Source organism: Prionailurus viverrinus, chromosome B3 (genome assembly GCF_022837055.1).
Source record: "Prionailurus viverrinus isolate Anna chromosome B3, UM_Priviv_1.0, whole genome shotgun sequence".
NCBI lineage: Eukaryota > Metazoa > Chordata > Mammalia > Carnivora > Felidae > Prionailurus > Prionailurus viverrinus.
Genome location: NC_062566.1, coordinates 25,874,638 through 26,015,542, shown reverse-complemented (window position 1 = coordinate 26,015,542; position 140,905 = coordinate 25,874,638). Strand labels below are relative to the sequence as shown.

General features: G+C 54.8%; 1 protein-coding gene across 2 annotated transcripts; it reads left to right on the top strand.

Moving 5' to 3' along the window:
- The first annotated feature begins 61,012 nt into the window (after window positions 1-61,012).
- LINGO1 (leucine rich repeat and Ig domain containing 1) lies at window positions 61,013-136,888 on the top strand. 2 transcript variants are annotated; one of them, XM_047864457.1, is made up of 3 exons: window positions 61,013-61,064; window positions 73,102-73,187; window positions 133,998-136,888. In XM_047864457.1, exon 3 carries the CDS (start codon window positions 134,010-134,012, stop codon window positions 135,852-135,854), a length of 1,845 nt encoding a protein of 614 aa, XP_047720413.1. In that variant the 5' UTR covers window positions 61,013-61,064; window positions 73,102-73,187; window positions 133,998-134,009; the 3' UTR covers window positions 135,855-136,888. The 2 variants fall into 2 exon arrangements, with proteins under 2 accessions (XP_047720413.1, XP_047720412.1); XM_047864456.1 differs by lacking the exons at window positions 61,013-61,064; window positions 73,102-73,187 and adding an exon at window positions 119,005-119,582.
- Window positions 136,889-140,905: the final 4,017 nt, after the last annotated feature.

Here is a 140,905-nt window from a genome sequence, read left to right as displayed (position 1 = left end):
TGCTATCAACCCGGGTTGGCCTTCCCTTGATGGTGTGTGTATGTGTTCACAGGTGTGTGGTTGTTATTGTGTGTCAGTGTGTGTTTCATGTGAATATGTGTGTAAGAATGTGTGCATGACTGTTGTCGGGGGTTAGTGCCGTGTATGTGACCGTTTGTGAGTGAGGGTGTCTGAGCTCCTTGGGGCCTGTGTTCCTTAGGGATCCCCGTCAGACTGTGTGCTCCATAACCGTAAAGTGCTATCCACCTGCACACAAGGGGGTCATCTGCTATCACCACATGAGATCTCCATGCAGAGATCAGGACCCTTCAGGAAAGAAGGTGGACTCGGCTGGGCAGGGTGTAGCCTGGGGCCTGCTCTGGCCCTGGGGGAGTCCTTGGTCCCACCCAAGACACGGGAGGAGGAACTTGGGAGCAGTTAAATGTAAAACCACACTGGGACAATCCGAGAGGGCTCCCTGGAGAGGACAGGGCTGGAGTAGGCCATGGCAGATTGAAAAGGGATTTTGCTGTACAGAGGGGAGGCAGGAGGGCCATCTAGATGGAAGAAACAGCAAGAGTAAATGCTTGGCTTCGGGAAGGAGGCCAGAGTGTGGAGGAGATAGGGAGGAAGCCAGCCAGCTGGGGACGGGGTACTTACAAAAGAGAAGAGTGAGAGAGGTGGGCAGCAGAATGCCTGGCACATAGTAGAACCTCAGTAAATATTTGTGCCATGAAACTGAGGGTCTAATTATGGAGTTTTCAATGTGACCTTAGGGAAGGTGTTAAGTAGAAAATGTAACTATAGCATAATTAATGATAGCAGCTCTGTTCGTTGAGCACCTACAGTGTAGGCAGCACTGTTAGCCAGGGGTAGCACTATTTCATTTTCCAGATCAGGAAATGGAGGCTCAGGGAGGCAATGATTTGCTCAAGGTGACAGCACAAATAAATGGTGGTACTAGGATTGATTCGGACCCTGAGTTCCCTTCCGCCCGTGCCTCAGTTTGCCCATCTGCACCGTCAGGGCTGGGAGGAGATGACCTTGGATTTGGCTGCTCTGTGGGAGCGCCTTGCTTTGGGGCTAGAGCCTGCAGGCCCCAGTGTTCCCTCTTGGCCCTGATTCTGAGCCTGGCCTGCAGGGATACCTCCTTTGTCCTGGTCAGATTCCTAGGACATCTGGCACTGAGGCCAGTGTGGGCCCTGGCCTCGGGTGGGCATTAGGGGCAGACTGAGAGTTGTTTGGAAGGAGGGGCATCTCTACGCTCCTGAAGGGGACTGAGGAGGGTCCTGGCCCCGAAGGGAGAGTTTGTACATTTGTCTGTGGTCTTCTGGGCTTCTTTCCCACAGGCCTGGCTGGCAGGGGGGAAGGTACACCCTTCTCGTGCACAGCCTTGCTCGGGTCTAAATCCTTCCTACCCGCACTACCTGCCTCCAGCTTCACACTCATCTTGGGAGCTGGGCCCCACCACCTTTTTAGAGGTGAAGATACTATTTCTTGGAAGCTTGTGAGTTTCCCCAGGTCTCCGTTGACTGAGGGCAAAGCTGAGGGTAGGCTGTCTGTGTGCACATGACTGCCTGCAACCTGGCCCTTTAACAGGCCGGGATAGGGAGGCTTCACCTTGGGGCACAGAGGGGGCGGCTCTGACCTCTGAGGGGGCAGCCAGAGGCAGAGTCCAGTGCCGGGGCGGGGGGGGGGGCGCTCTTGCTCCTCAGAGCTCCTCACCCCAGGACACCCAACATGCAGCCATGCTGGGACTGCCACCCACTGAGTACTCTGGAGCCAGCTGTGCTCTGGGTGGAGTGTCATGTCGCCCTGTCCCAGGGAGGCGGGTGTGCCTAATGAATTAATTAATGTTGGCAAAGCACTTGGAGATCTCGGGCTGAAAGGTGCTCAATACATGCAAATCAGAGTGATTGTTATTACCCATAATTATGGAGTTTCTGCTGGAGAAATTATTCAGAAGCGGACGGTGGCTGGGCCAGCACAGGGCCCTGCCAAGATCTGCTCCTCAATAGCAGTGGAACCTGTCTTCCTCTCTCCCCTCCCTCCCTCCTTCCCTCTCCTGTCCCTTCCACTCCCCTACCTCCCCCACTCCCTCCTTCCCTCTCCGCTCCCTCCCTCCCCCTTCCCTCCCCCTCCCTTCCCTTCCTCCCATCCTTGTTTCCTCCCTTTCTTGCCTCTTTCCCTTCCTCCTTCCCTTCCCCCATCCCTCCCCACTCCCATTTTTTCTCCTAGCTCTGGGCGTGTTGCCTGCTCTTCCACAGCAAATGCCTTCTTTGTCTCATCTCTCATGAAGACAAGCACCTGGCACAGTTTGGGGAAGAAGGGGATTGGGCGATAGCTTCTCACACTCTGGAAGTGAGAAGGATCCAGGAACCAAGTCTCACTTTCCTCCTCTTTTAAAGGGGTTCCCTGTTCCTCCTTGGTTGTGGGGCAAATCTAGTGTGGCAATGCCTGGGAAGGCACTCTGCGTTGGGAAGCTCGATGCCTGTGACGCTTGGTCACTCATTGTTTGCATAAATATTGCTATGTGTGTACTTGTGTGTGCACAAGTGGTATGTGTGTGCTTCCAGCCTCCCCTACCATCAGACTGTGTTCTCAGTGTGTCTGAATGACTAGACTACTGGTTCCCCAGCGGCTAAGGCTGAACCTCTTCCACCAGCTTGAGCATGAGGCCCCATGCGGACAGCCCCTGGCAGTGCCCAGAACCAGCAATCCAAATAAATTGTGTCTCTCAGCTGTACGTTCCTTCCCTCCCCCTATCCTCCAGTGCTCTGTCTCCATGGCTTTGTTCACCTTTTGTGCCCACCAGCCCCAGAGAGAGCCACTCCCAAATTCAGGACCACGAATAGCATCTGGCTCAGACTGGGCCCCAGCTGTCTTCTCCCAGTTGAACAGAGAGCCTCAGAGGTCATTGTGACTCAAACCCTGCTTTGACAGATGGGGACACTAAGGTTGAGAGAATGTGAGTGACTTATCCAAGAGCACACAGAATCTTAGCCTTAGAGCTGACTACAACCCTGGTCGCCGCACTCCCCAGAGTGTTCTTCACCGCAGCACATGGAGGCTTTAGAAGAATTTCCTAGTAGTCAGCAAACACTTACCAAGCACCTACTGTGTGCCTGTCTCTGTATCATCCTCAATGATAGGGAGGGATAGAGGCCAGATCTCTTTTCCCTGCACAACACGACCTACAAATCAACAACCACAACCACAACAATGAGAGCTGGGCATGGCAGGAACCACAGAACTATGTGTTTGATTTTGTCAGGCCTGTGAGAAGTACTCCAGAGACATGAGGCAGAACAGGACGTAACATTCAGGAAGGCCCCTTGAAAGAGGTGGTACCAAGTCTTGAGAGCAGAAAGGAGGGGGAAACAACATGGTCACTGAAGAGGAGGCTGGCATGAGGCCACCTGTGTGGGGGGGGGGGGTGGCGAGAAGCCCGTCCAATAGGCTTAGTGTAGCTGGCAGTGATGAGTGTGGGAAGGTAGGCAGTGCTCCTGCTGAGGGGCTGGTCCCTGTCCTGTGGGCACAAGGGAAGGCTGTCCATCACCATGGACATGCTAGGATTTCTATTTGGCTCTCCAGCGTTGCAGCCTGGCCTGCTACCAGAAGGCCAGCCCCCACCTCTCCTGCCCTCCCTCCTTTACCTGGAGATGGCCGATTTCATCTAGAAGTGACAATAGGTGTGAGTTGTCCGTGGGGCCTTTGTGCCTTATTGCTCAGCCCGTAATCTTTCCCATCCAACACAGTCTTCTTTCTCTTCCCCGGCATTTGTCAGAAAGATGGGAACAGAGCCCCAGGCCCTGTGGGGAGGCCGGGCCAGAGCAGCCCTCTTGCTGCCCATTGATTTGCGCTGCTTTTGCAAAAGCTGCCGAAGTGTGTTTGCCGGACACCGTGGGGCTGTGTTTGCCTTTGGATAATGAAATAATGTCTTTGCCGAGGAAAGGATGGAGTCTCTGCTAATTAGCTCAGCTGCCTACTTTGAGGACAGAAAGTCGTCACTGCTGTGTTCGCAGGGCTGGTTGAGTGTGGGGCTCTGTGGGGAGCCACTGGGGTGAGCATCCACCTTGAGGGCAGCAGCGAGAAAACAAGAGGGGCTGGGGAAGCAGGGTGCATAGGTAGAGCTTTCCAGGAATGCTGCCTTCTTGGCCCTGTGTCCCATCGCAGGTCCTTCCTGGTTTAGGGGCAGCAAGGGGTAAGGAGAAGCCTTGAATTAGACAGATCTTGGTTCTGTCCCAGCTCTGCCACTTGCAGGTCTTGTGACCTTGGGCAAGTCACAGTTGACCTCTCTGGTTTCACTTCCTCTGAGGATGGGGCCATGATAGTACCCACCGTGTGAAAGGGGGTGGCTTGCCTTGAGTAAGGTAATGGAGCAGAGTGCCTGATGCACAGCAGAGACTTAGAAAATGTTGGTGGCCTTATGGTTCACCTCTTGGGGTCATGCGCTTATCTTGGTGTTGTTTCAGACCTTGTTCATTTTGGGCACGTGTCCTGCCTCTCAGTCACCTGACCCGTTAGAAGGATGGAGTTTTCTTCTCATGCCTGTCCGCGGGCTCAGAAGGCAGTGGAAGCCAGTTGAATGCCTGGATTCAAAGGCTAGGGGCGCCTGGGTGGCGCAGTCGGTTAAGTGTCCGACTTCAGCCAGGTCACAATCTCGCGGTCCGTGAGTTCGAGCCCCGCGTCAGGCTCTGGGCTGATGGCTCAGAGCCTGGAGCCTGTTTCAGATTCTGTGTCTCCCTCTCTCTCTGCCCCTCCCCTGTTCATGCTCTGTCTCTCTCTGTCCCAAAAATAAATAAACGTTGAAAAAAAAAAACAAAAAAACCCAAAGGCTAAAGCTCGTGAAGTGTCGCCCACTCTAGTCTAGGCTCTGGGGCTGGGGTCTTCCCATGGCCTGGGAAGGGGCTGAAGTGCAGGCCAGAGAGCAGAGAGCAGAGAAGAGGGGGCTGGGGTGGAGAGGCCTGAGCTTCTCCAGGAAGCTTTCTGGGGACCAGCTGGTGGTATTCCTTCCCTGTGTCGTAGACTTGCACTGTGTCCCTGTGTCCCTGTGTCGTAGACTTGCACTGTGTTCCTCCTAGGGCATCTCCTCCCCCATCTCTTACGGATCTTATGATCCTTCCCATTTCTATGAGGGCTTTTCTAAGTTCTCTCCTACCCAGGATTCATTGACTCAATAGGTGAGGTAGATAATAGTAATACTCATAGTCGTAGTCATAATGGTAATCATAAAAGCAGCTCACTCTTATTGAACTTACTGCGTGCCAGGCACAGTTCAGACCTCTCTCCGTGTAATCACTGGTTTACTTTAGGGAGATAGGGTTAGGTTTACTCTCATTTTACAGAAAAGGAACATGAGGCCTGAGGGGGTGAAGGGGCCTCTTGGGGGCATAGCGTGAAAAGTGGCAGAGATGGGGCTCACATCTGGCTCAGCTCAGATTAGGCTGATAGTCACGGATGACGTGTCTACTCTGTGTCTCTACTGCTCCCCCTGGACACAGAGAGAGGATAGGACACTCTTAGGCCCCCAAGGAGCTCACAGTGGGATGAATCCCCACCCCCCTTCCCCCAGGCTTTCCCTGGCCCTCCTGACCTCCTCCTCCTCCAACTCAGGTGGCATCTTTGTCTTTCCCATCACCTGGCCCTGGTCTCTGGCTCTGGGCTTTCTTTGGGGTGGGTTCCACAAGGGCAGAGGCTCAGATCTTGTTGGCTGAAGTATTGCTAGCGTTTACCAGGCCCTGGCATGTAGTGGTTTAATGAAGGAATGAGTGCCTGTGTGTGGATTAAATCAGACTGTGCATGTTAAGTACTTGGCGCTCAACAAGTATTTATTGAATGAAAAAATATCTTCGGGTGGAGTGAAGGAGGTGATGGTGTGAAGTGTCTGGCCTGTGGTAGGCTCAGCACATGGGAACAGCAGTCACAGTGGTTTCCAGTCGTCTGGAAAGGGCTGGGTGGATGGACCGGAAGCAGGGCCGGGGTGGAGGGAAAGAGAAGCCAGGGAAAGGAAGGTACCGGAACTCTGAAGAAGAGACGACAGCAGGGAGGAGGCTGGTTAGCAGCTGGGGCCCTGACACCCACTCTGTGTGGAGCTGAGGATGGGAGCGTGCGTGTGTGTGCACACGTGTAGGCGGGTGTGTGTGTGTAAAACAAATAACTGGAAAATGAATTTAATTATAAGGCACTTTTAATAGCTATTTATATTTAATCCTGCTAATTCTGTGTCTTGTGTAGCCAAACTGTAATTCTATTCTTCTTACTCATTTGCTAGTGAGAATGAAGAGAGAGGCAGAGGGAAACAGCCCCAGAGGAAGGCAGGAGGCATCTTCCCACCCTGGGGTCGGCCAGGCCAGCTGTTGACCCTGGGGGCAGCGGGGGAAGGGGTCATTGGCAAGGTCGTCCCAAGGGGAATCTGGGAAATGGCCCCAAGCTCTGTCTCCAGGGCAATTCCTTCATATACTTGTGTTTACTCAGCACCGGGGTTGGGGTGGGAGAAGCCATAGAGAGAGCCCAGCCTCAGAGTCAGGCAGACTCAGGTTCACATCCAAGCTAAGCCATGTGCTTTAACCTCACTTTTCCCCATCTGTAAAGTGGGCATAGTATAACTCTCCCCAGGGCTGTTGGGAGGATTAAGTTAGAGAGAGTGGGCCTGCCCATTGGTGGTGCTTACTAAGTGCTTGTTCCTGTACCTCCTTATTCCTATCACCAACCCCCAAGCTGGCTACTTCTCTGGGTTTCCACCTCTCTTGACGTTCCCAGACAGCCCTCCGCTCACTGGCAGAGAGAAAGTGATTGGCTAACTTAATGGCGGGAGTCCTGCCCCCTTTTTCAGATGTCCCCTTGGTGAAGGGGGGTGGATAGAGGGTCTGGAGGCAAGAGGTGAGTTGAGGGTGGTCTTTCGGCAGGACCCCATATGCGCTGGAGCAGCCTCACTGGGTGGCAGGGAGGAAGCCTGCACAGTGGCTGTGGGAGGGAAGAAGAGACACTCCTAAGGAGGGACCCCAGACCTGGCTGGCCTAGGTGCAGCAGTGGTTGTAAAGGATAGCTTTGGAGAAACGAGGTCAGGAGTTAGAGGTTCCAGCTCCAGGCCTTGCTCTGCTGCAGCGACTCAGGCCAGCAACCCCGCTGAGCCTCTGTCTCCTCTTCTGGGCTGTGGGGTACAGTGTGGGAGGCCGGAGGGAGAGGACCAAGGAAGAGCTTCAGGGAGACTTTGGCCCAGAGACGGGGTTGGGGAGCTGTGCTCACTGGGGATGGTGCTTGTGTGCTGGTAGTGCTTCCTGTGGTCGAGGTCAAGGCAGAGGTCTCAGAGGAGCCCTGGAGTGGGCCAGGCAGGTGATTCTCCAGGACCTCCCTCTAAGACCCTCAGAGAAAATTGGGCTGGGGCTGGAGCCGGGGCCATGACCTTGTCCTGGGAGGACAGGGTAGGGACCTAGGCTTTCTTCACCCATTGCTTCTACCTGTGTTCTCCTTGTTCTGCTCACTGTGCCTGAGTCCTCTTCTAGTGGCCGCCACCTTAGGGTTCCAGGACCTCCCAGAGGGCTGGGCTCTTGCAGGAAGTCAAGGTGAGTTGCACCCAGAGGCAGAGTGGGCTCCCTTGAGGGCTGACCTTGAGGCAGACTGTGTGCTGGGCTCCTTCCAGATCTAATGGAATCTCTGCACTGAAGTTACAAGGTGGCCATTGCTCTCTCCATTTCACAGAATGGGAAACTGAGGCCCACAGAAGTTAAGGGACATGATTAGAATTTGGGTCACCCGATTCCAAAGACAGTTCCTTTTCCTGAGTGGTAAACTCTGGTGGCCCCGGGGTGGGGGTGAGGGGTGGCATGTCCAGAGGGGGGCGGGTAATGGGAAAAATGCTGCCTCATTAGGAGAGCTCAGCGTGCATGTCTGAGGAGGGTTTCAGGTTTGCACACACCTGGGGCCCAGTGAATCTCTGCCCTGAGGCCCTGCAGGGCTGACGGTCATGGCCAGCAGCTCATCCTGCAAGAGCGAGGCTCGGGGAGGCAGCCACAACCCCTGTCCGGATTGTGTGGAAGCAGAGAACTTGGCTCTGGGCCTGTCCCCGCCTGGGTTCAAATCCTGGCTCTGCTACTCTCAGGCTGAATGGCATCTATCCAGGCACTTGACCCCTAAGCCTCAGTGCTGCCACCAGTGCCTGGCACATAGCAGGTGCTGGGTGCTCTCCCCCGCCCCCACTTTGTCTGTGACTCGTGGAGATGGGTAATGACTGAGGGTACAATTTCTCTCCAGGATATTTTCACTTTAATAGGAGACGTTAATGCCTCTGAACCCCAATGGAACGATGTTTCCCTTTAATGGTGACATTTCAGGCGTGATGGCGGCTGTAGGGAGACGCTGGGGTGGGGGCTTGCCTGGCTCCTGTGTCATGTGCAGCTTCGTTCTCTGGCCCTTCTCCCACCCCCTCCACATGGCTCCCATTGCTCTGTTCACAGGCAGGTCAGCGTCTCGTTAATTTGATTGAGGGATTTGTTCTGAGCTGCTTGCTCATCAGCTCTGAGGAAACCTGGCCTAGGAATTGGTGGGCATTCTGATGCAGACAGGCCAGGCTGACCTCTGCTCTTCTAGGAAGTGAGCGGTCACCGGGCAGAGGATAATTAACCGATGCACAGGGGGAGTGATTAACCCAGGGGAGGGAACCTGGGCGTGTGGTCCTTGGGAAGAGTCTCCAGGGATGGGTCTTATCTGGTCATTAACACAGACCCCCGAGGGCCTGCTTGTGCACCTGCCCTGACTCGTGTCTCCTCATCCACTCAGTCCTACCAGAAGTGTCCCGCACCCAGGGTGCCCACTGTGATATGGTCGCGTTGTAGGAGTAGTGGAGGGGCACAGAAGGACAGAGTGATCTAGCATTGGTGCTCTGGAGGAGCAGTCCTGGGCCTGGGGGTGGGAGTGGTTGGGAACTCTTCTTTGAGGACTCAGCAGAGCTTGAAGGCAGGGTTTGGAGGTGCCCCTGGAGAGTGTGCAGCCTTGATGGAGGGGCCACAGGGTCTGAGATCGGAGGCCTGAGTTCTAGTCCAAGTTTTGAAGTTGGCTCTCTCTGTGAGCTTGGATAAGTCTCTGCTCACTCTGGGCCTCAATTTTCCCCATCTCTGAAATGGGAGTTTTGGTCTGGGTGTCTTTTTACCCCATCCCTGATTCTAAAAGAGCTTGGGGCAGGGGCTGCACCTGGGGGTGGAGGTGGGCCCGGAGCATAAGGAGCTGGAGAAGGGTGAGAGGCAGATGTATGTGCTGCCGTCTGCTGTGGCCCTCACATCCCTTAGGCATCTCTAACATGGATACACCCCCTCCTCCGACCGAGTTCACCTGGTGCATGAGCCTTAGGATTTGTTTCTTCCTGAATGGTGTCATTCGTCATGTTAGCTTTGCTGTCAGAGGGTGCGGCTGGCTCTTGCTTGAGCTTCCTGCGGGGTGGGGTGCCTTGTTATCCTCCAGGCAGGGCTCCCCTCACGCCCACCATGCTCCTGCACCTGGATGCCCTTTACCAGGTGGCATGGGAACAATTCTGCCCTCCAGTCTGCTCCAGCCCCTGGCTGACTGCAGGTTCAGGGTGCGCTAAGGGCTGCTGGGACAGTCAGGGCTGGCTTCTTGGAGGAGGTTGTAATACTGGCTCTAGACCTTTAAAACTAGCTGGGCAGGAGTTGGACAGGTGGAGAGAAGAGTAGGTGCTTTCAACATGGGGCTGGGAGAGGCCTGGGGGATCATGGAACAAAGTGGAGGAGGTCCCTCACTCATCCCTGTTCCTATGGAGGCCACCCAGGCAGGGCTTGTTGACCAAATGACTGATCCTGTCCCCAGTTCGTATAATCTTCCGTACTTTCAGGCTCGGGTGCTCTCCGTCCTTCTCAGGAAACATTAGGGGACTCCTACATTGGCCTCTGTCCACACAGTACTCCCACGTCCGTCACTGCTAGAGGCATGTGGCCTATGGCAAGTTCTGCCCCTAACCAGCTATGTGACCTTAGACAAGCCACTTCATCTTTTTGAACCTTAATCCTCCTCAATCCTGAGAGGAATCATCAGGTTTCATTGCAGAGAGAGCATTTGAGGTGGGCTCCCAGAGAGAGAATAGAGGTTCTGTGGGCAAAGACAGGTTGGACTGGCAATGACTCTAGATTGTATTTTTTTTTTTTTGAGAGACAGAGCGTTGGTGGAAGAGGGGCAGAGAGAGAGGGGTACAGAGGATCTGAAGTGGGCTCTGTGCTCACAGCAGAGCCCCATGTGGGGCTTGAATGCACAAACCGTGAGATCATGAGCCAAGGTTGGGCGCCCAACCGGCTGAGCCACCCAGGCTTAGAGTACCTGTTCTTAACCAGGGTGTAGTGATTAAGGGTGCAGGCCCTGCAGCCAGGCTGTTGATCCGTGGATACTGCCTGGCTGCACCACTCACTAGCTGTGTGACCTTGGGCAAGGCACCAGCCCTCTCAGTGTCTTGGTTTCCTCCAAGAAAAGGGGGCTACTAATAGTCCATATCTAATGGCGTCGTATTCAATAAATGAGTATACATGTAAAATTCTAGAATAATGCTGGTACATAGTAACCATTTAATAAAAGTTTGCTATTGTTATTCTTACGGAGACTCGGAGAGACTAAGGGACTTGCCCATGGACACATAGCTCGTGATAAAGGTTCACAGCGGGCTAGAGCCCATTTAATTCCAAGCCTCTTCTCTTTCCTCTACTCCTGGCACTCCTGGTGTCTGTCAGAAGTGCCCAGTGCGCAACCAGTGTGCAGGCCTCCCCTGAGGATATGCCCGTAGTGTGTCCTCCAAGACCCTTTGAGGACAGGACCTCGTCTGCCTCACTCACTGAGGAACCCCAGCGCGTGGCCTATGTAGTAGGTACTCAACAATTACTTGCTAACGGGCTGGCCGTTTAAGTCAAGGCAGGGCGGACCACCCTGTACTCACTTCACCAGCTCCTCAGACCTCCGTGTTTGGCCCCTGGTGGGAAGAGCCCCCCTCTGGCCCCAGCAGCACCCCCTTGGCCCTTGCTATACCCTCTGGCTGCCTGCCTTGCTGCTCTTCTCCCTCGGAGCCTGAAGGCTTTGGGTTCCACTCTGCTCCTGTGCCCCCACTTCCCCCCGGCCCTGCACATCTTCAGCTTCTCTCTTGCCTTATTCGATCCTCCCCACTTGCTCGTTAAGATGAGAATAACTCCTGAACTTGATGTCTTTGCCTCTGCTTTTATACTGAACTATAATATGTGTAAAGGTACTTAGAGGAGGGAGAAAAGAAGATCACCCTCCACTCTGTGCCCAGAGGGGATTCTATCTGCAGAGGGGATGGGGCAAACCCCGCCAACGCTCTTCAGACCGGGGCTCCTTAGCCAGGACACAGGGCGCAGACCTGAGGCCAGGGAGCCTCCACTCTGCCCCTGCCTGCAGGAATCTATACCTGCTCAACCTCTCAACTCCACCTTGGGGGATCAGGTCATGCTCCTCCTTATATAGAGGAGGGGGAGGGCTCTCATGCTCCTGTCCCCTCCCTCTGCCCCAGGACTCCTCACAGCCCCCTGGCACTGTGGGTGGGGGTGTGTTAGGGATGGACAGGACTGATGGAAGGGAGGAGGGAAGGAGCCCAGGGAGGAGAAGGAGGTTGCCCAAATCCTTTTTGAGACCCTTCCTGACAGGGAGTTTGGGGGGCTGGGGGAAGGGAGTGGGGCTAGTCAAGAGAGCCAAGGCAGCAGCGAGGCCAGGAGACCTCTGTTCCCCCATCCTCCCTGCCTTTCCAGTCGAGCCCCGCAATCCCAACTTCCCCACCAGAGAGGTCAGCGGTGGGCTGGGTGTCCTGCCTGTGTACCACTGAAGGCTCTTTCTCCATTTTCTCACTGTGTCCCACGCTTTCTCGAGAGCATCTGGAGAGCCCACACTCCACTCCTAAGGCTTCTTACACCTGCATCACTCTCTCTTCCAGCACCCTCTCCTGCAGTCTCTGTCAAAGGCGAGACCATGTGTGGTTGTCACCCTGTGCAGTGTGGTTCCCGGTTGGCTTGTGACCTCAACTCTGATGGGCTGAATGAAAGTTAGGATTTTGCACATTCTCTTTGTTATGCTGGAAGCGATGTTCTCTGTGGCTTCTCTTCAGCCTCAGTTTCCCCTTCTGCAAGGGGACATGCTGATGCCCCCCTCAGAGAACTGGGAGGGTAGGTGAGCTGCCATGCCAGCTACCTGGAGGTGGCTCTGCGAGGCTCTCTCTGCCATGACTGCTGTGCAGAGGCTTCAGGGAGAGGGTGCAGGGACAGGCTGGGGTGGCCCTGGCTTGCCTGGTGGGGAAGCTGGGTGGGGTTGCTGCCTTCTTCCTGCTCAGAGGCTTAGGAAAGAATGTTCAGCTCAACACATGCACAGGGCAGCTTCTCTGGCTGGGCCTGAGCTGGAGCAGCTCCTCTGTCCAGCCTCCTATTTTGCCAGTAACTTCCTGAAAGTTCTACATCTTTGTTCAGATCAGCCTGTGGAGCTCTGGACACAGAGGGTGGTGCCCAGCATTTCCATCTGCCTGACATTCGGGTCAGGCCCAAGTCCCTCTCTGCCCCTCTCCCCTACCAGACTCTCTCCCCCTCCATCTGAACCCCAATTTCCTCTAAGACCCCCTCTTCTCTGGGTACAGCTGAGGTCTTGTGAAGCCTCATATTGGGATGTTCTGGGCAAGGCTTCCCTGGTCTGCATGCGGACCCTTGGTGCAGGGCGGGATTGGTTACACTGAGCTTCCTGTATCTCCACCCGTCCCTGGTGCCCGCAGAGCCTGAAGCCCCAGTGGGCTGCCTTGGGGAAGGCCAAGGTGGGAAGCCACTTGCTTATAAAACCACAAGATCAGGCTGCATCTTTCCATTTCTCGCCGGCAGTGGTAGGCCCTGGGGAGAGTGGCTGGCCATAGTGTGGTCTGTTTCCGGGGCCTGTTTCCCGGGCTTCCCTGGGGGCTGCTGGGGGCTGCTGGGGCCTAAGGGAAGGGTTAGTCAGGAGCCTTCCTAGGCAAGGGACCTTAGCCTCTGCTGTGTCCTCCACCCAAGGGGGATGGGAGGGGGTGGCTCCTCAGGGCTGAAAAGTGGATGATGGAAAACCTGAGACTGGCCAGGGCAGGTTCCGGGAGTTTCCCAGAACAGCCTCTCGGGACAACATAGTGGATGGAGAGGACATTGTTTCCTTCAGGACTCAGGATTGGGTGGGTAGACCCATGTTCCCAGGAGACCAGCCAGGAGAGAATCCCTGAGGGGCAAGGAAGCAAATCTTCAGGAGGCTTTCTAGGGCTTTGCCCAGGACGCCCACGTGCAGTGCGAGTCTAGCAAACATCTTCTACTTGGAGAGCCATTTCGGGTGTCTCTTGCTTTCCTAGCCCTGTTTGGGCTCCTCCTCCAGGCTCTTGTCCCCCTTGCATTAGCCACATAGTGTCATACCTGCCCAACTTCTGGTCCATGAGCTCTTCTGGGGAGTTTCGGGGAGGGGCTGGTGGGCAAGACTGTGGTCACCTGTGGACAGAATCCACCTGTCGCTGTCTCCAGGCTGCATAGCTTGGTGCAGGCAGCTGCTCCCTCTGAGCCTGTTTCTGCCCTCTCCTTTGTGACTCCTTGGGGGCTGCAGGCTGGAGATCAGCCTAAGCAGGCCTCAGCCTTTGGAGACCCATGCCCCTCAGGCCTTACCTGAGCCTCTGTCTCTGCTGCTCTGACTCCATTGTCCAAATTGTTATTTTTTCGAGCCCTGACCTGCCTCTTCAGGAAGCGCTCCATGATGCCTCCAGTCCTCACTGATCTGAGTCTGAATGTCCTGATGGTGTCCCCAACTGCTTCCTTCTCCTTGGCGTGCACGCCTGGCTCTGTGTGGGGCTCTGAAAACACAGAGACTGCTCAGCATGGCCTGTGTGGGTAAGGAGGCCTATAATATCCAGCAGTAGGCCGGTATGGTTGTTCTAGTGTGGGACCCCAGAGTGAGTAACAACTCCTGCACTGGGGCCCATGAGGCAATATTTGAGCTGCACCTTGAAGACAGAGCCTAGGACTGAGGGGTTCTTGGGAACAGAGGTCAGGCTAGGAAGGGCCTTGAATGCCAGGTAAGGAATCTGGGATTTGACCTCCCTCTTCAGGCAGAGAGCACTGGAGAGAGGCTGTAGACTGGGTGGCATGTTCCTTAGAGTAGACCCTTCCCATGATGCCTGGAGCCCTCTACCCACGCCCCCTGCCTGGTGGTCTCTTACTTATCCTGCAGATATTTGCTACAAGGATCCTTCCTCAGTGAAGTTCTCCCTGACCATTATCCATGCTCAGAGTCCACTGGCCTTTCCTTTAAAACCTTCATTCCAGTGTGCACCCCCCAATCCAGTGTGTTCGTTGATTGCCCACCAGGCTTTATTTAAGACTACTGAAAGCAGGAATCAGAAGGATTTGGTTGTCCCTTGGGTTCCCAGCTCCCAGCTCAATGCCTGGCACAGAGTACGTGCTCAATAAATGCTGACTGGAGATGTGAATGCCTGCAGGGGCACAGAGCCCATGAGCTCCAGACTAGAGGGGCTGCCGGGCTGGGGGACAGTGGGGCTGAAGGGGTGTAGGCATAGGCCTCCAGGGAGGTGGGGGCAATGCCTGGGTCCCAGCAGGAACCATGCTCCATTTGTGTGTCATTAGGTGGCTCTTTAAAGAGCTGTTTGCTGGAACAAAAGCCATCGCTGGCAGCACCTTGGTAGGCGGGCCAGGCCTTGCTTGCTCCCTTTGGAAATGCTTTGAGAACAGGTGGACTGAGCCAACTTGTCACCCCCAGGCTGGCTGGTGACTCTGGGGAGTGGGGGCAGCCGTTGGGGCGGGGACTATGGGAGGCAGGGCGATTGGTGGATCCAGGCCTGACCTCAACAAAATTATTTTTACAACCTGCAAGAGAAAGGGGATATTTTTCACCTTTGTTCCATCAAGACATCCCAAGGGAAAAAGAAGGGGGACGGGGGCAGGTGGAGGGTTTGAAGAGGGGCAGGAGCAGGGGCAGGGGCTTCCATGGGAGAGAGAGCCCTGAGGACAAGCTTTTTTGTCCCCAGCCCTTTTAAATTTTTTAAAAGCTCCAAACAGCAAGAGGGACGGTGGAGTTCATTATATCGAGTTATCTCCTCCGTTTCAGGCGAAGATCAATCTTCCCAGTCTTGCAGCTTCAAGGGAGGGGGGAAGGGAAGAGAAAGAAAACGGGAGGCAGAGGAAAAAAACTCCCTGGACCAATTTCCGCTGGCTAACACGATTACTTGGCTGCCCAGCAGCAGTGCCAGCTGTTGGCAGGCATCCTGGCCCCCCGCCAGTCGCACTCAGTTGCCGGCTGGCCCCCCAAGGCTCTCTCCTGAGTGGGACAGGTTGGCAGGTGTGAGGGCCCCAGGCCCCTGTGGGGCTGGGGCTGCTGAGTCTGGCATCCCAGGGAGACCTGCGGGCCCCCCTGCTGTCCGCTGTGCAGCCGCTGGGCCAGCTGGCCTTGGCTCAGCCTGGTGCCCACCATGCTGCCTTGATTCACAGGGTCCTGCCCAGATGGGTGTGCCCCCCGGCTCCTCCCCATTACTTCATATGAGAGGCAGTTTGTGTAGGGAAATAAGGGCCTTTAAAGCCTATTGAGCCAGATAGAGCTGGCTCTGCCTAGCCATTCATTCATCCAACAAATATTTTTCTGAGCATCTACTATGTGCCAAGCACTGCACATAGTACAGAGGTGGCTGTAGAGCCAGACAAGATGGACACGGTTTCTCTCCTGCCTTATAGAGTTTAGGTCATGATGAGGAGGCACCTAAGAAGAGAGAAGACAAATAAGCAAGATAATGTCAGGTGGGCATAGATACAGTGAAAAATGGGGAAGATTGGGGTGCATGGGAACATTTGTCCTGGGGTAACCTAGGAAGATAAAAGAGGTCCCATTCAAACCAGAATGAAAGGAAAGACTGGGGAAGAGCATTCCAGACAGAAGGAGCAGCGAGGACAGACCCTGAGCCTGGCCAGCATGGGGGGGGGGGGCGTGGGAATGTTAGAAGGGGAGTTTTGAGCGTTGGACAGGCCACGGAGTCTCAATTCTCTCTGCCATGGAAGCCCCTTGCTTATGGCAGGATCCAGTTTATACCATTATCTGGCTGCTGTGATAGTTTGGTGCCAGGGCGGGAGCAGGGAGCCCATCGAGGCAGGACTGCCGCAGCAATAATCCAAGCGAGGGCTGGAGAGGGCAGGAGAAGATGAGCTGGGGCAGCGGGCAGGTCCTGGATGTGTTGGGGGGTCGCACTGACAGGGTTTGCTGCTGTCTTGGGTGTGGGGTGAGAGAGAAAGAGCAGTCAAGGCTGAGGGAGATGTAATTTGGGGGGTAAGAATGAAGAATTCTGTTTGGACAGGTCTGTCAGATGAGCGAGTGGAGAGGACATGCAGGCCTCTGGACATGGCAGCTGGCGTTTGGAGAGAGCCGGGGCTGGAGGGAGATCTTGGCCATGGCTGGGATGGAAAACCACACGGCCTGGGGAGACCAGCCAAGGGATGTATAGACAGAGAGAGAATGGAGCCCTGGTGAGCCCCGGGGCCTCAGATGTTTGGAGGGGAAGAAGGCGTGGGAGGACAACCAGGAAAGGCTGAGTCCTGGGAGCCCAGAGATAAAGTGTTTCCCAAAGGAGAAAGCAGCCGTGTCGGAGAATGACCATTGGGTCTGGCAAAACTGAGGTTTCTGGGAACCTTGATAAGAGCAGTTTTGTGGAGTGGTGGGGATGGAAGCCCAGCTGGCAAGGTAGTGAGGGAAACGGGAGGGGAGGTGCGGAGGCTGGGACGCTCAGCACAGACAGCTCTTGCGTTTTGCTACAAAGCGGAGCGGAAAAAAATGACGGGTACGTGGGATCAAGGAATCTCCCTCTCTCCTTCCCTCGTTCCTCCCTTCCTTCTCCCGCGCCTCCTTCTCTCCTTCACGATATTGAGGCGCATTGATGTGCTCTTTACTAGCTTTGTGACCTTGGCCAAGTGGCCTCAACTCTCTGAGCCTCGGTTCTACATCCACGAAAACTGATGCATAGTAGGTGCTCGGTAAATGCGGCTTGTTCTTAAGTTTAGTGTTTGCCAGGCATTGGTGTAGACATTTTCGGAGGACTGTTTGGCAGTGAGTACAAAAATTTTAAATGCGTTTAGCCCTTGACCTACCCTTAAGAAATACTTGCACGTGTGCACCAAGAGGCAGGATGACTTTTTCTAGCAGTGTTTGAAATAAAAGTTGGAACCCCCTAAGCACTCATCCTCCGGGGTCTGGTTAAACAGGTGAAGCTATGCTCCCACGTGGAGTTCCTTAATGTAGCACCGCAGAGAATTCAGCAGGTGCTCTGTTGGGAGTGCAGACGCTGGTGGTTCCCTGGCTCGGCCACTCCCCAGCTGAGTGTTCTTGGACAAGTTACCAACCCCTGCTCTGCACTTTGCGCTTTGATCTGCTCGTCTACAACACTAAGCTAATGGTAGCACCCATCTTAAGGGGTTGTTACGAAAGTTAGGCAGATTAATACCTAAAGTGTTCAATGCAGTATCTGGCACATAGTAGGTACTCAGTGAATACAAACAGTGACTCTTCTTTCTTTTTTTTTTCTTTTTTTCTTTTTAATGTTTATTTATTTTTGAGACAGAGAGAGACAGAGCATGAACAGGGGAGGGTCAGAGAGAGAGGGAGACACAGAATCCAAAGCAGGCTCCAGGCTCTGAGCTGTCAGCACAGAGCCTGACGCGGGGCTCGAACTCACGGACTGTGAGATCATGACCTGAGCTGAAGTCAGACGCTTAACCGACTGAGCCACCTAGGTGCCCACCCCCCCTTTTTTTTAACAAAGAAGAATAGGAAGTGTCAATTCTTTATTTTATTTTATTTTTTAATGTTTATTTTTGAGAGAGAGAGAGAGAGAGAGCGCATGAGTAGGGGAGGGGCAGAGAGAGAGGGAGACACAGAATCTGAAGCAGGCTCCAGGCTCTGAGCCATCAGCACAGAGCCCGACGTGGGGCTCGAACTCACAAGCCATGAAATCATGACCTGAACTGAAGTTTGTTGCTCAACCCACTGAGCCACCCAGGTGTCCCCAAACAGTGACTATTCTTATCTTTATTCACGGACAGGGAAAATCTCCAGAATCCATTGTTAAATGAGGAACATAGTTATACACCAGCACATAGGCTCTGCTCCCTGGTGTCCCCCACCCCCGTGGTATCCCTCTCTACCAGTATGTCCGTGGTATACCTCTCGGCATGTGTGAGCAAGTGTGTAGTGAAAGATGTACACCAAAGGGGATTGGCAGTCAGGACCTCTGGAGAGGCTACGGGGAGTGAGTGTGTTTACTGATGTCTGTAGTTGAAGCCCTTACCAAGAGAAAGCTTCATGTGTTGCTTGTATAATAATAAGACTGCAGTATGTAAAAGTGGTCAATTAGGTCTTTACCTCCTGCAGGAAATCTTCCATGACTACACCAGCTTGTAGCTCACTCCTTATCAGATCTCTTTAGTGGGTAGAGGCCACATTTCCTGCTGTGGCTGCTTTGAGTCAGTGTGTGTGCATGCGTGTGCCTGTGCGTGTGGTCTCCTCAGTGAGCCTACAAACTCTTGAGGGTGTGTGCTATGCACTTTGCAGTCTGGACATATCTAGACCAGTAGTTCTCAAAGTGTGACCCCGAATGGCAGCATCAGCATCGCCTGGGAGCTTGTTGGAAATGTGGATTCCCAGGCCCCACCCCAGACCCGCTGAAGCAGAAATTCGGGGGGTTGGGAGCCCAGCACCCAGCACTTGTGCTTTCATACACCCTCCAGGTGATGCTGATGTACCTGCTGGTGCTGTTGGGGGAAATCAGAGCACAGTGAGAGGAAAGGGCTGGCCCAGGGTGAAGGGTCACGACCACCGAGGTCAGAGTCTCAGTCAGGAGTGAAGGTGAGGGCCTGGAGGCACCCTTCTGGCCAGGAGGGAGGAGTTGAGGCTCAGCGTTGAGGCTCAGCGCTGTGTGTCCAGGGGCCGGAGCACCGTCGCCCCTGCCGTGGGCATGTGTGGGTAGCTGAGGGCAGGTGCTCTGTGTGGTGTGCGGGTCTCCTCCAGCTCCGTCTGCTCCAGGGCTTTGGGCAGAGGCTGGGGTGGCGTTGATGGCAGGATGGGTCCTGTGGGCAGGGACTCTGCAGCCCCCCTGTCCAAATGTCTCGCTCCTTCCCCACTGCCCCTCTGCAGACGTCCCGCTCGTCCCTGATTCTGCTCGTGCCTTGTGAGGTAAGCAGCCCCTGTCTGGGTTGGTGGATGAGGTGGCGGTCGAGGGTGTGCGTGCAGGACAGGTTCCAGGGCTGCCTTCTCGTCCCTCTTTCTGTCAAGCCCTCTCCTCTTCCATCTTCTGGAGCTGCCTTTTCCCTCTTCCAGCCATGTTCCTGGGGCCGTTGAGTTGCAGGGTGAAGAAGTGGGTGAGGAGGTTTGGGGATGAGCTCTCAGGAGGAAAGGAAGAGGGTTGCTCCTCCATCTGGTGGGCTTAGGGTTACCGGTGCTGGGGAGCCCCTGGGGGCAGCTGTTAGGATCCTGGGGGTGCTTGGCCCAGGCATCAGCCAGGAATGAGGCTTGGGGACCCTGGAGGCCCCTCATTAAGCAGGGTACAGAGCTGTGGGCCCCTCAAGTGAGGTGGGCCAGCCTGTGCTGGGGGGTGGGGTGGACAGGCCAGGGCATCAGTTGAGGCTGTGGGTGTTCTGGGTGGTCGGGCTCTGGCCGTGGAGGCCTGGTTGGGCTCTGTGATGAGTAAGCATTCTGGGGGATATGCCTCCCGTGCCTGGAGAGAATGTGGTTTGATGAGGGGCTGTAAGGGCAGGCCCCAGCAGTCTCGGGGAGCAGACAGGGCATCCTCTGCCCCCCACCTCCCACCGACTTCCTGTGTCTCCTTGGACTTCAGTTCCAAGGAGGCTTTGCTGAGTGGATGATTTCTGGGAGGGCTCCTAGCTTTAATTTGATGTCAGGGGGCCTAAGTGCGTCTGCTGAGTCAGCCTCGCCTCCACAGAGGGAGCAGAGGGGTGTAAAGTGGGGGTGCTGGCTCCGTTCTCCTCAAGCCTCCAGCGGCAGCCGCCGCCAGTGGGAAGCAGTGGAGGCTTAGCAGTGGGGCTGCCTGGTCCTTCACCTCGTCTGGCCTGGCCCCACCGCACGGCACAGGGCAGAGGTTGACTGAGATAAAATGGGTTGAAGTTCTGGCTTTGCCCCTGTCTCGGTGACCCAATCCCCTGCATTGTTTCATCTATTAAAAGAGGCCCCTCCAGGTGCATCCTTCTGGGTTGTTGTGTATAGCGAAGGCCAAGTAGAGAGTCTGGCACTATTGTGCTCAATAAATGTTAAAACACCCATCAGTTATTTTGCGGCACAGACTGAGTTCTGCGTGTGCAGAGCTTTGCGCTGGGCATCGGGTGGGTCTGGTTATGGGGACGAGTCTGCAGGACTCTGGGGGATGGGGAAGTCCGGCCCTTGGCCACTCAGAGGCTGCAAGAAGGCCAGCACAGACTTGTTGGCATTTCACGAGGAGAAACTGGAGTGGGGGTGGGAGCTAGAGGCTGCATCTGGTCAGTGGGGACACCTGTCAGGACCAGGAAGCCACAGTCAGCAGGGCTGTGAGATGAAGCCTCTGGCCCGGTCTCTCAGGCTCCCTCTCTGGGGCACATCCATCCTTCCTAGATGTGGCCCATCCCCCCTCCTCCATGCCTGCACACTGATTGCCCCTCTGCTCAGAGTTTGTCCGCTTCTAGAAGCTCTCCCACCCCTTTAGCAGAAAGCCTTCTGGGACACCGGGGCCGTGGGGTGGCTCTCCACCACTTCCTACCGGATTGGCATCTGGGGGCAGCTTTTGCACTGGAGCCTGGTGCCTTGGCCTGGCCTGTTCTCCCTCACATGGCTCCTGTGATTCTGTCCAGCCCCGCAACCAGCCATCCTGTCGGGAAGGAGGGGTGCTCAGGCATAATACAAATAATTAGTAGCTAAGACATTATATGCCAGGCATGGGTAAGTGATAATTCTTCTGTTATCCTCATTCTTTTCCTGAAGAAATTGAGGCCAGAGGGGTGTAGTGACTTGCCCAAGGTCCCACAGGTAGGCAGTTATGGGGCACAATTCTGACCCATGTGGTGGGGAGGGCCTGGGGGGGGCCAGCTCTGGTTTTGCTAAGTGGGCAATCCCAAGAGAGCCCCCCAATGCCCCAAAGGGCCAGGATGTGGGCCAGGCAGGTTCTTATGGTCACCGTGTTACAGATATGGAAGCCGAGGCTCAGAAGGAGCTCAGGCCACTCTGCTATCAAAATGTGGCCTTTGTCCTTCTGTCCTGCTTCCCTAGAGTGTCTGGCGGTCCCCTTTGCCTGTTTGTCCCCTCACTGCTACCTGTGGAGTAAATGCATCCTATCCCTTCCCCTAAGCCTGATGCCTACTTATGTAATTGGAGGGAAAGGGGGAGCCTGGGCCAGTCTAGGCATAAAAGGACAGAGGGGCAGGGTAGGCCGCTGCTGCACAGGTAGGTGTGGGGCGGGAACTGGGCTCTTATTTCAGGCTGGGATGTCATGTTGAGCACCACCCCCTTTAGTCAGAAGTCCTTCCAATGGCCTGAGGCAGTATGAGTCCTTGTTAGGAACCTACACGGCGGCGGCCTCAGACAGCCTGGTGTGAATCCCAGCTGTGTGACCTTCAGCATGTTACTTAAGCTCTCTGTGCCTCAGTTTTCTCATTTGGAAAAGGGAGAATGATAGTAGAACCCACCTCCCAGGGGGTGGGTTAGAGGATTAGCTGGAGTGCTCCCTGCATTAGCCGGAATGCCTCCTACATCACATGCACTCGATAAATTCCAGTCATAGTTGTCACTGTTGTTATTAACAGGGCCTGCACAATGTTCTAGGATGAGAGCAGGGCCCTCTCACTCAGGTCCTGTGTGCAACTAGAGGCCAGAGCCAGGAGGGACAGGCTGAAGCCTGCCTCAACTGCCCCCTAGCCCCATTTCCCCTCTCCAGTCCTCTGGCGATCAGTTCCCTATTACCTGGGGAGCAGCTCTGTGTGTGTGTGTGGGGGGGGGGGAGGTACCATTTTACATAGTAAACCATGTATATATTTATACCTGCCTTATTCCATCAAGTATTTATGAGGGCTTTTAAGCGCACGTGTGATACTAAGATAGATGTAATCCAGGGCTGGGAATATAGGACAGAACATTAGGACGTGGATGCACAGGGCCTGGCATTGGGCTGCATATTTAACCCTGTGCTTCCTGGTGATCAGAGTGAAAAGGGAAATGCCAGCTGTGAGAGTCACGCCGTCCAGTCCTTTCCGAAGCAAAGCAGCATGGGGTCCCTGAGAGGGAGTGGGTTTCCAGGGGGAGAGGTTTGAGAGAATGGGAACTGTCAGGCTTCTCCACACTTGTCAGGCTGGGTCAGAGTAGCCACCGCCCTCCTGACCACAGGAGTCCTGAGACTTGAAGTTCACGTGGAAGCTTGAAGGTGGGACAGAGACCCCGGGGGTGCTCAGTGGGAGCCAGGGGGGAACCCTCCAGGTGGGTGCAGTGTCATCGCGTCATTTGCACTTGGCACCTGGGCCGAGGGAGGCGGAATTTGGTGAGTAGTGAAGCAGGCCTGATCTTGTTACGATCCCCCACCCCCAACGGCAGTGCTGAGCCAGACCCAGAGATGTAGTCTGGTGCGAAAGGGCTCTCACAGATCATCTCTTTCAATGTTCATTTTACAGATGTGGAAACTGAGGCCCGGATGGGAGTTTTGAGTACTTTGCTGTGTGCCAGGTGTTCTAACTCCGGCACTTTGTTCTTAACTGTGTCCTGTGGGTGTGCCTGGAGAAGCCCAGGGCTCACTGCGACTGAACAGCTTGCCCAGGGCCACGTAGCTGGGAGGAGCCAGCTTTGAACCCAGGCCTGTCTGGCCACACGAGACAGGAGATGTATAGTGCTCTTTCCTCAAGGTCTTGGCTGGCAAGGTGGGGACTGCCTCTCTGCAGGCATCCCTGCGTCCCACAGAAGCCCAGGATTTAGGGAATGGGCATTAGATGCTGGATCTGGGGCATAGGGCAAGGACCACGTGGGGTCAGCACTGGGCCATAGCCCCTGATGCTTGTGCCCCAGCCAGGTCCTCAGCCCCCATTCCCCTCAGAGTCTCCTGTCCAGCTGCACCTGTACACCAGCAGGGCAGGGCCTGAGGCCAGGTCTGCTGCTCTGTTCCTCTCCTCAAGAACCCTCAGTGTCTCTCCATTGCCTGGGCCACAGCTCCCTGTGCCTGGCCTCCCAACTCTCAGCCCTGAGCCCAGCTCAGCCCTTGGGGCTTTTCTGCACAGCCTCCTGTGGTCCAGTTCTGCAGGTGTTCATTGGTCTGGGTGCTTGCTGGAGGTGCCAACCTCCCCTCTTCCCCCCACTGTCCCCTGAGCTACTCAAAGACAGGATGGAGTCTCTCCTGCTCCCTCCAGTGCTGCCTGGATTCCCAGAGGAGTGGGTGCTCCATAAAGCCTTGCAGGGAAGGAGGGTTAAAAAGAATGTACTTTCAGGAACCACAGGGGTGGGTTCTTCAGCGTGCAGAATCTGTGCGTATATTTGGCCAAGTCCAGACCTCAGAACAGCCCCATGAAATAGGACACCAACGACATACCAAGAGCAAGCCCAGTTGATGCTTTCATCGTGCCGGCTGCATGCCAGGCGCTGTTCCAGGCATTTTACAAATCTTTATTTATTGAATCCTCACCACAACCCCTGAGTCTATTTCTACAGAAGAAACCGAAACAGAGTGGCTAAGTAACTTGCCCAAGGTAACACAGCCCTTAAGTGGCGTAGCGGAGATTTGAACCCAGACAGCCAGATTCAAAAGGAAGGGAAGGGGCCCACCTTTTATTATGCTTCCATTACATTCCAAGCATTTGACACGTTATCTCCTCGGCTTCTTCCCAGGACTGGCGAGGGAGAAACGTGACACCCATATTACAGATGAAGGACTAGGGGCTCAGGGAGGATGAGGCCTGCCCGAGGTCGCACAGCTGGGAGGGAGAGGATGAGGTGGGGTCCCATCTGATCTTGAAGCTGGAGCTTCCCGTCGAGGCCCCTCCCTGGAGGCTGAAGGAACAGACAGGAATGATGTGGTTAGGGCTGCAAAAAGCCTTCTTCCAGGGGGGCCATCACTTGGGCCCCAGCCCTCAGCGAGGCTTTGGTCTCAGTCTGGCTGGGAACTGGGCAGGCTGTGGGGGCCGAGACTTGGACCTTGGTGCCGCCCCCCTGCTCTGGGCTGGTGGGCATGTGGTGCGTCCGTGAGGAATGGGCTCCTGGAAGGCTGACTGTTAATCACATTGCAGGGCAGCGGGAGAGGAGACACCAGAAATATCTGCACTGGGCAGAATCTGCCACCACCAGGCCTGGCTGGATGGGAGGGTAAGGGACTAGCCAGCCACCATCTCTGCTAGCAGTTGGTCAGGGAGGGGGCCCAGGGAGAAGACATAGCCCTGACCTAGGGGTCCTTTCTGAAGTGATGTAGTTTGAGGGGCCTCCTCCTTTCCCCCCATTTGTATGTCTTCTTTGGAGAAATGTGTACTCAAGTCCTTTGCCCATTTTTGATCAGATTATTCAGTTTTTGGTGTTGAGTCCCGGGAATTCTTTGTATATTCTGGATATTAACCCTTATTCAATATGGGGTTTGCAAATACTTTCTCTCCTTCCGCAGGTAGTCTTTTCACTCTGTTGACTGTTTCCTTTGATGTGTGGGATTTTTTTTTTAAATTAACAAGTTTTTAAAGTTTATTTATTTATTTTGAGAGAGAGAGTGAGCGTGAGAGAGAAAGTGAGCGAGTGGGGGAGAGGCAGAGAGAGGGAGAAAGAGAATCCAAAGCAGGCTGCCTGCTGTCAGTGTGGAACCCACTGCGGGGCTCGAACCCATGAACTGTGAGTTCATGACCTGAACTGAAACCAAGACCCGGACACTCAGCTGACTTGAGCCACCCAGCGCCCCAACGTGTGGAAGTTTTTAAGTATGACAGTAGTTCCATTTGCCTAATTTTGATTTTGATGCATGTGCTTTTGGTGTTCTATCCAAGAAAGCATTGCCAAATCCAACGTCATGAAGCTTTCCCCCTGTGTTTCTTCTATGAGTTGTATAGTTTTAGATCTTATGTTTAGATCTTTAATCCATTTTGAGTCAATGTTTGTGTATGCTGTAAGAGAAGGGTCCAGCTTCATTTTTTGCGTTAGTTATTCAGAAACCGAACATAGGTCAGAGCAACTGCAAGTTCGCTTTGTCTCGGGCATATCCGTGTATCTGAGTCTACCGAGATCAGGGTCCACGTACTTTCCTCCTGGGGGACGGCTGTTGCCCTGAACCTGAGCTCTTCCTCCTCCCTTCTTTGGGCACTGCTGCACCCGGACCAGGTCTGGGCAGGGGCCTGCAGCCCCACTGGAATGGTGTCAGCCACCACGGGGATGCCGGCCTCTGTGCCATCCAACTCCATGGCTGCCAGGGCCTCAGGGTGGGATCAGGAGTCCTGTGATGGGGCAGACGTGGATCCCCGATGGCTGTCCACTCAGAAGGACTCCATGCCCAAAGAGTCAACAGCAACACTGGGAGGTGGGAAGAGGGTCACACTCAGGGTACCTTAGGGCCCTGGCCCATCATGTCCCAATCTTCTCATGGCTTAGATGAGGGCACAGAGTCCCACTTTGGGCAGCAAGAGGCGGTTCTCGCCTTGGGTGCTCAGCTGATGGAAGCTCTGGGCTACCACCCACTACACCAAATGCAAGTTTAGAGCTAGAAATAGGAAGTTCTGCACTTGGACACAAAAACTCAATGGCCAAGGAACGGGCACAGGAGTGGGGACTGGGTGGCCGCTCCCACACACACTCAGCGACAGAGCTGTCCTGTGGCCGGCTCGCACACCTCTCTCACCGGCCCACTGTCACTTGTTCAGGGATGTTATCGGCCGCTTGTTCGACACAGGCCTCCCAGATGTTCTGGCTTTCCCAGGCCTGGCAGGTGCAGGCTGCACCTCTGACGGGGGCTGCATGTAGAGCCCGAGGGCTGACAGGCTCTGCCGTTAGCTTTCTGTGCGACCTGGACAGGCCTTTATCCCTTCCTGGGCCTCAGTTTCTTCATCTGTAAAATGACTGTTGTTTCCTTCTCATAGGGAAATTTTGAAGGTTAAAAAAGATGATGGATGTACATCCTTCTGTGGGGAGTCAGTCACTCTCAGAGTCCTGGATTGGGTGCCTGAAAGGTCCCAGAGAACGTTGCATCCTATAGGGTGAAACTGAATGGCTGATCCGGGACTCAGACTCCAGGCGCTGCAATTTCCCATCCAGCACTCTTGGTCCTACTTATGTCCTGGGGTAGAAAACCAGCAAATCTCATTTAAACTTTTTTTTTTAATGTTTATTTATTTTTGAGAGAGAGAGACAGAGTGTGAGCGGGGGAGGAGCAGCGAGAGAGGGAGACACAGAATCCGAAGCAGGCTCCAGGCTCCGAGCTGTTGGCAAAGAGCCTGCTGCAGGGCTGGAACCCACGAGCCACAAGGTCGTGACCTGAGCCAAAGTTGGACGCTTAACCAACTGAGCCACCCAGGTGCCCCCAGCAAATCTCATTTAGACCTGCCTCCAGACTGGGCATATCCAAACCAGCTTCAAATGCCCAGGAGGAAGCCCCACCATGTCTGGAGAGGGTGGAGTATGGGGTTAAATACTCCTGCCACACCTTGTGTGACGAGTGGAGGGTAGGACGGAGGCCAGGCCTTATTTATTCTCAGGCTCTCCAGGGTACGTGGTAACAGGGTCCACGTGCCACCTGGGGAGCAGCCCCTTGCCATGGACTGGGTGTGAGCTTCGTGGAGACCTGCCAGGGTGGGATGTTGGGGGAAATGGACGAGCCCCTGGCCATGAGAGCTCTGGCCAAGGGAGATGGTAGGAGACTCTGGGGGTACTTCCTGTCCTGGGAGCTCGTGGATCTCTTCCTTATTATGGAATGGGGACTTCATGTGCTTCATGTTACCTCATCCTCACAATCACCCATGAAGTAGGTGCAGACCTTCTCCCTACTTTACAGATGAGGAAACTGAGCTCAGAGAGTTGGGACTTTGTCTGAGCAGGACTTGTCGGTTGCTCTGGGCCTTCTCCATCACCCCCTGAGACTTGGGTCCACGTAGGCCACCATCGGTGATGCGTGTCTGGCTGTACATGTGTGCACACACGCATGTGCAGGGGTGAGGGGGGTGCCTGGAGGAGGCCGGTGGAGCTGAGCTGACCCTGTGGCAATTGGGCGAGAGGAAGGCCCCCATCCCACTCCCCCCATTCCCTCTCAGCTCCTGCTCCAGGGGGCAGGGAGTGGGAGAAGCCCTGGGTAACAGGGTTTGTGCCCACTATATATAGCTGCTCAGACACGCACACCCAGCTATTTCTGTGTTCTTCCTCCTACTGAGGCAGGGGGAGGGGAGAGAAAGTAGTCCATCTATAAATATAACCCGGGGAAAATATCACAGCGCCTGAGCCCGAGCCTGAGAGATCTGTCTCGTTCTCTCGCCTCCCGCCCCCGCGCCCCAACTTACCTCACAGCCGCCTCGGCTCCATTTGGAACCTTCGGGATGTTGCCTCCTCCGCTACCCGTGCCACCTTTCTCTGGTGCACCCCGGGTGGGGCTAGGGGCTTGCTGCCCCCATTTTACAGGTGAAGAAACTGAGGCCTGGAGAGGGCTTGCTTCAGCAGGATTCTCAGGCACAGCCCAGCATCTCCACACCCTGCTGGGCCTTGGGCAGGAGGCGGGGGTTGCTGAGTTCAGGACTTGGCTCTGCATTCACTTGCTGCAGCATCTTCTCCCTGAGCCTCAGTTTCCTCAACTACGCAGGGGACAGCAATGCCACTTACCCAGTAGGCGGTGGTGAGGACTGAAGAGAGGTACAGGTAAAGCCTGTGACACATTCCAGGCATGGCAAAAGCAACTCAGTAAGTCAGCCCCCGTAGCCTCGTCATTGTCATTATTATTAGCCTCACCTTCATTTAGGCCATGAGTCCCTCTTTTCCCAAGGCCCCAAGTTTTCTCAGCCCCATTTCCTGTGGCTTTACTGGGTACAGGGTAGTCTAATACAGGCCTTTTCCCTGGGACGTTCCCGAGGACAGGGATGGGTCTTATCAGGTCTGCATCCCAGTGTCCAGCACAGAGATCTGCCTGCCCATCACAGTGCTAGTGGATGACTGAGGTTATATTTAAATTTGCCGAGGAAGGGGGGTGAGTCTAAGGGTGATTAAGCACCTGCCTCAGGCCAGGCTCCCACTGTATGAGCCATGTGGGGGGGGGGCAGAGGAGGGGGGTGTTGCCATTCCCATTTTGACAGGAACGTGGAGCTCAGAGAAGGAAAGCTGTGGTCCAAGGGTCACACAGCTGAAGCCGTGGTTCTGAAACAGAGGCTGCCTGACTCCTCTGGGCTCCCAAGTGTCCAGGTTATAAGGGGTCCCCACCTGCCTGGCCCCCTTCTGTGGACTGTGTGAGCCTTTGGGGGGCTTCTCTGAAGGCTCAGCCCCCTAATATTTCTTACTAGTGCTTTTCAGTGTCTTGCTGAGGCCTGTCTCCGAATCTTACCACCAGAGGCTTCTGTGGCTAGGAGAGTGCACCTCTGGGTTTAATGAATACCCACTGGGGTCCGTGTGGTGGGTCAGTGTGAAAATGTCAACCTACATGAAAGTGGAGACAGGTCTATTGAACCCCCTATTGCCATCAATAAGCATAAACTCATGACCAGACCTGTTTCCTCTATGCCTACCCACTCCCCACCACCCCTGGGTTATTTTGACATTGTAAAATTTTATCCATCAGTGTTTTAGTGTTGTACAGCTCTAAAAGGAAAGGACCCTTTAAAAAACGTAACCATAATGCCATTACCGCACCTTAAAAATCAAGTGTTACCTAGTACTTGGTACTTGTTACCTGATTCACTCTTCAAAATAGCCCTGAGGTAGGTAGCATTGCCATTTTATAGATAAGGAAACTTGAGGCACAGGGAGGTTTAGTCACTGGCCCGAGGTCACACAGCTGATGGTTAAGAAGGGATTGAACTTGGGACACCTGACTACCAAGAAAAGCCAACGCTCATTCTTTTTTCCCTTGCCGTCCCAAAGCATGGCCAAGCCTTGCCCCATGTGGGGCTCTGGGCATATTTTTTGTTAGGGAATGTCTAGTCCCCAGGCCTTCTGGCAATGGAGTCCAGCCAGAGGCTCAGCCTGAGTTTGTGCTCTGAGTGCAGGCTGCAAGGGTGTCCAGGCTGCACGGGGCCAGGAGTGAGCTGTCTCCTCTGGCCAGCACTGAGCTTTACGGGGGCATTAACAAGCCATTTAAAAAGCGCTGACAACACACTTTGTGGCTCCTATTTAAGATGTACTAAAAAATAAGCACCTTTTCAGGGAGGAAACTGCAGCATGTCGGGTTAAAATATGTCCATGGTGTCACCTACGCACATGTCACCCTGCAGGTGCTGGTGGGGGGAGCAGCCAGCACTCAGCTTCACCTCCCTGGGTGGGCTTGGAGGGTGGCAGTTACTTGATGAGCAGGTTCATTTGTCAGCATCTCTGGCTCTGCAGGGGGAGGAGGAGGGAGGTGTGCAGTTTGGGGGGTGTTAGATGTCAGGGCGGGGTACAGTAGGGGGTGTGGGAGGAGGGCAGAGAAAGTTACCTGTTCCAGGCAGCCCACTTTGCAGATGGAAAAGCTGAGGTCTGAGGTGGGGGATGCAAGGTCCAAGGTCACATATCCTGAGAGCTGCCCCCAGCAGCTCTTGGCACCCCCAAACCCAAGGGGGACACTGAACCCACAAAGGGTTCTCCTCCGTTCTCATCCCGCTGCAAAACAGACATTCTCAAGACCTGGGGCAGGCCCAGACTCTGCATAAGTTCACTGTAACCTTAGGCACATCCTGCCTCTCTCAGGGGCCATATCTGTAAAATGGGTAGCCAAATGATGCCCTGGTGGGATGAGGGGAGTGGAGAGGTTCCCACTTTGGTGGAACATCCTCACTTCCTCCAGCCCTTAGCAGACGCGGGGCCAGATCACTCACTCCTATGAGAGTGTCCTGGGCTCCCTCCTCACGCTCTTCCTTCTTTCTTTCCATGACTGTTTCTTAAGTGCTTACCAAGAGCCAAGCACTGTGATGGGCACTGGGGATACAGCAGTGAACAAAAAGTGCAATCAAACGATCAAACACACAAACAAAAATAAGATCTCCGGCTGCTTCGTGGAGCTAGTAATTGAGCGCAGGAGGCTAAAGCTAAATAAAGAACCACGGCAATGTCATAAGGCTGCTGTGTCTACACTACCGAGAGCTGGGTATGTGGCGCCGGAAGAGGATTTAAGAGGAGATCAACCATGTCAGGGAGGTCGAGGAGGGTTTCTCTGAGGAGGTAACCCCTGAGCTGAGTGCTGTGGGGTGAATGGACGAGCCAAGAGAGCAGGAGGCATCAGGCAGAGGGAACAGCATGTACAAAGGTCCTGCGGTAGAAGCTCAAGGGGATGAGGAAAGGCAATGTGGCTGGTGTGGAGCAAGCTCTGGGAGGTGTGGCTGAATGGGGCTGGGCCAGGCCTCTGTGAGGCCTATGAAGGGTTTTAAGCTGGGATGGAGATGGGAATGGTGATACATTTAGATTTATGGTATGCACAGATATCTGCCTGCAGGTGAGTCAAGAGTGGACTGGGGAGGTAGATGGGGGTAAAAACATGTGCATCCTGGTAGGAGGGACTGGTGGTTTGGACCAGTTCTGTTCTGGCTGCCTGTTCTCCCCCATTATTCCCCCTAGGCCTGCTGACCCAGGAAAGTCCCCGCAAGTGTTCCGGAGAAGGGGGAGGGGTGGGGCATGAGGTGGGTCCTGTTCTGAGAGGGGTTCCCTTCTTTCTCTAGGAGGTTGGGGAGGCCCTGCTGAGGCCGGGCGTGGGAGGGGGTGGTAGCGTGGGGCCCTCTGGCCTGGGCAGAGCTCCCTCTTAGAAATGCAGCTCTAGAGCATTTCTCTAGAAGCAGCTGGGGTGTGAGAGCATGCGCTGGTTCAGGGTATAACATCTGCCTTGTCTCCGTTCTGAGATCTAACCCAGGGAAGAGCGGGCGCCCGAGAGGGGAAGGGAGCAAGAGAAAAAAAAAAAAGAGCTCGCTTTCCTTAATTATGACTGATTGTGACAGCTTGCATCTTTAGTCTGAAAAGTATCTATGGGGTAAGGACTGCTTTTCTCAATCGGGATAATTATGTTAATTAAAATGCTTTCTTTATAGCAGTTCTGATTAATAAAAACAGTTCCACTGCTCTCTTTAAACACTCTAACCTTCTGTTGCACCGGGAAGGAGGTCCTTTCTCAGCAATTTATGGCTCTTCACGCAGATTCCAAGAGGCGACCTGCTGCCGGGGTGGCCTGGTGGCAGGCACTTGGCTCACACACATGTGGAGATGGATGCAGGGAGAGGGGGCAGGCGGCTGGACTGGCCGTAGCGGGCGGGGATGGGATGGGGCATCGTGCTGCTGAGTCTGCTGGAGAATAAAAATACCACTTATTTCTCTAATTGCTGTTTATTTGCTCTGGAAAACATGGGGATAATTAATGAGCTCCCAATTAAGAAAAATTACATGGGGTAAAGAGGGTGCCCGGGCCGGAAGTGGTTCTAGAGCTGGGGGGACGTTCCCCCCCACCTACTGCCCTGGGCTTGGTGGGTGGAAGGTCGGGACAGGGGGAAGGAGGAGGGGCCGCTGGGGTAAGCAGGAGGGGAGTCCTTAATAAAGTGGGGGTGGCTGTGGATGTGCAGGGCAGGGACACGCAGCAAAGGAGGGGCCGAGGGAGGGAGGGCAGTTAGGAACAGGGAGGATGGGGTGACACCTGTCTCCTATTCTGGAGGGAGCTGAGCTATGGGATGAGAGCCCGGGCCTTGATGGCAGAAATTTGAGTTCTGGGCCTGGCTTGTCCACTGACTCTGAGCCTCCCTGCCTCTCAGCCTTGATTCCTCGTCTCTGCCTACCTAGGTCAGAGGTCCCAAATGGTGGCTCAGAGGCAGAACCTGCCCCACAGGCGTATGTGAGTATGTGTATGTGTGGGGGCGTGTGTGTGCGCGCAGGTGTGAGCACATGTGTGTGTATAAGTACATATACGTGACTGTGTTTGTGCGAGTGTACGTGTATGAGGGTTTATGTGTCTGTGTGTAAGTGTGAGGATACGGGAGTATTTGTGTGTTTAGGTGTTTAAGTGTGTATATATATGTGAGAATATGAGTGTGTGTATGTACAAGTGTGAGCGTCTGGATACATGTACGTGTGTGCGAAAGTGTATATTCCAGTTACAGAGTGTGGCGAAATGCGCAGTCCACAGATTTTTGGAACGATTGGGCAGTTCCCCATGAAAATGAGGCTTTTGGTGTCTCTTGAAAAGTCGGAAGCCCAGACCCTACGACCCACGAGGAGCTCTGGGTGGCACAGAGCAGTGGCTGCTCCCATGGATCTTACCTGTCCGCCCCCTCCCCATTTTCACTGCAGCCTCACCTGGGGGTGTCTGAGTGTTTAAACTCTGGTCTCAGAGAGGTGCCCTGTGACTCTGTGGTCTGCCAAGGCCCATGGGAATTGGTGGGATGCTCTTGTATGGAGAAGGGCGTTTAGGCCCCAGAGAAGTGGGGGACATCTCAGCTGACCACCATCCCCTTCTCCCGAAAGGACTGAGTGCAGATGGGGTCACAGAGGCCCCAGGTGGGAGCGGCCTAAGTGCTGGAAGGAGACTGTGGGCTTCTCCACTACTTCACATCCAACCATCCCAGTTCTGGTTGCTGCTTAGTCTGGAGTCACAGCCCTGAGGGGCTCAGACAAAGCTGGGGGCTGACTCTCTCAAGGAGGCAGTGAGGAGGGGTTATATAGGGACAGCCTGTTCCCACACCCTGGGGCCCCAGCTCTCTGCCGGATTCCTCTCCCCAGGTCTTTGTCACTGCCACCCTCTTGGCCATGCTCCTCATTGAGAAGCCTCCTGTTCTCCTGTTCTTGCCCTTCCTGTTCTATTCATGCCAACCCAGGCCCCGTCCCAAACAGGCTCTGGCCTTGTCCATCTCCCTTCTCCCCTCCACACCCAGCTCAGTCCTAGCCTCTCTTGCTGCTAGAAATGAGGAAATAAGCCAAGGGGCTTCTTGAATCTGTGGCCTGGTTGCAGTCAGGTAGGCCCTGTAGCCCACAGAGTATGTGGGCCAGGAGGGGTGGAGGCTTGTCCAAGGTCACACAGCCTGGGGCAAGGGACTGGCGAAGGCCCAGAACCCTCACCTCAGGGGGTTATAAAGGTGGCCAAGGCCAAGGGACCGAGGCTGAGGTGTCCCCACTGCCAGAGGAGGTGATGCTGGTGGCTCCTTAGACGCCTGGCCCTTTCTCATGAGAACCTTGCCGACTGGCTCCTGGCTAGCATCTTTGAGACCTGGTATTGGGGTCCAGAGGCTTGCTTGTGCATGTGGGTGTGGGCGCTCACACAGGTGTGCACACATGTATGCATGCGTGTGAGTGTTGACAGATGCCTGTGCACGCACACGGGCACATGTGGTTGCGTGTGGACACGCACCCAGGCTCACGAGTGTGTGTCCATGCGGCTATTTAACGTGTGTGTGTCTGGGATGCAGCACCCTTGCAGTTCTGCCCCAACATCTTTACACGTGTGTGTCTTCCATGTAGGTCTGTGTGTGCAGCTGAGGGAGGTAGCCAGCCCCGCCCCCTCCTGAGGCCCTGGAAGAGGGTGGCTCCCTAGGGAGGTGGTGACAAGTTGGAGGTGTGAGCTCTGGTTCGTGCTGGGAGCCAGCCCACTTAGGAAAGATGGTACCATCTCTCTGGGTGCCAGTGAGCGTCCCCTTGAGTGCTGGCTTCTGGGTCCCACTCCCAGTTTGCTGGGCCCCAAGCCCTTGTATGGAGAGAGCATGGGCTGTATGACTTGTTCCATGACTCTACCGACCGGATGTGCTGAGGACAGAGCAGGGACCCTCCTTGTCCACCCTGCTCTGGGCCGTGGCCGGTGGCCGGGGGGCAGACACTTGCCCACACGGCTGAACCAAACCCAGGTGCAGCGGGGACTGAGTAGTTTTGAGAAGGACCTGGGGCCCCCTTCTCTGCAGAGCAGCCTGGGCCCTGGCACAGAAGGGGCTGCCCCCACCCCAGGCTTCCAGGGCTGCCCCTCCCCCTTCCCGCCAACACACGGGCAAGGTCGAAGTCGGCTCAGCTCTCTGGCCCCCCTGCCTCCCTTCCCCACCTCTCTGCCCCCATTATCTGACCCGCTCGGGGGCTGAGCTCCTAACCCTCTACCAGGAGGGAAGTGTTTTCAAAGACAGAGCAATTCCAACCCCTAAGATGTGGTGTGCTAATGGGGGGGTTTCAGGAACTGCGCACGATGCTTCTGGGCCGGGAACACCCCCTTGCCTCAGTAGACACAGTTGGTTCCTGCATGCCAGCGGAGGCCCCACGGGCGGGCTGGGATCTGGGCCTGCCACTCCCACCTCAGCCTGCCTAGGGGGCTCCCCCCTCTCACCTCCATCGTATTTACGTGTCTGTTTTATGATTTCAATTTTTAATGCCTCTGCTCTTTGAAGACGCTTAATGCTTTCGAGTGGAACATTTCCTTCCAGGACCTGAGCGTAGATTGAGGACAGAGCAATAAATCAACTAATAACTGGAACCTCATTTTCTGCTCCACGGCAGAGAGTTAACCCCCGCCTTGCTGCACTCCTCGAGGCAGCTTCTTTGGCAGCAAGGGGGGTCAGCGGGGGGGAGGGGGCTGGTGAGCAGGAAGTGGGGGTGCTCAGTGCCACTGCACACCCCAGCTGCTTCCCCCTCTGTCACTTCTCCTGGGTCCCTCTCCTCCTCGGCCTTCTCTCCCCTCTTTCTCTTCATCTCTGTTTATTTCCGTTCCTGCTCAAAGCATGTCGGAATAGAGGAGATGTCTGGAGTTGGGGATTATGGGGGGGGGGAACGTGAGGAGGCATCTGTTGGGAACTTCCCAGGCCTGGACTTGCTACGTGACCCCCAAGGAGTGTCCTGGTGAGCCACCAGGTCACCACCTATGCAAAGAGATCCCACCACATGGGCACACCAGCAGTGGTGAGCCACACTTGAGGTGCCTTTTACTCCCCTGCCCGTGGTGGCCTGGGGAGAGGAGAGGTGACAGACTCTCAGGCAGCGGGACCGAGAGAGACGGCTTTTCGCTCCTCTTGTGTGCGCGAGTCTGCCTATGTTCGATAATGCCTGCCTGAGCATGTGTGTGTATGTCTTCATGTGTTTTAATCTCCAGGGTCATGGGGCCACCACTGCTGTTCGCCTAGGGTGACTCCTGGCCCCCTGCGGGACTTGCTAAGGGGCGTGCAGTGGAGAGCCGTGTCTGAAATGACAGGCTGAGGGCTACAGGTCCAGGTTAGGAGCACTGACTCTGGAACCACACTGCCTGGGTGCAAATCTGGCTTTGCCACTTATTGCCATGTGTCCTTGGATAAGTCACTTAACCTATCTGGGCCTCAGTTCCTCTACCTATAAAACAGAGATAAGAATAGTGCCTCCCTCATAACTTTTTTGGTGCGGAATAAATGAGTTAGTTGCCTGTAAGGTGCTTGGTACAGAGTAAGTGCAATGTGTTTGCTGTCGTTATTGTAACACACACACACACACACACACACACACACACACACACACTCACACAGCATGCTCCCCTTCCCAAACCTACTGACCATAAGACACCAGAGGTACAGCAGTCACACATACCCAGACCCACCAGCCTCTAGCACCTGGTGTGTACACAGTCTGCAAGTGAGGAGGTGGCCAGTGTCTATCAGAGCAGCCAGGGGGGGGGGGGTTCCTGGAGGAGGTGACACCGGCATTAGGCCTCAGATGGAGAGGAGGGTAGACCTGGGCACCTGTTGGGGAAGGGCAGGAAGGATATTTAAAGAGTGTCAAGGCCCCAATGGAGGTGTTTACATTGAGTCAGAGGGAAGCAGGGAGGGGACAGACTAACATTCAGTAGGCACCTACTGTATGCAGACACTTTGTTAACTCCGTGGAGATGAAGAAACTGTATCTAAGCACTACTACGTGACTTGCTCAGGGTCACCCAAGGTGTCAGTGGCAGAGATGAGGTTTGAACTCGTGTCTGTGTGGCCCCGAAGCTGTACTCAACTGGTCACCCAAGTCCCAGCCCTGTGAGCCTGGAGAAGGACAGTCCAAACCCCCTACAATGTCCTGTTCCTGCTGGACTCCTCTGGTGATGGGAGCTTACTTCCAGGGCGGTTCATGCCATCTTCGTATGATTCCACTCCTCCTGACAGTGATATTCAGGCTAAGCCAAAATCTGGTTGCCAAAACACAGCTTCTTCCGCCCCCATGCCCCTCCTCCACTCCCTGCCTGGTCCTGATGCTGCCTGACGGGCCCACGCGGAGTAGGCTGCACCAGTTCCTCCCAGTGCCCCACGGATGTGCGACAGGAATGGAAGATGCCCCATATCGAGCACCTGCAGCGTGCTGGACATGATGCGTGGCATTGCCGCATCCCACCCGTGACACAGTCACCCTGCAGAGTGGGCTGAGCCAAGCTCCAGTGCCCAGCCCTGGGACTTCGGTGTCTCAGACAGCCAGGCCCACCGGAGGCATCCAGGGCAATCCAGAAAAGAGCTCAGCGCCGAGTATTTGATTTCCAGAGTATTGAAGCAGATGACTCCACTAGGTTATAATTTTAGCACATTACGGCTGATGTCTTCTTGGGTCCATAAAACAGCAAACTTTTATCACTGGAAGCAGCTCCCAGCGAGACGTGGGAAACCATCATGTCGTCGAGTCATCTGGGTATCAGTTACTGTTTGGGGGAGAGTGGAGTGTGTGGGTATTTATAGACATGCACACCCTCCCCCGTGCACAGGCGAGCCAGCCTCGGCGGTGGGGGGAGAGGATGCTGCTGGGGGAGGGGGGAGACCAGGGAGATCCTGTCCATCCACTCAGCAAGCATTATTGAACACCTACTGTGTGCCAGGCACTGACTGCGCAGGCTCCCTCAGGCTGGTGGGGCAAGGCAGACACCAAGAAATTAAAGGCAAACAGGGAATTCGAAGTTGCTAATGGTGCAGTGATGGGATGAATGGGATGCCTGTGAGATGAGGCCCAGCCCTCTGTCAGGTGAGGGAGCACCTGAGCCAGGATGCTAAGTGGGGAAAAGGAGGTTGTATGGCCGGGGAGGGGCCCCCAATGAGGGCATTTGCGTGGGACTCTGGGGCCATGGGGGAGGAGCGGTGATGTTTCCCAAGGGCCAGTGACCAAAGACTGATGGGTTCAGCAGATGGTCAGGCAGGGTGACTGATCTGATTTATGCTCTTAAAAGCTCTCTCTTGGGTGTCTGGCTGGCTCAGTGGCTTAGACATCTGATTCTGGATCTCAGCCAAGGTCTTGATCTCACGGTGCATGGGATCAAGCCCCGCTTTGGGGTCTGTGCTGACAGTGTGGAACCTGCTTGGGATCCTCTCTCTCCCTCTCTCTCTCTGCCCCTCCCCTGCTTGTGCTTTTTTTTTTTTTTCCTCTCTCAATATAAATAAATAAACACTAAAAAAAATAAAAGCTCCCATCGCTTCTCGGCCTTTTGGCTAAGATCAAGTGTAAAAAAAATAAATAAATAAAAGCTCCCTCTGGCTGCTGGAGGGGCCAAGAGGGGAAATGGGGTAAGGTAGAAGTGATGGAGGCCGGGGCCTATATGGTAGCCATGGTGACAGAGGCAGAGGATTCTAGACCCATGATGGAGGCAGAACTGGGGGTAAGGGTAGAGTTGGGAGGGAGGTAAGGAGGCCCCCTTGGTTCCTTACTTAAGCCACTATGGCCATTTTCTGCGAAGGGGAGGACCATTGGACGTTTGGGACTGGGAGTCAGGCAGGAGTTTATTTGTGACAACCTCCTGAAGCAGAGATGTCCACTGGCGGTTGGGTTCATAAGCCTGGAGCTCAGGGAGAGGGTTGGGGGGACGGAGATGTGGGAGTCACCAGCTCTAGGCGGTGTATATAGACATAGTGCAGATTGCTTAGGAAGAGGTGCGGATGGTGGCCGGAGAGGGCCAAGGCCTGACCCTGGGCTTGCCAGCGTGGAGAGCCCAGAGGGGAGGGAGGCAGCACAAGAGGCTGACAGGGCGTGCCCAGGGAGAGCAAGGAAAACCAGGGTGGTGTGGCATCTCTGAAGCCAAAAGGGGTTCCAAAAGGAAAGAGGAAGTCAGCTGTGCTCAATGATGCGGCGAGGCTGAGCAACATGAAGACACCGATGCTGCCACTGCGGCTGATAACATGGAAGCATCTTGTGAATCATGGGGCCAACCTTTCTGCATATAAGGAAATTGAGGCTCAGAGAGAGGAATTGACTTGTTCAAGCCCCGGTGGTCCCAGCCTCCCTGCCAGGGCCTGTCCCCCTGCCCCAGGGGCACCCCCACCCACCACACTGCCATGCCTCCCCCAGAACATGAGTTTCTGTGCAGCATCATTCTGGATGCTCCAGCAGCCTCATGGAAGAAGCAGGATGAGGGCCTCATTCCCACTTGGCAGATGGGGAAACCGAGGGCAGGATGGCATCTTCTCACCCCATGTCTCCCGGAGTGCCAACAGAGGGTAGCATCTTTATTATCAGCCAGTCTTCACCGTGGGGAACACAGAAATGACACAGATGCCGTTCCTGTCCCTGCGCCACAGTCTTACAGGGGAGACAGGACAAAATAATGAGCAAAGGTAGGAACATTAAACAAATGGAATACAGGTCAAGAAACAATTGCTCAAGGAGACAAATTTGAGGGCTGGAGGATCTCAGAGAAGGAAAGAAAATCCTGGTGACTGTAGTGGTGAAGGAGCTGGGTTTTGAAGGGGGGTGTGAAGCTTAGCAAAGTGGAGGCGAGAGAGGTCACTGGGGGTGGGTGGGGGAGGGGAGCCATGTGAGCAAAGGCCCGGAGAGGGGCTTGGGGGGGCAGGGTATCCCGCTAGAGCAGAAGAGGCGGGAAGACAAGGCTGTGCGTGCTGGCTCCTGAGACATCTCAATCTTCTCCAAAGTCGGGTGAACCAGATGCCCCGGAGGCTCGTGAACAGATGCCAACAGTGGGAAAGTGGCCAGTGGATCCTCCATGGCCCAGCACGGCTGCAGCCGCCAAGAGGTGCGACAGAGGGCCTGAAGGCAGAGGGGCATGGGCCCCAGGGTGCAATTGGCCAGCTGCCGTGTGACCTCGAGCCAGCAAGCTCTGCACTGGGGCTATCGGCACCCCTCACTCCGCTCCCCGCCCCCCTACCCCCCCGCGGGGGCGCTGGTGGGGTGTCACAGCCCTGTGAAGTCTTCTTCAGAGTAACAAAAGCTGGGGCTGGGAGCGATGGAATGGAGGTGAAGGCTTTCAGCTCCCTGGCAGGGATGCCCAGCAGAAACCCAAGGTGCGTCAGAAAGCAGAGTTTCAGGAGAACCTTTGATTTAGGGAACAAGGTTTTGGCATCAAACTGCGATGAGAGAACAGAGGCAGCCCGCCATGCAGTGAAACTGAGCGCTGTCAGCCTCATTAATCTGATGCCTCCGTGTTCAAAGCAGCACCTAATTAGAAGGAGCCCTGACTCTCCACCGGCTGGGTGGCCCATTGTTCCCACTGGACAAGTCACACCGGGTGACTTCAAAGCCCGCTTCTCTGCGTCCCTCTGCCGCCTAGCAGCAATTAACCAGCATTTAGAGCCGGGCTGCCCTGGCTGGCGAGCTTGGCTGCGTTCATGCTCATTTGGTGCCAGAGCTGGGGGCCTCCACTCAGTTCTCTAGCTCCTGAGGCAGACAGGAGTGCCAGGCACAGGTGGGGGTGAGGGACAGCCCTGCCTCGTGGGGCCCAGAGGCCTGGAAGGAGCCAGACAAGGCAGAGGAACCATTGTTCTCTCTTGGCCATGCTCTCTCCTCCTTTCCTTCTCTTTACAGGTTGGGTTCATCCTGAGAAAGCCCTAGGAGGGGGCCTCGGATGCCCAGCCAGAGGTCACACTTGGGCTTGGGACACCTTGTGGGTCTCACTGGTTGGGCTGACCTGCATGGACCCTGGGTCCCCAAGGAGATACAGGGTCCTGCCTTGCCCTGGTTTTTATCCCCACCCGCTAGCCTCGTGCCCAGGGCTTTGCCCACAGCAGGTGCTAAGAAGGGTCTGTCAGCCAGTGTAGCATCTGCCTCATCTGGTGACTGCACCCCAACACACACATCAGAGGCAGTGGGCCAACAGTCCCTTGGAAGCGTCCAGTTGGAGTTGGGCAAAGCTTTTAGCATTGATGGCGCTTTCAGTCTGGAACAGCTGGGGACAGGGAGACTGGATTTTTCTCTGCCTTCCAGGAGAGTGAACTAACTACAGTTGAGGCTAGAGACAGGGAGGGTGCAGAAGGCTCAGGGCAGTGAGCCTGAAAGAGCCCTGGACTGGCAGTCGAGATTCCAGGATTCCTGGGTTGCTGTTACCATTGACTGGCCACCTTGTGCAGCTTATCTGTCTTCTGTGGGCCTCAGTTTCCAAATTGACAGCTTTGTCTTGTCCAGTTTCTTGGATTTCATACAGTGAGGTCAAATGGGGGACTAAGTGTGAACCTGCCCCGGCAGCTGTTCAGAGCATACTGGGGGGACTGCAGACACTTCTGGCTGTGCTTGCACACCCCTGGAGGTGGGGTGATCACCACTTTTGAAGGCCGCCTGTTCCATTGCTGGATAGTCGCACTTGCTGGAATGGTCATTGTATTAAGTTCCTGGGACCTGCTGTAACACATTATTGCAAACTTGCTGCCTTAAAACAACAGGAATATACTCTCATGGTTCTGGAGGCTGAACATCTGAAATCAAGGTTTTGGCAGGGTCATGATCCCTCTGAAGGCTCTAGAAGATGAACCTTCTTGTTTCCAGCTTCTGATGGCTGCTGGCAATCTTTGGTGTTCCTTGGCTCATAAATGCATCATGCCAATCTCTGCCTTCACCTTCACATGACATTCTTCTGTGTGTCGAAATTTACCTCTTTGTACAAAGACACCAGGTGTTGGATTAGAATCCACCCTAGTCCAGGGGCGCCTGGGTGGCTCAGTAAGTTAAGCGTCTGACGTCGGCTCAGATCATGATCTCACCGTTTGTGAGTTTGAGCCCTGCATGGGGCTCTGTTCAGACAGTTCGCAGCCTGGAGCCTGCTTCAGATTCTGTGTCTCCTTGTCTCTCTTCCCGTCCCCACCTCATGCTCTGTCTCTGTCTCTCTCTCTCTCTGAAAAATAAATAAACATTAAAAAAAAAAAAAAAAAGAATCCACCCTAAACCAGTATGACCTCATTTTAACTAATCACCTCTGCAATAGTAACTAATTACCTGGTTTTAAACAAAGTCACATTCTGAAGTCCCAGGTGGACATGAATGTGGGGGGACATCGTTCAACCCAGTATGTTCATTTGCCTTCTCCTGAGCCCAGACTTCCATCCAGTGGCTTCCTACCACCCACCCCCCACCGCCGCCACGGGTTCTCCCCTGCCTCTGCCCAGCCCCAGCTCTTGTCAGCCTCCCATGCCCCAGCAGGGTTCCAGTCTTCCCCATGCCCTCATCTGCTCTCCAGGGCACACCAGCTTGCTTGTGTCGCAGATGCTTATCTGGCAGAGGGTCTGTCTTACCTCCCAGGGTTTGGAGTCTCTCCTGTTCGTCTCACCTTTTAGACGCAGAACTCCCACGGCGGCATTCCAGGACTCAGCCCCAGTCCCGCCAATTACCAGCTGCCTTGATGTGTAACACTATAAACCCCTTCACCTCATTATGGGAAATTTCTTTTGAATGGCCTTTAAAAACCATCTCATTACACAAGAAGAACTGTAATTACCTTGCTCAAGATGGAGGTTCTGGACGAGCTTGTGCCTGGTGCTGTGAAAACTGCAGGACAGGGTTCGTTACTGGCTGCTTTGGCCACTAGACTGATCTCCTCCTCTCCCCCATTTAATCCTCTCTGGCCCCTTTTCTCCCGGGATCCAGGCACTCTCATCTCTGTTGGTGGCCCCAGGAAGTCAGAGCCTCCCACAGAGAGAGCAGAGCTGCAGAGGGCCCGGGCTGGGGGTGGCAGTCTTGGATTGGTGCTCGTGTTGTGATGGTCAGAGCCTCCCCCCGCTATTGTTAGGGACTGTCCAGCCTCTTCCCAAGCCCACTCTCCTGGAGCCTGGTGGAGCTTGCCTGGTGGTCCCAGAAATCTGCAGCTGGGTGAGACCCCACAGGTCAATAGGTCCAGCCCCTGCCCTCAGCCACTTGCCCAGTCCTCCTCCCCAGTGGCGCCCTGAGAAGGGACCCCAGCCCATCTTCCTGGGATCATCTTCCCGGAATCAAGGTTTCTGTCCAACCTGTTTCGGGGATTTCCTTTGGTTCTGGCTAAAACTCCTGCTGCCCCGTTGCTGACCTCATTTTAGGCCCCTCTCTTCCTGACTGTGTGACTTTGGGCAAGTCCCGTGATGTTTCTGAGCTAGTTTCACAATGATCAGGATTGTTTCTGCTTCAAGGGTCGTGGTGAATTTGGGCTGTGGCCGTGCGTGTGGAATGCCTGGTGTTGGGCACATAGTGTGAAGTGAATCCATGCTGCTTTCCTTTCCCCAGGAGAGGCTCAGAATGGCTCAGTGGCCCTCAGGGGCCCTGGGTAGGTGTGGCTCTCTTTGCCTGTACCCCGCCCCCCTCCCCTGCCTAGGGTGTTATGTGCGTGTGTTTTGGGGGATGACTACAAGGATGGTTGCTCCCATTTTTCTTGATCCCCATCCCAGCTGTGCCCAGGCCAGAGCTGTGGGTACAGCTGGGGCCACCTCTCAAGCCTCACCCTCCCCTGAGGTTGCCAGCACGTATCAGGGGAGCTGTTGAGGGAGAAGGGAGGGCCTCAGGTTGCCCATCACTCGAGACACCCTCCTATGGGGCTTTTTTGCTGTCCTGACCTTTTCAGTTTTTGGCATTCTGATAGGCTGCCGGGACCACTTTGGTCCCCACTGACTAGTTAGGTGGGCCACGGCGAGGGGATGGCGGCATGTGGAAATGTCAGTGACGTCTGCGGAGCCTGGCAAAGTGGCTCCCTTGGGGTGGGGGTGGGGGGCTGCTGTGCATGTGACAGGACAGCTCTGGAGAGAGACCTAGTTCCCCATACCACAGGCCTGGTGGTCGGGAGTTGGGGGGAGGGGCTGTGTGGGAAGGCCCTTGGGAGGGATGACGGGGCACTTGGGGTTTAGTACTCGTCTGTCCCAGACCCTCCCTCTCACCGCACCCCTCCCCAGCCTCTGTCAGTGCACTGCATGTCAGTGTAGACACCTTCCTGGGGAGACATCTGTCTCCAGGATCCCTGCACCCCTTCCCAGTCTGGACTAGGTGCCCCTGCTTGTGCCTCCTCCGCCCTGGACTGCCACCAGAGTGTACATCCCCTCTCCTAGTCGCCATTCAGGAGCCTGGAGGCCCTGCGTGGGTGGGCTGGAAGGAGTTACATTTGTGTGGTCGTCTTTCCCAGTAGTTACTCAGGGGACCCTGCCTGGCTTATTCACTCTGGTGTCCCCAGTGCCCAAGTGGTGCCTGGTGCCTAGTGCCTGGTATAGATTGATTCAGTGATTGCATGATAGGAGGACTGGACCTCACGGATAAGTCTCCTTGGCCACACCAGTGAAGTCTAAGGGCAGGTCCCTGCCTTGCCTCTGAGACTGAGGCTCATCTGTGGGCAGAAGGTGTCCCCTCCCCCTCCCCCTGAAGTCTGTCCCTCAGGCCTGCCCAGGATGGAGCAGGAGGTGCTGGGCTCTCACAACACACACCTTCCGTGATTTGCTGTAGGTCCCGCTCTGCTCAGTCCCTGGCTGCACCATCTCCTGCAGGGAATCTGCATGGCATCCTGGCACAGCCACAGCCATGGGCACCAGCCAAGGAGGTAAAGCCATGCCTATTTGATGTCTGTGCCTGCCAACATCCTCTTCTGGGACTCCAGATATGGCTTCTGGGACTGGCTGGGGAAACAGGGAGGGCAGACTCTCTGGTCTGCTCCTGAGTGATGAACCTTGGGGGGGATTCCTGTTCATTGAGCACCTACTGTGTTCCAGGCACTGGGAGCAAGGTAGCCATGGCCCCTCTCTCACGAAGTTCACAGATTTTGTTGGGGTGGAGGTGGGGACAGATAATAAACAAATAAAAAAACCCAGATGTGTAGTTGCAAATTGTGACAAGTGGTGCAAGGGAATGATAGAGAATGCAGAGGTGGGGTGGCCTGCTGAAACAGCGCACTCTAGGAGGGCTTCTCAGGGGCAGTGTCTCATCCCATAATCAGATGGATGAGGAGGAGGAAGTGGTGTGCAAGGAGGGGGGAAGAGCACTCAACACCTGCAGGAACCTTGGTGTGTTGGAGAGCTGGAAGAAAATTCATGCAGTGGGAGGAAAAGGGCCAGAGGACGTGGTAGCAGGGCAGGTGGCAGGGCTGGGTCAGGCACAATCTGTGGACTGTGGTTAGGAGGGTGGGTGCATTTTGTCCTAAGAGGAGCTTGATGGAGGGTTTTAAGCAGGGAAGGGACCTCGTCTGATTGAGGGCTCAGTGATACTGGGCTGCCATGTGGGGAACAGAGTGGAGAGGCACAGGACAAAGGGTGTATCCAGGGGGTGGGGATGGGGCTGCAGAGAGAAGGTTGGGTTGGAGGGAGGGAGTTGGGAAGGAGTCCCACGGGGTCCCAGGTTTCTGGTGTGCACAGCTGGGCCAATGGTGGAAACATTTATGGAGATAGGAACGCTGGTGGCAGGGGGGATGTGAAGAGGGATGAGGTGTTTGTGGGGTATCCTGGGGGAGATGACAAGGATGTCAGGATCTTCGTGGTGACAACCAGATGACTGACATACTCTTATCGCCATTTTACGGATGATGGCTCTGAAGCTCAGAAAGGCCGCACAGCTGGTGTTGCTGAGCCAGGATATGAACCCAGAGCCATCACCTTTCGAGGTGACACCCATCCTTGTCTAGCCTTATGTTTGAGATGAGTAGTGGTTTAGCCAGAAGGATGAGTTGTGAGTGTTGGGATTTCAGCAGTGGGTGAAATCTCCAGTGTTGCCACCTTGGTCTTCACCCAGGGCCACATCTGGGTTCAGTTTCAGGCTCTCCCTCTAGTATCACACTATGGTGCCCTTGGTCAGGAGGCCTCAGCTGCCCTGCAGAGGGTGGGGGCAGCTCAGCTCTGTGGCCCCATTATGCCAGGGAGGATCCAGAAAAGTCTTTCAGTTGTTCAGCCTGAGAAGAGGTCTAAAATTAGCCCTGAGATGGGTCAGAGGATCCCAGGACAGGATGGCTCCCTGGGGCTCTACCCTCCCACTCCCTTCCTGGACGTGGGAGGGGGCTTAGGGATTGTCAGACCCTCATCTGCTGGGCCCCCCTCATCCACTGGCTGGGTGGGGCGGTCAGAGGGCTAGGCAGAAAAAACATTGGACCAGGATGAGAGTCCTGGGGCTGCCATTCACCCCCAGTGACCTCAGTTTCCCCACCCAACGGTGAGCCCAGTGAATGAGTTGAGGCCTAAGGCTTTTTCCCCCAGGCATTCCAGGATCTCCACCTTCTGAGGTCAGAGAGGAAAAACACATCAAAGGTTTGGACTTTGGAGTTGTGGTCAGGGGACCGAACTGGTCAGGGGACTTAGAAAACATGGCCAGGGTGATGGAAGTGGAGTGGGGTGGAGGTGGGGCACCTTCAAGGCAGAAGCCACTGGTGTGGGGAAGGAATGGAGAGGGTGTGGACGGGAGGGACAAGGGACTGGGGGCACACGGGAATGAACCAGTTCATGTGATGGCAGATTAACACAGCAGGTTTTCTACAAGAAGATGGGAGCCCAGCCGCCCTCCTTAGGGCCAACTATGACATTGACCTCTGGTATGGACTGGCCATAGTAGCTGGTGCCTGGGTCAGGGCTCAGTGTGTGACCAGGGTCAGGGCTCATGTGAGAGCAGGATCAGGAGTCAGTATGTGTGTGTAGAGTCAGGGCTCAGCCTGGCTCTCTACGTGCAGTCCCACTGGGGCAGGTCCAGTGCCCTCCTCATCCACACTCCTGAATTCTCAGCGCTCATCCCCCCCACCCCCCCATGGGGCTTATTGTTTAAGTGCCCAAGGCCAACATCGCTTATTCTGGACCTTGATGTGAAAAACCCATCAGCTATTTCCTGGCCAAGAATCTGGTCACAATGTCTGTAGCTCTTCCAGAACTTGCCATGTACCAGACACTATGTGTGTGTGTTTTATTCTCCCCATTGTATAGATTAGGAAACTGGAACTCAAAGAGGTGAAGTGACTTTCTGAGGTCAGCCAGATAGTTATGTGCTGGAGCTGGGATAAAGCTTTCTGTCCCTTTCCCCCTTTGCAGGCTCCCTTAGCATCCCTCCCTAGGGCAGAGAGGGGCTCTCAGCAGAGCTCCTCCTGCCCAGGCCCCCCTCCCCTATGGAATCGTACTCCTTTTTCTGTGTATGCTAGGGGCTGTCAGTTCAGCCTTCCTCAGGCTGAGGCTCACGGGGTAGACCAGCTGGGCCTAAGGATGGACTAGGAGACCCTCCTCCAAGGTCCAAGGCATGCCGGCAGGTTCTGTCCTCACAGGAGCTGGGAATGGGTGGGGCTTGTCTGTAGGCCCATAAATCCTAGGAGTTTGGCTTTGCCCTTAGAGGGTAAGGGAAGGTGGCAGTGGAGGCATTTGTCTATCACGGTCCTGGATTTGAGAGCTTTGGAGGCCCTTGCCAGCACCCCTGACATCACCCCCTACAGGCATTTCCCTCTTTTGCCTCAAGGAAGTAGTGTGAAGAGGGCCACCTTGCCTCCTGTAGGTCTGGACACCTCTTACTACAGAGGGGGTGACTGAGGGCCAGAGAGAAGATACTTGTGCCAAGACACACAGTATGTTAGTAGAGAAGAGGGACCAGAACCCCAGGGCCCTCTCCTTCACTGCCAGTATTCTTAGATATTCCCTTTCTCAGGCCCAAAACCATTGTGGAGGGGCGCCTGGGTGGTTCAGTTGGTTAAGCGTCCAACTTCAGCTCAGGTCATGATCTTACAGTGCATGGGTTTGAGCCCTGCATCGGGCTCTGTGCTGACAGCTTAGAGCCTGGAGCCTGCTTGGATTCTGTCTCCCTCTCTCTCTGCCCCTCCTCCCACTCACGCTCTGTCTCTGTCTCTCTCTCTCAAAAATAAACAAACATTAAAAAAAGACCATTGTGGAAACTGAACACTCATGAGCACACAAAGGAACCATATTCTAATAGTGGGATTCTGAGCACTGTACCCGCTGTTCTCTTGGGGCTTCGTGACCCTTCTGTTAGCCTCAGACGTTTCTCAGTGATAAGAGTCTGCCCATTTGTAAGTCATTTGGAAAATTTCATGGGGGGAAGTGGTCCAGAATTTGAGTGAAGTAGCAGGAGGGAGGGGGGTACAGTGAGGGTCCACAGCAGCCCCTTGTATGGCTTATCTGCACTCTGTCCTATAAACCCAAGCAAGTCTGTGAGATGGACAGGACTATCTTGTTTCCCAGCTGGGGAATCTGAAGCTCAGTAAGGTAGTGATGGGCCTAGAGTTTTCCAGCCCAGTTCTTACCCACATCTGCATGATCCAAAGCCAGTGGGTTTGCACCAGTGCCCTCTGTGTACCCAGACGGTGGCATAGAAAGGAGAGAGGGAGACAGTGTCCTGCCCTCAAGAAGCTGCAGAGAGAGGAGCAAGAGCTACATTAGTGGTGTGTGCCCAGATCACAGCCTGTGCAGGAGCACAGGAGAGATCAGTGTAGGTGGAGCAGTAGGAAAGGCTGGGTGAACTTTAGAAGGAAGAGGGATCCAGAAAGCAGAATCCCTAAGGCTGTGTGTGTGTCGGGGGGGGGGGGGGGGGTGGGGGGGGGGGGGTCCTGTCAGGAAGGCAGCACCCAGGAGCTATCTGTGGTGCTGAACAAAAGAGTCCATAGGGCTTGTCTGCTGTTCTTGCTGGTCGCTTTGGAGTGTCCCTTCTCGTGCCTGAGCCTCAGTTTGCTCTCCCAGCAAATTGGGTGCTGATATCTGCATCCTAGCCTTGTTGAGAGGATAAGGAAAGATCACAGAGCATCATGCCGAGCTCGCAGCCTGTTGTCGACACAGGCATAGGGAAGGGTGGCTTGTTTGGGGGCCTTGCCACACCCCTTAGGTGTCCATCAGCCTTTAGGCCTAAACACCTCATGTTGCAGATGGGGTAGCTGGGGACCAGAGAGAGGAAGACACTTGTGCCAGGAAACAGTGTGTTAGTAGAGGAAGGGGCCATACTCAGGGTCCTATCTCTTAACGCCATTGTTCCTAGATGGCGCCTCTCCCAGGCTTAGAAGCCTTGTGGAAACTGAACACCTTTGAGAACTCACAGGAATAATGCTCTAACAGTGGGAGTCCAGGCACTGTGACATCTGTTCTCTTGGGCCTTCCTGATCCCCTCCCTTCAAGTAGCCTCAGCCCACAGGTGACCATGTCATAGCTCTGGGTTGAGCTTTCATCTCCCTTTAACCACATCCTTACCCACCCCCTTGCCCAGGGCCAAGCAAAGGTTCTTCCCAAGCCCTGTTGGCAGCATAAGGCCTCCTGCCTGGCCCATCTCACCAGGGAGATGGGATGCTTTCGGGCAGAGGTGAGTGGGGCAGAGAGCCACTGAAAGTGAAAGGAGAGACCTCTCTCACCCCTCCTGCCTCATCTTCTCAAACTGCCCCACCAGCCCTGGGTGTGGGACACCTTGCTGTCACCAGGAGGGGTTTTAGGATGAGTTCGTCCCTGAAGACCCCTCCTGCGCCTACTGATTATGCTTGACATGTCCTCCACCTTCAGCCCCATGAGCCCTTTGGGCCTTTGGTGTCTCCTGGTCCATTAGAAACATACAGTCCTAGGTGTGAGTTCCAGCTCAGCCATTCCCATCTGTGACCTTAGGCAAGGGTCATTACCCCCCGGAGCCTGTTTCCTCATTCGTTGGGAACAATATACCTACCACCTAGTGTTGTTGTGCGCTTCCAGCACGGACACACAGCGACCACCACTGCTGCTGTCCTCCTTCTCTTCCCTCTTCCTCCACCCCTGCCTGCTTAAAGCCTGAGAACTTCTGGAACCTGGTATGTGGGTGAGGTTGGTCCTGGGAAGATAGGAAGGGGGAAGCTGCAGGTATAGACTACACTCAGCACCAACATTTTAAACGCTGTGAGGGCCAAACTGAGCTGCCACCACAGACACTAGTTAGTCTCTGACCTTGCTGCCTCTGACCTGGCTCTGGAAGTTTCCCTCCTGCGGCCCCCACCCCCATTTCATTTGCCCAGGCTCAGGAGGGCCACATAGAGTGATGCTGAAAACAGTAGGCAACTCGCAGACCTCGGCCACCAGCGACACCCACCTTGTCTGCCACCCAATTCCAAGACCACAGTCAACCCTCCACAAGCCAGTCCAGCCAAAGGGAGTCGGGGGTGGGGGGGGGGGAGGTTCAGCCTCATCTCTACCTCAATCTCTCTGGGAACCAAGAGCCCACACAGAGCCCAGCACAGAATTAGTGCCCCAAATGCTTTACCTATTATTATTGTTAATAGTAAGAGGAGGAGGAGGATAGCAGTCCCATTTTACAGAAGAGCAAGGTGAGGCCCAGAACAGTTGAAAAGCCACCACCTCTGTGAAGCCTTCCAGGCTCTGCCCCTTCTCCCAGAAGTGGCTCCTCCTTCTTTTTGACTTATTTCAGTTGCTTTCCACTGCTCTAGCTTGGGCAGGGCCAGGCACACAGTGGGTGGATTCTGAGGTGGAGAAGGGGTAGGTTGAAGGAGCAGCTCACAAGGCTGTGGGTGCTGTCAGGGGGCCTGCAGCCAGGAGGCCCATCTGCCCAGGGACGTGCACCCCACCCCCAGCTCTAATTCCCCTCCGCTGGCTTCCCTGCCCGCTTGCCTAATTGTTGAGGAGTCCTACTGTGTGTGGTGAGACCAGGGCCTCTGGTGCATCTGCATGCTGGCTTCCTAGGGCATCTGTCGGGTCCTCCTACAATGTCTGTCTTCCTCTCAGCCCCTTCCCCTGTGGGCAGAATTCTGATCACCTCACATCACTACCAGCTGGTTAGCGGTTAAACTCAGTAAAAGTTAATTGAGCAAAAGTATGTGCAAGGCACTGGGGATGCTGTGAGGACTGGACTCCAAGGGGCCCCGCCACCAGGGAGGGGTGGGGGACAATCGTCTGTGTGCACCTACCGGGCACTGGGCAGTGCTTTCCCCACCTGACCACCTGAGAGGTGGGGGCTGCCCGGGGCTCACTGATGAGGAGAGTAGGGCCCCGGGGAAGTGAGGAACCTACTGGCAAATGCTTGGCTTTGAGGCCTGCAGTAGGACTGGGAACCAGGGGGAAGGAGCCACTCCTATGCTGACCCAGGTGGCTCCCAGGCAGTTAGGTTGCTTCTGGCTTTTCCAGACACATGGCTGGGCCCTTGGGAGCCCACACTCTGAGGAGACCTCAGGGCAGCCTGAGGCCACTGCATGGGGCACCTGCTAGGGCAGTCATGGGGCCTGCTCTTCCCTGCTGGGGCTCCCTGCCCTCTTGAAGCTCAACCCTGCCCCTCCCCTCTCCTTGAGGCCACCTCAGAGGGCCCAACCTAGCTCTTGGTCCTCCTGATGTGCCCACCCTGACCCTTCTTACCCTCTGGCCCTGCCTGTGTGCCCCTTCCTCCTTCAGGTGGGCCTGAGGGCCCTGCCATTCCCTATTTGTGCCCCTCCTGCCCTTTCTAGCCTCCTGCCCACAGAGAAGACCAGTCCCCTCCACCATAAACTTGCCTCTCTTAGACTTAATACTTTCTCTCTGGCTTCCCACCACGTCTTGGAAGAGATGCTTCCATTCCAGACCAAGGCTCATTCCTGCCCCAGCCTGCAACCAGCCTTTCCTCTCCATAGCTCCTATCTGGCTTTGCCCCCGTGTATTCCCCAATTCTGGTGGATATCTGGGTTCCCCAAGCCAGTGGCCATTCCCATTCGGCCCCACCGTCTCTTGGACTGTAGCAGAAGCCCTACACCACCTCTCACTCCTGGAGACTGGCAGCAGCCCTGGACTTGCACCCGCCCCATGTGGCCGTGGAACTTCCTGGGCAGCACTAGTGGGTCTCAGGTTCCCATTCTCTTGAGTAGGTCAGAGCAATGCCTGGAACATAGTGGGCGCTGAACAATTCTTGTTGAATTAGTGAACTAAGTAACTAATCCCTGGCTCATCCGACTCACCTGAATGTTGTGTGATCAGAGCAACTACCGGATTTAAAAGGGCTTTGCAAAGTTTGACAGTGTTGTTTGGGCATGAGCATCCGTCATGCTCTGTGGGGTATTGCTGCTGTCTTACCAGTGGTATAACCACTGCCTTCACTCTGCAGATTCGGCCTCCCTAATACCTCTTGCATCCTCCCCCTCCTCTCCATTCCTTTGCCTGCCTCAGGACCCACCTTCTCTCCCTTGGTCACTGTCTCAGTTCTAACTTTTCACTGCTTCCTCTCTTCCCCGGTGTAATCCATCCTCTACCCAGGTGGAAGCTGGAGTGATGTTTCTGAAGCACAAATTGGGCCCTGTCACTCCCCACGTAAGACCCTTCAAGCTGCCCATGACTCTTGGGATAAGAGCTAAACCCCTGGGTCGTGCATACAAAACCCTCCCCGGGGGAGAGGAGCTGTCTCCCTCTCCACTCATCATTCATGCCCCTGGCCATTGGCACAGGCTGCTCCTCTGCCTGCGAGACCCTTCCCCACTGCTTCCAAACCCAGTTCCTTTTCCCTCAAGGCCCTTCTCGAAGACCCTTCCCCTGGAAGCCTTCCTTCCTTGAACCCCAGCTCTGGATTGGAGGCTCCCCTAGCCTGTTCCCCCAGCAACTCGGGCTCTTAGTCTCACACAGTCCCTGAGTCACTGTCTCTTATCTCCCTGTGGGCTCCCTCTACCCACTTGTCCCATTAGACTGTGAGCTCCCTGATACGGGATGTTGAGAATTTTTGTACTTGAGTTCACAGAAAGTATTAGCATTTGCTGAATGAATGAATCAATGAATGAATCAGTGAATCAATCAGTCAGTGAATAAGTTGCTCCCCCCCCTTGCTGTGGAGACTCTCGGCTGGACCTTTGCGTCTGCGGTGGGAAGTGGGCAGTACAGCAGCCTCTACCTGCCCTAAGGGTGGCCTTCCTTTCTGACGTCTCACTGGGCTGTAGTCTCTTGTCCTGGAATCGCCCTCAGGATGGCCTTCCTGGCCCAGCCATGTGCCTCGCAACAGCAGTAGCTGTATCTGCAGTGGGGGGGGGGGGGGGGGGGTCCTTAACTGTCCCAGGAGTTTACTATAGACTGATTGGCATTGGGATCCTGAGGAGCTAGGGTCTGCAGGATCTCCCCACCTGGCTCTCAGCCCTATTCCCTGGTCCCCACCCAGCTAGAGCAGTTTGACCCTTGTCTCCCCTCCCTGCCCCTCCCCCGTCAGCCCTGCCCCTCTTGACCCCGAAGACTCTTCCTGGCCTGAGCCTCCAGCACGTGAGCACTGCACAGGGAACCCAGCACTGAGTCCTACTTCTGTGCTGCTCTGAGCTGGTCCCAGCCCTGACAGTCCCGCAGATGGTCTGGCCACCACTTTGCTCTCACAGACTCATGTCCTGGGATTTCTGGTTTGCTGGCTTGGCTTCCCTGGTGCTGACTGCCTTCCCATGAGTGTCACCTTGCTATGGATCCAGCCCTGGCTGCCCAGACTGCAAATCGAGCCAGAGTCCTAGGTGCCCTGTCCTAGAAGGGGGCTTGGGGAAGATGGGAAGGAGGAAATGTTGTCCTGTTTTGAGGGAACCCCTAAGACTGCTGTGTGCATGTGGATGCAACCACCAGAAACTGTGAGGGCCCAGAAGGTGGGTTTCTGGCTCTAGGAGATACTCGTGAGTGGGGTTCCTGGAGGGAGTGTTTCCTGGAGGAGGTGCTGGTGCCCAGTGGGGGCCAGTGAGGATGTGGAGGAGGTGACTTGGAGGGGGAGATCCTCACCAGTGGGTAGAACAGCGTGAGTGAAATTGTCCTGGGTGCCTACTCTGCTGGGCTCTGTGCCAGCTTTGTACCCTGCCCTGTACAGCCTTCGGGTGACTATTATTAGCTCCATCTACAAGATGGGGAAATAGAAGTTCAAAGAGGCTCAGGGACTCCCCCAGGGTGACCTGCTGTCACCAAGGCATTGTCAGGCCTCTACCCCAGGTCTGGCATCTTTTCAGGCTCCTAAGTGGAGGGAGTGAGGGAGAGTCTGAGGAAGAGGGGGAGGGAGGCTGGCGCCCGCCAGAAGCGTCAAACAGCTGCTGACTGTGACTTTCCGGGGAGGGGGTGTGGATGGGGGGTGGCTTTCTGAGTTGGTCCTATTCCTCCCTCCCTCCCCCTCCCGTGGGAGAACCCTCACGATGAGAGAGGTTCCCGCCGCGCCCCCTCCCTGGAGAGGCCGGCAGTTTGCCTTTTCAGAGGATAATTCCCCATTATACAGAGATATTTAGCCTAATAGAAGCCGACAGATCATTCAGGGCAGTAATGTACTCCGGCTTCAAGCGTTTAGTTTCCTCGGCCTGAACTCTCAGATTAAAGGCTCCTTGCTCGTGCCCGCCCCACAACGATGCCTGTGACCTTGACTGCAGTGATGGGGTAGGTTTCTCCCTCCCTCTTTCCCTCCTCCTTCTTTGCTGGCTTCCTCCTCCCTCCCTCTCTCTGTCTTTCTTGGGGAAAAAAAAAGGTATTTTCCTTCTTAAATATTCAGTTGAGAGGCTGTTGCTTAAACCCTGCATGCTCTGGGGACAGGCGGATTGTGCTTGACTGCCAGCGGGGCACGGGAACACCTGGCTGGCCCAGAACACTCGCTCAGCCACATGGGGCCAGCGGGTGTGCTGAGCCTGGTGGGCAGTCTGGATGCTGGACCCTGTGGCTGGGCGTGGGCCCATGGAAGCCGGGCAGATGGTCTTCCCCGGGCTACGACTTCTCCCCTTCCCCCTCTGCCCACCCCCTGCCCTTGTCCCGGGGCTGGCTCCCAGGGGCCTGGCCCAGTACCCTCAGTGAACGGGAGACTCCTAGGGCAGGAGGTTTCATCTGATCCTCGGGCCTGGACATCCGGGGAAGGATCTAGGGAACACTAGTGGCTGGATTTGAGGGGCAGATGGCAGCAGAAGTGGCGCCTGACAGCCGTTCATTGATCAAGAGGGTGGCTTCCGGAGCTGTCTCGTTCTGGCCCCCGCAGGATCCACTTGTCAATTCATCCATCCAGGCTGCCCTCTGTCTTTCCTTTGTCTTACCTTCTCACCCCTCTCTCTGCTGCCCCTGCCCCCCTGTCATCTGCTCACCAGGCTGCCTTTTTGAGCTGCCTTGTGCTTCTGTACAGGCAGCAGGGGGCATGTGAAAGCACCAGGTATCTGGATTCAAGCTGGTCCCGGGTTCAAACCCGGACTCCAGGACTTACGAGCTGTTTCTGTTCTATTTAATATTTTGAATTTGGACAAGTTCCTTAATCTCTCTGAAGCTTCATTCTCTCACCTGTAAAGTAAGAGCATCCTGAGGGCTCAGGGCGTGATGTGGCGCGAGAGTGGCACTAGGTCTGGCAGCCCTCCCGGGCCCCTCCCCCAGATGCTTCGGCCTCTCCTACCCAGATGCCCTCTGTCCCTTTCTCTGTCCCTCTTGGCTAGAAAAAGGGAAGGTGGTCAGGAGGGGTGCCTGGCAAGGCGGGCTCTGGTTCTCCCACTCACAAGCTGCCTGTGTAAGTATGAAGGGAAGAATGAGGCCGAGTTGGAGGGACCTTTCATGAGTTCATTTTCTGGGCAAAGCCTAGTGTATGGGCACAGGTCTGATTTGAAGGAATCAACTTAAGGGGCTGTGGCTGGACTGCCAGGGGAAGACAGGGGAGGATGTAGGAGCAGGGGCCTGTGTAGCCTGGGAGGAGAAGCCATCTGGGCTGGGACTCCCAGGTTGCCCAGGGATGGGCAGAAAGAACCTGTAGCCATCAGGGATGAGGAGTGTTGGCAGCTGGATGAAACCCCAGGTGGAGGAGAAATTTCTGCACTTTCTGGAGCAGGGGTGGTGGGATGACCACTGGGGGTGAAGGAGGGGAAGTCCCTCTTAGGTGTTTGACCACAGAGGGAATCTGGGGCTGATGTGCTATGGGAACTTGGGCTGGTCCCGTTTCTTCTCTGGGCCTCAGTTTCCTCCTCCTATAAATGAGGTTGATCATCCTCTCCTGTGTGCCTCATGGGATGGGCAGAAGATCCAGTTAGAGAATATATGGGCATGTTCAGTGATCTATAATGTAGTACTAATGATAACTATCATTCTGGTCATTACCTTGCTTTCTTTCCACTCTGTGTGACACCCACTTTGATCCACGCAATCTAGCCCCGATTCATATGCTGATAGAATTAAACATGGCTGAAAGCAACCTCTCCATTTAGTGCGAAATCTCCACCCAACATACATGGTCCCCAGACCTCCACTTGCATGCCCCCAGGGACAGGGAGCTCACTGCTCCTCATGATGGGCAAAAGACTGTCTCCCTAGAATCTTTTTTTCACTGGGCTCAGTTCTGCTCTCTGGGCACATAAATGCTAAGTGTCTTTGTCAGAGACTTAGAGTCCTGACCAGGCCCTTGAGGCTTCCCCAGGGAACCTGGGTTCCAGGCCCACCTCTTCCTGTCAAGGCCCCAGTGAGCAGATTTCACATTATCAAAGACCTTCTATATGGGTACATAGATGCCTGGGCATGGCGTTCTGGAAGTAACTGCACTGTGCACTGTCTCCAGAGCTGAAGCAATGGGCTCGCCCAGCCTCTATGTCTCCTGGCCACCAGGGTCCATGGAGTCCACGACTAGAGTCCTTGGCCACTCTCTATACTAGTGGTTCTTGGAGCTCTTCACAGAGTTTACCCCAGGTTCTGGTAACTCTCTCTTATATACTGTTGTCTATTCCTAGGGCACATGGAAGGCTTTGAATAAGAGACCCTGCCTCCCTAATTGACCCCTCTTAGGCTGGACCTACCTTCAAGGCTCCATTCTAGTCTCTGCCAGAAAAGTTGTTCCAGGCAGGGCCAAGGACCAGCCCTGCTAGTGCCAGTGAGAAGCCTCCCCAGGAGCCAGTGTGACCTACTTTCCCACACTCCTGGATGTGGTTATTTAGCTAACCACTGAGTGACCCAGCCCATGGCTTTCTGCCTCCTCCGCAAGGATGTCATGAGGGCCTTGCTCATGGCTGGCTGGAATGCATTTCATCCTTTCAAACAGCTAAGAGAGGACATGCAGTTATCCCGCGAGATGCTGTGGATAACTGAAGTCAAACTTGCCATTGTCTTTCCTGTGTTCTGTGTAGCACTTCTAGAATTTCTATTAGAATGGATGTGAAGCCTACTGGTCTGAGCCCAAATTGGCTCTTTTAGCCACCCCCTCTTTTTTTTTTTTAAGTTTATTTATGTATTTTGAGAGAGAGGGAGAGAGGGAGAGAGAGAGAGAGAGAGAGAGGCAGAGAGAGGGAGAGACAAAATCTGAAACAGGCTCTGTGTTGTCAGCGCAGAGCCCGACATGGGGCTCGAACTCACAAACTGTGAGATCATGACCTGAGCCGAGATCAAGAGTTGGATGCTTAACCGACTGAGCCACCCAGGTGCCCCCAGCCCCCCTTTTAAAACAAAAGGGGAAGGATGCTAATATTTATAAATGCCAGTTCTTGACATATATCATTTCACTGACTCTTCATCACAGCCTTGTGTGGGAGGATTGTAGTTGCCTCTCGGAAGAGGAGGGAGCTGAGCCTTGGGAAGAGGCAGAACTTAGGGTCCTGCAGCTAGCAAGAGGCAGAGCTAGGGCCCCAAAGCCTGATTTTCCCCAGCCTCTGTGCTCACAGGCCCAGCCAGCTGAGGGTCTGCTCTGGGCCAGCCACCCGCCTCTCTTGTCTTGCCCGAACCTGTCTTCTTTCTTGGACAATCTTGTCAGCCTGGGGGTGGGACCCAATCTCTCCTCCTCCCACAGACCACACACAGGACCAGGGAACAGAGCAGGGGCTCTGGCAGAAAGATGCAGAAAGATGTGAGGCTCAGTATGGGCGGGGGGGAGGGCAGTTTTCATGGCCCTTGCTCATCTGCTGTGTCAGTTTCTAATGGTTTAAGTTTTACTGGGGGGGTGGTTGTAAAAGCAGGACGTGTGTGTGGTAGAAGATAGGAGTCATCCTTGATTCCTTTCCTTGCCCACTCCCTCACATCCAGCCATCTGTGGAGGGGCTCTGCTACAGCACGCACTCCGAATCTGTTGAGTCCGCCCTCAGCTGGCCCAGGCGCCACGTGACCGGCAGCTGTGACAGCCAGCCCACTGGGTCCTTGCTCTCCTGCCCGCGCCTTTAAACCCAGTCTCCACTCAGCAGCCCCAGGGAACTTTTCACAATGAAGGAAAAGTCGCAGCCTTTTCATCACACTGAAGGGGAAGCTGAAAGCCCTTACCTCCGTCCCGAGGGCCCAGCCTCCCTCTGCTTCATTCCTCACAGTTGCCCACACTCTGCCCACCTCATGCCAGGCCCCTGGCCTGCCTGCTGCTCCTCAGAAACACCGGGCTCCTGCCCACCTCTGCTCCCCTCCTCCTCCTGTCCGAGGAGAGACGGATTTCTTATCCTGTAGGATATGAATATATGAATTCAGGTCTGACGTCTGCACAAAGACCTTCCCCCGACCCACCAGCTGGAGTAACCCCTAGTCCCACCCCAGGACCTCTCTCACACTACTCGGTTTGATGATCTTATTTGGACTTGTTGCTCTTTGCAATGAACTTGCTCATTTATTTGCTTATCATCTGTACCCCCATCCCCTTGAGAGTATCAAACTTGTCTGTTTTGTACCCCCACTCAATCCTCAGGACCAGCACCCACCCCCCCCCTCCTGTCCTGCCTATTGTACACCTAGAATATAGTAAATGCTCAGTAACTATTTGGAGAAAAAAATGAAAAAGAACAGAAACATGGCAAGGAGAAATAGATTACACAACTGTGGATATAGGAGCAGTTAATAATGTCGTGTGTGTGTGTGAGTGTGTGAGTGAGTGTGTGTGTGTGTATGTGTGTGTGTGTGTGGCTTGGAATCATCTGCTCTTTTAATGAGAGGGCTGGGCCTGAGCCTGAAGCACTACATACATGTGCACACTGGTCACACACACACACACATGCATGTGCACACATATGTGTTTCCCTGTTGGGTAGCAGCATAATCTCTGGTGAGTTTTTTCACCTTTTAGGCCTCAGTTGCTCCACCTGTGGAATGGGGCTGCTGGGGCTGGAGGTGGAGGCCTGGATGCCATGGCCTCTGGATGTCAGCCCTTGCCTGTGGAGGGACACCATGGGCAGTGTGCCCGCTGGCCTGCCGGGCTGTACTGAGCAGGCTGGGAGGTGTTTAGATAAGTCCGCTCGTCACAGGGCTGCTTCCCGCTGACCTCTGAGGTGAGGATCTCGCCCAGGCAGGAGGGAGTGGGGGGGGGGGCGGCAGGAAGTGGGCACAGAGGCCTGAAGACGTGAGCTTTGCTGCTAGAAGGTGGATTGCGTTCACAGTTGAGGTCTCTTGGATGCACCAGTAGCTTGACCTTGATGTGTTTTCATTTTTGTGTGCGCGCTTGCGTTTTAAAAACTATTTCAATACATTAATTTTATTTCTTGAAACTTTTTCTTGCAATTGCCACAGAAAGAATTTTTATGAAATTTAAAAGGGAAAAAACAACACACACACACCTGTATTTTCACCAACCCAAGACAACAACTGTCCCCTGCCTGCCTCCTTGCCCTTTTCCTGTGAAGACAATACTGGAACCTTGCAGAACGTGTTGGCGGGGGGGGGGGGGGGGGGGGGGGGGGGGCGGGGAGGTAGAAGGGGCTCTTGACCTTAGACAAGTTACTTCATCTCTCTATATAGGCCTTAGTTTCCTCATCCAAAAAAAGGTAATGCATCATAATTGTGCCCTCTTACAGTTCTTATGCAGATTACATGAGTCAACGTTTATAAAGCACTTAGAAAGGTGCCTGGCACTTAGTATGTGTTTGTTAAATAAAAGGAGTAAATAAATAGAAAGGAAGGGACACTCATAATGCTGCCATCATGGCACGAAGAGGCAGCTGTGGAAGTTTGTCCTTAGGGTCAGAAATCAAGAGCTCAAGCCCTGACTCTGCCCTTAGTCCCCCATGTAACCAGGAGCACATATGGCTTCTTTAAGATTCAGCTCCTCTGTCTGTAAAATGGGTATGTAATCTGCACCCCATGATGCTGCTGCACAGGGTGAGGGGTAACGGATGCACGTGGGCTCAGTGAGCACAGGGCCCCTGCACAGCACTGCAACCCAGTCCCCACCTTCATCCGTCTTCTCAGTTTTCTTGCTCAATATTGTTATAGCTCCGTGTTGCTACCAGCCTCCGTGTTTATCATTTTTAATGGCTGTGTGATATTCCATTGAGCAGAGGTGTCACAACGCACTTTGTCATCTCTATTGTGGGATGTTTAGGCAGCTTCCAGTATCTTGCTGCTATAAATAACCTTTCCGTGAACATCTCTATGGCTGGAGCACTTCCCCTCTGATGGATGATTTCCCCAGGCAACTTCAGTGACATTCGTTGAGGCTGCTTTATCGGGAGGACTGAGGGGCGGGCAGTGGGACTAGGAGCTGGGGGAACAAGGTTCTGGTTTTTCCTTTGTCTGTCTGCCACTCTCTCTCACACTCTCTCTGTATGACCTTGAGCAAATCCCTTCCTTTCTCTAGACCTCAGTTTTCTTCAAGTGTTGTGGCCAGGGACTGAGAGAGGCTTGGTCCAGAGCTGTGCTGTCCCCTGTGGCAGCCACTAGCCATCTGTGGCTATTTTTATTTAAATATAAATTAATTAAGGGGCACCTGGGTGGCTCAGTCAGTTAGGCGTCCAGCTCTTGATTTTGGCTCAGGTCGTGATCTCACAGTTCATGAGTTCGGGCCCCATGACAGGCTCCATGCTGTCAGCACAGAGCCTGCTTGGAATTCTCTCTCTCTCCCTCTCCTTCTGTTCCTCCCTGGTTCGCGCGTGCTCGTGCTCTCTCCCCCTTTCTCTCTCTCTCTCAAAATAAATAAAAAATAAACTTTAAATAAATAAATAAATAAATAAATAAATATTAATTCAATAAACTTTAAAAACCAGTTTCTTAGTTAGCCACACTGTGCATGTTGCAGACCCCAGTTGGGGCTGCCGGTGGCTACCACATTGGGCAGCACAGGTATAGAACATGCCCATCATTGCGGAAAGCTCTGCAGGACTGTGCCAGTCATCATGCCTTCTTCTGGAACTAAGAAGAGGGCAAACAGCCCTTAGCTCAGAGGACTCATTAAGGACCTAACAAGACTTAGTGGCTTTCCACAGGCCAGGGCCTCTGGTAGTGTCCAGAGTCTGAAATATCCGTGTCCTGTGTCTTTCTCCAAGAGAGAAGCTGGGCAAGAATATGGGCCCAAGAGAGGTGGCCCCAGCAGGGGACAGTGCCCCAGGGAGGCCGGCATGAAGACAGAGTAGGTGGTCTCCTGATTTCTCAGCCGGGAGGGCAGCTGGAGGACAGGTGCCACAGCTCTCTGCGCTGTCCTCTCTGGATTCTTTTAGAAGTCTGGCCTAGAGAGCAAAGATTGCTGCCTCACTCATCTTGCCCTGCGCTGGCTGCCTGGGGCCCTAAGCCCGGTTCTGGGCACTTGCTGGGAGAGGAGCTGTGAGAAGCGAGCCCACGGCACCAGGAAGAAGCTGCTTCCCTCCCCACCACCACTTGACATGCCCGCTCTGGCCACACCTGCCCCCTCCTCTCCCCTTCCACCTTCTGCAGTTGCTTTTCTGCAGCCTGGAGGTAGCACGGGGGCGGGGGAGAGGTACCCAGGGCAGGGGAATAGAGGAAGTAAGCGGAGAGAAACTTGGCTGGCTTTGGTCTTGCCTTTGCCGAAGCGTGGCTGCCTTGTGCCCTGCCCCCGTGCCCAATGCTCCTCTGTCCCCATATGAACCCTACTGCTCACTCTGGTTTCTCCTGTTTTCCAGGGATCCCATGGCCATGTCCTGGCTGCCTTGAGTCTGTGAGGCCACACAGCCTCCCACCTGCATCTCCAGGGCTCTGTCCCTGTCCAGCCCCTGGACCAGCTTCCGAGTCTACTCCTCACCCCAGCCCGGGGACGCCTCAAGCTTCAGGACTCAGTGGGGCACAGTAGCAGTCACGGTAGGCGGCGACCCCACTCTGCTCTCTCTTGGCTCCTGGGAATACTTAGCTGAGCCTTCTTGGTCTCTGGAATAGGAAGGATACCTTTCTGAACACCATATCTGTCACCGTATCCCTTTGGTTGCACATCGCAAAAAAACTTATTTCAATAAAATGCGAGTATCAGCTCATGTAACTGAAGTATCCAGAGGTAGATGGGGCTTCTGGCAGGGCTTCATCCAGCGGTTCAGTGTGGCCAGGACCTGTTTTCTGTCTGCATTTCTCTGCTCCCTCTTCCTTGGTGGTGGCTCCACCTCTATGAGCATTTCACATGACATGGTCACAGGATGTCTGCCAGCGGTTTCTGGGGCAGTATGCTTCCAGGTTTAAATCTGGGGTCAGGGGTGGAGACAAAATCTGCTTTCTTGATAGAACAAATAAAAGCCCTGGGGTTGATCTCTTGGGCCCTATTGGCAGGATTTGGATCATCCTGACCCCTTTAGCTGGGTCCACAGGTCTTGGAAACTTAAAGGGACTGGGGGTCAGGGTCTGTCCTTCCCCAACCATGTGACCAGGAATGAGGACCGGGTGTTTCCCCAAAGGAAGCTTGGGGTCCTGCTGGTAGAAGGAGTTGCCCCCAACTGAGGGAGGCAAATAACAAATGATCGGTGGAGTCTCCCCAGCTTGGACAGCTTAAAGTCAGTCCCAGATAGATACAGATATGCTGTGGGTCCTTGGGCAGATCCCTATGCCTCTCTGAGCTTCAGTTTCCTTATCTGACGATGAACCTCACCTGGCAGGTGTGCTATGAGAACTACCTGAAACGATGTGTGGGAAGCACTGGTGTCTATAGCAGGTGCTCAGTAAATCCTTTTCTGTGCCCCTTCCCTTTCTCTCCTGGGGAGTTTGGAACATCCTGTTTCCTTCAAACTTGGAAGGAGCTGCATAGGAGGTATTGTCAGGATCCCTAGAAGCAAAGTCTGAGACAAGGATTTGTGAACATGAGATTCACTGAGGGTGGGCTTCTGGGAGAAGGGAGGAAGAGAAGAATTTGGGGCAGGTATGAGAGCCCCATGAGTGAGGTCGTGGCCTTGGGCTGGTCCAGGGGGCCCTGGTGTAGAGTTGACACCACAGAATTGTCCCCTAGACAAAGTGGCCAGGCTTTTGTACCCCTGTATCAGTCACTGACTGTGGGCCATGCCTGCGGTGCCTGTGGGTGGCCCCCATTTGCAGAGGGCAATTCTCTGGAGAAGGGGGTGCAGTGAGCTGAGGAGGGGCTCTGGGAAGGCACCACTTAATACAGGAAGGCAGGATCCGTGTCCCTGGCCTGGCCACTCCTAGAGGAGCCCTGCTCTGCTGCCTCCTCTGGCTTTTGCTCCTCTGGCCCCAGACAGCAATGCCAGTCCCTTCCACTCGCCTTTCAAGAATCTTTTTCCACCCCAGGCCTCCGTGTCCTCCCTGTGCCCCCTGCCTCTTCCCTAATCATTCTTCTTTCCTCCCTTCAACTTTAGTCAGTCATGCAGTTCCCCCACCTACTATGCCCTTCCTTGCTCTCTACCCCATCCTCTTTTTCAGGCCTGTGTGGGTCCCTCCGTCTCTGCTCACTGCTCCAGCCAATGTTTATCTCCTTTAGTTCTTCCTCCAGCTGCACCCTTTTTACAGATGGAAAGGCCAAGGCCCAGTGTGTACTTCCTCACGAATACTTTGTGGGTTCCTACAGCAGTGCCAGAGTGTGTTGCTCTCTTTGCCTTGGCCACTAGGAAGCTCATAGCTGGGTTGTGGCCCATTTCTGAGAAGTGCTGAGGATGCTGGCATACATACAGTTGCTCAGTCGCCTTCCCTCTGACTTCTCTCTCATTTTCTCCTTTTTCTGATTTCTTTTCTTATTTTTCAGCTTGTGCTTTCTCGGCAGCCTCAAACTCTTTTAGAAGGTGGTGGGGTATAAAAAACCAAGAGTGGTCTTGGTTAAAACATTCAGCCAAATACTAGGCTTTCCCCTTCCTAAGGGTAGCTGGGGTGGGAGAGTCTCCCCCAGGCCTAGGGCTGAGCCTGTCCCCAAGGAGACACCAAAGCCTGACCACGGTAGCCCCGGCATAGCACCCATCCTGCCCTCCGTGGGTCGGGAATGACATTGTTCTGCTTCCTACCCTTTTCCCTCCCCCCTTTTCATCTTATCAGAAGCTAATGAAAGAGGCTGGGAAACCCAATCCTCTGGTAATTAAATTTACTTAACGGGTATTCAAGTGGAGTAATGAGAAGTTTAATGCAGTGATTAGATTTTTCTTTAATTAATTAAAATGAGAACCATGTGTCTTGCCAGCAAACCAACTTGACCCTCTGGTTGAAGAGTAGCAGCCAGGGATGGTGGGGGGCTTGGCTGCGTGGCTGGGGGCTGCAGGCTGGATGCAGGCCCCTGCCCCGGCACCATAGCTCCTGGAAGTGAGCCTAGCTCTGATGTCCACCCAGGGCCGTCTCTGACCCCGCTCCCATTTCTGAGCTCTACGAGTGCCAGGACCGGGTAGGCCCGAGTCTCCCAGGGCCGAGGGATCCAACAGTCCCCACACTCAGGCAGCTGAAAGTGGACCCGGAATGGAGGTTTCAGAGGGGGGTCGGCAAGCGTGGCTTAAAGCAAAGAGCACAAAGGAGGGATTTGAGGCACTGCGACAGATGGAGGCATTTTGGGATCACATTTCAATGCACGGGCCAGTGGACACCTTCACCTGCGTGTTGTCAGACCTGGGTTTACCTCCGTTGGCTTTATCAGGGCTAATGGAGTGAGGGCAGTGGGGTGGATAATCGAGAAATCTGAGATAACCCACAAAACACTTCTCCTTGACTCGGGAATGCAGTGATGCCAGAAGGCTGACCATCCTTGCTGTGTTTCTGAAGGCCAGTTAGGAATGCAAGGAAGTACTCCCCCCACACCGGCCCCTGAGCTGCCTCTGCAGGGGTCAGGTGGTGGCTCGGGTAATGGGAATATGAGAATCCTGGCATAGCTGTCTGGAATGGAGCACAGAAAGGTCCTCGCCAGGGTAGAGGGTGGGCATAATGAGGACTGAGAAGACAGGTTGCAGCTCCCCAGGGGCAGAATATGTTGTTTTCAAGCAGTGGGTAAGGCTAGGGGGAGTCCTGAGCCCTTCATGGTGGAGAGGCAGAGAACTTCCTTTATTGAGCCTTGACCCTACACCCACACTGAACCTTGATCCTGGGCAGACTGAACCTTGATCCCAGTCCTAGACTGAACCCTGATCCCAGCCCCACACTTAGCCCAGCATTGTCACGCACATGCCAGCTGAGTAACAGGTGCTGGGGTGGGAGGGGTGAGGGGCCCTATTTGTCCATCCTCACTGCCAGCTCTCCTGCCTGTGGGCAGGACTCCTGTGCCAGGCCCCTCACTAGTCCCTGGAATGGCCAAGATGAGTCAGACATGGTCCCTGCCCACAGGGCCGGTGGGGGAGGCGACAAGCAAACAGGCACTGAGTGATCAGAGCTGAGGTGGGGGAGGCCCAGAGGGCTGAGGGCCCAGGATCTGTACTAAGAGCTTCCTCTGAAGGCAGGTGGGAGGGGGAGGTGCTGGAGGCGGGCCAGTGGGGAGGCTGACACTGGTCTGCAAGAGGTGAAGAGGATGGTGCCAGTGGGGGGGCGGCAGGGGTGCTAGGGTGAGCGATTCTCCACCCCACCCCCCCGTAAGAACTGGCTGTGACTCCTCCAGGCCATCCTCAGCTCTGGGGGAACCAAGGGACTCATGTGTGGGGAGGGTTGATGGGGTGCCCGGCACTGGGCTGATAACGTACCTTACAAGGAAAGCATGTTTATCCATTGCATGAGGAGGAAATGAAGTGTGCAGGGACTGGCCTAATGCTACACGGCTGGCCGGGTGGGGCGGGTTCCCAGTGCTGGCCTGCCTGCGGGCCTGCACACTGCTGTTCTGTGGTCTGCAGGGGAATGAACTTACCCTGGGGGGCAGGAGTCAGCTTCTGACTCCTCCACTCCCACCTGGGCGAATACAGCCCCAGCACTGGTGGGGGCTGGGGGTTCGGTGCTTGAGCCCGGGCCAGTCAGACTGGCGTGTGGGGCTTCCTGATGCGGCTGGAGCAGGAGCAGGGAGTGAGGGAAGAGAGGAGGGTCCTGTCTGGGTAGGGGACTAGCCCCAGGAACGAGGGTCTTCTGCTTTCTTCACCCCCCCACTCCTCCCTTCTGCTAATCCCTCCCTCTAGATTCCTCTTCCGGCCCATTTTCCTTCTTCTTCTTTCCTTTCTGAAAAACCAGGCCTAGAGAAACCACCCAGCCAGCTGCCCACTGCTCCCATGTGGGGGAGGGACCTGCTCAAGACCGTGGGGCTCTGCCTCTCTTAGGTCTTTAAGGTAGAGTCTGAAATCACATTATCATGAACGTAAACACAAGGATTGCATTTGCATACTTCTCCTGGCCATGCGCACACACCAGTTCATGCTGCACAGGTAGATGCACCCAGGAAGCCACCCCTCTGTCCCAGGCACCATGCTGCCCCAGACGTGTTCATCTCTCCTGCCTGGATTCTGGGTGCGGTAAATCACTGCCTCATTTAATTCTCTCAACAGCCTGGGAGGTTATTTATACAGGTGAGGGAACCAGGCAAGGTCAGGAACTAGGCCCCAGTCACACCACCAAGTGCAAAGGTGAAGCTTGCCTGACAAGCTCAGATCCTAGGCCAAGCCACCTCTCCAGATTACCCCCACCTCGCCTCTGGGCAGTTCCCCCTCCCTCTTTCTCTCCCCAAACCTCCCCCCAAACCCCTCCGCATCTACTGCCACTTCGCTCCTTGCTGCATCCTTCAGCCAGATCCAAGGACTCTTTCCCAGGGCTCCCCACACGTTCCCACCTCCAGGCCCTTGTCCAAGCTGTTCCAGGCCCCTGAATTCCCCTCCCCAACTCCATCTGCTCCGGCCCCCTTCGTCTTACTAGGCTGGGCCCAAATGATGCCACTTCTTTCATGGAGACACCCTGTCTGCTCTCACTCTGATCAGAAGTCACCCCCCCACCCCTGCCCAGCACCATCCTCCAGCTCTTTCCTACCCCCCCCCCCCATCTTAGGCTCTTGGCTTTCCTGTGTCTGACCTTGCATCTGTGTGAAAGGCAGGGCCCTGGCTTCCCAGGCCAGTTACCCCCAGAGCCTGGCGCACAGAAGCTGCACAGGAGGTAGCGGGGTCCTTGTCTTGGGAGGGGCTGCACCTCTACAAACTCATCCCTTTCCTCGGCAGTTCTGCCTCAGACGGCCTCTCACAGCAGTGGCCCCAGCCCCCTGAGGAGACCAGCCCCGTGGCCTGCCAGATGCTCACTGTAGCCCTGGCTGGTGAGGACGGGGGGCAGGCTTCTGGCCCCAGCAGACCTCTCTGTGCCCAAGTCCTGGGGGGCAAGAACAAGGCAAACCCACCTTTGGGGTTCACAGGAAAGTCTTGGGGCCACCAGGTACAGGTACCAGGGTAGTCCAGTGCTGGTGGACGGCTGCACGGGCACTCTGCCTGGCTCTACTCACTGGCTCTGCTGATGACTGGCTGTGTGACTTAGAACAAGTCATGTAGTCTTCCCGTGCCTCAGTTTCCTCATCTGTTAAATGAGGTGATGACAAACCTACCTAGGGTTGCTCTAAGGATTAAGCGAGTCAATACAGTGTAAAGCACATAGCACAGCCCTAACACAGACACACTGCGTGTGCTTCCTGGCAGTTGACTGTCACCATCACTATGGGAGGGAGCCTGGAGGCTGCATAGGGCCCAGCATTCAGGGAGAGTTTCCAGTAGGTGGTGACACATGAGCACCAACTTGAAAGATGAGGCTCAGGGGCAGTGAAGGACATACCCAGACGAGGGAACCACACAGATGAAGACCCAGAGGCAGTTTGGGGGACATATGAGGGATCTGGCTGTGTCTAGACTTAAGGTCGGAATAGACCAGGAGGTGATCCCAGCTGGTGGTACACAAAGGCTGTGTCCTGAGGGACCCTGGGTCCACACTGAGGGGTTTAGTCCTACTGCCTGTGAAGGGCCACGAAAGGGGCTACTTTTTCCCCTTTCTTTCTTTTTTAATATTTGCTCATGCAAAAACATTGAAACAGTACAGAAGTGTGTCCTGTTAAGTATGGAAGTTCCCTCTTTGCCCTTAAATCTTACTCTGCCAAGGTCTGGCGTACCTCCTTCCAGAACTTTTTCTGTGCCTTACAAATTTATTTATTGTATATTACTTTTTTTTTAAAGATTTTATTTTTAAGTTATCCCTACACCCAATGTGGGGCTCACACTCAATCCCAAGATCAAAAGTTGCACACTCCACCGACTGAGCCAGCCAGGTGCCTCCGTATATTACTTTTAAAAAAATGGAATAGTATTATGCACATTATTCCATAACTTCCATTTTTCACTTCCCAGTGTGTTGTGGGCATCTGTCAGTGTCCCAGCATACGGGTGTGTGGTATTTTTAATGGTTGCCTAATATTCCCTTGTTTGGACATAGTGTAATTTATGTAACTGTTCCTGGGTTGATGGATCTTTAGGTTGTCTTCAGTTTTTCACTCTTGCAAATAATGCTTCAGTGACCATCCTTGCGTATCTGTCTTGCTGACATGTGTAAGCATTTGTGTGGGATTGATTTCTAGGCATGGAATTGCCCGGGCGAAGGGTATGTTTATTAAATTTTGCTGGGTAGTGCCACAGTGCTCTTCCAAAGGGCCAGGCCAGGTTATGCTCCCGCTCTCAGTATCTGTGGGTGGCCATTTCCCCATGCCGTCCTCTGCACTGAACATTATCAAGCTTTTTAATTTTTGCTAATCCAGGAAATCGTCTTGCTGTGGTTTCAGCACTCACTTGCCTTCTCCCCAGCGAGGCTGAGCATCTTTTCATGTGGTTATGGACCATTTGTGTTTCCTCCTCTGTGAATTGACTGTTCATATCCTTTGCTCATTTTTCTTTCTTTTTTTCTTTTTCCTTTTTCTTATTGATATAAAGGAGCTTTTAGATTATTAGGAATTTTAAAACTTCTTGTCTGTTGTGCGTGTTGAGAATATTTTCCCTAGTCTGCTGTTTGTCTTTTTAACTTTGTTTATGGTCTCTTTGGCCGTATAGAAGCTTTAGATCTTTATTTAGTCAAATCTGTCAGACTTCTCCTCAGGGCTTGTGAGTGTCACATCCTGCTTGGCCAGCCTTCCTGGAAGGGATTTAAGTGGAGGTCAGATGGGTGACTGGGTAAGGTCACTCGGATTGCCACTGTGAGGAGCACGGGTGGAGGGGGGACAGCAAGAGGATAGGAAGCAGCTGAGACCTTTGTGCTGGGGTGGGGGTAGGGGAAAACGGGAAGAAGGTGAGTTTGGGAAATATTCCGGGATCGACTGCCCATGATGATAGGATGCAAGGATGAGAGAGGGAGAGAAAAAGGACTTTGGGGTGATGCCCGGGTGTATGGCTAAATCGGGGACAGGATTAGGGAGGGAAATGCCTGCAGGTGCACACGAGTACTCACCTTGGCAGGAGCACGGCACATATGAATACACATACGCACACGCATGTACGTGCTTCAAGTTCTGGAGATTGGTGTCTAGACTGTGGCTCCATGGAGGGGGTATAGTGTGGGCTCTACTCTGTGGATTATCTGTTCTCTGCCAGGTACTGTAGGCAGCATCACACACGCGCACTCTGTAATCTGAACTACCATATGAAGTATATTTTACAGATGAAGAACCAGACCCAGAGAGGTTAAGTAACTTGCTCAAGGCCACAGAGCTAGTAAGTAACAGAAAGGGGATTTTTCTCAACAACTTAGATCTGACCACCCACACAGAATACCCACCAACATCATTGAGGAGCCTTTCATTCATTTCTAACCTGACCAACCCAGTTTTATCGGGACTTTTAGGATGAGTGCTGGAACCAGACCGCATGGGTGGGAAATGCAGCCCCATTCCTTACAAGCCAAGTTACTTTGCCTCTCCGTGCCTCGGTTTCCCCATTCTGAAAATGTAGATGATCACAGTACTCACCTTGTGGGGTGTTGGTGGAGATTAAATGTGTTAGCACCTATGAAGTGCTGAGCCCCCTCGGGGCTCATTGGATGCTCTCCACAATGACTCCGATGATGATGATAGCAAGGTGTTCACCTCACCTGCATCTGTCCCTCTTTTCAATCTTCTTCCTCCTCCATTTTCCCTCCACCTGTTACCTCTCTCCTATGCCAGCTCTTCCCCGTGGGAACTTCTTTCAACATTTGCCTTTGAACCTCTGTCCTCTGTTTTCAGCCCCCAAGCCCTCCACAGACAGTGAATTAAAGTCCAGTCATTCAGCAAAAACCATTCAGAGGAGAACGATTCATTCTGCACTCAGGGAATCCTCCCCCAAGCAGTTCTAGTCAGGCATTTTCTGCAAGCCCATGCATTCATCCCAACATTATCCGGTCTCTGAGAACCAGACCATAACATCCAGATCTAAAACTCCTTCCTCCCTGAGTATAGACGCTCAGGTGCACTTTCGAGGTGGGGGGTCTGAGCTGACCCCAGGCCAGCCAACTCTCCACTCTAGCCATGAGCCATCACTGGATCCCTGACCCCAGGATGAGTCATTCTCAGAATCGTTGGCCAGAAAACTTGCCCATAGGAAACAAAAGCAGAGAGCACAGCAAATTTTGAGCACATTTTCTTCCCACGAGCATATCTAAGCACATCCTGTGGCCGTGAGGGGTGGGTGCAAGGTGTTCAAACCAGGGTAAAACCTCAGGTCTGCACCCAATTAAAAATTTATCACTGAAATCACCAAACTCACCATTAAGGATTTCTCATCATTGAAATAAGCTCCCAGGTAAAGAAATCCTTGTGGTAAAGAATGGAGCAGTTATTGCCTGTTTCTTGTAGGATTTTGTTTTCATTTGCATGGTATCAGTCACATCTGTTTATTTTTGACCCAACGGATGGCAGAACTCACTCCAGTCCTTCCCAGGGGACTGTTACACCTGACTACAGACCCGCCCCCCCCCCCCAAGGCCCTGGCAGAAGATTCTTTATGACTGCTTTGGGGAAGCCTGGTCACCATGTCCCCAGGGTCCCACCAAGCCTGTCCCCAGGTTCCACCAAGCCTGGCTTTGTCCCAAGGGCTTCTTCAACACCTTCCTCCACCTCCAACCCAAGCCCCCTTCCCCAGCATACCATAGTACCTCTATAGGGTGCTGTGCCGTGCTGTGATTTCCAACTAGCCTGGCCAAAGTTCAAAGCCAGATGAGCCTTTGGATACACACTGACACCAGCATCGGTGCTCACACTTAAGAACCTTCTCAAGTTTGCCCTTACGATTGAAGGGTCTTTCTAATGGCGTCAAGGAAGCCATGTTGTACCCTTTTTGTTTTTCAGGAGGTGTCGGGGGGAGGGAGTATATTCTACTACAGCCAGATCTTACTTCTTGGAATAATTGAGGAAGTCACAGGGGCATTTGTGGACGTTAGGGGATTTCCCCTCAGGTCGCTTGACAGAGCCTGTTGTTATCTTGAGGGACTGTCTCTTCTCCCTATTCCCTGCGTGGTCCCACAGAAGCACACAACATTTCAGGTGATAATTGCCAAAGTAAAATGCCGATAAGTTCAAAATATAAGTGTATAATTAAGCTTGAAGCTTGCTGTCATTCGTGGCTCCAGGGCCACGAGTCAGAGTCCCCCACCCCCAGTTGTCAATCCAGGGCAGACTCATAGGGGGACCCAGGGCCTTTCTAGAGCTGATCCTAGACCTGAGTCAGGGGCAGAGCTCTGAGGATGCCCCAGCCTTTGTTCTAAAGTGCATTTCAAGCCCTTGAATGTAAGCCAAGGCCCCACTGTCATGGAGATGCTACCGCTTGCCTCTGCTCACACCTGCCTTCTCCAGATGGGAATTGCCCTGCTTGTGGATCCTGCTATAGACCCTGAAACTTCCCCCTTTTCCTTGTGGATAGAGAACCCTTCAGACTGGGGGTTGACATATTTCTGCCCCCCACTGAAATCCTAGTTATTTAGGGGCTCCCAAATGGAGCTTAGTTCTCTCACTCAGAAAGTCATCAAGCATCCCCTCAAACCAAATACAGGTCACGTGCCCCAAGTGGCCAGGGGTGATATGGTAGGAAAGACAAGATTGTGCTAAACCAACAGGTTTTTTAGGAACTCTTGGTGATTTAGTGCAACAAAGCCTCCCTTATTCTTTCTTCCTTTATTTACAGTATATCCTTTGTTTCCATTATACATCCAGTGTGGGAAGTGGGGAGGGTGGCAGACTCTGGTCCATAGTCATGCAGGGCCCAGGCCGATAGAAGCTCCACCATCTTGTAGCTGTCCTACCTGGAACACATGGTCTCTTCCAGTCACTGTGGCAAAGAAGAGAAAGTGGTAGAGTCTTAAATGCTTTGGCCCAGCAATGACACACACCACTTTTGTTCATAGCCCACCGACCAAAACTTCTCACATAGCCTCAACTCACTGCAAGGGGGGGCTGAGAAAGTGTAGGGGACGCTATGCTGGGATGGAGGAAACGCACCCAGACGTTAGTGAGCAGTAAAATCCTCTGTACAAGGGGTATTGTGGGACCACTAAGAGCAAGGGTTTCAGAAGACCCAAGGCCATGACTTTGGCTCATTCTTTCCACTTGGGGTGGCCGAGGCCAGGGAAACCCAGAGTGTCTGGCAGGGCCTGATGAGAAAAGCTTTGGGATACTGAGCAACCAGAACTCTCATAGGTTGCTGGTGAGACTGCAATATGGGGCACAGCCACTTCAGAAAACAGTTTGGCCAAAAAAAAAAAAAAAAAAAAAAGAAAAGAAAAAGAAAGAAAGAAAGAAAGAAAGAAAAAGAAAAGAGAAGACAAACCATTTGGCAGTTTCCTATAAAGTTAAAAATATGTTTACCATATAACCCAGCAATCCTAATGCTAGGGATTTACCCAAGAGAAGTAACAACTTATGTTCACATAAAAACCTGTATGTGAATATTTATAGTGGCTTTATTCATAGTCACCAAAAGCTGGAAACAGCCCAAATGTCCTTCAGCTAGTGAATGGGTAAACAATTGAATACTATTCAGCAATAAAAAAGAATGAAATTTGGAACAACAGAGAAACAACAAAGGTAAATCTCCAATGCATTATATGCTAAATGAATAAAGCCAGGCTCCAAAGGATACATACAGATAAAGCCATTTGTATGCCATTCTGGAAAAGGCAAAACTATAGAGACAGAAAATAGATCAGTGGTTGTTAGGGGCTGGGGTTGGGGAGGAGTTGGCTACAAAAGGACAGCACGTGGAGACTTTTCGGGTGGTAGAATTGTTCTAGACCTTGAATGTGGTAGTGGTAACATGGCTGCATGCAGCTGTCAGAACTCACAGAACTGCACTGGAAAGTGTAGATTTTACTCTAGGTAAATTGTAGCTCAATTAACCTGCCTGGAAAAAAAATGCTCGCTGTGAGGTTGTTGAGACAGGGAAACTGGAGTGACATCAGTCAGAGTAGCGTGACTCGGGTTAGGAGGGTCGCCCTCATACAGAGGTCAGGGAGGGCTTTCTGAGGAGGTGTCTGGAACTGAACCTGGACACTTGGATGAGGAGAAGGAGCCAGGCCTGCGAGGATCAGGAGGAGGTGGGGGCCAGGCAGAGAGAGGCTGGTGCTGTGCCAGGGAGGAGGCGAGGGCAGGAGCTTCCATTCTCTCTGGGCATGATGGCACCACTGGGGGGCATATATAGAGGGTGACCGAAACTCTGATGTGGGTCAGGCAGCCCAGGGAGCAGGGCAGGGCGAGGGGGGCAGGCAGGAAACAGCAGCTTGTGACCATGTGCAGGAGGAGGACCATGTGATGGAGGGGTGCCCTGACAAGGAGGAGAGGGGTCAGGGAGCCTCCTGCAGGGAGGAATGGTCAGCCAGCCAGAGACTTGCAGGCTGGGACAGGGGACTGGCACGGAGGGCCCGGGGGTAGGGGGCCTTTGGGACCTTGCTAAGGGTGCTGTGGGTGCTGGTGAGGCAGAGGCCAGACATCCTGGGTTGACTAGCAGAAGCCCATCTTAGTTGCACTAACCTTCCTGCTCTCCCATTGCAGTGCATGCTGGGACCGCGACCAATAGGCTGCTGCTCCCCGGGCCCCCAGAGGCTGATCTGTTTGCCTCCCGGCGCCGTCTGACCCAGGTAAGGGGAAAGCAAGGGGACTCATGTCGCCTCACGCCTCTGCTTTGGGTGGGAGGGCTCTGGGAGTGAGGAGCAGGAAGGCCCTCTGTGGATGAGCCCCTCTCAGGGGCAGTGGTGTGGGGCACAGGTGTGGTTTGAAGGCCCTGACAGTAGCAGGGCCTCCTGGGGGACTTGGGGACACTGAGAGGCCCCAGGACATCTAATTCTGCCAGCCTCGGTTTTTCTGACATGGTTGCTGTCTGCGGTTTGTTCAGTGTCGTTTCACTGCACACACTTGCTAAGTACTTTGGCTGTGGTACTTCTGTCTCTGTGGGGCTCCCTTTGCTGTCACTCTGGTGTTTCTCTGCCAGAGTCGCCATGCTAGCCCTGTGTGTGTGCTTCCATGAGTGACAGCTCTTACTCCATGCAGGACCCCTCCAGGGCAGAGGTGTTCCTCCTGGGCACCAGGAACAGCCCAGCTGACTTTTAAGCCACTTGGCATTTCTCTGCTGCTCCTGGGCACCCCAAATGAAGGCTTTCTGCTCAGGGCCAAGTGCCCCAAAGGTGGGATGGGTTTGGGGCTGGGCTTGCCAGAAAACTTTACAGGGTATCCAATTAATTTTGAGCTTGAGACAAACAACAAATCATTTTTTAGCATAAGTGTATCCCCAGATTTTTGCTAAATCTGGCAACCTGAGTGGGCCTGAGGGGGCCCCAGTGCCCCTCTTCTCCTGCGGAGTCCTCCCTGCTGGGTCCACCTTGGCCCCTTCGGATCAGCTGTCTCCAGTTCCTGTGGTGGATGTGTTGGACCCAGGGGTGGCCAAGCCTGAATAGGTCACAATCAGTGGACATCTCCTGATCCCCCAGGTTCCCATAGGCCAATCTGGGGCAGAGCCCTGGGGGTTCCCGCTGGAGGCTGTTGACTGTGCTCTCAGGGTGCCTGTCTTCTCCTCTCTGGCTCTCTGACAGCAGAGTCCAGGCCAAGGAGGCCATGAAGTAGGGCTGGCTGGGCCTCTGTACCCGTGAACAGAGCTGTGAGACGGGCCTGGAGCTGCAAAAAGAACCAAGAATAGAAAATTGTCTCATGTGCTTGGAACCCAGAGTGCATGGGGTGTGGGGCTGGAGGTGGGGGGCAACAGGGAAGAGGCAGGGCCAGGTAATGGAGGGCTTGGAATGTCCTATTTCTGTATCTTTCAACACTGGGGTGACAGAAGTGTCTTCTTGGCAGTTGGAGTCATTTTTCTGACTAGTAATGTAATATATGTTCTCTATATGTTATCTATCTATCTATCTATCTATGTATCCATCTATCCATCCATGTACCCACCTATCCATCCATCCATCCATCCATCCATCCATTCACCCATCTATCCACCCACTCACCATCTATGCATGCATGTATCTATCCATCCACCCATGTATTCATCCATGCATCCATGCATCCATCCATCTATGTATCTATCTATGTATCCATCTAACAATCCAGCAGTATGTAGAGCATGCAGTTCGAGGCCTGTCCGTAATCTCTTCCTCCCCACGACTAAACACTGCTAATTAGTTCAATATTTATTCCTCCAAAATTTTTGTCTGTGCACTTATAAACATATTTTAAAAGCAAAAGCATGGGATCATCCTAATTATACTGCTGTGTCGTTTGAGTTTTCATCTAACAACATACTGTGTAGGTCATTCCAGAGTTCTTTCAAATCCTTTTATGTCCAGTTGTTTGGCTGGTCTTTAAGCCTTATATCAATTGTTAATCCTGTCGGTGGCCATTTAGATTGTTTCCAGTGTTTGGCTGTTTATAGATCTCCTTCAGGGAACCTCCCAGTTCGTACATGGCCATGCACTGGGGTTATGAGTCCTTAAGGAGTGTCTCTGAAAGTGAACCGCCTGGGTCAGAGGGCATGCACATTACAGGAGTTAATCTGTACAGCCAGGTCAACCTCCAGAAGGTTGTGCCGACTTACTATGTGCAAGAGGCTTCATCCCCTCATCCTTGCCAACCATGGGCATTAGCAATCCCTTAAATCTCTGCTGATCTGTTAGGTAAAACTGCTTTTATTTTACATTTCTTTGATTACTGATGAGGTTGAACATGTTCATATATGTTTGTTGGCCATTTTAATTTCTTCATTTGTGGATTGCCTATTCATGTTATGTCCTCAGCTCATTTTTCTATGTATCTGTTCATTCATTCAGTAGGTGTTTATTGAGCACCTACTATGTGTTGGGCACTGTTTGCATTGGGGACCTAGCAGTAAACAAAACTGATGAAACAGACCTGTTCCATGGAACTTATAACAGATAAATGAGTGAAATATAGTGTGTGTGTGTGTGTGTGTGTGTGTGTGTGTGTGTGGTAGTGTTAAGTGCAAAAGAGGAAAAAATAAAGCAGGGCAGGGGTGGGGAATGTTGGGGAGCCTGGATCTGGTAGTCAGACTTTGCTGGGAGGTGGCACTTCAGGACACGAGCAGGAAGCAAGAGACTGAATCAGGTGGACAGCTTGGGATCCTCAGTGCCAGGCAGGCCTGGTCCGTGCAGGGCTCAGTGAGAAGGCCAGAGTGACTGGAACAAGGGGAGTGAGAGAGAGTGGGAGGTATGGCCAGAGAGGGATCAAGAGCACATGACACAGGGCCACATGGGCCACCCTGAGGACTTGGCTTTTACTCAGGATGAAGAAGGGAGACATGGAAGGTTCTGAATAGTGACATGACGTGATCTGAATTTCATTTTAACCAGATCCTTCTGGCTGCTGTGAAGGCCAGGGAAGCAGGGAGATCAGTCAATAGGCTGTGGTAGTGATCCAAGGAAGAAACAGTGGGGGCTTAGAGCAGGGGGGCTTGGCAGAGGTGGGGAGAAGTGAAGAGGTTCTTGGTGCGTGTTAATGGTAGAGCCAAGAGGATTTGCTGACACATTGGATGAGGTGGTGTGTGAGACAGAGAGAGCCAGGGATTACTGTCTTAGTCATCTTGGGCTGCCATACCCAAATACCATAGGCTTGGATGGCTTGAACAACAACATTTACTTCTCACACTTTTGGAGACTTGGAAATCCAAGATCAAGGTGCTGGCAAACTCAGTTCTTGGTGTGGACCCTCTGTTTGACTTATAGACAGCTTCCATCTGTGTGCTCATAGGACCTCTTCTTTGTGCACCACAGAGAGATAGAGAGCCCTGGTGTACTCTTCCTCTTCTTATAAAGGCACTAATCCCATCACCAGGGCCGCACCCTCATGACCTCGTCTAATCCTAATTACCTCCCAAAGGCTCCACCTCCAAGTACCATCACATTAGGGGTTTAGGATTCAGCATATGACTTTTGAGAGGCACATTTAGTCCATAGCAATGACTCCAAGCGTTTGGGCCCGAGTATCTGGAAGGGCAGCGACAGACTGGACATCAACAGACTGGACAGCGAGGAGGAAGAATGAGTTTGATGTAGGGAAGGAGAAGAGCTCACCTGTGGACAGGACTGGATATGTAATGTGTGGGGCCTGGAGCAAAATGAAAATGGAATGGTGGCCCTTTATTTTAAAAAAAATGATTAAGAATTGCCAAGTGGTAACAGTAGAGCATTAAACCACACTCAGGGACAATGTGTGACTGCGTAGGTAGCACACCTGTGAGCAGACTCTGGCTGGAGACAAGCGAAGTAGACATTCAAGAAGTGTGGAGTTGACAGTTGGATGTGTGAGGCTGGAGTTCAGGTGACAGTTTGGGGCTGGAGACACAATCTGGGGTTATCAGCATAAAGGTAGTATTTTAAGCCTTGAGATTGGTTGAGAACATCAAAGGAGTGAATATAAATAGAAAAGAGAAGAAAGACCAAAGACCTGGCCTTGGGGCTTCCTTCAGTTAAAAGTTGGGGAGCTGAGGAGGAACCAAAAAAGGTGAGTCAGAAAGAGCAACCAGTGACGTGGAGGGGAACCAAGCAGGTATGAGGTCCTGGAAGCCAAGGGGTCAAGCATAAGTTTGAGTAAGGTGCAGAGGGAGCATTGATCATGCATTAGCTGTGGGAGATCACAGATGACCTTGGCTTCAGTGATTGGGGTGGGTGGGCGGTGGTTGTGTGAAATACATTTTATTGACTTGCAAGAGCAAATTGATTTATAAGAGGTTAAGGGATTTAACCCTTTATCTGTAGTATGTTGCAAATGTTTTTTACAGTTTTGTGTGTGTGTGGGGGGGGGGGGTTGTCATTTAAGTTTATAGAGTTTTTCTTAACCCTGAAATGTTGAAAACTGTCCTGTAGTCAGGGTCTGCCACTCTTTTCCGTTAGAGTTTCTGGCCTTGGCCACTGCAAAGCTTTGAAAATGTTGTCTTACGTTGTTTCTAGTCGTTTTTGATATTTGAAAATATTTAAATCTGTAGTTCACCTGGACTGTTTTTAGGTGTGTGGTTTGAGGTAGGGATCGAAGTGTTTTTCCCTAAAAGACTAGCCAGTTGGCTTTGACACTTCATCGAGTAAGCTTTCCTCCCTGCTCTGCAGCTCCATTGCCGTCATTCGATTGCACTGATCTTTGTGAGAAAGTCGAGGCTTGGTGATGGATGAAGGTGGAGTGTGCAGGGACAGGAATGCAAGCTGACACAGTCGCCTTCAGTGAAGGAAGAAGCGAAGGGAAGTTAGGGAGGATGGGAGCTCTCCAGTATTGAGGGCCTCCTGTGTGCCCGCACAGTTCTGCAGGGTTGGTATGTATGTCGTATACCCGTTTGCAGACAAGGAAACTGAGGCTTGGCAGTTTTTCATCACACATGTCCAATGGCATCAACTCTTAGGAAGTGGGGCTGAGACTGGGAGGCAGCTTTCTGCTCCCGTGCCTGTGTTCTATCCACCCAGGTGAAGGGAGAGGGGAAGGGGAGTGGTTTCCAGAAAGGTTAGAAGGGCTTCCGGCCCAAAATATACCACCCCGCCCAACTCTGCTTCCCTGCCTGCTATTTGCCTAGGTCTTGAAGGTTTTCCCATTTTGAAGAGGAACCTGTTAAAACCAGAATACTCCTGGCAGGGAATCACACTTTAAGTTTACAGCTCACATCTTAATTATCAGTTAACACCTCTGCAGGGATTAGCTGACAGCCAGCTGAGGACACTGAATGGGGGCCGGTGTGATGTGTATCTGGGCTGGGAAAGGCCAGGAAGGGGGAGGGGTGATGGGGGGAGGCCAGTACCCAGCAATTCACAGCTTTCTTCTGGGCCCTGGGCAAGAGAGGGAGGTGGAGCTGGATCCATGTGGGAGGGGAGGGGGGCAGGGGAGTGGCAGCTACTGTGTGGAAACCCGGGACCGGGGCTGACATCTATTAGCTACTTGCTGGGTCCTGGTATCAGAGGAGGCTTGTCACATTCTCAGTCTTGGTCTCGAGAAGGTCAGGAAATCAGACACCCATTAGCTACCTTGGGCACCAGCTGCCAGCAGTCACTCAGAGCTGGAACTTGTCTGTGACGCCCGTAGACCAGATCTGTCACCAAGCCTTGAGGAGTAGTAATAGGAGAGAGGCTGAGGTGTCTAGAACCTCTTCTAGGTTTTTGAGGGCCAGTCTACCCTGCCAGGGTCAGGGCTTGGTGTGTGACCAGGGTCAGTGCTCAGTGTGTGAGCAGCATTGGGGCTCCATGTGAGACCAGGGTCAGGACTCAGTATGTGACCAGGATTAGGGCTTGGTGTGAGCAGGGTCAGGACTTAGTGCGAGGCCCCAGATAGGTACCCGACAGCCTCCCAGCCCACTGGTGCATGAGGGCAGGAGGTAAAGAAAGATGTGACTGTGTAAAGCTGGCCTTTCTCTCCCATATGGGCCTCCTTCCCCTCCTTTAACCTCACTCTGCGCATGGGCAGTGATCTGTGTCTTTGGGGGATATCATGTATCTGAAGGTGACTGGCCACCCGACCACTTTAATCACCGTGTGGACTCTGACAGCCTTCTTGGAATCCTACATCTCCCCTCTTCCTCTCTGTCTTTTCCCTCCCCTCCTCTCCTCTGTAAGCCTCCCCCTGGCCTTACACCAGTTGCTGGCACTCAGACCCTGAGACTCCCAGACACCCTTCCAGCGGGAAGCCGGCCCAGGTCCCAGGTAACCTGCGTCAGGCACACACCTAGCTCTTCCCTCATTCTCTCCTGTACCCGGGGCTGCTGCGAGGGCTCAGCTGGGCAGGGAGCCCCTTGGGAGGGGTGCAAATAGTGATGAAGGAAGACTTCCAGGAGGGGAGGAGCTGAGCTCAGTATCTGTGAGCAGGTTCAAGAGCACCTCCAGGTAGGGCACCTGCTGGGGTCTCTGCGGGTGCTGGGCTGGGGCCTGTCGTGAATTGGGGGGTGGCTGAGAGGTGTGAGGGGTCAGATGGAGGAGGCCTCCATGGCCACTTGAAGACTTCAGAATTTATTCCCAAGGCCAGGAGTTTCCCCTCTTTCATTCTTTAGCACTTCAAAGAAGTGGGGGAAGCTTGGAGTGGAAAATAGACTCAGTCGTTCATTCCGCAAATGTTTACTGGGCACCTGGTCTTCTGGAGACACAGCTGTGAACCAAGTAGAAAACAGTTCCCTGCCTCAGGGAGCTGATGGCTCCAGGGTGGCTGCAGACGAAGGAGGGATGAAGGGCCTTACTCTATTGGCCCCTCCCCACCGCATCCCTGCAAACACATGGGATCTCAGGGCTGGTTCTGGAAACCTGCTGTCCTTAAGGGACCTGAAGGAGATGCTGCCGGGGAGGATTCCTTTCTGCTGATGGAAGGTTCTGGGAGTCAGGATGGCAGAGTAAAAGAAGGTGAGCAGGAGAGGAAGAGAGAGAAGGGCCTTTCAGGAGAAGAAACCCCTCTCCCTGTGGCTCACCCACCAGGGCAGAGAAAGGGGATGAGGCCCTTCCAGGTATGGTGGCCAGTTGTCCTGTTTTGCCCAGGACTGTCCCACTTTAGTATATATGTCAGTCCCAGGATGGCTGGTCACCCCACCGGTGCCACTCTGCACCTGAAGCTCGGCCTCTGCCCATGGCCAACCCTGAGCGTCCAGTCACGTCGTGCTGGGCCTCTAAGAAACTGGGTGTCTAGGTCATGGTGTGGGCTGTGCCTAGGGATTATGGGAAGCAATTGTGGGCTGGCTAGGGGTGCTGACGAAGGAGTGAGGGAAGGGGCCTCACTGCTGTGGCTGAGCTGCTTTCAGGACCCCAGTGGAGACTGGGGACAGATCCAGCAAGTGGACTCAATTCTGAGGCTTGGGGAACCTGGGGGGCTGTGAGGTGGGAAGCAGCAACAGAACTGCCTGCGCAGTTGTGCCCACTCGGGGCTGGCCACCTGCTGCCCTGTGGAGGCCTGGCTCCTCTGCCCATTTCTGCCTCCAGCTTGTTGTATGACTTTAGGACGTCAACTCTGACACTGGGCCTTAGTGGCCTTGCCTGAGACCCAGCTGTGACTCTGGGCCAGAGCCACCTGAGGGAGGTTTTGCAAAGCACAAGATGTGGCCTGGGTTAATGTGCTGCTTTGGCCACTGTTGTGGATCAGTTCCTGCTCTTGGGTGCCCGCTCTGGGGACCACAGAGGGGCCTCAGGGAGGGCCAACTCTCCATTCTTGTGGGAGAGACAGATGTGCAAACTAGGGGACAGAAATTGGAGGCCCCAACCAGGGATGTGGCTTGTGGATTTGTTTTGTTCCATTTCAAACAATTTTGTTTTTTAAAATTGAGATACAGTTCACATACCATAAAACTCACCATCTTATTTTATTATTTTATTTTATTTTTTATTTTATTTTATTTTTATAACTTGTTTTTTTATTTTTTAAAATTTACATCCAAATTAGTTAGCATATAGTGCAACAATGATTTCAGGAGTAGATTCCTTAGTGCCCCTTACCCATTTAGCCCATCCCCCCTCCCACCACCCCTCCGGCAACCCTCAGTTTGTTCTCCATATTTATGAGTCTCTTTTGTTTTGTCCCCCTCCCTGTTTTTATATTATTTTTGTTTCCCTTCCCTTATGTTCATCTGTTTTGTCTCTTAAAGTCCTCATATGAGTGAAGGCATATGATTTTTGTCTTTCTCTGACTAATTTCACTTAGCATAATAGGCTCCAGTTCCATCCACATAGTTGCAAATGGCAAGATTTCATTCTTTTTGATTGCCAAGTAATACTCCATTGTGTATATATACACCACATCTTCTTTGTCCATTCATCCATCAATGGACATTTGGGCTCTTTCGACACATTGGCTATTGTCAATAATGCTGCTATAAACATGGGGGTGCATGTGTCCCTTCGAAACAGCACACCTGTATCCCTTGGATAAATGCCTAGTAGTGCAATTTCTGGGTTGTAGGGTAGTTCTATTTTTCATTTTTTGAGGAACCTCCATACTGTTTTCCAGGGTGGCTGCACCAGTTTGCATTCCCAAAAACTCACCATTTTAAAGTGTACAATTCAATCTTCTTCAGTGTATTCCCAAGAGTGACAAAAGTCATTGCCCTTGTTTCAGAGCACTTCCAGTACCCTAAAAGAAAACCCTGTACCCATTAGTGGTTACTCCTCCTCTCTCTATGCCTAAAGCCCTGGCGACCACTAATCTACTTTCCTCTCTTTGGATTTGCCTAGTCTGGACATTTCAAATAAAATGGAATCATATACCAGGTAGCCTGTCAGGTCTGGCTTCTTTCACTAAAGATAATGTTTTCAAAGTTCTTCCATGTTATAACACGTATCAGTATTCCTTTTTATGGCCCAGTAATATTCCATTTTATGGATATACCACATTTTGTTTATGCATTCATTCATGGACATTTGGATCATTTCCTCTTTTTGGCAGTTATGAATAATGCCACTATGAACATTTGTGTAACTGTCTTTGTGGGGACATGTTTTCTGTTCTCTTGTGTCTACCCCGGGAGGTGGATTGCTGGGCCATGACGTCACTTGGCGTTGCTGCCTCCGTCAGGGCATGTGCTCTCCATTTTTCTCAGGTCCTGCCATTCCCGGTAGCATTACAGTGCCGATTCACGCTCTGTCACCTCCTCTCTGGCCCCTGTGGGCATCTACGTTTTGAGCCCTTGATTACAGAACAGTGATGGAGGGAAATACAGGAGAGGTGGGGGCTGTAGGAGCCAGAGAAGCCTTCTGACCTGGAGAGGGGTCCTGGAGGGCTTCCAGGAGGAGATACCACCTAAGGTTACCTAGGCCCAGTGGACATCTTTCTTCTAGGGCAAAAAGGGTAAGGGAGAGTCCTCCTACAGGGAGGTGTGAAGCTCCCCCTCTATCCCCACCCTGGTGGGCAAACGCTGGGAGACGAGGGGGGCTCCAGGGATCAGCCAAGATGCCCTCTCTCCCTTCTCTCCATCTTCTGTCTTGCTCTTCTCTGCCATTTGTTCAGGAAACTGCCAGAAGTTGAGAGAAGAGGAAGATAAGGGAGTGAGAAAAGCCAGCCGCCCCTGCAGAGAGGTCCTGAGTAGGGCGGGCAAGAGGATGGGAGGCTTTGGCACTTCCTTAGGTGGGGACAGAGTCTGAGGACCTAGGGCAGAGGTGACCCTGGGCCAGGACACCTCGTGTCCCCAAATGCCATCTGTTTGTCCCTCCCTCAGAGGCAGGTGAGAGGTGGGATGGGCCCCGCTGGGCCAGACCAGGCGTACGGCAGAGGCAGAGCGAGGGGCCCAGACCTGGAGCTGCACGCACGTCCTCCCAGGTTTCTGCTCTGCTACCTAATGGGTAATTATACCCTGACATGCATGGAGGCGAAGAAGGGATTTTCTGTGAAGCAAAATCTCCCGTGAAATATTCAGGCCACGCTGGGCTGCACTTCCCAGCCGCCTAATCGCTGCTGCTTGGCTTGGCCACAGCGTGAGAGGCCACATGTGCCTGGAAGGCCACATGGGGCTTTTGATTTCCTTCTCGACAGGGAGAGGTTTCCACAGGCTAGGAAGAGCGTTGGCTCTGGGCCTGAGACCCTGCGTGCATACACGTGTGTGTACCTGTGTGTGCTTCCTGTTTCTGGCCTGTGCACATTGATTTATGAACTTGGCCACACGTGTGTGTTCTGAGTGTGTGCGCTTATATGCGCCAGCGACTGACGACACTCTGGCATATACAGGGCAGTTCACACAGCTGCCTGGGTTGCCCCTGAAGGTGCTTCTCCACGATGCCGTGTTCCTCTGATTCTCGGGACGATGCCTGCGTACGACACCCCCTTGGTGGGGGAAGGGCTGCCCTGTGTGTGAGTGCTGCCTGTGACTGGCATGGTACGCAGGGTTTTGGGTGTGGGTTGAAAGCCCCGAAGTCCTCACAGGCTCAGGGGTGAGGGACACCAGACGGCAGCTGGCCTGCTGTGTGTACATTGGAGTCAGGCTTTGCCTCTCTTCTGACTTTAGTGTTTGGTTTCTACCAAGTTTTGAGTGCTGGATGTGGGGCTGGGAGGGTGGGAAGGATAAGTGCTTCTGAGAGTTCATTGAGCTGGGACCTGTCTGTCCCTTTGTCAGCGCCCCCCAGCCCCTCAGCTACCCCACCTGTCTCCTCCAGCCAATAAACGTCTTGCATTTGCAGTTCACTCTCTCCTCCACGTTGCACGAGGTAGGCAGGACTGGAATTATCATACCCATTTGGCAGAGGAGGAGACTGAGGTCCAGAGAGGCAAAGAGGCATGCTTGAAGTCACTTGGCGAGCCAGGGCTTTGAGCGGGAGGACTAGCCCCTCCTCCCTGCACACGGACCCTTTGCCCTCAGCCCCAGCCCTGGGCCGTTGGTGGAGGGGACCTTGCCCAGAAGAAACAGGCCCCACTTTCATGAATGAATCCAGCTGGAGGGTGCTCCCTTCTCCACAGGGAGAGATGGCCCCAGGGCTCTGTTCATCTCTAAATCAACAGGTGGGGACCGGGAGGTAATAATATTGATGTCCATCGTTGATATTTCCTTATTGTGGTTGGAGTTAGCAATTCCTCCACGGCTGAGGCCCGATCTGGCAGACAAATGGAGGAGCTCTGGCTTAGTAATGTCAACCTGGTAATGTCACACTGACAAGGCTGATGGGGGACTGGCCTTTAGTAGGGAGAAGGAGAAGCAGGGGGCTGAGCAGAAGGTCGGCAGCTGTCCCCTTCTCCCCCCTGGGAGCTTGCTGCCCTTGAGCACAGCCCTCGAGAGCACCCTTCACCCCATTCATCCCCCTGGGAGCTCACTTCCCAGGTTGTCTCCTTCGCTCCATGGCCCCTCACCCCTCCCTGTTCTGCTAGGATGGCTTCCTTTAAAGAGTGGCCTCCGCACCCCTGGGGAAAGCCCACAGGCATCAGCCACAACCCAGGAAGGCTCTGTGCAAGCCCTCCCAGGTGGCCAGAGGCAGGAGAGCAGCTCCTCAGCCCTCTGCCCTCCTCCATCTGGGAGAACCTCCCAGCTCTGCCACATTCAGCTCTGCATATCTCCCCAGGTGCCAGTCTCCACAGCAAGGCAAGCATAGCCCCTTCCTGCAGGCCACTGCACATGCCCCCTCATCCATGCGCTGTTTCAGACAGAAGGGCTAAGATGAGCACTCAGATCCCTGGGAGATTCCGTGCCCACTGCTTCAGGCTTCCCTCCCCCCTCCAGGGAGTTCTCCCCTCAGTGTCCCTCCACCCAGATCTCTTTAGATCCTTTGGTTCTTAAGCAGAGGAAGCCAAGCCTGCCATTATCGAGGGAGAAGTTACTCAGTCCTTGACATCTCTCAGCTCCCTTTCTGCCAACCTGCCTGTTTGCTGCACGCCTAGTGTTGGGCTGCTCTGAACTAATGATAAAATAAGCAATAGTGGCCACTCTTGCTTCTTGAGTGTTTATTCTATGGTAGGTTCTGTTAAAAGCCTCTTACAAGAGGGGTGCCTGGGTGGCTCAGTTGGTTAAGCATCTGACTTTGGCTCAGGTCGTGATCTCAGCAGTTTGTGAGTTTGAACCCCACATCAGGCTCTCTGCTGTCAGCATGGAACCTGCTTCGGATCTTCTGTCTCCTTCTCTCTCTGCTCCTCCCCTGCTCATTCTCTCTCTCTCTCTCTCTCTCTCTCTTTCAGTAAATAAACATAAAAAACACCTTACAAGAATTTGATCCTCATAACAACCCTCTGGGTTAATAAGTACACTTCTTATCCCCATTTTACAGATGAAGAAAACTGAGATTCAAGGAAACTGAGCCTGCCCAAGCCCTTCTGCTGAGCCACCCCTCCTCTGCCTCTTCTGTCCATCAAGTCATTTCCTCCAATTGTATCTCTCTTCCATGAGAGTCCCAGAACAGGCAGGGGTCATCATCATGTCTTCCTTGCCCCCCCAGCCCCCAGCCCAGTACTGGCCCCACAGCAGGTAGCATAATCGGCAAGTGGTTCCCCTTCTTGGCTTCCTGGAGTGTGCGTGCTGCCCTGGGAGCATTGTGTGTTCTCTGAGGACGGGGGTCTCACACATTGACTGCCCAGCCGGTGGTATTTGCTGAATGAGGGCCCAGTGTCTGACTGCAAGGCTCCCTGAGGCAGAGAGGCAGCCCCGCCTGCTAAGCTGCCCACCCTCGAAAGAGACGTTCAAAGCTGTGTCTCAGCTCATTCCGGGACTTGGCAAGTATGTCCCTGTGTTCACATCATTTATTCATTTGTTCAACAAGCACTTGTTGGCTACTGCGTGCCCGGTGCTGCATTCTATGGAGGGTCTTAAGCACGCTGAGATGATCTGGTCCTGGCCCTGCCCTGGGGGTTCACAGCCTTCTTAGAACTAAAGCAAAACCTCACCTGACCAGTGCAGGATAAAGCTTGCCCAGTGGAGGCAGTAGCAGAGCATCGTGTGGGGATGGGCAAGATGGGCGAGGAAGGTGGCACGGAGAAGGAGCTATTTCAGGCTGGTGGAGAGGAAAGGGCACCGCAGGCAAAGGGAACAGCCTATGCAAAGGTCGGCCTCAGGAAGAGGCAAGTTCAATTACAAAATACCCAGGTGGGTGGGCCTGCTCATAGAGAGAGGATGGGGGTGGCTGTGGTAGCCATTGGAAATATAGGTGCACCCCCACCTCCTGCAGATGCTTGGGACCCCTGGAGGGGCCTGTGAGACAATCCCTAGTGTTGAGGGTTTGTTGTGGAGGAGCTCAGTGCTTCTCCTTTCGGGCCCAGTGTAGGGTGATGTGTGATAGACCAGTGTCTGTGGGTGCGTGGTGTTGCCCAGCATGGTGACTGAGCCAGCCAGGGAGAGGTTGAGGACCAAGGGCGCCCTGACCACCTATGCTGGCAGGCTGCCTTGGGCTCAGGAACCAGATACACCTGGACCATGACGGCATTCACCTGTGCCACACATCCCAGTGATCAGAGCTCCCAGCCCTCCAAGCAACCCCTCAACAGGGTCAGCCTTGGTGGGAGGAGGGAGACTGAGGCCCCATGGTGCCAGAACCCCACACGGGGTCACGCATAAGCAGTGGGTGAGATAGGGTACCTCCTGTCCTTCAGTGGGATACTGGGGTCCTCGGCAGGCACAAGACCCTCAGCTCTTAGGGTCCATGGCAGAGCCAGGGTGCTACCGTGCCTGGTGCAGAGAAGGCCTGGCTGGCGAGGAGGTGGTGCAGGGCCCACTGAGGGTAGCGGGCAGGCAAGGAGCTGGGAATGCTGGCAGAGAAGGAGGCTTCCCTCTGGAGACTTATCGCTAGAAGGTTCTCCAGGATTTGACTTGAGCACCCAGTGGCCAGTCTCAGGGAAAATTTCTCTCACATGCCTCCTGGGCCCAGAGTAGACTGGGAGGGAAAGAAGCACTGCCTAGCCCGGGTTTACATGTGCACAGGCATGAACACACATGTGTCTACCTGTGTGTAGAGCTCACACAGGTGTACAGGCATGCTTCTGTTTGTACATGCAGGTCTCTGTGTGTATGTCATGAGTGTGTCCTTGTATATACATATATAGCTGTGTGTCCACATGTCTGAAGGAGGGTGTCCCAGGGAGTACAATCCTGCATCTGTACGTGTGCACGAGAGCCTCTGGCCGAAGTTTGCAGCCCAACGGGACACACCCTTTTCTTCCCACTGGGGCTGGAAAGCTCCCAAACCCACTCTTGCCAGGCCTGGGCCCACCTCTGCCCTGCCTCTTACTCATAAGGCCTGCCCCTGGGTCCTGAGGTCTGGCCTCCTGGCGACAGGCACTGTGGGTGGAGGTGGGCATTAAGGGGACAGCTCAGGCTGAGAGGGGCTATCCATCCTCTTTTGTACCTGCCATGGGATCCTGACAGGTAGGTTCCCCACCTCCACCACTTGCATAGCCCCTTGGATGGGGGGCTCACTGCCATAGGACCAGAGGAACCTATGGGATATAACCCAGAAAGGAGAGGTCAGGAGGGCCAGAGGGTGAGGTCATGGCTCAGCCCTGACTACTAAGGGCCTGGGGCTCTCCTCCAACAGCCGGGCCTGGGGCTGCAGCTCCTGGCGGCAAGGTCAGGCCCCAGGATTCAGGGCCTTTCACCTTGTTGTCAAGAGCGAATTCCAGCTATTAGTGACAGAAGCAAGGGATTTGGGGAGGATTTCTCTCTCATTTCCCAGAGCTTTCAGCAAGCCTCCTCCCTTCCCACCCTTCAGCCTGCCAGAGCTGAGAATACACACACACACACACACACACACACACACACACACGCACACACACACACACGCTCAGTGTTCTTGTGTGGCTGAGAGAGGGAGAGAAATCTGGGTCAGTCTCCCAGGGAAGGCTCCATGGCATCTCCCCACCTTCCCCAGCAAATGCTCAGGGTTGCAAACTTGGGCTGTGATCTGACGGCCAAGGCCTGCCCCAGTCCTGCCCCAGCTTGCCAGAGATGCCCTGCAGAAGGACCCCAGGCCTGCCCCTCCTGGGCCCTCCCTGGGCTTTCCCGTCTAGGCAACCTTGCACTCCAGCCTCAGTGTCTTCCTCCTCCAGATACCAGGACTCACAGGGCATTTTTGCCATATGCTCCACTGATTGTATGGAGGGTGACAGAGGCTTTCTACTGGACCTACTGGACCCTCAGCCCCTGAGGTTTGGGGGATGGGGGCAAGGACTGGTCTTAAGAAGCCTGTCTCTGATAGCAACACTATGCACAGAATGCCTGAGCTGGAGGGGAGACCCCCAATGGTGGAATTGCAAGCAGATGGCAAGGGCCTGGGTCTGGGTAGGATGCCTCAGGGAAGCAGTTTCTGAGAGAAGGTGGACTGAGAAACAGCTAAAGATATCACTGCCATTTCAGGATGGAGCTTGGAGTGGAGACTAAGTGAGAGCCCGAGGGGTTAAGTCCGTGCCTGAGACAGGCCTGAGGTCCAGAGTGGGCCCCACCACACCCAGTGACTTCAGAGAGACATTCACCTGACTAGATGGCAGAGAGAGGTGGTGGAGTGTCCCATTTCTCTGGGAAAACTGGATCATGGGGAATTGCCATGCTTTAAGTCACCCAGGGACACAGGCAGCACCCCCACCCCCCACCCCTGGGAGATACCGAAGCTACGTCCTTCTTCCTGCCCCTGGTTCTCAGGTGACCTAGCAGATCTCTCCATCCTTCTACAGGGTGACTGTGGGGTCCTCGGTGCCTGCCTGTGAATGTCTGTTGAGTGAAGGGATAGAGAATTGATTTGATTTAAGCTAAATACAAGGAAGGACTTCTTGATGCCCTGGGGCAGCCTGGGCCTCCAGCTTGATGCTAAATGGAGGTGAGACAGATCCTCAGAAGGGCTGACGGGTGGAGGGAGGGGACCCCAGGCCTCCCAGCTTCCTCCAGAGGCCAATTCCTGCCAGTGTGTCCCAGAACCCCCAGATCCAGCGCATCCCAGCTAAGATGCCCATTTTATTTTCAAGTATAGGAGGTGTGCACCCTTGTGAGGGTTGGCTGTTGAAATGTTGGAGTCACTTGCATGTGTGTATATGCGTGTGATAGGTGAGGGCACACGTGCACAGGATGGCTCAGGAGTCACTTCATGGACTTAAGAACTCTTTTAGAGTATGGAACCAGAGACCATTCAGCTTTAGAAGGGGCTAAAGGGATTGCTTTTTAGGCCATGGAGAGGGCAGCTCACTTCCCCTTCCTCACCAGCCACTTGTGGAGTGGCACCTGGACTCCCAGGCCAAGGCGTTCAAGGAAACGCTGGAAAGGGGAGCTAGTCCCTGACCTTGAGGCCTGGAAGTGAGGAGTTGAGGGTCAGGGGAGGCCTGGAGGAGAGGGTGGAGAGTGTTGGAGTTTGAGAGGCAGAGCTGATGGCAGGGTCATGGCCTCCTCAGATGGGGCACCGGGGCAGACCTGGGTCTCCCGCCTCAAACTGGGGTCCCTGTGGCACTAGCTAGGCTCCTGGACAGTCTGCCCACCCCCTTGAGAACCTGTGGAAAGGAGTTCCCTGCTCCCTTGCCCCAACCAGGCCAGGCTGCAGCCCTGTGCTCAGGGATCCCAGGCCAGCCCGGCTCCTCCCAGGGGCATCCGAGCTGCCAGCATGGCATCCCTCTGCTAACCTGACTGACCCAGTCCATGTGTGGAGACCCCGGGCCCCGGACCAGGGGCACACACACATTCACATACGCGTGTCCTCCCTGATCACTAGGGTAAGAAACTGGAAAAGGTATAATTCAAACTGTCAGCCTGGTTATTATTATTGTGCTTGAGGTGACTCCCGCCTCAGCCCTCACCTCCTCTTGGCTCCATTTGGAGGGCCATGCAGGGTCCCGGACTGGAAAGAGAGCAGGGCAGGATGTGGTGTGGGCAGTGTCCCTGGCAGGAATGGCCCATGAAGATTAGGGCAGAATCTGAGATCATCTCTCCCCAACATTGGCCCTTGGTTCAGCTAAGCTGGTTCAGCTAAGCTATTGTGCAGACAGGGAAGCCGAGGCCCAGTGAATGTGTAGGCCCTCTACCTCTTTGTGTCCCAGCTTGTTCAGCCCCTCTAGGAAGGGCAGAAGGGAAGAGAACAGAGGTGGGGAGGTCAGGAAAGTGGGATGCAAGCTCTAGGGCATGTGACCCAACTGTTTACCCAGCAAACGTTATCTAAGCCATTGGCCAGAGAAGGGCTTGTGTCAGCCCTGCCCTCAGCAATGGTGGCCTAGCTGAGAATGGACAGTGACCTGCACTGTGTCTCATTTGGATCCTCACATGGCCTGGCAAGATAGGTGCTATTATCCCATTTCATAGATATGCAAACTGAGGCCCAAAGGGAGGCCTTCCCAGGAATATGGATAGGTAGGGAGAGTGCCTGCCCAAAGGGGACACAGACCTGCTCCTGGTGAGGGGATCTCCCACAACTGACCACTCGCAACAAGGCTTTGCTCACTGCCTTAAGGCAGAGCTGAGACCAGCCCCTGTGAGAGGGCTAGTCACTTGTCTTTTGGACTTCAGACTTCCTGGTTTGTTCCCTGTGCTAGCCAAGAATGTCTTCTGTAAATCTGACCACAGTCCCTCATGCTTTTTGACCCTGCCACTCTTGTGGGATCTTGTCAGTCCAAAGGCCCCACTGGCCTCTCCTCTGTTCCTCTCTCTTCTTGGTTCTGGGGAGGTCTGGGGGTTTGGGCACTGGGCCCTACAGCCCAGCCTCCCCACCAGGCCTGTTTGCGAGTGCCCACCTGTGCCCAGCATAGCCGTTCTCATCACAGCCCCTGCCCGTCTCATTTCTACTAAGCTTATTTGCCACCTGAAGGGCTTCCTTTTCCACTCTGTTTGCCCATAATCACCCCCTAAATCCGTCACTGTCTCCCCAGTCTCTCCCTGCAGTGCCCAGCACAGTAGTGAACAGGCAGCCAGGCTCAGGTACAGCTCAGGGTCCTTCCTTCCTCCCTCCTACCTGTCCTGGGAAGGGGTGGGTGTTGCATCCCTGTCTCTGTGGATTTCCCTGCTCCGAAACCAGACATGTGGTTTGGTTGAGAACCAGGGGCAGACTCTCAAGCCCCTGAAAGCTTTTCCCTCCTGTCTCTCCACCTTATCCACCTGGACTGGGAAGACCTAGGTTCACCCTGAAATCTGATGCTCAGAGGCCCAGATCTTGCTTCTTATGCACCCCCACATACACACACACACCCACATCCCAAGGGAAGCTGACCTTTGGTTAGGGTGAGCAGGGAAGCAAGGTGGCTTTTTAATTTTTTTTAATGTTTATTTATTTTTGAGAGAGGGACACACACAGAGCACAGATGGCCGAGGGGCAGAGAGAGAGAGGAGACACAGAATCCAAAGCAGGCTCCAGGCTCTGAGCCGTCAGCACCAAGCCCAAACCAGAGTTCGAACCCACGAACCACAAGATCATGACCTGAGCTGAAGTTGGATGCTTAACCGACTGAGGCACCCAGGTGCCCCATCAAGGTGGCTTTTTAAACTAATTCATACTAACGTGGGAGTGACTGATAGCAATTTATCCTACCTATGGTATTTGGATTTGAACAGAGGAGCATTACAGCAGTAATGTTGATAACAACAAAAATAACCACTAACACTCAGTTTTTACTCTGTGTCAGGTTAACTGTTGTTAACACTGTACAGGTATTAAGTCATTTAATTGATCCAGTAACCTAGATGAATTTCTAAATTGGTTAGAAGACAAGGAAAGAATATTGAGGGGCAGGAGGAGAATGAGGAAGCAGGAGGCAGACCTCTCCCTCCTCTCATCCTCCATCCCGGCTCCCACTTGGTATAGAGAAGATTCTAGTTGTTTGCATGGCAAACCATGTCAGGCATTTGCTTGAGGTCACCTTGGCAGGGCAGGGGAGGCTCTGCTTCTCCCTGGAGCTCACAGTTCTCCCATGAGATGGCTAGACAGCCTGTCCCGCCTCCCACCGATCTCCAGGCACCCTTTAGAAAGTCCCTTGGTGCTAAGAGTCATCACACAGGCCCCCTGAGGAGTCAAAGGCAACGTCCTCTCTGGTCTCTGAACCCCTCCAACTCTCTTATGGCTTAGCAGCTGCCTGGCCTTCTGACCGGACTCTTGACCCTGCTCCAGCTAGATGTGCCCCGGAGCCCGGCTATAAATTTGATTTAATGTGAGCCTCAAATAAACCCTACAGGGTGAGTGGACCTGGGATGAGGATCCCCATTTTGCACGTGGGGAGACCGAGGCTGAGAGAAGAGAAATAACTGTGCTGAATCTTCCTATCCAGAAGGATGGCCTAATGAACTGCTTCTGAAGTGAGGGGTGAGGAGGGTCTATCGCACCCTAAGAGGGACGCTCACCACTTCAAACAAATGAATGTGAGGTAATGGTGGCATTTTAGGCCCTGCCCGTCTGCATCTTCACCAGGCTGTTCCCTGGGCATCCCTGGGCACCAGCCTCTGGGCACCTCTGGGCATCCCTGAGGCTGAGTAGCTGCTCCTAGACTGCCCCTCCTCACCCCACCCCAGCCTCGCCCACCTGCCAGCTTTCAAGGTCACGCTGTCTGGAAATTCAGCAACTGATCTGGGAGACTTCCATTGTAAATCTCCCAGCATGGCCCGCTTCTACAATACAGCCAGCTGCCACACCCCACGGCCCATTCCTCTCAGCCTACCCTGATGGTGACCAGTCATCTATCCTCTGTGGGAGGGTAGCTGGCCATTCTCTGCTTCTCCCCACCCCAAACTCCTGAGGACAGGGCCCCAGGGACTCTGAACTCAGACAGAAGTACCATAATTCTGAGCTGAACTCAACCATCAACTGCTGTGTGGTCTCAAGCAAACCACTTCCCTTCTCTGAACCTCCGTGTCCACACTCAGGATGTGGATCAAGGTCACATGACCTTGACGATCCAGTGTGACGAAGTGTGGGAGCTGACAGGGTGGCCACTATGATGAGGGTTCCCATGGGACCCATCCTTGGGAATCCTCAGGGTGGAGGAGCCCAGAATAGGGCATGATTATACCTGCCTCTCATCAAGTCAAGGAAGACTTCTCAGAGGAAGTGGCATTTGGTTTGGCCCTGGAAGGATGACCAGACTTCACACATCTGGGGATGAGGACACTGGTGGATGGTGTTCTGGGGGTGGCAAGAAGGGGCCCTCCATGAAGGCATGGCCAGCCTGGGGCCTTAGAGTCTCTAAGTTGCATTTCTTACTTGCTTGAGCATATCAGGCCCCGGCTTATACCCTTCAGTGGCTCCCTGATGCCCTTAGGCTAAAGCCCCTACTCCCTCAGGAAGCTTCAGGTACCTGGCAATATCTGGTCCCTGCCAGCTTCAGGACCCAGGGCACTGCCCTTGCCCCAGGCCTCCAGCCTTGGTGAATTTCTTTTTCTCTATAGAATGTGCAAGCCAATCCCTGATTTGACTCTTTGATCAAATAACCCCCCACCAGGCGTTATGTGATCTGCCTCTCCCGCCCCCCACCCCCGAGCCTACCCCCTCCTTCAGGGTCCCAGCCCCTCAAGTTGAGTCTGCCTGTTTGGGATTCAGCTCAAATGTGCCCAACTTAAAGTACCACTTTAAAGTAGTACAACTGAAGTACTACCAGGTGACAAAAATCCCGTTTTGCCCAGGCCTGGGGCTTGCTATTGAAACCTGGACAGTGCCAGGCGCCTCAGGGTGGTTGGTCACGCCAACTGACCTCCAGCCCCTGCCGCCTGGCCTGCCTGTGTTTGAATTTCCTTACCACTTTCCCTTTGGAAGACCCGTCTGTCCCTGCGCTTTTCCTCATTGGTCAGCCGTCATGCCCACCCCTGGCCTTGAGCTACTGGAGAGCAGAACGGGGCCTACGTGTCTGTCCAGCGCTAAAGCCCTCGTACCCAGAAGTATGCTGGCGCCAGACCCTGCTCAGCTAGTTTATTTCGGTGAAGGAGTGAGGGGTGTGGACTCGGACGCAGGCAAGTGTCATTTCCTCTCTGGCCTGAGTTTCCTTACCAGGAAGGTGGGCTCTGGGTGTCTCAGGGAGGGCTCTGGGCCCCGTGCCCCCACACACAGCAAGTAGGAGAAGAGGGGCAGAACGCGGCTTGGCGAGGGGTCCTGAGTGGGCAGGGCTGGTGTGGCCAGGTGGCGGGGTGGGGTGGTGTGGCTGGGAGTGTCCCAGCCCTCACCTTCCTAGGTGTGCCACTGTCACCTGAGGGCCATTTCTGGGCCAGGCTGTTGGGCCAGCCCCGGGGTTGGGGGTGTCCGAAGTGATGGCGCCGACTGCCAAGCCCCACTCCCCTCCCACCCCCGGGAACAGATGGCCCAGGCTTGGGCGGGCGGCAAAGACGGGGACTGGCATTTGTGTATGTGTGTGGTTTTTTAAAAATCTGACACATTTTTGTCACGTCTTGGTGCATCAGAACAGTAAAGGAGGCGGGAGTGTGAGAATGTTTTAACTTGCAACTTTGTATCAGCTCCAGTTTCTCCAGGCCTCCTCCCCCTCCCCTGGGCCCCCGCGGCGGAGCCTCAGAGCCCATCTGTTCCTGAATCCCTGCTCCCCCCACATCTATCCATCCTTCCTCCCTCCCTTCCTTCCTTCCTTCCTTCCTTCCTTCCTTCCTGTCAGCTGAGGGGAAGAGAGAATCAGAGGAAGCAGCTTGATACTCCCAAGAGGACCCTGGGCAGGAAGGCAGGGGACCTGTTTTAGGGCCTTAAGCTTGACCCCAGACTTGCTTTGTGATCTTATGCAGTTCCTGACCCTCACTGGGCCCCATCTAGCCCTCTCTGGGCTCCTAAGGAGTCAGGCCCATCCCCTTTGGGGCTCCATGACTCTGACACTCAAAGAAATGTCTGGGGAGAGGGATTAGAATTGGGGAGAATACTGGAAGAATCAAGACAGGGAAGTTAGGGGTTCAGAGCATCCAGGGATAATGGGCCCAATGGGCCCAAGGTAGCAGAGGGAACCACATTCATGAAGCCAGACTAAGTGGGTCCCAACCTTCACTCCCCTCAGGTTTGGGGCTTGGGTTCCTCACGACCTCAGTCCCTCCTCCACCTAGCCCACTCAGGGTGGTTTTTGACGGTGACCCAAGGCTGGCCAGGTCTGGAGCAGCTGCTTCAGGGAAGAGCTGGGTAGAGGGAGGAGGAGCCAGGTAGTAATCCCAGGGACCTAGACGCCTCTCTGCTGCCCTGCTGTGCTTGTCTGTCCTGCAGGGCCCTGGGAAAGGAAGCGGGGTGAGTGCCAGGTCCTAGAAGATTTGCTTCTCAGCCGCCAGCCCTGCTGTCCCCAAGCCTGCCTGGCACTAGCTTCCATTTCATTAGTCACAGACATGCCAACTGGCCTGGAAAACCAGGAGTCCACACGGCAGGCTGGTGGGAGCTGCCCTGGGCATTGGGAACTGTTAGGAGCATGAAGGAGCGGTGCCTGGGGCAGCTCAGTCATGGCAAGGGCCCAAGCCTCACTTCCTCATTCTGCCGCTCAGAGACCGGGGCTGCTGGACACCTGTGCTGTGGCGTGGGATGGCGAGGCTCAGGTAGCTGGTGTGCCACCACCTGGGGCACAGAAACCAGCCCAGCGCCATCCCGTAACCTGCTCCCTCCACACCTAACACAGAACTCACGAAGTCCATGGCATATATCAGGGAACAAGGGCAGAGGGAATGGGAGACAGAGGGGGTTGTCATCATCTGTCCCATGGCCCCTGTTCCCCCTCCCCCCATCAAAGACTGCACTAGATCACTGCTGACCACAGAGGTCCCCCCAGTCAGGGTTGAGGCAGCTCCTGAATATTGCCCTCACCTCTCTGCTCCTTGGGTAGGGCCTGGGACAGCTGGACAGCCAGCCCCCTGTGCACCGCCCCCCATGAGAGTCCGTGTAGGAGATGGACTCAGCTACTCAGGAGCCCTGGCTCTGGCCAGGGCTAACAGCAGCCAAGTAAACCAGCATCACCCCTTTGCGGCCCGGGCCCCGGACCCCAGGGCCCAGCTGAGTCAGTGCCATTTGAATCTCACCATATGGGCGCGGGGTGGGTGCAGGGGGAGGAGCTGGGGTTGCCATGAGAACCCGCACGCTGGCATTTCCTCTTTTGGGGAAGCTGAACCATACTTTGCAGGCGGTGTAGGCTTATGAATCCCATTTCTCTGTGTTTTTTAGGAAGGGAAAAAGGGCAGGGGAAGGGGGTGGAAAAGACAAGGAGGGAGGGAGATGGAGTGAGGCAGAGGGAACAATGGGGGCTCTCTGGAGCTCTTGGGGGTTGATCAGGGGCCTGTGTTCCCCAGAACTGAGCCCAAGGCCAAAGTGGGGCCCGGTGTCCCCTCTGACCCCTTGTCCAGGCCTTTGGTAAACCTTTTCCTTTCAACCCACATCCCCGCACGCTGCCTGGTTTCAAGCCAACTCTTTGACCCCTTTCCAGGTTCCCTATCTTCATCCCTGTCGTCTGAGTGCCCACTCTATGGACAGTGACACTGGGGCAGAGGAGGTCAGGAGGCTCGGGGCCTGCTCTTGGGGCGGGGCCTCAGTCAGGGGCAGGCGTCTGTTCTAACCCAAGTATGTCACAGGTTCCTTGGGCTGTAGTAGCTCAGCAAGTGGGATTCCACATGTCTGGGTGGATAGACGCGGAAGGCTGTGTGGAGAGCAAGGAATCGTGCTGGGGTGGGGCTTGGGGGGGGGGTGCAGGGAGCTGAAAGGAGAGGGCTGTTTCCACCCATCCATCTGGTAAGGGATTGGGGGGTGGATATGCTAAGAATACAGGCTTTGGGGGCAGACAGATCTGGATGTGAATCTGGCCCCGTCTCTTCATACCTGTGGCATCTCTGGCAAATGAGCCTCCTTGAGCCTGTTTCCTTCTTCTGTGAAATGGGGATGCTAGCACCTGCCTTGCAGGTTTCCCGAGGTGCCCACCACAGTGGAGGGACTGGAGTAGACCTTGTTAGATGGCAGCTGCCGCTGGCATTATCACTCAGGACATGGTCCCTGGCGTTGGCTTGGGGCACAGGGAGGGATGAGTTAATGTGGTCCTGGGCCCGGAGGGGTGCCCACCCTGAGCAAAGGTGTGGTGGGGCCCCATGGCCATGTTCTGGGGAGGCGGCCTTGTAGAGAGGAGCTTTCCTGACGGGGAAGAAGAGTGAGATGGCAGGAAGAGGGCTGTGGGTGACAACTAGGGGGCTTGGGGTCTAGGGACAGAACCAGGCTCCAGGCGGGCCCAGGCCACGTGGGCAGCTCTACAGCAGAACTACCGCATCTGCTGAGTCTCTGGCTCTCCCCCAGCTCCTTCTCCTGGAAGCCTTGCCTGTCACGTCTGGGGCACCAGCCTTCCTTCTGGGGAGGTCCCTTCCAGATCCTTGGAAAATGAGGCTGCCGAGTCAGGGGACCAGCATTGTGACACCAGCTCTACCAGAACCTCCTGAAGTGTGACCCCGGGAAAGCCCCTGCTCTCTGGACCACCCTTTCCTGACTGTAAATGGGGTTATAGACTGCTATCCTTCCCTCCTCCAGGGGCTGAGTAGGGCCCCAGGAGACGAGGGGGCGAGCTTCCTTTAGGATGTGTCTCGAGAAAACAGAGGACGAGAGTCTGGCTTCATCCCCATTGAGCAGGGGGTGGGGGAGGGGGAAGCGGGGACCTCCTCAGCTCTGGGTGCCGCCCCTGCCTATCGTGAAGCCCAAGCACCAAGTCCTCCTAGGTGCCAAGTGTTTACATCTTGTCTCAGTCTTCCAATGACTAGGGGAGCAGTTGACACCCGAGAAGACCCAGGCTCAGAGAAGGAGGGATCAGAGCCCAGGCCTGCCTGGCTCTGGAACCCTATCCATGACCCCTCCAGACCTCTCTTCTTCAACCCTTTCCACCCCTCCCAGACGCAGGCCCTAGTCTGGCCACTCCGATGGGCCACCGTGAGGGGTTGCAGGGACACTGCACACAGCAAAGACAGGAAAATGAAGACGAATGGATGCTGAGCACCAGGCCCGAGTCCCCCCTGGCTGGAGTCTGACCATACCTAGCCAGCCTGGAGCCGTCCCAGGACCCCGGCTTAGGAAGAGCACAGTCTTGGCATCGAAGGTCTTGAGAGTGATTCTGAACTTTGCTGTGAATTCACTCTGGCTCCTCAGCAAGTTAATTGAACCTCTCTGAGCCTCCTTTTCCTCATCTAGGAAACGGGCAATAGCGCGGCACTGTGTCAGCCTTAAAAATCTCAGATTTAAAACAGCTTAGGTGCATTTTTTTTTTTTTTTGCTCTGATTGCAACAGGGGGAGGGGCATCTATTCTTCATTGTCACTTGGGACCCCAGGCCGAAGGAGCTGCCCCCATCCCAGCATGAATACCAGGCAGCAGGAAGAGGCCTGGCCGAGGCTACTCTGGCTCTTACAGCTCCCTCTTCTAAGTGATGCAGGTAACTTTTGCCATATTGGCCAAAGTGAGTCATGTGGCCATGCCCAGCCTCAGAGGGGATAGGGAAGCACCGTTCCTTACCACCTACCTAAAGGGGGAAGACTGGGATCTTAGCAGACATCCCAACCTGATGACCACAGGCGCCTGCCCCACAGGATTGCCACGAGCATACCGTGTGCCGAGGGGAATGGGGACCCTGGCACACAGAAGGCACCAAATCAATGTTCAGCTCTCTTCCCCTTCACCTCCAGCTCCTAGGAGCTCTACATCCTGTTTCCTTTCCTGGCTGCCTCCCCAAATGGGTCATCAGAGTTGATGGACAGCCCCTACCTTGCAGGTGAAGACCTTTGCTTCTGTGACAGAGAGGGTGGTGTCTTTCCCAGGGGTACTTGGCTTGGTGGCAGCAGAGCCAGGAATGGGAAGACAGACTCCCTCACTCCCAGCTGAGCTCCGCCCCCCTCCCAGGGCATTTGTTTTTGTTAAAAAACAAATGAAAAAAAGCAGCAGATACCAGTAATACCTTGACTTTATTAAGGGCTTCATAAGACCCAGATCAAATTACATCTCCTGCAATCGAACAGTAAATTCAATTCTGTTCAACAAATGTTCTGTTCTACACTGAGAGGGCCCGGGGTGGTCTGGGTGGCCCACCGGGCTTTGACCCCGCCTCTCCCTCAGCACCTTCCCTCATCCTTCAGGAAGATGCCATCCTCTCTGGCTGGAACTTCGAGTCGGTCCTAGAGCCCAGGATGAACCCAAGATGAGTAACTGAGGCCTGGGGAGGTGGGTGGCGAGGGGAAGGGGACACTGAGCAGGACAGTGACTTAGGCCTTGGGCCACTTGAACTACATAAGGCTGTGTGTCCTTGGGCAAGTCTCTTTCCTTCTTTGGGTTTCAGTCTCCCCCAAATAAGAGAGCGGCCTAGGTCCTCATCCCTATGCCTAGCGTAGGGTTCTGAGAGCTTCTTTACCAACCGGCATTTTCCCCTCCCCAAAGTGAGGTGGCTGGTGTGAGGGAGAGGGCCTTACCCATTCACCCCATCCTTTGCTCTACACTCAGTGGGCCCGTCAGACCCCACCATCCCCTGCAGTAGCTCATGTTCAGAGGAGACAGACAGGTAACTAGGTAAATACCAGGTGGTGTGACAGAGGCACACTCCCTCCAGGGAGGCTCACTGGTTACCAGCCACTGGCACAAACCAGACAGGCTGTAGGGTGAGCCCAATTTCCTACCTTCTCCCCTTTGGTCCCACCACTGACCGGCAGGCACTGAGCTGGAGAAATCCAGGAGGAGTCCCTGGGGAAGAAGGGACTGGAGCTAGACCCTAAACCACTTAACTGGGCAAGGAAGGGGAGCAGGTTCCAGGTGGGGAACAGAAGCAATGGCTTGGAGGAGGGGTGTGTCTGGAGTGCGTATGAGTGATAGACACTATCGGGGACATATATTGACACGGGGAAATGAGATTTCTGCGTTCTAGCAACACACACACACACACACACACACACACACACACACACTTACACACACGCGCGCACTCTTTGTGCAGCTGCAGCCACAGGCAAGAGATGTTGGGGTTGTTCAGGAGGACAGAAGAGCTGTCAGCCAGGATTTCATACTGCGGAGAAGGGATGCTGCTGGAAGGCCCAGAGAGGCTTCTGAGGCCCTCAGGGACTGTGGGAAGGGACCCCTGTCCCCGGTGAATCAATAAGAGCAACAAGAACAGTAGTAACTCTTCTTGGCACTTTACCATTAATGAAGCACTTTGGTCTCTGTCGTCTTATTCGATCCTCACAATGGCCCTGTGAGGGCTGCTCTGGGCCACTGATGCCCTGATTCACAGAGAAGGCAAGATTTGCCCAAAGCCGGTGGGCCGTGACATGAGCTCACACCGTTTGACTCCATGGCGTCTTTGTGCTGCTTTTCAGGAATCACATGGGCTTTTATCAAAGGGACATCTCCTTGGCGGATAGATGGACCAGGGTTCTGGCATGAATGGGAAGCAGGTTCTAAATTTCCCGCTCTGTGGCTTCCCTTGACTTCTCAAGTTTGAGAGGTTTCCCGAGGCCACTCTTGCTCAGCCTTCTGTGCGGACTCCCCGGGGGCCTGGCCAAACCCAGAGACCCAAAAACCTTAAGCCCCAAATGATGGCGGGGCGTCTTTCCCCCTGAAGTAAGACTGGGGCAGTTCCCGGGGTCAAGGGGTCAGCCCCGGCCCTGCCCCACAATCTATAGGTCGCTTGCTGGAGTTTCTCATCCATCAGGGGCTCTCTTTGTCTGTGCTTGTTCTTCACCTGAAGCTGTTTAGAAAGTGTGGCTTCAAGCTGGGAGGCTAGTGCTGCTTCAGAATCCTGGCTTATTAAGTCAGAGCACAACTTAAAGAAATCTGAACACCTAGGTGCAATGTGGTACTTCCTTAGTAGAAATTGACTGTCATCAGTTACTACTTGATACAAATTTGGGCTTTTGTCATTTGGCCCTAAGAAGAGGAACCATTAGCACATTTTCCAGATTTGGGTTGCTGGAAACTCTGCATGTGCTTTGGCTTCCTGGGCCTGCCACTTCCTCGTCTCCGTTTTTAGGTTAGTTTGGTTTCTTTCTCTTTCTTTGTTTTTGGTTTTTTGGGTTTTTTTATAGTAATGTCTATACCCAACATGGGGCTTGAACCCACGACCCCGAGATCAAGAGTTACACGCTCTTCTGACTGGCGCTCATTCGGTTTGGTTTCTTTAGCTGCCTGGCTGTTTCAACACCAGCCTGCAAATTATCAGAGAGGTGTCTCCTGAGAGCTTCCGTGTCGGTTTCTAAACACTCTTCATTCAGTCTTCTGTCATTCATTCATTTATTCAAAAAGTCTGTCTTGAGTGTCAGGTACCAGGGTTACACAGTGAAAGAGGCGGTGAGCGCCCAACTATCTTTCCGCAAATGGAGGACTCTCTCTTCCCCCCAGCTCAGCTTTCCATCAAAAGCGGCCTCTGAGCAGGTACCCAGATGCATGAGTCTGCCGTAGGTATTTTTTTCCAGTTGGTATTTTCCTTTTCCACATTCCTCTCCTGCCTGACCCCTGCCTTTGAAGCTCACCAGTGAGGTCAAATTCACTCTAGATTCAGACTCTAAAATGTCTACCTGCTCTCCATTAACATGGACACAGGGCAGCTTGAGAGAGCCCCTAGCTTCTGTACTGTGCCTTGTCCGCTCCAGCACCTGGACTCCCCCCCCCACCCCCCCGCCACTGCTTACTTAAACACCTCCCAACCCTCACCCTGCCATCTGCATGAGCATGCATGGCTTCTCCCCTCTGTGCCCAGGCCGTGTGCCCACCCTGCGGGACTCCCTTGCTGCCTCCAACAACCCTTCAACCCTTCAACCCTTCACTTCACCCCATCCCTGTCCTGAGACATCAGTCTTCAGATGTGGCTCCCAGGCTAAACCTGGCCTGCCCCGCCCGCTAGGCAACTCCAGTCTGTCCTCTCCCTGTTGTGATGGCTTCTAGGGCAGGAGGAAATGATTGTCCAGGACAAGACCCTCTGGAGTCTGCTGGGCTAACTTGGCCTGCTGGAACCAGACAGAGTTACAGGACCCCGGGGCAGTCCCCTGCTGGATGCCCCTGGTTGCTATGGTGACTCTCTGCCCAGTTTCCCTGCATGGAGACCACTAGAAAATAACAGAAATAATGGCGAAGACTGTTTTATTCTGTGTCCCACCTGGGAGCCATTTAAGTCTCCCAATTCCTTTTGACACGTAATAATTTTTTTTCACTTTAAGATTATCTTGAAATCTCACTTCCTCTTCTTCCACCTTACTTCTGCCCTCCGTGGCAGAGTCTCCGAGAGCCTCAGGTTTTATGTCACATACATGCACGTGCTGTGCCCATGCTTACACACCGTGTAGCCAAATTGGCCTCTTGGTTGTTGCCACTTGACAGCAAGGCCCCAGAGGCCAGGAGCTCTGCACCCATTGGCCTCAGAAATCAATGTCAGGGTCAGGATCGGGCCAGGTCCTCCTGTGATTAGAATTCTTATCTAACGTTCCTTGGCAGTAGCAATCAACATGGGAGTAGAACCCAGCCTTGGAATGACCGTGTCGACAAATGTGGGTTCAAGTCTCGGTTCTCCCACTTTCCTGCACTGGGGGGAGGGGTGCAGTTGGCAGAATGGCCGCATACATGGTTGCGTGGGTGGGATTCCAGCTCTACTGGCCCAGGTGTGTGGCCTTGGGCTAGTGACTTCCCTTCTGTGAGCCTCGGTTTTCCCCCCTATAAAACAGGGCCAGTAATGTACCTGCCTCATAAGGGTCATTGTACCCGAAGTGTCCAGCACAGTGCCTGGTGCACAAGAAGTGCTCCTTAAATGCTAGCTCTACGGCTGATGTTAATATTGTAATTATTTTTGTGTCTGGGTGATGTTGGTGCTCAGTCTTCTCATCTGCAAAATGGGGTTAATGATGCTACTGGGGGCCCAGCTGCCATCTGATACCAAAGTCCCCCCAACTTACCATCCCCTCTCCCCCTCTGCTGTCCATTGGCCCTGTCTTTCCTAGACATCCTAGAACAGAGAGAGGGAGGGAAGGAGGAAGCAAGGAAATAAATCTCTTGCTGTCTGTCCGTCAGTTAGCAATGGTGGTGTCAGTTTTCATAGAGAAGGGGATTCTGCAAAGTAGTCAAAAAACTATTTCCTCCATGACTCCAGCAGCCCAGCTGTTCCCTTTCAGAAAAAGTGCTGAGGGCTGAAAATCAAATAAAGGAACAATGATAGAAAGACACAAAGAAAGAAGGGTGGGGTGCAGGGAGGGAAGGGCAAAGCAGACAGGAAAGAGAAGGGCATGGGGCGTGGCAACAGAGGACTGCCAGGTTTTACCAGGGTGTTTCCTGGGCTGCTTGGAACAACATTCAGCAAGACCGCCATTGACCCAGCACCTGCTCGGAGCCACCAGCCATTGCCTGTCCACCAGAACCTAGGTTCAAAGGCAGTGCCAATGAAAGAAGCCATCTGAGGTCTTAACAATGGGTGTATTTATGAGTCTTCCTGGCTCAACCTGAGGGGGCCCTTAGGCCCCTGGGCCTTTTAGAAATTGATGCATTTCAGCAATGAGTTAAACACTGGCCTCAGTGCTGGGGAGGGAGACCCTGGAGAGGAATTTCCAGGCTCCCACTCGGCCTCTGGCATATACTGACTCTGACCCCGTGCTGGGCAAGGGTAGGCACTCTGTGGGTCAACGTTGTACAGACCCCACTCTGTCCAGCCTCTGTATCTTACACCTTGTTTCTTCCTCCCAGAATGTCTGTTCCCCTCTCTGCATGTCAGGACTTTACTAGTCCTGCAAGACTGCCTGCTCCAGGGAGACCCCTGGGATTCCCCCTTCCCAGGGTTCATCTCTCCTCCCTTCCTGTTCTGATCACTACCCACCTTGTGTCAGCCCTTCTTGTGAGCGGGCCTCCTTCTCCTCTGGCCTGTGCTCTGGCAGATGGACCAGAACCCTTTCAGCTCTGGCTTCCTAGTACCTCCTACCAGGGGGCAAGACAGCCTGGAGACCATAGCAGGGTCTGGTCTGAGAGCCTCCACCTGGCCATTTGCCCATCCCTGCACTCCCACTAGGGAGACAACCAGGGAAACTGGCCCCTGGCTTCAGCATCAGTGCCTGGAAAATAGGCAGTAAGACTATATGGGTTCTAAGTCCCCTGCCACCAGCCAGGGGCCCTGCCCACAGCTCCACACTCTTCAGCTAGAGTGTACTCAGAGTGCCAGTCCCAGCTTTGCCACCTCCTCCTCTATGACCTTGGGTGAGTTACTGTGCCTGTCTGTGCCTCTGTTTCCTCACCTGTAAAATGGGGACACTCCCAGAGCTTTCCTCATTTGCTCTTGAGAGTATGAAACAAGTTAATGCCTAGAATATAGAAGGGTCCTGGTGCCTGGTGCAGAGTAAATGCTTAGAAAGTGTGAGGCATTTTAATTTTTCCCCAGGATCTGTGGCTCCCTTCAGGGCCCACTTTAGAGGAACACACCCTCCCTGGCTGGTCAGCTAATCCCAGGCCAGGCACTTAAGGCCATCAAAGTCCCCACCCTTCCTGGGGTGATCCTGGAGACAGAGCTTCCTCAGAGGCCCAGTGGAGGAAATCTTTCCTGCTGGAACTTCAGGTCATGTGGAAGATGGGTGAATAATCATGGGAGGCTCAGCATGGGGTGATGTCTGCGCCAGGGGCTGGCCCTCAAATCTTCCCATGAATGTGGGTTTATGCTCCCAGGAAAGAGGGCTGGTTGGCCTCTGCTCTGACGCTCCTGAAAGTGGTTCATGCTCCGCTCTACCTGCTCATAGATTTGTGACCTAAATTGGGGGCACGAAGAGGAGGGAAGGAGAGCTTGCCCTCTTCATGAATTGTGAGCCACAGCCCATTCCCCTCACCCCTCTCCTCCTTCCCCGTCCCCGCCCCCGACTCAGTTCTCTTGGTTGCCATGACAGCAGGGCACTAGGGACAGGCTCCTTATGGGGACAGAACCAGAGTATGCCAGCATGTGTGCCCAGGGTGGGTGGTGCCTCTGTGTGCATTCCCAGGTTCTCCTGCAGGCTGGTGTATGGTGGGGTGGGCTGGGGGCTGTGCATATGGGTGGGGTCCCTCCAGGGCCGCAGGCCTGGTCCACACACACTTCCCAGACATGCAGCTTAGAGTGCGGGCAGGAGCAGTCGGCGCCTTTACTGACCCTGGGGCCATACTGCCTCTGCAGGTGTGTTCGCCCCCTCTGCTGCTGGGGGTCTGCCCTTTCACACCGCCACCGAGCTCTTGCAGAAGACCCTACACCATCCTCATGTCGCTGGCCCCTGCATGAAGCAGGCAGGCTAGACCATGCTGTCCCAATGTACAGATGGGGAAATGGAGGCCTGCTCATGCACTAGCTCATTCACTGGCTCCCCTAGGCCGTAGAGGCATCAGAGGGGTATTTGGGATCTTATCTTCCTGGCTGTCTCTTCTTCCACACCTGAGTAAGGCTGGCCAATGTCCACCACAAGGGGAGAGCCATCAGCAAGGTGTTAAACTTTGCTTCTCTTTATTCTTTAGTTCTGAGAACTAACTTCTTGCTTAAGGAACGGCCATCAGCCTCTCTAAAGTGGGTCTGGAGCCAGCTCTCTAGTGCGACCCGTGAGGCATGTGCAGGTAGAGAGTGAGTGTAGGCATACAGACTTGTGAAGACAGCAGCTCTGCAAGTGTGAGAGGCCAGTTGAAGCCGCCTGGGGATGGGAGGGCCACCAGGAGGCCTGAATTTGTTCATGATGCTTCCTGCACTTCAGACATTAGCTGGCATTTATCCTTAACCATGACATGTGCAGGGACACACCCACCCCACCCCCTAGCCTCCAGCACGTTAACTAAATGTGACAATGTTCCTGCCAAGTTTGAGTGGGGAGAGAGCTGGGCACCGGTGGTCGTGAGGTCCACCCTTCCGCCTACTGCTTGGGCAGACTACAGAATGACACAGCGAGAAGGAACCAGCCTCAGGGTCAGCCCTCCATCCCACCCCATCCTGCCCACCCCATTGTGCGCCCTGGGGACCCTCCCTGGTCCCTGCCTCCCGGGCTGTGATACAGGAGGTCTTTGCAAGCTGGCTGGCCAGGGCTTCTTCCTTCCAGCCCCCTCAGCCCCCCTGATTTGGGGAGTGGGTGGGTGGTCTTCTTCGCCCTCTTCTCTTTGGGAGGAGGACAGAGGCTCCCAAACAAGTGAGTTCCAGGGGTGTGTGCATGGGGGAGGAATGTCTGGGTGTGCACAGAGAGGTCCACAAGTCTGTGAGTCACTGGGAAATTTCCTGAGGGCACACCAGGCCTCTCTCCCCACTTGTCTGATGAGCCACCACGACAGTGCAGGTATTTATGGCTGGTTTTCACGCCCTAGCAGGTGGTGTGAACACACTGCCTGAATGTATGTGTTTTGGTTTGAGAGTGTGGGGGCTCTCCCATTGTCTGCCTTCCAGATCTATCCACCTAGAGCTGCCAGCCTGAGCCTCACGTCACTTACCCCATGGAGAGGATTCCACCCGAGGGCCCCCCCATCTGACCCCAAACCTCTATGACTGTCACGAGCATCAGGCCTGGCTGCTGGTTTTGGCGTCAACAAGGCGAGTCACCTCACCTGTCTGAGCCTTAGTTTTCTCATCTGTGAGATGGGCACAACAGCCCCTTCTGCACATGTTGCTGAGAGATTGAGGGAGCCAGCGTTGTGTCCATCAGCTTCAGGAATGGCCAGTGAGAAGTCGGCCAGGGCTCAGTCTGTCCCCTGCTCAGCCCTGCTCTGGGGCTGTCATCTCAGGGGCACATGTGCTGGGCTCTGTCTTACCCTCTTGGTGTCACTCACACTGCCACCAATGTCAGCCTCATTTCCCAAGTAACAGAAATGCCACAAACAGGTGGGCCCAGAAGGAGCAGATAGATGCTCAGGTATGCCCTCGGGACCCCGGGAACCAGGGTACCCCCTCACCAACCGGCCTCCTGGGCTCCTAGGACAACATGGACAGAGAAGGGACAGAGAGGGAGGGCACTGCCTCCGTACAGACCCCGGATACTGCTCCAGCACGGCTGGGAAGCCCTAAATGAGGCCCTGCGTTTTCCGTCTGGGCTGCGGAGCCTTGGCGAATGGAGGGAAATGCAGAAGAGTCCCACTCAGGACACACACAGCTGAGTGACACGTCTTGTTTAACAGTGTAACACCCAGCACAGATCTACAACACAACACAGTGACACTTAAACAACGACAAAAACCGGATCCGCACACAAAGCACCACTGCACCTACTAGACTCACAGTCATAATGGCTTGCCCTCTCGAGGGCTGAGTGTATGCTGGGCCCAGTTCCCAGGGCTCGGAATGGATTATCTATCTCAGTAATTTCACGACCCTTTGGAGCAGGTGAAGGGACTTGCCCGAGTGCTCTGCCCAGAGGGGTCCATATTCCAGAAGATTCTCCCGCTTATCACCGTCACCCATTTCCCTGTTCGCAGATATCATCCCCCCCCCCCCACCTAGCCCCATATACTAGAGAGAGATGAAGTGGGGGTGGGGGCAAAACCCCAGGTATCCTGCCGGGGGGGGGGTGGCACCAGCCTCTCAGGAAGGACACCCCTTGTCTCCCAAGTCCCCGCCTGAGATTTTCCCTTGGCTTGCTGCCTCTGGGCCAGTGCTGTGGCTCCTCCCAGGGTACAAACCCTCAACCATGGCCTTGGGGTGGGCCACCTGCCGTGCTTCCCTTCCTGCACCCCCTGCTATGACTGGCAGGGTGGCACACACCCAAGAATGGCAGGGAAGGCAGTGCAGGCTCACATAGCCAGAAGTGGCCCTGCAGAAGCCCCGGGACCTGAGGCTCCCGGGCTTTCCTCCCTGGGTGCCCACCTTCCACGTGCCTGTGGGCCTCTCACCCTTCAGGGTAACCTGACCACTGCAGGTAGTTCCAGCAGTCCTTATCAAGGTCTGACCCAGATACGGGAGGACGGAGGGCCCTTCCTGACTTTGAGGTTGTCCTACCCTCGGGGTCTCGGTTCTCCCCTGAAGCCCTGGATAGCCTTGCCTTCCCACCTGGTCCAGTACACGAGCCTTCTTGCTCCCCATTCCTTCTCAGCTTCCCGAACCATCCAGGGGGCCTGAGTAGGGCCCCTGTTCCCTGTCCTGGGGTCTAGCCTGCCTTCTCTCCCCTTGGCCCTCTGCATGAAGGAAAGTGACCCAGAGAGGTGGAGGGAGAGAGAGAGACCGAAAAGGAGGGATCCTTGACAGGTCAGAGAAGGGCTGATGCTGAATTCTGGGGGCCCTGAGGAGCTGTGGCCTGACCTGACCAGCCCATCCCCAAAAGTACACCCCCTGCTCAGTGGTTTGTAACAGTCGGTGGCCTCATCCCTGCTCTTGCTGTGTGCTCCCCCCTCCCCACCCATTCAGTGCAGGCTTTGAAGCCAGACACACATGTTCCAGCTCCCCCACACGTGACCTGTGTAATCCTGGGCACAAGATGTCCCCTCTCAGAGGAGACTCAGAGCGAGCACCCAGTCCCAAGAGCTGTCCCTCTCTGCCCAGCCATTCAGCTGTCACTACAGGCACCTGTCCCATCTGTCCGTATCCCACTGGTCAGGTGATGGGTGGGCAGGTGCCAAGGACCGGGAATTCTTGGGCAGGAGGAGAGCTCCTGAGAATGCCACGCCACAGTGGCTGTCAGAGCGCTTGTCCCAGTTGTCACAACATGACACTGAGCGTGGAGAATGAGCATGAGTTTGAGCATCTCCCCACCTCCTCCCGGGACTGAGTCCAATATGGGGAGAGGCAGGAGGCCGAGGCGCCAGCCTCCGGCCGTGACCTGCTGTGTGCCCTTTGGCAGCCGTGGTGCCTCTCTGTCCATGTGCAAAACAGGCTGCTGTGGGACAGACCACGGCTGCATAAAATAAGGCAAGGGGTGCAGAAAGGACCCCCAGAGGAGAGGCCCAGCCCAAAGCATAGCTGATAAGAACTTCCGGGATTCCCTTTCCTCTGGGAGAAGGAACCCACTCACAGAACTAATGTACTCCTGGGGGATGGTCCAGGACTGGGGAGAGGAGCCTGTCTGCTGCCCAAAGCCAGGTGACACGCCCAGCCCTGCTCCCTGTGTGGCCTCCAACAGGTTGTGGGTGACCTGGCTGCCTCATTTAGGGCCAGGCTGGGGAGAGGGGGCCTTCCTGGGCCTGGACTGCCTCCTCTTGCCCTGTGTGGCCCTCAGCAGAGCTGAGCACAACACGGGCACCCGAGGCCCCGAATCGGGCTGCGTGGTTCCACTTCCCTAAAGGAAGTATCCCAGAGACTGAAGACCCCCCAGCCAGAGAGACAGTGGGATGCCAAGCCTGTCATCCCTGAAGAGCCAAAGTGCCAGCATTCCCATCCATGCCTCCTTTCCCTCCCCGTCCCGGGTGAGGCCTCTGTTGGCAGCTGTGCCTCCAGAGCCTCGCCTCCACCTTCCTCCTCTGCTCCCTGGGGGTGTGGATGCCCCATGTGTGGCGGAGCCTAGGGCGGGCCAAGCGCCGGTGGCTGGACACCTTCCCCCTCCTCAGCTATCTTCCCCGTTCTCCTAATGTCCTGGATGCAGGCCTTCATGGAGCGGAAGGAGAGTCTAGCACAGGGAAGCCTCGTTAGGAGCTCCCGCAAGATTGGGGTGACGAGGCAGCGCCCTCTGCACCCAGAGTGTCACATACAAATTCTCCTAGGACCCTGCTCCTAGTCCTCCAGGGTAGGCTTGACTGTCCCAGGATGGTGTGAACGCAAAGTGGCTCAGAGAGGGTAGGTGACTTGCCTAAGGTCACAAGCTAGCAAGTGACTTCCCTGGGCTGTGTGCCATGTGGATCTGGCCCTGGCATCCAGTTCTTGCCAGCACTGGCCTCAGCCCATCAGGCTGGGCGGGCCCTCAGGGCTCTTCAGCCTCCCGTAACGTCCTCCACGGCAGGTCCGGCCAGCCTCCGCTTGCACGCTGCAGTAATGGATCGCTCCTGGTCCGTTTCTGGCTCTTCGTGGCTGTGGACCTCCTCAGTACCACCTGACTCCCCAGTGGGTCAGGATGAGGGAGGGGGTGGGGAGCGGGGCCAGCCGGTCTCTCAGGCTCTCTCCATACCCACCCTCATCCATCTCCCTCTACAATCAGAAGGGGTGTTGGGGAGCCCATGCAATGCCTGGCGGCCAGCCGCCTCTTTGTTAGTCTTAGCTAACAAGCTGTTTATGGGTGCGACATGACACCTGCTTTCTCTTTTATAACTTCAATAATTTATGGGCATATTAGTGGCCAGGCGGCCGCCCTGGGTCCCAGCCAGACGGGACGGGGCGATGCAGCCGGGTGCCTCTGCCGATATTTACTCTCTCCCACCATCAATTATTAAGGAGCTCACCTTCATTTTTGCACATAATTACATGCACCGTGATGGTTCGAACTCCCCTGCTCTTAGTCCCTCTGGAGAGGGGCCCAGCCTGCCCGACAGGGCTGAGCTGGCAGAGGGACCCAGCTGGTTGGAGAATGCAGCAGAAAGACACCATACCTGGGAGACAGATTGTGGTAGCCTCAGCTCCGCACCCCCTCTCAGCTGAACTAGAACTGCCTTGGCCAGTGCTGGCCTTCTTAAGAGCCAGCTGTCTGTCCCCACCATCCCAGGGTCAGGGTTTTGCACCTGCCAGACACTGCCAGACTGCTCAGACACTGTCCCCGACTCTCCATAGAGCTGGTCGACTCCTACTTAGCCTTTGGATTTCAGCTCAGCCATCACCACCTGCCGGTTATCTGTCCTGCCTCCTCTGTACATCTCCTCATACTCTCCTCATCTCCACCTGGATCACACTACATTAAGTCTTGCACACTAGACCATGGGCTCTTTGGGGCACAGAGAATGCTGTATCAAATGTTTATTGAGTGTAGGAGTGAATGGATGGGTAAAGGGATGGATGGATCCCCCACCTCCCTCACCACCAGTGGGCCCACTGAAACGCCCACGCCCTCCCCTCCAGGAAACCTGTCTTGGTTGCACCCACCACACATCTCCCTGTCCTTGAATCTCCTCCAGGTCCTCCTGGGCTGGGTTGGAATCCCCCAAAGGACAGAAAAGCCTGGGCCCTCCATCTAGCCCCCAGCACCAAACAGAGGGCAGGTGAAGATGGAGGGAGGGCAAATTCTGACCATCTCAGCTCTGTTGCTGACCTGGGGAAGTTACTGGTCCTGTTTCCTCACTGGCCATATTGGATGTGGAAGGGGGCATATGGAGATAATAACGGTTCCTACTTTGCTGGGTTGTGGTTGAGGCTTAACGTGAGATAATTTATAAAAGTACCTAATACAAGGCCAACCATGTCATAGGTGCTCAAGCAATATTCCTTAATGTCAGCCATTGTCTGTGAATCGAACTGAAATGTGTTGAATCGAATCTTCTTAGGCACACCTTCTCTTGTCCACACCTGCTTGTTTTTAGTCTCCTCTGCCACGTAGCGGGCCCCAAGCTTGGCTCACAGGAGCCCTGAAAATATTCTAGATTGATCAATCAAGACTCCCAGCACCTCAGTCTGTACCTACGAATCTCTCCCATGCTACAGAAGAATAGACCGAGGCCAGGGAGGTGATGTGGCCTCCCCCAAGTTGATGGCAGAGTGAGGAACCGAGCCCTGGCCTCCCACCGGACTTGAAAACCCAAGAATGTCTCCCCAGAGACCCTCCACTGTAAGAAGGCATAATAGTGGAATAGACCCATGGGACTGTTAAGGGGATTAAATGTGTTGCTTAGAACCACCGTGTCCACTCAAGTTGAGTGCCTCAGAGTGTGGGGTTCGGGATAGGCATGTCTCTACCTCTTCCCTTCTTCTCTCTCCAGAGGGAGCACTCCCCTGGAGTTGGTATTGAACATATGCATGTTTTTAGACTTTGCCTATATATGTAGTGTCCACACACAGTTTATAGGGCTTGGGGCTTGTTTTTAAACCCTGTATGAACAGTACCATCTTGTACATATCTTTGGGGTTTTTTTTCTCGGCATCGTGTTAGCAAGATCCCCACGCCGGCGCGTGTAGCTCCAGCTTGTCCGTCTCGGTGCTGTGTAGTATTCCAGTGTGGGGTTACATGGCATTTTGTTCATGTTTTCTCCTAGTGGTGGGCATTTAGGGTGCTTCTAGTTTCTCACTAGTACATTCTGCACATTTGTGAAAATCCCTGTACTTGTCTTGTGAATGTTTCTCCAGGGTATATACCATACAGTGGGCATCTTTTCAACTTCTCTTGGTAACCACTAAGTTGCGTGCCGCTTCTCAACTTGACCGGCAGGACGCACTTGGTCTGAATTATCTCAATGCCCCCAGCCACGTTGGGAGAAAGAAATTTTTTGCCCATCTCACGCATGGAGTATGTATTAGTTATCTATTGCCTCATAGCAAATCACCCCAAAACTTAATGGCTTTAAACAACAAATCTGTATTATTTTACAGTTTCTATGGGTCAGGGATCCAGGTGAGGCTTAGCTGGGGGCCTCTGGCTCAAGGGCTCTCACAAGGCTGCATTCCAGCTGTTAGAGTGTCAGTCATCTCAGAACTCGACTTGGGCAGGGTCTGCTTCCAAGCTTACTCATGTGGGTATTGGCGGTTCTCAGGGCATCATGGGGTGCTGGTTAGAGACACCAGTTCCCTTCCATGTGGGCTTCTCAACAGGGCAGCTAATAATACTTGGCACCTGGGATCTGTCATCACGAACAAGCAAGTGATGGAGAGAGGGTACCCAAGACGAAAGCCAGTCTTTTTGTAACCTAATCTCAGAAGTGATATGCCATCCTATTCTCTTCATTAGAAGTAACTCAGTTAGTCCAGGAGCACCTGGGTGCTCACTCGGTTAAGCGTCCGACTTCTGCTTAGTTCATGATCTCACAGTTCGTGAGTTCGAGCCCCACGTCGGGCTCTGTGCTGACATCTCAGAGCCTGGAGCCTGCTTCGGATTCTGTGTCTCCCTCTCTCTCTGCCCCTCTCCCGCTCGCACACTCTCTGTCTCTCAAAAATAAACATTAAAAAAAATTTTTTTTTAAAGAAGTAACTCAATTAGTCCAGCCCACACTCAAGGGGAGGGGATTGCATAAGGTGGGGGAAATGCCAGAAGGTAGGTAGGGACCATTGGGAGTCATCTTAGGGGCTGCCTATCACAGGGCGACTGAGGCTCAGAGAGGTACAGTGACTTTCCCAGGGTCACACAGCAGTTAGAGCCAGAACTGGAACTCAAGGCTCTAAGGCTAGACACCCGAGCCACCACCACTGCCTTTGGCTTAAGTTAATAACAGGTTCCGACTTAATAAACAAGTCTGCTGCACAACAGAACTCAAGACAGGCACTTAATGAATGGATTTGCTAATAGTGCTGCCTGTTTGCACACATTAGCTCAAGTGCCCCCCTGACATGATCCGTGGGGACAGCCGAGCCCAGGCTCTCAGGAGAGGCTGCTCTGCCAAGCCCAAGGAGCCAGGGGGTGGTCCCTTTTTATAAACTGCTTTTTGTGTTTTTTTGTTTGTTGGTTTTGTTTTTGCTCTCAATTTCATCATTTGGGTGTCTTCGTGGTTTGGGTTTTTTTGTTTTAGTTTTCTAGTGGAGTGCACATTTCCCTGGGTTTTAAGGAGAGCAAACTGCAAGGTCAGGAACACCAGGTATTCCCCTGGAGGGACTTCGGGTCAGCAGGGCTGATGAGCCCCTTCACGGCCCCAGACAAATTTCCTGCTTCTCAGCTATTATGGGGGCAGCAAGCGGGCACCCAGCCCAGCAGGGCCCTGTGGCCAGGCTGAGTGAGGGCCGGTCCCCAGACCTTAGCTCCTTACAGGGCTTCTGCCTTGGGTCTCCCAGGAGCCTTTTGGTTTCCCCCAGTTCTCAGGGCGATTCCAAGCAGTGGGGGCTAGTGCCTATATTGCTGCTAGATAAGTGAATGTCATGGGTGCTAGAACATTTCCAGTGGAGGCATGGGTGACCAAGGCCCCGAGATGAGGGGAAGTGAGAATTGAGGACTCGTGTGCCCCTGCTCCTATGCCCTGGCCTCCTTCTGCAGGAGAACCATTGGTCCTTCCTGATTAGTGGATTTTAGTGGAGTTTAATTTGCACACATCAGCCCCTCTGGAATCAGGGCTCTGGGCTCTCTGCAGAAATTGGAGGAGACACAAGATCAATCCCTGCCTTCAGGGTGTTCCTGATTCTCAGAGGACGAACTTGGTTGAGGCCTCTCCTAGTGAGAATGCTGAAAGGAACCTTAGGGTGGACCCCTGTCTTTACAGAGGAGGGGCTGCAGGGTCAAGGAGCAGAGAGCAGCCATGACAGTGTAATAACCATTTATCAAGCACCTACTGCGTGCCTACATTTATCAAGCACCTACTGTGTGCCAGGCCCAGCATCAAGTACTGGATATATATGAGATCCTCACACCATCCCCCATGAGATGAGTTCTACTGATATTCCATCTTCCAAAGGAGGAAACTGAGACCCAGAGAGGTACTCAAGGATACAGAGCAGGAGACTGAGGTGCTCAGAGTAGGCTTCTGGAAGGAAGGGGCCACACAGAGCCCTGAATGGAAAGGGAAGAGGGGAAAGGTTGGAGGAAATGGGTTGGGAGCCTGAGAAAGCTGTCAGTGGTAAGACGTGCCTGAGTTGGGGGCTGCCATGGAAGAGGGTACCCTAAGGAAGTGATGGAGGGCTTTCTACACCTCTGCCCTTGGAGTCTTGGCCTCAGCCTTGGCCACAGTGGGTATCCCTCCATGTCGATTAGCACATGTCCACATCCAGTGGAGCCAGCCACTGTGCAGAGTCCCCTCCAGCTGGGCCCCAGTGCCCTTCCCTGTAGTCAGCTACCCCATGCAGGACCCAGAAGACAGGAGCTGGGATGCACCGGGACGAGCGTCCTTTTACTTGGAGGTTCCTGGGCCTGACCCTCTATAACATGCCTAAGTGCGACCCTGGCATCCCTGAGTCCCTTCTGGCTTGGGGAGGGGCTTAAGAGGGGGCAAGGAGGTCCTAACCCTGGCCACAGCTCCAGGCCCACCTCCTAGGGGGACTTTCCTGCCAGCCCCCCCCCACAGACCCCCCGTCTCCCACCCGCTTCTGCAGCTGCACCAGCGCAGGGCTCTGACCTATGGATTTTCTGCCACTTCCTGATCCACTTCACTCCAGCCTGAGTCTTTAGGACTTCATTATACCTGCGGCCTCAGCAACCCCAGCATAGAGGGCTGCCATTGCCAGAGGGGAGTATGGGGCTCCCGCTATGGCTCCCGGACGACTACAGTGCCCCCAGCTCCTGGGATTCAGCCTTCTAGAAACTCAGAGTCCTTCAAGGAGCTCCCTCTCAAGGCCACATCCCATTCACCCCACTGTCTAGGTGGGGCCACAGAGCCCTGAGCCCAGAGACACCACCACCCCACCCCTGCCAACCCCTGATTACCCAGCTGGGAAAGCTTTCACCCAGGAAGGGGCAGTGGCCCCTCAAGGTCACACAGCAAGTTATTAAGAGTGCTTAGCATCAAATCTGTGGCATTAAGTGGGACATGGGGTCCAGCGGCTCCACAGGGACCTCCTGCTGGATCCTGGCTCTATCCTGCTCCCAACCCTGCTCCATGCCCTGTGCTGCCTGCCCAGCCCCCACCCGCCTCCCTGGCTCCTGGTCTCCGTTTTTCTTGCTAATTAGAGGTCTCAGCAATGACTCCACTGTCCCAGCCATTTTAGAGCTGTCATTAATTTCAAGTGGCTTCAGAAATAATCATCATCGTAAAACCCCGCGAGCTGCTGGGATACAAGCAGGCAGCATCAGCACAGAGCAGGCATACAGGCAGGCCTGTGTGTGCCACCCGTTCCTTCCTGGGCCCTGGGGAACTGGCCCTTCCTCCTGCATCCTCAGCCTCCCAGAGTGGGGGAGAGCAGAGCTTGCGCTGTGACATCAGACACATGCTGAGCTTCGAGGCCCAGCTCTACCTCTTACGAAGTGAACTGGGGCAAGATACCAGCCCTCCCAGAGCCTCGGTTTTTCATCTGTACAATAGGGATGGCAGTACCGATCTTGAAGTGAGAAGTATATAAAGTATAGCTCAGAGCCTGGCTTACAATAGGAGCTGAGTAAATGTTAGAGGGTGCTGTCCCCTCCTCCAGAGTCCCCTGGCAAACCCATTCTAGTTTCTCTGCTTTGCTCTTACCACTCAGGCTACTGCAGGCTGGCTGCTTCTCCCAGCCAGCAGCTCCTGCTTTATTGGGACCTGCTGAGTTTTCACCCTGAAGCCGGGATCTGCTCTGTGCCCACCCAGGTAGTTGTGAGACAGGTAGTTTCAGGCCTGCTCTTGGGAGCTCCGATTGTGAGGACAGAGAGGAAGGACACTAGGGCCTTGCTTCTAAGGCCATTTCAGTTTGGGGAGGGGAGACAGAACAGAAGAGAATGGTCTTAGTCTGGTCTTGAAGCACAGGTGGAATCCAGGCAGAGGGCTCACCAGGCAGGTGAACCAGCAAGGACTAGGGCCTGAAAGTGTGGGTGAACATTCTTCAGCTGTAGCTCCAGGGTATAATCCCCTGGTTGTGTCAGTGAAGCCTTGGACCAGGCCACTGCAGTGTGTCACGTTCTCCATGGCCCTGAGATCCCTGAGAGGGATCTCAGTAGGAGCTACTCCCGACAGCTCACGCAGAGACCTCTGACTGGGTGAGGACCCAGTGACAGACCTCCTCACCCTTTTATGGGGTCTTTGAGTGACAAGGCCAGGGGCCAGCACCCTCACCAGGCCCATGCTGGACCCTCAAAAAGGCCTTTTCTCCAAGTTCTTCCCCTAAATCCTCCCCCACCCCATTGTTTCCATTGATGAAATAAAACGAGTGCTGCGAGGGGTCACTTCTCTTGGAGAGACCGGAAGGGGGAATGGCCTGGATACTGTGTATCATGGAGAACTAAGGCTGTGGGGCAGTTCCTTCCAGACACAGCTCTCTGGTCACTCCTGCTGCCTCAAGGCTCAAAGGGATAATTGTGGGCCCCAGAAGACCCCGTCCCCGGACGCTGACTTCCTTAGCCAGTATCTGGGGTTTGGGGGTGGGGGCAGTGGGCTCTCCCCCATTCCTCCTCCGAGATCACTGAGGCGGGGAGCAGGTGAGCCGGGGGCGGAGATGCCGTGGCCGCGCTGGGCCTGCGTCAGTCGCCGCACCAGGAATAGCCCCCGCCCCCGCCCCCGCCCCCCAGCGGGTCTGCGCGCCCGCCGGGCGCCTGGCGGAGCCTTTACGCAGGAGCTAGAGAGCGTCTATTCCTGTCGGGCTGGTGGGAGGAGGCGGCGCGGGAGGGCGGGAGCTCACGGGTAACTCACCAGCAGCCGGGGTGGGGGAGCCAAGGAGCCTGGGAAGGGGGTCCAGGCAGCTGAGAGTTGAGGGGCAGGGAGCCGCCTGCGCTGGGCTCTTGAAGGGACAGGACACCTGTGCCGCCTCCCCTCTTCCCCGCCCACCTGTAAGTCCTTCTGCCAAGCCTGCCCCCTACTGGTTTACTTAGTTCTGGAAGGCGACTCGAATTCCCATTCTAGGCTTTACTAGCTGTGTGACCGCGGGCAGGTCCTGTAATCTCTCTGAGCCTGGGGTTCCTTCTCTCTGTCACCAGGGAACAACAGCGCCTCCTTGGAGGGTTGTTGGAGGATGAATGTGGAGTGCGCGCCACAGCATCCGCACCTGCTAGGAGGGGCTCCAGCTAGGCCTAGGATGAGGATGGACATGGTACGGAAGACAGGGGATGGTTTTTCAGGCAGGACTGTCCAGACAGTGGTGTGGCAGTGGGACTGAGAAGTACCCAGAATCTGTTTAGCTGGGACAGAAGGTTTGTGCAACTCTTTGGGCTGTGTGTGTGAGGCTGAACAGTGGAGATACAAGATGGTGTTGGGAGTAAGGGGAGACTCCTAGCCCCTCCGTGCCAGCCAGTATCTGTTGAATGTCGGGCAGGCTCTGCTGGGGGCGGGGGCACTGGGAGCAGGATCCTGTGGTTTTTCTGAGAGACTGAGAGGCCTTGGGTCAGCCTCTGCCTCCCCAGACTCAACTTCCTTCTTGACGTGCCAGAACCCCTACCCCTGTGGGGTACACAGCGTCAGGGGCACTAATGCGCTAATGGGCTGTGAAGAAACAGTGAAGAAGGGTCGAATGCGCCTGGTGGTGTCAGCATGGATGCTTATTCTAATCAAACTAGCTTAGTGCGAAAGGACAAATGGCTTTCAAGGAGGTGGAAGGGACGTGGAAGCTGGCGAGTTCCTAAGAGTGGTAGTTAACTCTGCAGACTGCTAAGACACCACCTCCAGTTGATTCTCTTTGCATATGCTGATGAAGAAGGATCTGGATCTCTGAGGAGAGGTCCCATTCTCTGGGCCCATCTAAGTCTGTGGCCCCAGCCCAGAATCCCCTGGATCTTTGGGATCGGAGGCACAGGGGGCCCAGACTGAGGCTCTGCGCTGCCCTCTGCTGGTCTCTGGATGCAGTGCGGGTGGCCAGAGCCGGCCATAGCAGCCTGCTGCCCTCTGCTGGACAAGAAGCCAGGTTGGGCGGGGACCCGGGCTGCAAAGGGCGGGGCAAGACCCCTCTAGGGGCAAAGCAGCGGAGCTGGCGCGCCTTCCTCGCGTTCCAGCGGAGCTTCCCTCTCTACCTGCCTGGCCCCCAGGCCGCCAGGATGTGGACCCTATAGAGATTCTCGAACATTTGGAGAAGAGGGGCAGGACAGAGGCTCCGGGCCTGACCCTTCCCACGCCGTCCTCCAAACAACCCTGGCTGGGTGGGGAGCCTTGCCCGTTCACGTGCTTGTGTCCGTCCACACGGCAGTGTGCAGTGACCCTGGTTAACACGTGTGAACACACTCACGTGCTCACATGCACACGTATGTGGCCACACAAGAGGGTGCGTGCACATACTCAGGGAGGACCGTAGCCCGGACTCCCCTGGGTCGGGCTGGCCCGGGACTCGGAGGGGCGCGGCCGGTGCGGGGCTCGTGCTCCGGGGCGCGGACTGAGGCGCGAGCCTGGCGCGCCCCTCGCCTGCGTCCCCACTGCCAGTTTCGTTGCCCCATCCGTGCAGGGCAGTGGTTGGGGCGCTCCTCGCTCTCCGCCCCCTCTGCTGAAAGAACACTGGCCCCCCACCCCACCTCCCCCCTCCTTGGTTTTGCGGCCGCGCCTTCTCCTCCCCCGCCCGGCTCCCGCCGCTCGCTTGCTCCCTCCCTCCCTCGGTCCCTCCTCCCTTCCCGGCTCGCTCCTCGCTCCTCACGCTCCCTCCCCGCGCCGCGGCAGAGCGCGGAGCCCGGGCGGGAGCCGGTGCGGGAGCCGGAGCGGGCGGCCGGCGACAGCGCAGGCGGCAGCAGCGGCGGGTCCCGGCCCCGGCCCCGGAGCGCGCGGAGTCCCCACCCGCGCGGCTCCGGCCCCTCTCCCGGCGCGGGGCTCCGAGCAGCATGCGCGGCCGCTGCCTGCCGGCCTCAGCCCTGGCCCCGGCCCCGCTGCGGAGCGCGCCCGGCCTCGACCCCGGCCCCAGCGGCAGAGGCGGCGGCGGCGGCTCCAGGCCGGCCCGGGGCGCAGAACCAGGCTCTCCGAATCCGCGTCGCGCGTCCTGAGCGCGCCCGCCCCTCCGCCCGCCGGGGCCGCGGCCTCCCGCCTCCCCACTCCCTCGCCCTTGCCCCGGCCCCGGCTCCGGCTCGGCTCCCGCCCGCTTGGGGCAGACAGACGGACAGACAGCCCCGCGAGGGCGCGTGGACGGCCGGGCGGAGGTGTCGGACGAGGAGGAGGAGACGGAGGAGGGGGCTGGGCAGGGGCTGAAGCCCGGCGGGGGAGACATGCGATTGGTGACCGAGCCGAGCGGACGGACGGTGCGCCCGAGATGCAGGTGAGCCCGGCAGCCGCGGCCCAGCCCCGAGCGGGCAGCCCCGCGGCACGCTCCCGTGCGGGCCGCCGTTGGCCCGGTTGCGCCCTCCTGGGGCCGCGGGGCACCCCAGCGCCACCCAGATTCCTCTTTGGGGTCACAGATCTGACCCTCCTCAAGCCTCAGAAATGGAGACTCTTCCTTTCCCTTTTCTCCCACCCCAACAAATTCCTTGTTGCCTAGCTGGGATCCCAGAGCTGTGGAGGGGCCCTGCCGGGTTCCTAGTCTGGCTTGTCCAGCGTTCCCCTTCCCCTTCTGAGCACCATTCATCCTGGAGGGTAAGCCCCTTGCTCAGCGGGGTGGCTGTCCCTCTCCTTAGATCCCAGGCACCCCCCCCCGCCCTCGCTGGTACCCCTAGCCAGCGCTGGGCACTGGCTAGCTGGGGGGATGCAGGCGAGGGACCAGTTTCCTCCACGGGCTCCAGCCTGGGCACCAGCTCCATCCCCTGATCAGGAGCAATCCCCTTCCAGCTCGTGCCCAAGGGGGGTGGGGGAAGGTGAAATGGGGGGTAGGAAGAGTGCAGGAGAGGGAGTTGGGATTGTGGAGGACCCAGGAACCCTTTAGGGGCCTCCCTTTGTCTGTCTTCAGCCCCGGTTTCTCACCTCCTCCTGCCCCACTTTTCATTCTGAGGCAGCCGGTGGGAGGTGGGAACCAGCTGAGAAAAGGGAGGTGAGGAGGGAGTGTCCTGTTCTGCCTCCCCACTCTCTGTGAGGTGGCCAAGGCACCCACAAAAGATGTGTCCCTCCAGGTGGCTTCCACTTTGAGGAGGGGTGGGGCCAGGCCCAGTGGACAGTCCCCTTCCTGTTCCTGCCTGGGATCCCAGCCCAGAGCCATCGGTCCCTGGTTGTGCTGGAGGCATCCCCCTTTGTTCTCCTGGTCCTGAATCTGGTGGGGGAGAAGGGGCGGGTGGGAGTGCTGTGGGAGTGCAGGATACCCTGAGGTGGGGGGCAGTGCCATCTGGGCCAGCCCCTTCCCTGCCAGCCCAGACCACCATCCGGCCCTCCCCTGCGTGGCCTGGGCGGCCAGAGGGTGCTCAGCCCAGCCTGGCCCGTGGCTCTGGGCTCAGCCCTGCTGGCCATTATGGCAACAGCTCTGGCATCGGTGCCTCCCATGCCCAGGGAGCAATGAGCTGGGGCACCCAGGCGGCAAAGAGCCTGGGGCTTCCCCACATCCAGGGAGGAATGCCGGTGAGGGAAGAGAGGGTCAGCGGTTTCCAGACCCTTTGTCCTTATGTGGGACCTGGTCTGCCAGGACAGCTTGCCTGCTTTCTCCCCACTGCCTGAGACAGGAGAGAGGGAATGAGGTTCCAGAAGGGAGAGACCAGGAGAGACCCAGATAGGGACTCCGGGCAGCACCCCTATGCCCCTATTGGAGGGGGGCTTAGCAAAGGTGAGGGTAGCCCCCCCTATGATGCGCTCTTAGTCTCTGTCTCCTTCCCTACCCCCTGCCAATGAAGTATGAGATGGGCCTTGGTCAAGGCTGCAGTGCCTCCAGGGCCTTGAGTTAGAGTAGGTCTTCAATCCCTGGGGCCAGATTTGGGGGGATGGGCGTGTGCTCAAAGCCCAGGAATCTTGGCTTGTGGGCTGAGGGCCCCTGTGTTGACCAGGGAGAGACTGCTCTGCCCCTGGCAGTAGTCCTCTTTGATCCTAGTAGTCAGATGCTCTATCCCCTGCCTCTGAGCACCCGTTTTTTCCCTTTACTAGATATTGTTTCCTAAAACTCAGCATTCCAGAGGGACACCAACAAAACCCAAATCCCAAATGACCCGAAACTTCCTGTGGCGGGGTGGGGGCGGGGGGGGGTCATTGTTCTCATAAAGCCAGATGGGATCCCTGGTACTGGTGGTGGCTCATCTGGTGCTGCTCTCCAGGTGCCACCAAAGCAAATGACTGGAGGATCACGACTGGGGCTGAGGGTACGTTCCAGTGGAGAAGTGAAGCAGTGCAGTGATTTACACTGGGTCCCATGGAGGCGTGAGGCAGTGTGTCATATAGTCCTGTGGGGCCAGTGAAAGGCCAGGGAGGGGAGGCAGTAGATGATGGTGACTTCAGTCAGAGCCTCGCCTTGCTAGCCAGGGTCTCCTGGTCTAGCTGTCCTCTGTGCGGCACTCTATGGAAAGATGGCACCTCCCGGCCACTGGGTTCCTCCCCACCCACCCGCCCCCCCCCCCCCCCCCCCCCGCCTTCCCAGTGGTTACCCATTGATGGCTCTCTGTTCCCTGCCCACCAGTTCCTCTATACACCCCCCTATGACCTGTCTTGCTGTCTTGGTCAGGCATCCCCACCCAGAGGCCCTCCTCTCTTCTTCTCCTGGCCCCTCCTCGAGGGAGCCTCCTTGTACCTCAGCATCTCTAAGTTACTGATCCCCCTTCTCCAGGCACCCACAGTGAAGAACCACATTGGTTTGCACCTAATACTATACCAGCCAAATTAATTCATGTGTTCATTTTACACATCCTGGCTGAGCTGTTTAGCTCTGGACTAGGCCCTCTTATGGCTCCCTTGGATTGCCTTGAACACCCTGGGCCATCTTGTCCCCATCCCCTGGGCTCCCCTGATTGCCCCTGGGATAGAGAAAACACTGGGAGGCACCGGGGAGCAGCTATTGACTGGTGGCAAGGACTGCCTGGAGGGGACACAGTGTCCTCAGCCTGTATGGATGGACAGAGCTAGGTGACATCAAGGGTGCCCCAGGTGGGGTACTTAGCACACACAGGCACTCAGAGAAGGATGGGATTTGTTTGTGGGGGCTGAGGTAGTCAGGGGTCCACCAGAAGGAGAGAGACTGAGTAGGTCCTGAGGTGGTAGCAGACTTTACAGAGACACAGAAAACAGAGGATTCCAGAACTGGGGACGGTTCTTTGTAGAAAGAGTGTGGTAAGGCAGGTTCATTTCCAAAAGCATTTGAGGCATTCTTGATACTGACCTCTGTTTATGCATTGGATGGATGGATGGATGGATGGATGGATGGATGGATGGATGATGGGTGGATACGTGGATAGATGGATGGGTGGATGGATGAACGTCCTTGGGTGCTGTGGGCCCAGTAGAGCTCTGCTGCCCAAGAATCTCATCCTCATGTTTGCTCGGTTCCTTTGATGTCACTTTATAGTGAACTTGTTGAGTGTGGACCCTGGGGCCAGATCCCTGGGTTCAGATCTCAGCTCCACCTCTGCCTAGTTACTTAATCTCACTGGGCTTCAGTCTCCTTAGCCACAAAGTGAGGATAGCAAGGGTATTTACCTCTAGGACCGGCAGGAGGATTAAGTAAGCTAACATGCCAAGTGGTTAGAACAATGCCTAGTATACAGTAAACTCTCCAGAAATGCTCACTACTCATAGTTTAGATCAGTGATCTGTTCACAATCTTTTCCCTGTAACTGGTGCAAAGATTTGATTTTATAGCTGAGAAAACCGAGAGCCAGAGAGGTGGCATGACTTTCCCAAAGCCCCCAGCCCACAAAGCTGTCTAGAATGCCTTCCTTCTGACCCCTGGGGCTCAGGGCTCGCTGGTCTGGGCATGGCCTGGTGACTAGTTAACGTGCGTAGCGTTAGTGATAATGATAATAGAACAAACATGGCAGCCCTACTCCCCAACCTGAACAGCAGCACTTTAATAATGATGTACATCTTCCATGTGCTTCTCCTCACTTTATTCCTGGCCTCTTTCTCTGAGGCAGGCACTATCCTAACGGTCTGTTTAGCATTGTCTTGCCTTTTTAAAAATCATGCATTTTAATAGATAGACATTGTTCCATTTGTATTACTTTTGAACTTTGTAAAAAGAACCTGAAACTGCAGCCCTCTAGAATTTGCTTTTTTTGTTCAACATCGTGTTTGTAAAGCTTCCTCTATATTGTTGCGGATAATGGTAATGTAGTTCATTTATTTCCACTGATGCATAATGTTATGTGGTTTGAACATAACAGTGTATTTATCATTCTTTTATTGATGGGCCTGTGGGTTGTTTCCCTTTTTGTTCTTACAAACAATACTGCCGTGAACCTTCTTGTCCTGTCTCCTGAGGCAGCGTGCAGAGTGTCTTGGGGCACACAGCTAGGAGCAGAATTGCTGGGCCATAGGGCATGTTCATATTCAGCTTTACTAGAAAATGTGCCAAAGTGTTTTCCAAGTTGGTTGTACCATTTATGCTTCCCCCCCAGCAAGAGAGGAGTGTCGCCCCTGCTCCCCACCCCTGCCAGTACTCAGTATGGTCAGCCCTCTCGGTTTTTACCAATTGATTGAGTGTAAAATGGTGTTACATTGTGGCCTTGGTTTGCATTTCTGGAATTCAAGGTTTCTGGTGTATGAAATGGGGGTTGAGAGGGCAGCAGCCAGCGTGTAACAGATGCTTAGGAAGCGATTGTCCCTTTTGTACGTCAGCATCTCCAGTTGTGGGGTGCTGTCTGTACAAGCCCTGAGCTCAGGGAGGGGCAGGAGCAGTCAAGAGGACTCCCCAGGGAAGTGGCGATGAAGGAGGAGGGAGCAAGGAGAGATTAAGTTCTGCACAGTTAAGCCAAAGGAACCCCCGTGGTTCTGTGTTCACCCCCAGGATGGGCATGGGGTGATCCTAGCTTTGGAGAGGGGGAGAGCCCGTGCTTCATTATTTTAATAATGCACAGTCCATTTTAATAATGGCATTGGTGAGTGCTTAATAAGAGATTGGTGACCTGGGGAATGAATACTGGATGGAACAAATGTATATTTGTTCTTCTTCATTCTCACCTCCTCGGGGAGTCCTCCCTGATTGCTCTTGCCCATTGCATGAATGAAGGGTGGCTGAGCAAGGTCGTTCCTGGATGTTAGCAAGGTCCCCCCCAGGAGGCCCTCTGCGTACCCACAGAGGCTGAGAAGCTTGGTGCTGGCAAGGTAATTTGAGGCTGCTCCCTCTGCCAGCCTGGTGCACCAACGATTGATTCCAGGCCGCTTTCCCCGCCCAGACCTGGGCCCCTGGAGCTGGTTAGAAACGAGCAATGGGGCTGGAGGAATAATTATGCCTATTTCATGTGACACCCAAATTGATTGCCGCCAGGGTGACATTACCAGGCCATTGTTCCTTGTCTCCAACCTCTTATTACATGTTATTAGGGTGTGTGGTGTGTGTGTGTTTTTCTATTTTTTCCCATTTCAGGGAATTAATCTCTCTCTGCCACCTCCTCTGCTTCCCCCTCCAGAGAACCTGCTCATGTCTCTGAGAGGGAGTGGGGCCCTGGCCAGCATGCTTCCTCTGCCCGGCCCGGCACAGGGCTGGAGATGCAGTTGGGAGGGACTGGCCATCTCACGTCCCTTTACTTAGGTGCGAGATGGGGGTATCTCAGAGGTAAGAGGGGCTGCTGAGGTGTGGATCCTAGCTGGCAGAGGGGTTTTCCTGCAGTGTCCCTGATCCATAATGCTCTGCTTGCATACCTCTGATGGCAGGCTACTCACTCACTACTCCCAAGGTAGATCTTCTATCCTGAGCCATCTGGTCTTCCGTTCGATACCTCACACGGAGCTGAATGGGCCTCCCCTAGGACTCTGCCCGTGGGTTTTGACTCCACCCTCTTGGCTTGCACTGGACTCTGCACCCTCTGCCTTCCCCTTAGAGATTTGCAGAGATGCCTCTCCCCACGCGTGGGCTTCTCACGAACAGGCAGCTGCGTGATGGCAGCAGTCGTGCCTGAGCAGAACGTGGAACCTGTGTGTGTCTGACCAGAGGGGCGCCCCACCCCTTGATTCTGACTTCCTTCCGTGTACCAGGTTGGGGAAATGGGTTTTGGCAAGGGGTTGGACAAGACTCACCTGAGCAGAGAGGGCTTTGAGTAGTCAGTGGTGGTAGAAGAGCAAGCGGTTTTATTTATAAAACTGTCCATGTTATAAAAAAAAAAAATCACTGGGCCTCAGTTTGGATGTATTGGGGGTTGTTTTTAAATCTTTTCCCCTTCTTGAGGCAGAAATAACTCAAACCTTCACTTATCCCTGATCTAGCCCCATTGTAGTATCCTGTCTGGCATTACGTTGGGGAGAGATGCTGTAGTCAGGAGGCTGGGATTCTTCGTAGGCCTTAGCCCTGAGATGCTGTGGGACCTAGGACAAATCCCTCAAGTTCTTGGGCCAAATTCCCCTCACCTGTGTGCTGGTCTCTGGGGTTACCATGCCTATAGAGGCAGACAAGTTCAGTAACCTTGGGCAGGTGAACTAGTGGCTTGGAGGCTCAGTTTCCTCATCAGTGAAGTGGGGTTAATGGTTCCTCCCTCACAGGGTATGTGGTGAGGGTTGGCGGGGTCATTCCGCAAAGCACTCAGTATATGGGTTCGATATAAATGTCTCTTTCCTTCCCTCTCTTTGAATTCTCTGCCTCCAGCCTTGAGAGGGCGGTGTGAAGTCTGCTGTCCCCTTTTCTGAATAAGGAGTTTGGAGCCCTGAGATATAAAGCCGTTTGCCCACAATCATACCGCTCAGTAGGCCCTTGAACCTGAATCTGGGAAAGGCAGTATGCAAGCCTGGCCAGGACAGCCTTGGGTCCAACTGCCTCAGTCCTAATCCCAGCTCTGCCATCTGTTGCTGCGTAATTTGTGGCAAACTGCATCACCTCTCTGTGTCTCAGTTTTCTGATCTGTAAAATGGGGATAATAATGTCAGCCTAATAAGATTGCTGTGAAAATTGAACCAAGTTCACGTTTGAGTTCATATTATGCTAGCTGTTTGACCTTGAGCAAGTTATAGAACCTGTTTTTGCTTCTGGTTTTCCCATCTGCAAAATGGGGATAATAACATGGCCTACTTCAACAAGTTGTGGTGGCAGAAATGAATTATTTTTTTAGTTTATTTGAGAGAGAGAGAGAATATGAGAGAGGGAGGGAGAGAGAATCCCAAGCAGGCTTCACACTGCCAGCACAGAGCCCGACACGGGGCTTGATCTCACGAACTGCAAGATCGTGACCTGAGATGAAACCAAGAGTTAGACACTCAACCAGCTGAGCCATCCAGGCACCCTAAGAAATGAATTTTTATACGGCAAGTGCTTAGAATAATGCCTGGCACACAAGAGGCCCTCATTATCATTCTATGTATTAGGTCTCTGGCCTTCCAATGCCATACTGTTGCTCTCAGCAAGCTGCTCCCTGCCCTGGGCGGGCCTCTGAGGCTGTGAGCTCCTCCTCATTCAAGCTCAAGGCTGATGGCCCTCCCAGGTGGGGACTGGCTGGTTTCCAGGCTTCCAAAGCCTGAGACGGGCCAATCTGAGTTGTTCCCAAGGTAGAGGAGCCCTGAGGACTGGGGCAACCAGTATGCATGAGGGATCTGCTAGGCACCTCCCAAGGTGGCCTGGGTGGGGGATGGAGCCAGAGGCTTTCTGGGGCACCTCCTTGCCCCTTTGAGCCTATGTTGGTATCTTAGACTCAGAGAGGAGGTGTGAAGGGAGATGTAGGGGTACGGGACCTGGGTTTTCCTTGAGCGCCATCAGGTCACCACATGGGTGCTTGTCTACCCCTCCTCGATCCTGGGACAGCTCCAATCCAAGTAGGGGTGCTGTCCACTCAGGTGACCTCAGTACAGACAACTAAGAAGCTTCCTAGAACCAGTGGCTTCCTCCCACTTCCCCCAGGACAGCTCCTAGCTTCCGGGCTGGACTCTCACCTCAGAAGAAGTCTGTGAAGAGACAGGCAGCGCCCAGAGTGGTCCAGGGTCACCCAAGGTCATATGGCAGGGCAGGTGCACAGTGGGCCCTGATTGGAGCCCAGGCCTGGGACCCGTGAGCCCCATGCCCTTTGCTTACCCAGAGGAGGGCTCTTCTAGGCCTTGCCCCACCCCTGCTCCTCCCCACCAAGCTGGCCACTCCTGGCGGTCAGAGCCTATACATAGAAACCTTTAAACACTAAGATGCTTTGACAATTAAAATTCATAATTTATCCTAAAAACGGCCTGGAGCTGTGGGCTGGCCGGAAGGCTAGCAGCTCCTGAGATCAGCTGTGCTCCGGGGGAGTGGGCTGTGGGGTGGGCAGAGGCATCCCTCCCTCACATGCAGGGGGCAGGTGCTTGCCCAGGGCCACACACAGAGGCAGCTGGCCTAGCCAACAGACAGGCAGTCACCCCGTGCCCAGTCAGCACCCTCCAGCTCGGCTGCGGCTGAGAGGCCGGGTGAGCACCTTTGGGAGAGGCTTGGGTTTCCAAATGCGCCTAAGAGATGGGGCTGGTGGCACTGGGCAAGGGAGGATGTGGAGTGGTGGGAGGAGGGACAGCAGGCACACACACCCACACAGGCCACCCCCCTACACACACACACACACACACACACACACACACACACACACACACGCCCCAGGAGCCCAGCAACTCTGCCAAAACCAAGAGCAAGAGGAAAATAAAGAATTATACACGACAAAGGACATGACCTCAATTTTCTTCCAGGTTGATTTTTCTCTCCCTGTGGGGGGCAGCTGCAGGAGGAGGAGAAGGGAGAGGGAGAGGACAGGCCAAGGCGGGCAGACCAGCCCAGGAGGAGACAGACAGAGGCTGCCATGCTGCCCGCCCGCTGACCGCACAGACAGGATTTCTCCTGCCGGAGGCCAGCCTGGGCACCGGAACCTTCCTCTCTTAGGGTTCCCTGTCCACTCAAACTCCCTGTGCCAGGGGGCAGCCCTTGCCCAATTAGGCTGGCCAGGGACTGGGTTTCCCCCATTAGCTGCTCACACCTTAAACTATTATCAGCCATTCACACCTCAGCAGGGATTAGCCCTTGAAAGCTAGAATGGAGTGGCTTTAGAAGGAGCCGGGGAGGAACCATCTGGATTTGGGGTAGGAGAGAAGCAATTAGGAGTCCCTGGGTGCTTTCCACCCCTGCACACCTTTGCTAGCATATTCCCTCCCTCGAAAGTGCCTTCCCCCTGCTCCCTTCTTGGCCCGTGGAAATGTATTTGTGTTCAGCCTGAGCTCTCATGACACCTCCTCCTCCAGGAAAGCCCTAGGAGGGGCTGTTCTCAGGAGTTGTTTGACTGGCTCTCTCTGCCCCTTTGAAGATGGGTGAGGTTCTGTCAGCCCTGGCCCTGCCCTGGGGGTTCTCAATCTGGGGGACACAGAGGAGGCTGCAGAAGCTCCAACAGGGAGGAAGGGAGAGAGCGAACACAGCAGTGGCGGGCGCTCCTCAGACACCGGACACGGCAGAGATCAGAGGGGTTCCCAGGAGGGTGACCCCTTCTTGAGCTGGATTCTGAAAGCTGAATGCGAGAGCTCTGGGCACGTGGTGGACAGCCAGCCATTGCTAGGGGAGAAAGACCCCGACCTAGGGTGACTGTCGAGGGCTTTGTAGCCAAGCCTCATGCCACCCCCACCTCCACCCCTCCCCCAGCCACATGGCCACGGCTGCCTCTGAGCGATACTACACTTCCCACTAACACATGAAATGGATCCAGTGGCTCCATGTCCTGGAGCTGAAGGCAAAGAAGGGACCCCAGGCAGGCAGGGACTTGGGGACAGGGCAGGCCACGAGGAATCTGCCTCTGTTCTTTGGTCACCCTGCATGAGTGCCTTCACTTTTCTGAGCAATCCAACCCACCTCATGGGGTGGTGGTCAGGACAGGAGATGTAACGGGCCCAGAGCTTGGGACATGCAGCGTGTGCACAGGAGCTCAGGAAATGGGAGTCGAACCTGTGGGGCAAGCTCTCGCTCCGTGTTCCCCTGACCCGGGCCAACCTTCCCTGCCCACTGTCCCAGGTGCCCGTCTTTCCTCTGTGTTCTCTGACTCTCTCTTCTCCTCCCTGTCTTTCCTGCATGGCCCTCTGTGTGTCTTTTCTTCTCTATTGCTGTCACCTTTCCTCTCCTGCTCTTCCACGCATTTCTTGGTGGCAGAGCTGGATAGGGCCGTAGGCAGACGTTCTGATGCCCTCAGCCCCCTCAGGTCCGCAAAGTCCCTCGTCCCTCCTCACTCCCTCCTGCTGCAGACCCAGTCGTAGTAGGATGTCAGGACAGGAGGTGAGGGGGCATATGCCCACCTCATTTGCACGTGGGGCAACAGCCCACCGCGATTGCTCAGGTCACAAAGCCAGGCTGACACCCAGAGGCCCCGAGCCCCCAGCAATGGCAGCGGGCACCTCCATGCCAGGGACCTTGTGCCTGTGTGTTCTGGGGAGCCCTGCGCTCCCTGAAGAGTGCTGAGTGGAAGCACCATGAAATATTGATATCATAAACCTAAAATGACAAAACCTTCCATTCTGTGCTGCAGCCCACCCCAAATTAGGTGAGACTCTAGCACGGACAATGGCAGCAGGCACAGGAGAAGAAACTCAGTGTGTTCAACGTGCACAGTTGAAGAACAGGTTGGGTCTGGGGGGCAGGGCGCCTACCTGAGCTCTCTAAGGGCGCCCCCCCCCCAACCCTGGGGCCTTCCCCAGCACTGCCCTGACAGACCTGCCACTCCCTGCTCTGCCTGTGTGTCCAGAATTCCCGCTTCACACCAGGCAGCTCTCAGGCAGGCAAGCTGACCAGGGGGAACAGAGCTCTGCTGCCCCCTAACTTTGTGCCTAGGCCTGAGGGCAAATGAATTCCCTTCAGGAAGGCTGAGTTCTTACCTGTCAAATGGCTACAAAATAATCTCTTTTGAATGCTGCCTTAGGAGATGGAATGACCCTCACCCTCTCCCCAAGTCTACTCACGAGTGATCTGATGCGCCTTCTGTCCCCACCAGTCCCCTTTCCCATCCTGAGCCCCACTGGGGAGCCTTTCAGATAGATCCTTCCGGGCCCGGTGGAACTGCAGTTTGGGGCCTGAACCCCCACTCCTCCTCTAACCAGGTTTGAGAATGTTGACTTTCTAGCTGGTGAAAGTCATTTTCTGTTGTGGGCTCCCTCAGGGAGCCTGGAATCCAGCCCCTCACTGTACCGGGAGGAAATAGACCAGAGAGGGCAGGCCTTGCCCAAGGTCACACAGCAGAGTAGGAGTGGCCGAAGAACCACTTGGGGCCAGAGTGGGGAGCAACTGAGCCAGGCATATATGCCCCAGGATAGGAGTGAGAGTGTGACGGTGGAGGCAGCCCTTTGCAGAGCAGGTCTGACAGCCCAGCTTCTCTCACCACTCTGGGATCGGGAGGGCTCAGGCTGCCGTGGGGTCTGAACATTGTGCCCCGGGCACAGCTCTCCCTTTGCCTGCCCACCTGCCTGCTTTCGATGTTTATTCCCTTTGTATTTATTGGTCCAATTTTTAAACTCTTGCCCTTGTGGGAAGCCCTTCAGGGGGCAAGGATCCAAAATAAAACGCTGATTAAAATGCATAAAACACTTCTCTGCAATTACAGGAGTAACCAGCGGGATTCGCCCTGCCAGGAAGGCAGGAGCACACTGCCTACTCAGCAGTTCTGGTGACCCCCTCAGACACAGCCCTGTCAGCACCCCTCAATGACAGGGGCCCCCTGGGGGTGCCAGGCCAGGAGACTAGGCCCCGTGTGCTGTGCTCCTGCCGTGCCAGCTCGGACAGGCTTCTTAACCTCTCCAGGCCTCAGTTTCCCCACCTTTCAGGACAGCCACATGTAAAAGGTGAGGGATGAGGCAATTAGGAGGATGTACCCTTCTGAAGCTATCTTGGTCCCGGGGAGCATGGCCTGTCGTCTGCGGGTCTAACTGCCAGGCCGGAGTGTGGCAGCCACACCAAGCAATGCTTTTCCATCGACGTATGTGAACTCTCCACTCTGTCATTGCTCAGCGGGCCTGCTCACTCACAGGGCCTCAACCCCTGCACAGACTCTTGCATACATTCTTTCAGAGGGCAGCCCTGGGCGCTGCTCTGTGAGACAGAAGCACCCGTGACTGACCCAGGATTAAGCATACATCACGGGCGCGGCGCCAGGCGCTGAGGATCTGAGCGTATTTGCCTCTTTGTTCAGGTTCCCAGGAAGCTCTCACCTTTAGTCGTTATGCATGACTTCGTGGGATTCTTTCCTCACTGGCTGGCTTTATCTTTTTATCTTGTTGCATAATGTTTTCTGTCAGTTGTCTCAAGTTATTTTTAGAACAAGGTGTGCTCTACAGCAGTTACGTAACGTCACTACTAATAAGCGTAAGGTGCTTCAGTGTCATGGGAAAGAGATGATTTCTGACTGCATAGGTTCCGGATGGCTTCATGGAGGAGGCCACATTTGGAAAGGGAGGTCACAAAGGCTGCTAGGGCAGGAGGCTGGGAGAGTCCTCCAAAAGCAGATGGTTTAGAGCCAGGACAAGGTGGGGACACCTGGGTGGTTTCACGGAGCAGACTGGTGGCAGAGGAGTACGTGGGTAGGTTGAGGCAGGGTGGTGGTGGCTTTGGATGCTTTATTATCGTGCATGGGAGGGACTTATCAGCGTCTCAGGTGCCCTGTGCCATTTCTGTCCCCCCTGTCCGTCCTCAGACCCCTCTCCACTTCGCCCACCAGCCCAGCCCTGAGCTGGGCGCTAAAAGTCCTATTTACCTCTCCAGGTCCCCAGCCTCATACCCGCGCCGGCCCCAGCTGCCGGCACAATTACTTATTGATCGCCTGTCAGGATGTTTGCTTTTCTGGTGGGTGACTGGAGCATGTGTGACTGTGGAAAATGGCCTGGTGGGGGTGGGGTGGGGGAGGCTGAACCACAGGAGTCTGGAGAGAGGATGAGAGGGGCTGAGGGGAGGGGGGGTGGGCAAAGCCGCTGGGGATGACAAAACCTTGCAGATTCCATAACATGTCAGTAACACCCAGAGCCCTCTCCGGTTAATCAGTCACTTAGTCGATCAACAGCCAGGGAGCACTGTCAGTCCTGGGAGACTGCGGGAGCACCGGAAGTTGTGTGGCATGTCTCTCAGACTAGAGCTCTGGTCCCAGATCCACCCCCTTCTACAGGCTGGGTTTCCTTGGGCAGCCACAGGCTCTTTGAGCCCCCCCTTGCCTGAAGAGTTGAAGTGTGGGTGACAAGACCTGTGGCCTTGAATGCAGAGGCTCTGTACAGGTGTGTGTCGGGGTGAGGGTGTGCTGGGAGAGGTGGGAGAAGGGCCTGATCAGAGGCAGAGATGTGGGGCCCTCCCAGCCTGGGCGTCCCCTTCCTGTGGTGAGCCCCCCTTGGCACCATGTGTGTGGGGTGTGTGAACAGGGCAGAGGCCCAAGGGTGGCATGTGAGCAGTTGGGCTATTGTTTGGCCCCCAGAGACCACCTGGCCCAACCCCTGGGGTTTCAAGAAGTCCAGACTAGCCCTCCTAGCTCCCTGCTGACCTTGCTGTTCCATGGGGTGGAACAGAGGAGGGGAGGAGGAGGTGGCAGAGGCAGTCTGGGCACAGGTGGGAGCAAGTAGCCTCTCAACACAGCTGGGGGAGAGTCACGGGGGTGGAGGGGGCGGGGAGGCTCACTCCCGCACACCCCTTGCTTACTCCGCCTGCAGCCTGTACTCAAGCTGGGCCCCCTCCTGGCGCCACTACCCCTGTCACGGCCACCCAAGCCCGTCGTGTTCCTCAGGGCCCAGCTGTAACGAGTCTTGCGTCCTCAGTGCCACAGTGTGGACGGGCGCCTCCAGCTGCCGCTGCCGTCCTGGGCTATGGGAATCTGAATGCTCCCACCTCAGACTAGCAGCCTCACAGAACCCTGGCTCCAGGAGGAGTGTGATCGGAACCCCCAGAGACAGATGGGAGGCATCAGGGTAGAGTCCTGGGTTCTGGCGGGGGTGCCTTCCACTGATCCAGAAACCCCATTGGGAAGCAAATTAATGCACACTGACAGGTGCCACTGGGTTTGCTGATATCCCAGGACTCTTGGGCTGGGGGCTCAGCTGCAGTACTGGTGAGGAGGGCCCCGTGGTGTCTGTGCCTGAGGAAGTTCAGGCTAAAGGCTGAGAGGGTGGCCCCCAGCAGCCTCAGAAGCCCTGGCCTGACAGCCTGGGGACCAGACATGCTCCTCTGCAGGCTGTTTCCAGAGGCTTCAGCCTTTGGGCCCCTTTGATTCCCTCGGTGAGCCCCGAGGCCACTCAGCAGGTCCGGCTTTCTTCCTGATGTGCACCAGGGGAAGCTGAGGCTCGGGGCGTGGGGTGGGGTACGGGGTGTGTGCCCGGATCACATTGCCTGTAAAATGTAAACTGTAAAGGAGGTGGATGCCACCTGGGGTGCCGATGTCAGGCTCCTCTGAGGTGACCCTGTCCTTTCAGGGAACCCCCTCAATCCCAGGGGTGCTGGGAAATTCCTTGGGAGGGCTCTGGGCAGGATAGGGAGCAAGGAGGAGGCAGCACGGGGTGGCAGGAGGCTCTCCAGCTTGGGCATCGGGACCTCACTGTGGGGTTCCAGGAGCGACCTATACCACTGTGGACCCCCAGTTCTCCGTGTCGGGGACATTCTAACAGGGGCAGGAGGGCACAGACTGGGGTCCAGACAGACCCTTTCCTCTAACCGCCCCCTCTGTCCTGTGCTTGCTCCTGGCTGCAGGTGAGCGAGAGGATGCTGGCGGGGGGCGCGAGGAGCATGCCCAGCCCCCTCCTGGCCTGCTGGCAGCCCATCCTCCTGCTGGTGCTGGGCTCGGTGCTGTCAGGCTCCGCCACGGGCTGCCCACCCCGCTGCGAGTGCTCGGCCCAGGACCGCGCCGTGCTCTGCCACCGCAAGCGCTTCGTGGCGGTTCCGGAGGGCATCCCCACCGAGACCCGCCTGCTGGACCTGGGCAAGAATCGCATCAAAACGCTCAACCAGGACGAGTTCGCCAGCTTCCCACACCTGGAAGAGCTAGAGCTCAACGAGAACATCGTGAGTGCCGTGGAGCCCGGCGCCTTCAACAACCTCTTCAGCCTCCGGACGCTGGGGCTGCGCAGCAACCGCCTGAAGCTCATCCCCCTGGGCGTCTTCACCGGCCTCAGTAACCTGACCAAACTGGACATCAGCGAGAACAAGATCGTCATCCTGCTGGACTACATGTTCCAGGACCTGTACAACCTCAAGTCGCTGGAGGTCGGCGACAATGACCTCGTCTACATCTCCCACCGAGCCTTCAGCGGCCTCAACAGCCTGGAGCAGCTGACACTGGAGAAATGCAACCTAACCTCCATCCCCACCGAGGCGCTCTCCCACCTGCACAGTCTCATCGTCCTGAGGCTCCGGCACCTCAACATCAATGCCATCCGGGACTATTCCTTCAAGAGGTTGTACCGGCTCAAGGTCTTGGAGATCTCCCACTGGCCCTACTTGGACACCATGACACCCAACTGCCTCTATGGCCTCAACCTGACATCCCTGTCCATCACACACTGCAATCTGACCGCTGTGCCCTACCTGGCTGTGCGCCACCTGGTCTATCTCCGCTTCCTCAACCTCTCCTACAATCCCATCGGCACCATTGAGGGCTCCATGCTGCATGAGCTGCTACGGCTGCAGGAGATCCAGCTGGTGGGCGGGCAGCTGGCTGTGGTGGAGCCCTATGCCTTCCGCGGCCTCAACTACCTGCGTGTGCTAAACGTCTCGGGCAACCAGCTGACCACACTGGAGGAGTCAGCCTTCCACTCGGTGGGCAACCTGGAGACGCTCATCCTGGACTCCAACCCGCTGGCCTGCGACTGCCGGCTCCTGTGGGTGTTCCGGCGCCGCTGGCGGCTCAACTTCAACCGGCAGCAGCCCACCTGTGCCACACCCGAATTCGTCCAGGGCAAGGAGTTCAAGGACTTCCCGGACGTGCTCCTGCCCAACTACTTCACCTGCCGCCGGGCCCGCATCCGGGACCGCAAAGCCCAGCAGGTGTTTGTGGACGAGGGCCACACGGTGCAGTTTGTGTGCCGGGCAGATGGCGACCCGCCGCCCGCCATCCTCTGGCTCTCACCCCGCAAGCACCTGGTCTCGGCCAAGAGCAACGGGCGGCTCACAGTCTTCCCTGACGGCACGCTGGAGGTGCGCTACGCCCAGGTACAGGACAATGGCACGTATCTGTGCATCGCGGCCAACGCGGGCGGCAACGACTCCATGCCGGCCCACCTGCATGTGCGCAGCTACTCGCCCGACTGGCCGCATCAACCCAACAAGACCTTCGCTTTCATCTCCAACCAGCCGGGCGAGGGAGAGGCCAACAGCACCCGAGCCACCGTGCCTTTCCCCTTCGACATCAAGACCCTCATCATTGCCACCACCATGGGCTTCATCTCTTTCCTGGGCGTCGTCCTCTTCTGCCTGGTGCTGCTCTTTCTCTGGAGCCGGGGCAAAGGCAACACGAAGCACAACATCGAGATCGAGTACGTGCCCCGCAAGTCGGACGCAGGCATCAGCTCTGCCGACGCGCCCCGCAAGTTCAACATGAAGATGATATGAGGACGGGGCGGGGGAGGGGCAGGGACCCCCCGGGCTAGCCGGGCAGGGGAAGGGGCCTGGCCGCCATACGCTCGCTCCTCGATCCTTCCCGCCTCTCCCTGCCCCTCCACACACACTCTTTTTCTTCCTCCCAGCCCCATTCCCTGCTGCCCGCCCCACCCCCCCGCCGGCCCTCACCGCCTGCCCTCTTCCTAGCAGGACCTCAGCAGTCCAGGCCTGGGGACCCACCTGCACAGGGGCACTCGTTGACAGACTGGAGTCGGAAGCTGACAGACCGACATGCAGCACAGTCAATAATTCAATAAAAAAAGTTACGAACTTCCTCTGTAACTTGGGTTTCAATAATTATGGATTTTTATGAAAACTTGAAATAATAAAAAGAGAAAAAAAACACTATTTCCTATAGCTAGTCGGAATGCAAACTTATGACGTCCTGATTGCTCCAGGGCCCTCTTCCAACTCAGTTTCTTGTTTTTCTCTTCCTCCTCCTCCTCCTCCTTCTCTTCCTCCTTTCTCTTCTCTTCCCCTATGGGGAGGGATCACTCAGGAAAACAGGAAAGGAGGTTCGAGCCCCACCTTCCCGGGCGACCGACACGAGCAGGCAGCGGGGCAGGTGCGGGCCCAGCTCTGGGCTGGCTGTTTGCAGGGAGCAGGTGGAGGAGACAGGGCTGCCTGAAGGGGGTGGGGGCTGTCTGCCAAGCTGCCAGGAAGCACTACTGCCAGGGGTTGGGGGGCCTGGCTCGGGTGTGGCCGAGACTCTGGACAGAGGCTGGGGTCCTCCCAGAGGACAGCACAGTCAGTGGAGAGAGCCAGGGGCTGGAGGCGGGACCGAGGCCTAACTTCTGGTCCCAGCTCTGCTGCTGACTTTTGGTGTGGCTTCAAACAGGTCATTGACCCTCTCTGGGCCTCAGTCTCCACATCTGTACAAATGGAAACGTTACTCCCCGCCCTGCCTACCTCACAGGGCTGTTGTGAGGAATTGATGAGATGATGTATGTGAAACACTTTGTAACCTGTAAAGCGCTGTGCACATGTGTGGGTGACTGTTCTCATTATGGTCATTATTATCTCACTGTTGGGGATGGGGCTCCCGAAGGGATCTCCATGGGGTCAGGGTTGGGGGCACACCAGGGGAGGGCCGCTCCAGGGACTTTCAGAGGCTCCTCCCAGGACAGCGGTCCAGGCCACCACCAACCATACTCTGAGCCTAGTCTGGGCTCTGAAGAGTCATGGGTTTGGGGGTAGGATCCAGACACTCAAGCTGACCTAGAGGGTCAGAAGCGGCCCCGCCCATTCACACCAAACCCAGCCATTCCAGACTCGGCCCTGGAAGGGCATGTCCCGGATGACAGAAGTACAAAGAGCCAGCCAGGTCACCTTGTAACTTGCCCTGACACCGTGGGCCCTGGCTCGAGAAGCTGGGCCAACGACCCATGTGCTCATCCCCATCCCCGTCAGGCAGGGGGTGCCCACCAGGGTAGGGAGGCCTGGCTTCTCCCCTCCGAGTTTCCTCTTTCTCCTCAGGGATTACTCGGATTCAGCCCCACGGTGGGCCCAAGATGACCCTGCTCCCTGTTAGTCCTCAGGCTAGGGGAGAATCCAGTGATGCAGACTTAAGCTGAATGTGAAGGGGAAGCAGTGGGGAGGTCAGCACTTGACAACAAGACTTCAGAATGTAGCTCCTCCATCCGGGGCTCTTCCTGGGGCTCACACCCCCAACCCAAGTTGGCACGGACTAGGTAGCTGCATGCCTAGCACCTTCTAAACCAAACCTCTGGTGGGGTGGCCTGGTGAGCAGAGTCTGGCAGGGAGTTGGCACTCATTCATTCATTCATTCATGCACTCATTCATTCATTTATTTGATCCACAGATGTACCCGAAAGTCTGCTCTGCTCTTGGTTCCCAGCTGATGCAGCTTACAGCCAACAGCTGGGACAGACTGCCCCGATCCATCTCTCTCAGCAACAACCCCAGGACTGTCCCTGATTCTGGGTAAACCTCAAGCCCTTGGAACTATGGTTTTATCCCTTGGAAGAAACAGGAACATCTCTCTATAGGCTTCTGGAATGTTGGTATGGAAAGGTTGATGGTCCCTGCAGAGCAGCCTAGACTAGTGATTATAGACTCTGAGGTTTGAGGTCAGATCTGGGTTTGAGATCCTGTTCTAGCACTTACTAGCTGTTTGGGATTGTTACTTAACTCCTCCGAACCTCAGTCTGCTTATCTGTAACATAAAGATGATCTTACTACTTTTGGTTGTTAGGACGTTAAATGAAGGAGCATAGGTGTATTTGTTGATTGATGTGGTGCCGGGCACTCAGGGAGCCCTCTACCAGCGGTGGTGGTGATTACTATCAAGGCCAACTCTGGTACAGATGCAGAGACTGAGGACCAGAGAGGGTGGTAGCTTATTGAAAGCCACACAGCTTCTAGGTGACAGGACCAGGGCCTGGGAGTTCCAGAGTCCCAGAGCCATAGCCTTCTAAGCCTGGCTTGGGACTTAGAGCCAGGCCTGGAGACTCCCATCGGCAGGAGACCACAGGGGCACAGGAGCATGGAGGGGAGTCCTTGAGCAAGGGGGTGGCTTGTACACCACAAGAGGCCAATGGTATCACTTGAGGCCCCACGACCCTGAGAGGGCTGCTCACCTCCAGAGAGAGACCAGAGCACAGACTCTCCATAACCCCAGCTCTAGATACCTTGGTGGGCACTGTTCTCCCTCAGGAGCCAATGGGAGCCAATGGCTGACAGTGGGATTGTTACTTAACTCCTCTGGGATGCCTGGGGCTTCACAAGGTCTGGGAAGAGGGCCAATTTATTCTCGGCCACCATGAGGCAGCCAGACCTCTGAGGAAACCCAAGGACACAAGAAAATTGTGAGGTTGTTTTTGGATCGGGGAGAGAGTCATTTTGGGGGAATGTGAACGCCCAGGGCAGGCGGCTGGGTTGGCCTGAGCAAAGGCAGCCTGGGCTTTAGTACTACCCCTTCTTAGCTGTGGGACCTCCTTCTGTAGAAAAGAGGAATGGACTTGACTTTTAAGAGCCCTGGCCAGATTTAACGGGGGAATAGGCTGAAAAGTCAGGCTGAAGAGGTTACTTTCTCCATGGCCTGAGAGCCTCTGATGGGGAAAGAGGAGGAGCAGGTATCCTCAGCCCCAACTGTGTGTGAGGCACACCCACCGCTGGGAGCCTGAACCCAGAGGTGGTCTGGGCGGCCCATGTTGCACACAGTCCTAGTTAGGTCTGCCTCAGGCCCAATGGGGTTGTGGGGTCCAGATGTCCTGCCTGATAGGAGGCTGGCTGCTCTGCTCACCCCTCAGCCTGGGTCCAAGCTATTGGGGAAAAGGCAAGATAATCCTGAGAGTCCAGCCTGATTTCCAGGGGACCGAGACCAGAGGCAGCCTCCAGGCTTGCTCCTCCAGGAGACAGGGGTGCCTTGAAGAGAAGGGTGGTAGGACTGGGAGCCTACCTTGGGCAAGCGAGTGAATGTGGACAAAGACGGCACCCAGCTGGGTATTAGCAGCCAGCACCCGGATCACCACCACCTCTGCCCCACCTCTGCTTTACCCTTCACAAGCCCCTCTCTGGGGCTCAGAGAGGGGAAGTAACCCCCTCAGAGTCACAAAGCAGAGTGATGGCTGGGACGTGGGCTTTGGAGTTAGGCAGACCTCAGTTTAAATTCCATCTCAGATAGTAGCAGAGTCGCGCAGCGGAAGCGTGCTGGGCCCATAAATTCCATCTCAGGTGCGACAACTTTTTGGTGTGCAATAATCACCACCATTATTAGCATGGCATCCTTATGGACAAGCAGGGGAGTGGTAGTTGAACTCAGGAACCGAGAAAGGAAGGGACTGTATGGGGGACAGCGAAGGACAAAAGGAGCTGAAACTTCAAATGAGATCGGGGTAGAAGCCAAGCCCGGTGATGCCCTCCTAATTGCCCCTGAAGGCTCAGGGCTGTGTGGAAGGATAGAGGCAGACCTCAGGCCATCAGGGCGGTGTGCCCAGGACAGAGAGAGTGGCCGTGCCCTGGGGCCCTGGAGGACAAGGCCCCCACCTGCGTGCGTGTGCAGGGATGGAGGTCACAGGGAGCAGGGGAGAAGGGGTCAGAGAAGCAGTGTAGACCCTAGCGGGTATTAGGAGTCCTGGGGGGACTTGAACTTTGGGGGGCCTGAAGACAAAGTTCATGAGGTACAAGGATCAGGGGCAGCACAAACCATCTGGAGTTAAGTGATTTATTGGGGACCTCACAGAACTTGGTTCCATGTCTATCAGCTTTCCTGCTCCTCTCCCAATTTGATGTCCTCTGATAACACAGGGTTAAAAGTCACCTCCGCTCCCATTCCAAACCCCAACTCCAGCCTCCTTCAGAGTCTGACTTGCTAGGATCTCTGATCTCCTCATTCATATTCTCCAGAGAAAAAGTCTGATTAGCCACCTGCCAACCAATGGATTGACTGCCTCTAAATCAGGTGCTCGTCTCCTTGTCCAATCAGCTCAACCTGATCTAAGCCAAGTTTGGGTAAAGATGGTGCAGAAAGAGCTAAGAGACATATCAATTATTTATTCCTGCATGTCAATCACCCCAAAACTTAGTGGTTCAAAACGACAACCATTTATTTGCTCCAATTTGCAACCTGGGCAGGGCTTGGTAAGGACAGCTCATGTCAGTTCTGCATGGTGTTGATTAGGGAGACTTGCCTGGGGCCAAAAGATCCAAGGTGGCTTCTGGCCATGTCTGTCTCAGCTGGGGAGGTTGGAAGGGTTAGAGGCCAGCTTCTTTATTTCCACGTGGTCTTTCCAGCAGCCTAGCTGGACTTTTTTATGGTGGCTCAGCACTCCCAAGATGGCAAAATGGAAACCGCCAGGTCTCTTGAGGCCTACGCCAGGAATCAAGGCAAGTCACAGGTCTGCCTAGATTCAAGGGGAGGGAGGACAGACCCCAGCTCTTGGTGGGAAGAGCTGCAGAGTCACGTAACACTAAGGGCATGTAGGATGCAAGGGTTGTTGCAGCCACCCCTGGGGACCTCCACAGGGACCTCAGAGGTGCCT